Below are 144,179 nucleotides of genomic sequence, written 5' to 3'. Positions count from 1 at the left end.
GACGCTGGCGATGGTTGCTGGAACTGGTCAGACCTTGGGGCTGCGGACTAAAAAATTGTCTGAATGCATCGGTCAGAAGGCCACCTTCTCCACCGCTCCTTCTCTGACTCACCGAAGCCTCAGCAAGACGTTGTCCAGGGCCAGGTTTTGGCAATCCCCCCGGTTCTGGGAACGCATTGCACAGACCCTTCTGCAAGGTGTCCCGCAGAAGTTTCATCTTCTGCTCCCTCTGCGATGGCATGGCAACATAAGGTCCGCTACCTTACTCTTGTAATGTGGATCAAGGAGAGTTGCCAGCCAGTAATGATCCCTCTCCTTGATAGCACGTACACAAGGATCCTTACGCAGGCTTTGCAGGATCAGGGAGGCCATGCAGCGTAGGTTTGCAGAGGCATTCGGGGCAGAGTCCTCTGGGTCACTGAGGACGACAGGATCCACAGCCACCTCATCCCAGCCACGTAAAAGTCCACGTGTTCCTTGGGACTATAAATGATTCCTTGAAGACTGCTGCTGTTGATGCTGTGTGCTAGGCTCCACCTCCATGCTGCTGATACAATCATCCTTCTCCTCCTCCTCTTCCTCCTCCTCTTCCTGTGTTCTAGGTGGGCAAGCAGGAACAGTGTCTGGATAAAGGGGGCCTTGAGAGGTAAGGAAGTCCTCCTCTTCCTCCCTCTGTTCTGCCTCAAGGGCCCTGTCCATTATTCCACGTAGGGTGTACTTAACATGTGAATAAGCGGGACAGTCTCACTGATGCATGCACTGTCACTGCTCACCATCCTCGTGGCCTCCTCAAATGGTGGCAGGACAGTGCATGCATCCCTGATCAAGGCCCACTGGCGTGGTGAAAAAAACCCAAGCTCCCCTGAGCCAGTTCTGCTGCCATATTGGCACAGGTACTCATTGATGGCCCTCTGCTGCGTGTGCAGCCGCTGCAGCACGGCCAACGTAGAGTTCCATCTGGTGGGCATGTCACAGATTAGGCGGTTCTTGGGCAGGTTGTATTCCCTCTGGAGGTCTGTCAGCCGAGCAGTGGCATTATATGACCTCCGGAAATGCACACAGACTTTCCTGGCCTGCTTCAGGACATCCTGTAAGTCCGGGTACCTGCCCAAGAACCGCTGCACCACCAAATTGAGAACATGCGCAAAACAGGGCACATGGGTGAGTTTTCCCTGTCGCAGGGCAGAGAGGAGGTTGGTGCCATTATCGCTGACCACCATTCCAGGCTTCAGCTGGCGTGGCGTCAACCATCTCTGAGCCTGCCTCTGCAGAGCTGAAAGAACCTCTTCCCCAGTGTGGCTCCTGTCTCCCAAGCACACCAGCTCTAGCACCGCATGGCATCTCTTGGCCTGCATTCCTGCATAGCCCCTCGTATGCCTATGGAGCACGGCTGGTTCTGAGGAAACATCACCACAGGAAGAGGCCACAGAGGAAGAAGAAGAGGAGGGGTGGAGGAGAGAGGTGTGTCACAAGCAGTAGTAGTGTTTTGGAGGCGTGGTGGCGGAACAACCTCCAAAACTACTGTACCTTGCCCTGCGTCCTTCAAAGCTGCCAGCAGAGTCACCCAATGGGCCGTAAAAGACAGGTAACGTCCCTGTCCATGCCTGCTGGACCATGAGTCAGCGGTAAGATGCACCTTACCACTGACCGCCCTGTCCAGCGAGGCATGGACATTGCCTTCCACATGACGGTAGAGAGCCGGAATCGCCTTCCGTGAGGAAAAGTGGCGTTTGGGTACTTGCCACTGAGGTACTGCACATTCCACAAACTCACGGAAGGGGGCAGAATCTACCAACTGAAAAGGTAACAGTTGAAGTGCTAGCAATTTTGCTAAGCTAGCATTCAACCGCTGGGCATGAGGATGGCTGGGAGTGTACTTTTTTCGGTGCTGCAGCAGCTGGGGCAGGGAAATTTGTCTGGTACTATCAGTAGATTGCCCGCATGTACTACCACTACTAGGTTGTGACACACCTATTTCTACAACTTCAGTGCAGGCTTCAGAGAGGACTGGGGGTCTAGTGGGGTTGGAGGTCACAGAAGGGCAAGGGGAGGTACGCTTTGGTCTTTGGTGTGGGTCTTTCTCGACATATGTCTGGACCAGCATGTGGTGCCCAAGCGGGTGATGTTTTGGCCACGCGAGATACGCTTGAGACATATGTTGCAAACAGCAAAGGTACGATCTGATGGACATGTTTCAAAAAAGGCCCACACCAAAGAACTTTTGCTGTACCATTGAGACACAGCAGTGCCACGTAATGCAGTTGGTGTGCTGCCCTTAAGCTGACCCCTGGAGGGCATCCTGCCTCTTTGGAGATGTGCCTGTGCCTCATCCTCCTCCTCCTCCTCTTCCTCCTCCTCTCTCCTATCAGGCACCCAGGTAGAGTCAGTGACCTCATCATCCCCTCCCTCCTCATCATCACTGTCGACAACCTGGCAGTATGCTCCAGCTGGGGGAACATCACTCCCAGATTGTTGTCCCTCTCGGCCACCCCCTCTCCCTGGGCTCACATCAATGCCTTCCTCTATCTGTGTTCCGTCATCGGAGTCTTCAAAACGCTGCACATCTTCATGCAGCATGTACCCAACACTGTGTTGGAACAGTTCGGGGGACTCCTCAGGAGGACACGGTGGGACTAGGGAAGGATTGTGTGATGCCATTGTGCAGAGGGAAGAGGACGCCTTGGCAGCTGCTTTGCCAGACAAACTATGATCAGTCTGTGTGAGAGAGGATGAGGAGGATGAGGACGGCTTGGTCATCCACTCCACTAATTTCTCTGCATGTTGAGGCTCAACACGGCCAGCTCCCGAAAAGAAGGACGAGCGGCCACGGCCACGTGCTGAAGAGGATGCACCACATCCACCACCAGTGTTACCTCTAGATGCAGAGCCTGGTTGCCCTCGTGACTCTCTGCCTCTCTTTGTCCTTCCAGACATATTTATGCGTTCGGGTGCTATATAACAAAATAGTCGCAGTCACACCGACTGCGTTCAGGTGTTAGTAAACTGCACACAAGCAGTAAGAGCGACTGCGTTCAGGTGCTATGTAACAAAATAGTCACAGTCACGCCGACTGCGTTCAGGTGTTAGTAAACTGCACACACGCAGTAAGAGCGACTGCGTTCAGGTGCAATATAACAAAACAGTCGCAGTCACACCGACTGCGTTCAGGTGTTAGTAAACTGCACACAAGCAGTAAGAGCGACTGCGTTCAGGTGCTATGTAACAAAACAGGCGCAGTCACACCAACTGCGTTCAGGTGTTAGTAAACTGCACACAAGCAGTAAGAGCGACTGCGTTCAGGTGCTATGTAACAAAACAGGCGCAGTCACACCAACTGCGTTCAGGTGTTAGTAAACTGCACACAAGCAGTAAGAGCGACTGCGTTCAGGTGCTATGTAACAAAACAGGCGCAGTCACACCAACTGCGTTCAGGTGTTAGTAAACTGCACACACGCAGTAAGAGCGACTGCGTTCAGGTGCTATGTAACAAAACAGACGCAGTCACACCAACTGCGTTCAGGTGTTAGTAAACTGCACACACGTAGTAAGAGCGACTGTGTTCAGGTGCTATGTAACAAAATAGTCGCAGTCACACCGACTGCGTTCAGGTGTTAGTAAACTGCACACACGCAGTAAGAGCGACTGCGTTCAGGTGCTATGTAACAAAATAGTCGCAGTGACACCGACTGCGTTCAGGTGTTAGTAAACTGCACACACGCAGTAAGAGCGACTGCGTTCAGGTGCTATGTAATAAAATAGTCGCAGTGACACCGACTGCGTTCAGGTGTTAGTAAACTGCACACACGCAGTAAGAGCGACTGCGTTCAGGTGCTATGTAACAAAACAGACGCAGTCACACCAACTGCGTTCAGGTGTTAGTAAACTGCACACACGCAGTAAGAGCAACTGCGTTCAGGTGCTATGTAACAAAATAGTCGCAGTCACACCGACTGCGTTCAGGTGTTAGTAAACTGCACACACGCAGTAAGAGCGACTGCGTTCAGGTGCTATGTAACAAAATAGTCGCAGTCACACCGACTGCGTTCAGGTGTTAGTAAACTGCACACACGCAGTAAGAGCGACTGCGTTCAGGTGCTATGTAACAAAATAGTCGCAGTGACACCGACTGCGTTCAGGTGTTAGTAAACTGCACACACGCAGTAAGAGCGACTGCATTCAGGTGCTATGTAACAGCACACACGCAGTGACACCAACTGCGTTTAGTTGCTATTAAACAGCACACACGCAGTAAGAGCGACTGCGTTTCTGTGCAATTCAATAGCCCACTTGCATTAACAGCGACTGCGTTTCTGTGCAAATAAATTGCACACGTGCAGTAACAGGTAATGCGTGTATGTGCAATTAACTAGCACACATTGAATAACACGGAGTACTATGTTTAACCACTTAAGGACCGGACCAATATGCTGCTACATGACCCAAGGGGTTTTTACAATTCGGCACTGCGTTGCTTTAACAGACAATTGCGCGGTCGTGCGACGTGGCTCCCAAACAAAATTGGCGTCCTTTTTTCCCCACAAATAGAGCTTTCTTTTGGTGGTATTTGATCACCTCTGCGGTTTTTATTTTTTGCGCTATAAACAAAAATAGAGCGACAATTTTGAAAAAAAAACAATATTTTTTACTTTTTGCTATAATAAATATCCCCCAAAAACATATATAAAAAATTGTTTTACTCAGTTTAGGCCGATACGTATTCTTCTACCTATTTTTGGTAAAAAAAATCGCAATAAGCGTTTATCGATTGGTTTGCGCAAAATTTATAGCGTTTACAAAATAGGGGATAGTTTTATTGCATTTTTATTATTTTTTTTTTTTTTACTACTAATGGCGGCGATCAGCGATTTTTTTCGTGACTGCGACATTATGGCGGACACTTCGGACAATTTTGACACATTTTTGGGACCATTGTCATTTTCACAGCAAAAAATGCATTTAAATTGCATTGTTTATTGTGAAAATGACAGTTGCAGTTTGGGAGTTAAACACAGGGGGGCGCTGTAGGATTTAGTGTTCACCTAGTGTGTGTTTACAACTGTAGGGGGGTGTGGCTGTAGGACTGACGTCATCGATCGAGTCTCCCTATAAAAGGGATGACTCGATCGATGCAGCGCCACAGTGAAGCACGGGGAAGCCGTGTTTACATACGGCTCTCCCCGTTCTTCAGCTCCGGGGAGCGATTGCGACGGAGTGGCTATAAACTAATAGCCGCGCCGTCGTCCCGGATGTAGCGGGGGGGGTCCCGATTGGACCCCCAACCCGCGGAAAGGCAGGGACGTACAGGTACGCCAATGTGCCTGTACGTGCCATTCTGCCGACGTATATCTACATGCGGCGGTCGGGAAGCGGTTAAGCTAATCCCTAATGCTGGCAATACAACATGTTAGAGCGCTGCATGAAGAACAATCTCCTGCCTGACAGATACTAATAGCAGATCTAGCTGAGCTATACAGTTTATAAATATATTGACAACTCCTAGGGATGTGAATATATTCTCTACAAACTGTAGATTTAACTATACTGACTAGCCTTCCTGCTCTATCTATCTATCTATCTATCTATCTATCTATCTATCTATCTATCTGGTAGAAAAGACACTGGGCCAGATTCAGATAGATTAGCGGATCTTTAGATCCGCGTAATCTATCTGTTTTTCGATCCGCCGGTCCAATTTTGCGAGGCTAGTGCATGATTCACCAAGCACTTACCTCGAAAATTGCACCGTCGGATCGTAACTCCCCCCGGCGGAATTCAAATTCCGCGGCTAGGGGGAGTGTACAATTTAAATCAGGCGCATTCCCGCGCCGATTTAACTGCGCATGCGTCGGCGAAATTTGCCAGTGCACATGCTCCAAATGACGTCGCTAGGACGTCAATGTTTTCGGCGGCTACGTCAATTGCGGCCATCCGTATTCCCGATCGACTTACGCAAACGACGTAAAAATTTGAATCTCGGCGCGGGAACGACGGCCATACTTAACATTAGCTACCCCTCATATAGCAGGGGTAACTATCCGCCGGAAAAAGCCGAACGCAAACCACATAGAAAAAAAGCGACGGGCGGGCGTTCGGTCTTGAATCGGCGGTTCTCCTCATTTGCATATCCGACAGAAAAACTGCGACGACACCTAGCGACCGGCGGTAGATTGCAGCCTAATATCCGACTGGTGAAAGTCACTTACACAAGTCGGATCTAAGGGAGATCTATGCGGAACTGATTCTTATGAATCAGTCGCTTAGATCCGACCGGCTGGACTCAGAGATACGACGGCGGATCAGGAGATCCGCCGTCGTATCCCCTTGATGAATCTGCCCCACTGTGTCTCTATCTATCTCTCTCTCTCTAACTGTCTGACTGACTTCTCTAACAAAAGCCGGAACACACTACACGAGGCCGCCGTGCAGGCTGCCTTTTATAGTGTGGGGCGTGTACTAATCCCCCTGAGCCATAATTGGCCAAATAGGTATGAATGAGTAGGAATGGTGGCGCTGCCTAAGTATATGCCTGTATCTGTGTGGGCCTATTGTTGGTCCACCCAGAGCAGAGTCAACTGTGGAGTAGCCCAATATTCTCCGTTGGACTAAATGGATAATGCGCTGATAATAGTTCCAAGACTACACAGTAACTAAAGAGCAACCACTCTGAGGCTGTCAGTTACACTTAGAGTGCTCTATGGGTAAGTCCTGACGTTAGACGCCTACAGAGGTGTTAAGGTGGTAAGTTACTAGACAGTAAGATGCCTTAAGTGCCAGGGAACACCTGAGTTTGAACAAGAGGTGCTGTCTCTATGTAATAACAATACCAGGTATGGAGTTCCTAAATGTAAGCGTGTGCTTGCATGGGGAACATAAATATGGGACGGATATCATGTATATATATCGCTGGAAGATGTGTCAGGTTGTAAGTGGATATATGCCAAAAACCAACAATAATATGTACATCACATTAAGTATCAGCAAGATGTGTGAAAATTGTACAAATCCCAGTGTCATCAATCCAACCTGTGATCAGGTCGGGCAATTATACTCAATATTGTCCGTGACCCTAGAATGTAGGGGAAAAAATTGATGGTGTATAGCAGCCTATAGGTGTCACATATATAGTCCATACATGTCCATAAATCATTAAGCATAGAAATACAGAAATCCTGGTAGTGCAATTGGAGTCCGATAGCAGAGTATAGATGTGGTAAAGGGGTGCTCCTACGACACACTGCGCCGTGATCCCGGTGCTCCCCTCAGGATTCCCCACTCACCAGATAGAAGTCCCCTCTTGGGGTGGCGTGCATATAATGTGGGGTCCTGTGTCCGTAACTCCGCTCCTGTCCTTCCTCCAAAAAGAGATGTTAGGCTCCCGATATTCCCAAGGTTCTGCTTCCTTGTTTCCTCAAAACAAAAATCCAAGAGCTCCAATGGTGTGATAAAGTATGAGACCACGTGGTATAACAAAAATAGTGGTATTTATTGGTTGATAAAAATAAATGAATTATGTATTTATAACCTGCTGTAAAGCTGACTGATGCAGCAATGTAGTAGTACCGATACCCACGCTACTCCAATAATGGAGTGTGCGGATGAGGGTAAGAAAATCAAATTTAAAAGTCCATAGTGAATGGCAAATATAAAAACCAAAAAATAAATAAAATCAAAAAACAAGTAGTCAAAAAATCCGTGGTCTACAGCGGGCAGCAGTACAGGCTTCAAGTAAGCGGCGTGTGTCGGTACTAGCCTGTCTGCAAGCCCAACGTGTGCTGCCTGGGTGTTTGGCGTGCGCTCCAACCAAACCACCAGCCGTAACCCGGAAGTTCCGTGACCCGGAAGTGACGTAACGTAACACGTGACGTAGCGTAGCCTGACGTACGTTTCGAAATCTGGTTCGTCTTCTGAGGCTTGTCGTTGTAACGTCAGTTCTTGGTATTTATGGGAGTGGCCGGGCCGCATCATACCACCCACCCACTTTGGGCTTAACCAATGATCATACCCCATTAGCTCACAACAGCCAATAGTCGGGCAAGAATGATCGGGGACAGGTAAACCCTGGGGGTTAATATATATATATCCGCGGCTCGGCATATCCCATTTAAATACTCACAAGGAAACTGTACAGAGTATGATAAATCTATGCCATATAAATTAACAAGGTGCAACTAGTGACATCTAGTATATGGAGAGAAGTTACTATCGAGATGTTTGTAAGGCTATTGGGACAATTCCAGCCTATGGGGGTGTTGTTGTATGCATACAGCATATACAAAAGACGTCTATAAAAGGGTAAGTGAAGCAATGCCTAAGGGCCAGGATAAATATACTCCAATCCCTAGTCTGGAGATAGATAATATCCATGAATGTGTGACGGAGATCCCGTGCAATAACAATAGTGGAAAGTAGAAATATACTAGGGGCGCATAACAGTGCACTCGTAGTGTAAATTTGCAGTGGATAAGTGAATAAATGGACATATAGAAGCGTCCTATATAATGATATCCTGGACTCGATACATTATATGTCCTAGTGATAATAGTACACGTGATTATGAGTCATAAAGGTAGTGCTAGGTGCAGTAGTGTGCTGTTTCTAAGTCCTCAGCTAAAAGGGGGATTTATCCTATGTTAATAGGACCAACATATCACACATACGGACACGAAGCACATGGTGTTCAAATATTGGGTGTTGGTGACACGCCTAAATAACAGAAGTAGCAAGTGAATAACTCTATGTGAGAGCTAGTGATAATAGGATAAACCCTACTATGTGTAAATAAAAGTGAAGCCTATTAAGGCGTGAACCTAGATATTAGACTGGGGGTCCCAGCAATAATATCTATAAAAGGTCTGCAGATAGTGAATAAAAATCATAATAGGTGGATGATCATTGAACTGAATAAGCAATGTAAAGGATTACTATATACGTAGTAAATGTGAGTGTCCCCACAGACCAGCAAGGAGAAAGGGGGGGGGGGGGGGGGGGGGGGAAATTAGGGGTTAGCTAAAAAGCAATTAAGATCTATGTCAACATTGAGGCCATGTGGCACCAATGTCCCCAGTCGATAGATCCAGCTCGTTTCGTTTTGCGAAACGGCTATTTCTTTGTTCCCTCCCCTCCAATTGTCTTTGATACTGTCTATGCCATAGAATATGAGGCCTGATGGGCCAATTATGGCTCTTCGTTTTTTGCGCGCTGTGATTGGCCAAGCATGCGGGGCATACAGCATGCTTGGCCAATCATCAGCGCTCAACGCCGCAGTGAATTATGGGACGTTTTGCATCATTCGAATTTGGCATGAACGACCCGTTTTGTTCGAGTTTCGACAAACGATCGAACGACCGATGTTCGAGTCGAACATACGTTCGTATCGAACGCGAAGCTCATCCCTAGTAGCTGCCAGTTTTAATAAATATAATAATATAAGAGTGGTTGGAGAGTAAATTCACATAAATCTGGGTAAGGGCCCTTTCAGACGTGCGGACCGTATGTCATACATTGGTGCCTATGTGATTGCGGGTGTCGGGTGTTGCGGGTGTCAGCGGATGACTATCCGCTGACACCCGTAATCGTCCACCTCCGCAAAGATCCGCAAAATTGGACGGAAGAAAATCCTATGTTTCTTCCGTCTGGCGGATCAGATGAACAGATGAACGGACATACGGTCCGTGTTCATCCGATCCCCCATAGGGTAGAGCGGAGTAAAGTCAGGGCGGTCCCTGCACAGTGTGCGGGGACCGCCCTGTCAGCCGACGGCTCAGCGGGGATTTTACGGAGGATCCCCGCTGAGCTTTTGCGGACACGCAGAGAAAGAGCCCAATGGCTTAGATGCTGGTTGCTTTGTCATAAATTGGTCTTTGTATATTACTGGATAGAATTTGCAACTCCCAGCTCTGCCGAGTCCCGACTATTGTGGCCATTCCTTTAATTATATCAACAGTGTCTGTCTCTCAAGAAGTGGGTCATATAAATGCATTATCCATTTGGGTTAGGTGGTCCTTTGATCTATAATATTGTGGCCATTCCTTTAATTATATCAAAAGTGTCTGTCTCTCAAGAAATGGGTCATATAAATGCAATATCCATTTGGGTTAGGTGGTCCTTTGATCTATAATATCAACACATGCTATAAACTGTCCAACAGCAAAATATTTTCACTTAACAGCATTTGCAAAGATAAGGCACATATTTTAGAATACATTCAATGGACTCTACTTTCAAACAAGCTTATATTCCTGTGGTCACTGTAGTATTCCGTCACATGTATAAAAATCCTTAATCAGGATATTCCCCCACTCCTGGCAAAAATGCAAATAATATGTAAAACAGTGTACTTCAACAATCCTTTTTCTTAATTTTCAGCCTTTTTCAGGCTGCCTCTGTGTCTACCTCCCCATCCCCATGCAGCCATTTTAAAAATCATGCCACACACAAAACTGTCGAATTGCTCATGTGGAGTGCATGGACGCCATGTGCATACACTGTATGACATTATTATTCATCTGTTAAAAGGAGATCTTTTTTCTACCAACAGATAATTGTAATGTTGTACGCCGCATGTGCAAGCTGAGGCAGATGACATCATTCGGTTCATCTCACACATGCTCAGTAGGGATGAGCTTCGTATTCGAGTCAAACTCATGTTCGACTCGAACATCGTATGGTCGATCGTTCATTGAATTCCAAAAGTTTTGGGCCGTTTGCGCCAAATTCGAGTGGAGTGTCACGGCCCGTAATTCACTGCGGAATCGCAGTACATTGCTGGCTGATGATTGGCCAAGCATGCACTATGACCCGCATGCTTGGCCAATCACAGCTTGCAAAAAACAGAGAGCTATAATTGGCCAAAGCCAGGGTGGCTTTGGCCAATTATGGCTCAGGGGGTTTAGTACACGCCCCACACTATAAAAGGCCGCCTGCAGGTCGGCCTTGTGTAGTGTGTTGCGGTGGTGGTTAGAGACAGAGAGAGAGAGAGTGTCATTTTTTCTAGGTAGATAGAGCAGACAGGCTAGTCAGTAAAAGTTACAGTGTGTAGAGGATATATATGCATCCCAGGTGTTGTATATATATTTATTCACTGTATAGTATAGCTAAATCCGCTCTTCCTAATTTACTGGCAGGCAGGTGATTGTGCTAGCTACAGTATTCTCACGTGGTGTACTGCCTGTGTCCTCTGCAGTGTGCACCTAAAGCTACATGGTGTGTGTACTGCCCGTGTCCTCTGCAGTGTGCACCTAAAGCTATCTGGTGTGTACTGCCTGTGTCCTCTGCAATGTGCACCTAAAGCTACGTGGTGTGCGTACTGCCTGTGTCCTCTGCAGTGTGCACCTAAAGCTACGTGGTGTGTACTGCCTGTGTCCTCTGCAGTGTGCACCTAAAGCTACGTGGTGTGTGTAATGTCTGTGTCTGTGCTATTTTCTCAATGATTTTCATCCATATTGCAGGGACCAGACATTACATTAAAGCCGCAAGCAGTTTCAAATTACTTTTTTCTTATAGTAATCTCATTTTGTGTAGGGACAATTCTAAACATGTGCCACTTCACAAGCATACCCAGCAGGTACGATATTTAAAGGAATTTTTCCTTTTTTTTTCTTCACTTTAAGCATCATTAAAATCACTGCTCCAGAAAAAATGACCGTTTTTAAAACTTTTTTTTACATTGATACATGTTCCCTGGGGCAGGACCCGGGTTCTCAAACCCGTTTTATGACAATAACTTGTATATTAGGCTTTAAAATGAGCACTTTTGAATTCGAACGTTCGAGTCCCATAGACGTCAATGGGGTTCTAAATGTTTGCGCGAACGGTCGGTCCGTTCAAAGGTTTTTGGTGCGAACCGAACGGGGGGGGGGGGGGTTCGGCTCATCCCTAATGCTCAGTATGAAAACTTTGCAGGATCTCACAGATTAGGTAGAAGATATCCTTGAAGGCACTGGTGATGTCTGTGTGGCTGAGGCCACACACCAGCATCCAAGTCACCATTACCTAAGGGAAACCAGAGACACATGCTGATGTAAATTTTAGTGAAAGGGAGGAAATTATTTACTTATGTTTTTTTTTAAATAAGACAGGGGGGGGGGATTTAAGTGGTTGTAAAGCCACTATAGGATATTCTTGCCATCCCCTCTGTTAAATAGTGATATGTGTCTCAGTGTCTGTGCTATATAAAAAAGTTGTAGGATTTCTACCTTATATTAGAGCGCCTCCCGGTGCTCACGTGACTTCTCGCCTCTATCCTCTCCCAGGCTGACAGCTATAGTGGGAGGGGCCGAGAACGGCCACTGACCTCAGCCAGGAGGAGGGAGGAAGAGGAGGAGAGAGGTGAGCAGTCACATTTTTTATATAGCACAGACACTGGATCACATATCATTGTTTAACATAGGGGATGGCATTAATATACTATAGTTATTATTGCAGCAGGAGGGGAGCAGAGCCGCACTGTCATGAGCTGACAGCTAGGGAGCGGGAGGATGAGAGGTGGACAAAGGAGAGCTGCGGGTGACTGATGGTACATAAACTGACCAAGGTGTTAGGGGGGACGACATAGCCAGACAGGATCAGCCAGGTATTTTAGGTTATATAGGGGGGGGGCAAATTACACAGCACAGGGTAACAAACACTTTAATTGGAGAAATTTGTCTGCTGACGTTTTCTCAAATCGAATGGCCTATTTATATTTGTAAAGAAGTAGTGTACTGTCATTTGTACACTATTTTCATGAATGCCACTTCATGAAGGATCATATGGCTAACCTATGTACTGGGAAAACAGTGAAATGGTCTTGGAACATTTATAAAAAAAAGCTTGTATTTTAAACAATAGCAAACTTAGCTGCAAGTCTAAATCAAATAGACAGAGGGAAAGGGTGCATTACACGTGAATATGTAGACCACTATCAATGTGCAGATTGTGTTTTTTCAATTTACTATTTACACTTCATCATAATTGTATTTGATAATGTGCAGCAAACACTGCTAAGAACCATTGACAAATAAATGATGAATGTGAAAAGTGGAGAAAGTCAACATGCTTTTATAGGTAAGTATAAAACAGTCATAAAAAAAAACAAAAAAACATATAAAAAGACCCTTTTTGTTTTCCTCAGACTTCTCTCAATAGAAAAGATAGATGAAGTACAATGTGTTTTTTTTTTTTTTTTTTTCATGCAGAACACTAACATTTCAAACTACTAACCAGTAATAAAAATGTTTTACGTTTTTTTTTTCTTGTGGTACAGCTCTTTCTTAAAAGCATGCCTTTGTTTTTCTTTAAATTGAATTTGCTTGTATTCAATGTTCATTTTATAGAGTGCTTCTAGTGATGATAATTTGTCAGACTTGAGCAAAAAGGGAACTTTTGTTAATCTACGAGTCTTTTGATAATACAAACCAAATACAACAATCAGCATGGTGAGGGCTGGAGTCTAACAAGCCGATGTTAGCTTTTCGTCCTTTAAAACATGATTTTCCACTTATGATGTAGGTAATACAACTTTATATCAGGCCCTTCATCAATGCACTCTGCATAAAATACAGAGAGCTAACTCCGCTACACCAGACTTTATACATTTTTAATAAACTTCCATCCTCTTGGTACTTGACTGGTTCATCATTACACCGGCCTGCAAGGAAAGCTATATTTTGAATATAGGGTTGATACTGAAATATTTACTTGAAAGTCTTTTTAAAGACTTTCCCACCTTAGGGCTCCATTCATATTTGTGCGACTTGTAATGTGACCTTGGACACTTGACAGGCCGCACTCCATGTTTTGCAATGGCAACCATTCAAATATGTGCGACTTAAAGTCGCAGCGACTTTAAAAAGTGTAACATGCAAGTCACACCTGGATGTTATACATGTGACAGGTGTCAATTTCATTGGTCTAAGCCAAAGTCGCATCCAAGTCATACCCATCCAAAGTTGCACTACAAAATCCCACGACTTTGGAGTCGTACAAGTGTGAATGGAGCCTTACTTGCTTGCTCTCCCATAATTTGACAATGGATGAAGTTCAGGTTCACTGTTATCATGGGTTTAAGGTGGATACTGCGGATTCTAGAGTAATGGTTCCAGTTAATTAGTGTGCAGGTTTCTTTTTTAAACCATAATGCATTGCATGGCCATTGATATACAGGTGGTAAAAAAAGGACTGAACACGTCACCATTTTTCTAGGTAAATAGATTTCTAAAGGTGCTATTTGACATGAACTTTTCACTACATGTCGGTAACAACTCATGGAATCAATACATACAAATAAACCAAACACAAATAATTCCATAAATTAAGTTATGTGTAATAAAATAGAATGATGCAAGAAAAAGGTATTGAACACATGAAGAAAGGGTGGTGCAATAAGGCATGGAAAGCCAAGACACCATCTGAAATCTATCAGTACTTAGAAAGCAATCCTGCCTCTTGTCAGTGCAAATTAATATCAGCTGGTTCAGTCTCAACCGGCTGCCTATAAAAAGGTGTCTCATTATTAAGGTGTCACACAAGAAACATCTCATGATGGGTAAAAGCAAAGAGCTTCAGGATCTTTGCAACCTTATTGTTGCAAAACATACTGATGACATTGGTTACAGAAGGCTCATTGATGGGGGGGGGGGGGGGAATGGTCATGGATATAGGCGGGTTTCTAAGTTATGTTGCTAGGTTTCTTATGCCTTTTATAATCCTGGTTCTTGTAGTAAAACCCCAGCCTGTGTTCTTTGTCTCTTGTAAATTATACATAAACCTTGCTCATTTAAATAATTTTGCAGCTGGCCCAATTTTACCCTACTGTATCATCTGCAGTCTCTTAATTATCGTAGTTAAGGTGGTATTAAAGGTTTTGCATTGTGTTTTAAATAACAAACATGTTATACTTACCTGCCCTGTTCAGTGGTTTTGCCCAGAGCAGCACCGATGTTCCTCTTCTTGGGTCCCCTGCTGGCGCTCCTGGCTCCTCCCCTTTGAACAGTGCCTTTGAGCAGTGTTGCTTGCTATGGGGGCACAGGTGCATACTGGCTACCAATCCCTGCTCTATGCGTCCATAAGACACATAAAGCTGTGACTCGGCTACACCCCCGCTCTTTTCCAACTGGCTGTGATTGACAGCAGTGGGAGTCAATTGCTGTGAATGACAGTAGTGGGAGCCAATGGCTCAACCAATGAGGAGAGGGAGTCCTGAGACAGCCGAGGCTCTCATGCCCACTATGGAATTTTTGAGCTGTAAATGGCATAGCCGTTTTTAAGGACCAGTGCGTTCTGAGGCTCCAGCCCTAGAGCTGAAAAAACATCAGACGCCGGCAAAAGGTGTTAAATTCGATTTAACGAGGCTTGTGTCAAGCCTCGTCCAGCATTTCTCCCTATGGGAGCCCATTGATTTGAATAGAAGTCGGATCAAGAGGGAAAAAAATTGCCTGAGGTTCCCCCCCAAGACGATACCAGACCCTTCAGTCTGGTATGGATCTTAAGGGAAACCCCCACACCAAAAAAAAAAAAAAAGGGCGTGGGGGTCCCCCCAAGATCCATACAAGACCCTTATCCAAGCACACAGCCCGGCAGGTCAGGAAAGGGGGGGTGAGTGCCCTACTCCTGGACCATACCAAGCCACATGCCCTCAACTTGGGGGGGTTGGTGCTTTGGGGCAGGGGGGCCCTGCGCCCCCCCCACCCCAAAGCACTTTGTCCCCATGTTGATGAGGACAAGGGCCTCTTCCCGACAACCCTGGCCTTTGGTTGTCAGGGTCTTCGGGCGGGGGGCTTATCAGAATCTGGGAGCCCCCTTTAATAAACTACATAAAATAATTGCCTACATGGCCACATTACATCCATCTCAATACTAAACAATAGCATGCTCTCTTTCCACATACTCAGGGCACACAGATCCCTAAATAGTTGTAATAACTGTCCCGCTGAAAATCAATTTTTATCTTTCTATTTTTCTATCTACCAATCTATCTACATGATTGGTTGAGCTGTCACTGCATCTGCTGGGCCATGCTGACAAAGAACTGAATGGGGAATAATTTACCTAGAGAAATACTAACTGCTCTCTGTTCTTGGGGTTGGATGTTACTGCATCTAATTCATTTGGAGAGTTAGACAGAGCAGGGTAAGTCAAGGGCTAATCAGCTGCAACCATAGGCGTGCACACAGGGTGTGCCAGGTGTGCCCAGGCACACCCTAATTACCCTGTGCAGCACAGATTGCCCCTACTTCCCTGGCTCCTCCCCCCTCCACCAGCAGTGCTACTGGCTTCTCTTCTCTCCTCTCCCACCGGCTGTTGCTGTGGGGATGTTTTAGAATGAGTGGGGGAAGGGGCCAGTAAATATGTAATTCACCGACCCCTTTCCTTTATGAATGAACATTCAAGAAAGGGAGTATCAAATGTATAAGAAACTGTGGTTCAAATGATAAAACAGCGCTTGTTAGTGTTTAAAAGCAGCCCCATATAGAGCTTAATAAGAAAAATAGGTGGTGATGTGTTAGATGAACAAAAAAAGGTGTTAGTGCACCCTACACCAATTAGAGATTCACCAAAAAATTTGGGTTACTCCCCCCTCCGGGGTGCAGGCTTACCACAAACAGGAAAAGAGATGTGTGTTGCTGTTTTCCTTATAGGACACACCATCCACAATTTTTCAAATAAATGTAACGGATAATCTCAGTGAGGGTACATGGAAACAAAGAAAACACAAAATAGTGTAATATGCCTTTAACTAGTAACCCCCACAGTAGTTAGGAAAGGAGACTCCCACTAATGATGCCCGTACAGGAAAATAATTGTGAATGAACATCTAAGAAAAACGAGACTGGGTTCACCGCTGTCACCGCCGTCCTTTGTGCACCAGGGGCCACACGAGTGCTTGTAGCGCTGGTAATACAGTGAGATCCGGCTGGTTAGCTGTGGAACGCAGAGTCACTTCCTTGTTGCGCCGTTGTAGCCACGCCCTAATTTTTAGTGTGTTTGAGCTTTGGGGTGCACACCCTAATACGATAGGCTGCGCACACCTATGGTTGTAACACTGTTGCACCACATTAGCACAGGTGTTAATGCGCATTTTGCTCTGCATTAACATATGTTGTGTTAAGGCATGAATAATGCACCAATAAATGTGAATGCACAATTTTTTGTCGTGCAGCTCACTTCATACTGTGATACCATGCATCAGTGTATACTGCATTACACATCAATTTGCAAGGTGCATTGGTGTGTCATTCAGAATAAATGGAACCACATTGCCCCTGTTTGCGTTACCATGGTGCAATGTTGTGAACAGGCCCTTAAAGCGGAGTTCCGGCCACAATTTCACTTTTTAAATATAAATACCCCTGTAATACACAAGCTTAATATATTCTAGTAAAGTTAGTCTGTAAACTAAGGTCAGTTTTGTTAGGTTGTTACAGCATTTAGACACTTTATAAAATAGAAATTGACTGGGGCCATCTTAAGTGTGGGCATCATGAAGCCAGACTGTATGACTTCCTGGATTTCAGCCTTGCAGATCTCGCACATGCTCAGTGCTGCACAAGCAGTGTATTAGGTTTCAGATCAGGTTTCAGCACCTGTACTGTCCAAGTCACATGATTCTTCGAGACTGGGGAGTGCACAGACTCCTGGAAAGTTACACCCACTACATTCCCAGGAGTCTGTGTGGTGTAGGTTAGGAAGCTTAAGCACCTAGGTGCAGGAAGTGGGAAGATTAACTATTCTGCCTAGCAACAACACTTTGAAGGCATCTAAAAAAAAAAAAAAAAATTCTTAAAGGACTAATGACATTTTTTTAAAACTACTGATGTAATGTTATATTTATGGGTGGAACTCCACTTTAAGGTAACAAACTAACTCTGCTAGTACACTCAGTATGCCTTGCTGTATGTTCTCTATTCCACACCAGCTCATTCTGTATGCTGTGCTCTACAATCACTATTCCACACGGCCTCATCATGTATTCCATGGTGTACATTGCCAATTCTACAATGCCTATTTGTATATGCTATATATTCCCTATCCTCACTGCCTCGTTCTAAGGCAGGTCATAGACAGTGCAAACTTATTTTCTACAACCACAGGTTGCAGGAAAGAAATGTGCACGATTCCCCTATCAACACAGACAGTGTTGACATGGGAATCCCTCATGCCAAACAATTATCTTCTCCTGGCGAGAGGGGCGGGAGCGGATAAAAGCAAATCCTGCAGGCTGGTTGTACCCAAGTTAATCGATCAACTTGGCACATTCAGCCTCCCCATTAATGGTTCAAATCTCAGCCGGTTCAGCAGGAAGATTTGAACCATGTATGGTCGACCTTAGTGTCCTTATATTAGGTTAGTGAGAGGGTTACATTAAAAGATAAGAGTACTTTTAAAAAATATATACGGTACTTATCCTTTTCTTTCTAGCTTCCCGTCTGAATAAGATTCACCCTCCTCCTCTACAGATTTGTACTTATCTCAATATTACTACCACATCCTCTTCAGTCATTTGTTACCTGTTATGGTAATTTGAGTGTTGTACAATGGTGTCCTTTTTCGGTTGAAATCCATTTAAAAAGGTTGCAATGTGTTCCTGTGATTTTTAAGTTACGCCCCTGACGGGACATGAGATTTCTGATACAAGTCAGTCTTGACAGATCCTATATTTGTATCCTGACACATTTATAGACAGTTGAGATAATTAGTGTGATGTTTTCAGTAAGGTCAGATCTGACCCATAGACTTGCACTGAAATAGAGAAGCAGTGAAGCCCATTTACTGTGTAGTGCTACTGTACAAAAAGGATGTAATAAGCATAAATACTTACCTGGCAGGGGAGACACCATGATCATGAAGGTGGTTCTCCCAGGGCGAGGCACGGCTATTGCACACTCTAGGCCGTGCTGATCGTGGTTGTCTTCCCTGCCGCTTCTCGGCCTTTTGGCTGGGACTGGGTGTGGTATCTGTCCTTATCAGTTGTCAGCGGAGCGCTGAAGCATCTCCTACATGGGGAGGGTGGATGCAATCCAATGACGTCATTGCACCTGGAAGGATGGTTTCAGCAGGGACTACGCTGTGCTGCCCGACAGAATACTGGGGGCCGGCCCATGGTTGAGTCTGAGCCATCTGGAAGGGTGCTCCTGGTGAGGATGGGTACTGCGCTTGGTCTTGGTCTTTTTGCCGAGTTCTAGTCTGGCCTTCTGGCTGGCTGGTGTAAGTGCTATCCTCTGTCAGCGATCCGGTAGGAGGAGCTGGTAATGCCCTGGGATATGACGGGGTAGGACCATGCAAATCCGCCGGGTTGGCTGGCAGGGGTGGAGGGCTGCACTGGCCGGTCGGGGGGTCGGATATGGAACGAAAAGCCTATGGTGCATGTGCCCCTGGAGTGGCAGTCCAGGGGTATCTGAAGATCACTGTGTGTGAGGGACACTTTGATTTAAGATACCACGGTCACTGCACCAGATACACGCTTTTTTTAGCACCTGCCTCCTGGGCCGGGCCTTTTGGCTAGGACCGGAGGAATTTTTTATTCCTGGCCGGAGGGCCTGCTCATTGTTTCACCACAATGGCCACTTCTTTCACTCTCCTCTCCACTATCCCTTCCCCCACTTTATTTTATTTAAGCCTGTGTTTGTCACTTTTTTGTCTTTTTTTGTTGTGCACGTTTTGTCACTGTGTGATTAGTAGGGTGCGGGTCCTCGGGCCAGCCCTGAACGTCTTGGGAGTGGGTGGACATGGCCTTCTGGCTTAGTTCGCCTGCTCTCATGGGGTCTCCCTTCGGGGGAGCCCCACCTAGTACTGGGAGGGTTCTGTTTCGGCAGTCCCTCTGAGGAAGTTGGGTCCGTGTTGGCTTCGGTTGCTCGGACCACAGTACCTCAGTCCATGTCTGGAGCCTAACGCCCCGGGGGATCAGGGTTTGGGTCCCTCTTCACAGGAGGACCACTTGACGTTGCACCCGTCTGCACGTTTTTGTGAACACTCTTTATGTGTGTGCACATTTTTTCTGCACCGGGTGGAGTTTTTTGGGTGTGTTCACACGCCATAGGCTTTTCAAAAGGAAAAAAAAAAAAAGCATAAATGTCTGGGTCTATTTACTTATATATTTAAAAACTGTATATAAAGGAAACTGCATAAAGTTGATTACATTTACATATAACATGCACAGTATACCTAAGGATGTCCACAGAGTAGATAGCTCCCTGGGATGCCAGAAAGAGACATATCTGCCTCTGTTTCAATGACTGGACTAAGCTGTCATCCTCCAACTTCAACAGCAGCTATGCAAAATACTTCTCATCCTTCACTTCCCTCCCCAAAAAAGGGAAGAATCAAAGCTTACCCACATAGCAAGAATAACTTGCCACAAAGTTGTGGCAGTGTTGAACTGCAATGCCGCGTACACACAATCGGAATTTCTGACAAGAAAAGTTCGATGTGAGCTTATGGTCGGAAATTCCGACCGTGTGGAAGTCCCATCGGACATTTTCGGTCAGAAATTCTGACAGCAAACATTTGAGAGCTGGTTCTCAAATTTTCCGATGGGAAAAGTTCTTGTCGGAAATTCCGATCATCTGTATGCAATTCCAACACACAAAAATCGTACGCATGCTTGGAATCATTGAACTTAATTTTCTCGGCTCGTCATCGTATTTGTACGTGACCACATTCTTGACATTCGGAATTTCCGACAACATTTGTGTGACCGTGTGTATGCAACACAAGTTTGAACCAACATTCTGTGGAAAAAAAATCCACAGTTTTCTAGTCGGAAATTCCGATCGTGTGTACACGGCATTAGTCTGTTAACTTGCTGCACATTTTCACTGGCAAGTTTTACACTTGCAAAGCACTTGAAGCACAAATAGGGTTGCCACCTCATTTTAAAACCAAACACATATGAATTATACAGGTTCCGTGGCTGATTAACGTGGTAATTAAACTCACTTGGTGCCTTATCTGCATTAAATTAGCATCAGAACCTGTGTAATTCATATGTGTTTGGGTTTAAATGGATGAGGTGGCAACCCTAAGCACAAGTTCTAGTTGACATTTTTCAAATGTTTTACAAATTTGCATGGCAAGTCTCTAGCAAGAGCAAAGTTGCAGTGGTGAGTCTACAGCAAGAGCTTTGCAAGTGACGATGACCCCTGTGGTGGGATGATTAATGCACAACACAACTGAACCATAACTTTCAAAATGTTTGCAAAGAAAGGTGATCTGGAGTCATGCAATGCAGATGTGCTACAATTGTGCAACAGACTTGTAAAGCCTGGTTAGTCTAGCAAAGGCTTAGTAAGTAATTTTTCAAACTTGCATTACAATTGCTTGCTATCTGGGTACTCACAGATAACAAGCAGTGCTTGTTATCACCCTCTACTAGTTTAAAAATGGCCCAATAGTTGCTCAATAGTTACAATGGTTTAATACTGAAAGAAATGTTAGTTTTTATTGGGCCATTTAGAGTCACTAGTGATGAGCTGAACACACCTGGGTTCAGTTGCCGGATTTGCAGAATAATTGCTAAAGTTCTGGTATCTAATCTGAACTCGATTGAAGTCAATAGGAGCTGAATCTTATAAATTAGTAATTGCCATTTTCTTGGCTAATAAGCAATGGATTGTCAAACAAATGGCATGGGGTGCTGGGCACTACCCTAAGCATAAGAATGTTCAGCAATCTACAGGCATACCCCACTTTTAAGTACACAACGGGACCAGAGCATGGATGTAAAGCGAAAATGTACTTAAAGTGAAGCAATGCCTTTTTTCACTTCTAGGCTGTAGTGGGGGTGCCAGGGGCTTTAGTGGGGGCATCAGGGGAACACTCACATGTAAATAAGCTCATCTGATGCAAAGGGGGCCGCTCCAATCCATCCCCCGGACATCGCGCTGTGCACAAAGGACAGTGCTACTGAGAGGCTGGATGGCATTCTGTGGCTGACAGGGAAGCCTGAAAAAACACGGAGGGGATGTGATGTCACCGGAGGTGGGGAGGCAGCCAGGATACAGTAAGAGCACACTGGAACTAGGCAGGCTAAGTGCTCAGAACTTCAGTTCCGTCTAATGCGGGTGCACGGCGCGGGAATATTTGTACTTGTGAGACACTTTACGTACACTCGCGGGCATGTCCGTACTCGTAAAGTGAGTGTCCGTAAAGCGGGGTATGCCTGTATTGGGGAGCAGCGATTTTATTGATTCTTAAACATTAAAAAGACACAATTCCTATGAATAAAATTTCTGGGGAAAGACCTGAACCTGCCTGTGAAGTGATGTATCTGTACAATTATAGAACCTGCTACAGCAAAACTAACATAAAGAAAGAAAACATGGCGTTTAAATTGCTAGTATATGACCGTCTCCTTGCTGCTTTATTCTAATTGAAAACAAATGGCTGGAGATTCCCTTCATCTACATCAGATGAAGTCTTGTATGGATGTGAACTCAAATGCTCTCAATCTGACATTCACTATATCATACCATTATGTGAGGATTACATTTTTGGATAGGGACATTTTTCTTCAGAAACACAATGTTTTACAGAACATCCATCCTCACCTATTGATTAATTCTATTCCATATAGCTAATTCCGAAGACTGAGGAGAAACTGTTTTGAAGGATAGTGATTTTTTTTTTTTTAATGCAGGCCAATTTAGTTTGGGTTCAGCTTCTGGCTAGAGACTATAGCCACAATTGAAACAAGCGTTTTGAAACGCTGGAGTTCAGCCTAGGGCACAGGTGTCAAACACAAGGCCCGCGGGCCGAATTCGGCCCTCCAGGCCATTTCATGTGGCCCTCGCACCTCTCATGCAGCTGCAGGAGAGCTAAAGCCCTTCTCTGGTCCTACTCCAGACCCTTACTTTCTGCTTTCAAGCAATGCATCCAGCTTCTTCCCAGCAGCAGCATAAGGAAAGGGGGTGCACTGTGATGTAAGGGAGAGTAGGGGACTCAACTTCTGATGGTGGGGTGGCTCTTGACATCTAATGTAAGAGGAGGGAATGCACTGGACATCTAATCTTACAGATACAACCGGCCCTTTTGAGGGCATTCATAATGCTGATGCGGCCCACAATGAAATTGAGTTTGACACCCCTGGCCTAGGGAAAAAATGCTGTATGGTTCTAGATATAAAAAACACAGCTCATGTAGCCAGGATTATCACCTCATATTCCAGACAACAGCAGATCAGAGGTAAAATTCAAAAATACTGACACCTACTTACAACAGACCCTATAGTAGGCAGACTTGTTCCTGAAAACCCCTAATCAGCCATAGAAGAGCTTAGTCCATTGTTTACAGTAATTACAGGGGATACATGAAAAAAGATCATTGCAATATGGTAGGCACCTACCAGTGTGGTATTTTTAAGTATTGTCAATACAAGTAAACATCTATTTTTACCCAATGGAGAACAATACAAATCGCATCACTTTGCTAAATGTCGTACTGAAGGTGTGATATGTCTTCTTATTTGTGAATGTGGACGTTTTTAAGATGACAAAAACCATTAGGGAGTTTTGGAGGAGAATATATGATCATATTTATGCCATGAGAACAGAAAATCTTTATCTCCCCTTAGGTAGACTCGTTGCACAAGTTCATAACTATCCTTTTCTTCAGGTTTTCTTTATTGCATTAGATCGTGTACACCCTAATCATCGAGGTGGTGATTGGAACAAGGCCTTCTTACAAAAAGAACTGAGATGGATTTTCAGGCTGCAAGCAACAGCTGCTCCTGGTTTGAATGAAGCCATTACCTCTAAAGGTAAAGGGGGAGAAAAAAGATTAGTTGATATATGGTTTATATTTTGTATTTATAGATGGTTCATATATACTTGTTATATACTGTATATACTATATATTATGTAGTATTTTTCTGTGTGTATTTCATGTTCATTAATCTTTTTATGTACATTTTGATTGTTATTATATTATATATTTGGTTACTATATTTTCTGTATTATACATATTTGTGTTGTTATATACAGTATATGCATTAATATATTTTGCACCGTTACAGTGCCTTAGAAAAATTATTCATACGACTTAAAATTTTCCACATTTTGTCATGTTACAACCAAAAACATAAATGTATTTTATTAGGATTTTATGTGAGAGACCAACACAAAGTGGTACATAATTGTGAAGTGGAAGGAAAATTATAAATGTTTTTCAAATTTGATATGTGAAAAGTGTGGCGTGCATTTGTATTCAGCCCCCTTTACTCCAATACCCCTAACTAAAATCTAGTGGAACCAATTGCCTTCAGAAGTCACCTGATTAGTAAATAGAGTCCATCTGTGTGTAATTTAATCTTAGTATAAATACAGCTGTTCTGTGAAGCACTCTGAGGTTTGTTAGAGAACCGTAGGGAACAAACATCATCATGAAGGCCAAGGAACACACTGAACAGGTCAAGGATAAAGTTGTGGAGAAGTTTAAAGCAGGGTTTGGTTATAAAAAATATCCCAAGCTTTGAACATCTCATGGAGCACTGTTCAATAAATCATCCGAAAATATAAAGCGTATGGCACAACTGAAAACCTACCAAGACATGGCTGGCCATCTAAACCATGGGTCTTCAAACTACGGCCCTCCAGTTGTTCAGGAACTATAATTCCCATCATGCCTAGTCATGTCTGTGAATGTCAGAGTTTTACAATGCCTCATGGGATGTGTAGTTCCGCTGGAGGGCCATAGTTTGAGTATCCCTGATCTAAACTGACAGGCCGGGCAAGGAGAGCAGTAATCAGAGAAGCAGCCAAGAGGCCCATGGTAACTCTGGAGGAGCTGCAGAGAACCACACCTCAGATGGGAGAATTTTCCCACAGGACAAGTATTAGTGGTGCACTCCACAAATCTGGCCTTTATGGAAGGGTGGTAAGAAGAAAGCAATTGTTGAAATAAAAATATTAGAAATCCCATTTGCAGTTAGTGAGAAGCCAGGTGGGGGACACAGCAAACTTGTGGGCAAAAATGCTCTGGTCAGATGAGACCTAAATTTAACTTTTTGGCCTAAAAGCAAAATGCTATGTATGGCGAAAAACTAACACTAATTTGAGAGGTGGTTCTCAAATTTTCTGAAAAAGTTCTTGTCTGAAATTCCGATCGTCTGTATGCAATTCCGACACTCAAAAATCCTATGCATGCTCGGAATCAATTTGGCGCATGCTTGGAATCATTGAACTTAATTTTTCTCAAGCAAAATTCAGTTGGAAAAAAAAAATCCACGATTTTCCACGGTTGGAATTTCCAATCGTGTGTACGCATAGGAATGGCCCAGTCAAAGTCCAGACCTAAATCCAATTGAGAAACTGTGGCAAGACTTGAGAATTGCTGTTCACAGACGGTTTCCATCCAATCTGACAGAGCTTGAGCTATTTTGCAAAGAAGAACGGGCAAAAATGTCACTCTCTAGATGTGCAAAGCTGTTAGAGACATCCCAAAAAAATTCTTGCAGCTGTAATTGCAGTGAAAGGTGGTTCTACAAAGTATTGTAAAAAAAATGCAGCCCACAGTAGACATAATGCAGCCCCTTGAAGATCTAGCATATCAGTTCTACCCAGTCATCCTGAAACGTATATTATTTGCCAAACAAAAGCACATGTATTTTTAATTATTATGGAATATGGAAACAAAATGAAGTGGAGGAAAGTTTGGACAAGATGAAAAGGAGATTACATTCATTAGTAGAGGTCTCTGTTGAAGTAAATCACATTGGAAATGATTGCTCTACGTCAGGGATATGCAATTAGCGGACCTCCAGCTGTTGCCAAACTACAAGTCCCATGAGGCATAGCGAGACTCTGACAGCATCAAGCATGACACCCAGAGGCAGAGGCATGATGGGACTTGTAGTTTGGCAACAGCTGGAGGTCCGCTAATTGCTTATCCCTGCTCTACGTTGTAACACCGCATTCATGTGTCTGGTTGTCTCTAACCATGCCATAAAGTGGGTCATGTATAAACTGATGATTTTCTCTTTTCCAGAATCAGAGTTCATACATTTTCTTCCCATTTGCGAAGTAAATGTGCAGTTTTCACCACCAGCCATGACACAACATATAAAAGTTGTAGTTATTATTATTACTATACAGGATTTATATAACGCCAGTTATGAGTCTGGCTCTATTAGTAGTTGTTGGAGGTAGCTGTACAGCAGGGATCTTCAAACTACGGCCCTCCAGCTGTTGCGGAACTACACATCCCATGAGGTATTGTAAAACTCTGACATTCACATGACTAGGCATGATGGGAATTGTAGTTCCTGAACAACCGGAGGGCCGTAGTTCGAAGACCCCTGCTGTACAGTGTCTCATCTTTACCTGCTGTAATGCTGTTTATTAAAACATTAGGTGGGATGGCTCATGACATCAAATGTATGCTGATAGTGTCATGTTAGAAAACAAAATGCCTGATGGATTTACCTAATAGAAAAGGTGATGATCAGAGTTTAGTAATCTATTTCAACAATTACATTTTTGTTTACTGTAATAATATCAGTGATAGGCTGGTTCTGACTAGTTGCCTGAAATAATAGCACCCATTAAAATTTTATTTTACCAAATTTGGATGTTCTAGTTTACCACTACTGATCAAGCCACAAACATGCTCATTTACATTAGGCCGCCTGTATGGCATGTTATTGCGAAAACAGGTCTATTTAGTAGGATAAATTCAAGAGCCTGATAGTTTTCTAAGAATATTTATAACTGGCCCATCACTTTTGTCATGGATACATGATATTTTACATTTTTGGGGTTGTATTCGATATGTGAACAGCAAAATCACACAAATACTAATAACATTTAAATACCAATACTAATAAATACTCACACAAATAAGTATAACATTTATTAAAAGTAATGACAGACACAGATAAAGATAATATTAGAAAATATAACAAGAATACTTAACTAAAGATGCTGGGGTAGATCCACAAAGAAATTACGCCGGCGTATCTACTGATACGGCGGCGTAATTTCAAAATTCCCGCGTCGTATCTTTGTTTTGAATGCTCAAAACAAGATACGACGGCATCTCTGCTAGATCCGACAGGCGTACGTCTTCGTACGCCGTCGGATCTAACATGCAATTTTTCGGCGTCCGCTAGGTGGCGTTCCCATCGTAATCCGCGTTGAGTATGCAAATTAGCTAATTCCGACGATCCACGAACGTACGACCGGCGTCGCATTTTTTTACGTCGTTTCCGTTTTGGCTTTTTCCGGTGTATAGTTAAAGCTGCTATATGGTGGCGTACTCAATGTTAAGTATGGCCGTTGTTCCCGCGTATAATTTTGAAAATGTTATGTTGTTTGCGTAAGTCGTCCGTGAATGGGGCTGGACGCCATTTACGTTCACGTTGAAACCAATGACGTCCTTGCGACGTCATTTGGAGCAATGCACCCTGGAAGTTTTTACGGACGGCGCATGCGCAGTTCGTTCAGCGCGGGGACGCGCTTCATTTAAATGAAACACGCCCCCTACCCGCCAAATTTGAATTCCGCGCCCTTACGCCGCGAGAGATACGCTACGCCGCCGTAACTTATGGCGCGGATTCGTTGAGGATTCAAACCAACTAAAAGTAAGTTACAGCGGCGTAGCGTATCTTAGATACGCTGCGCCCAGCGCAGATGTATGTGGATCTGCCCCGCTGTTTCTTCATGGAGTCTCCCTGTATTGGCGTGGCAAGATAATCAGACAGATACATGCCTAATGGCAGCTCTGATATGAAACATGTATTATAAGCTGCGTGTGTGTTAAGCCCCATACACTCTATCAGTTTTCCTGCAGGTTTTTCTCTTCAGGTTTACCAAAACCATGTAGTGCAAGGGCCTGCCTGATTGCATACAAATTGAAACTCTTATGCCGCATACACACGATCGGTCAAACCGATGAGAACGGTCTGATGGACCATTTTCATCGGACCAAACCGATCGTGTGTGGGCCCCATCGGTTATTTATCCATAGGTTAAAAAAAAGCAATCTTGTTTTAAATTTAACCGATGGATACCTAACCGATAGAAAAAAAACGATCGTTTGTAGGCATGTCCATTGGTTAAAAATCCACGCATGCTCAGAATCAAGTCAAAGCATGCTTGGAAGCACTGAACTTCGTTTTTTTTCAGCACGTCGTTGTGTTTTACGTCACCGCGTTCTGACACGATCGTGTGTAGGCACGACTGAGCATCAGTCAGCTTCATCGGTTGACCAATGAAAACGGTCCATCAGACCGATCTCATCGCATGGCTCGATCGTGTGTACAGGGATTTAAGGTTTGACCTCATATTAGATGGTTTTGGTAAACCTGCAGGAAAACTGATAGTGTGTATGGGGCTTTATATAGAGAAAATGGCCAACCCATCCCCCTCTGGAGAAAAATTACCTTCTAAGGAAAATGGCACATTCCTGTAAGGAGAGTTGTCTGGCTTATCCATGTAGTTAGTTTACAATCACATTTCTATACCATGAGTCATTTAGAGTAACCAGAATAACCGGGATATTAGAGGCTTTCCTATATATCTGTAAGGCATCTAGACAACTAATAATAAGGAAATATGTAATATGCAATTTCCCCATCACCCATCCTTTCTTGTCACCTGACAAAAAAAACATGGGAAAATAGTAACGTAGGGTTCCCACCTAATAATTCCCAAGTGGAAAACTTTTTGGGTTACATGAAACAAACAATTAAGCTGTCAATTTTGTGTTTCGAATAAGGTACATGTCAAAAATTGATTGAATGGTGTGTACAGGAAAAAGGAACTGTTCTTTGGACATTCCTGTGTGTAAGCCTCCATGTTTTTCTACTGCTCTCAATAGTAGAAGCAGATAAAGAAGAAAACACAGCATGAAAATAAAGTAAGATTTCATCTAATCTTTCCAGCGACAGTGTGGTGTCAGGGATGAAATTCTTATCTTCCATATTGGTGTTATTCATCCTGAGGATGTTTGTGCTTTTACAATACATGCAACCACTGTAAATGTCTCTTGCCGTGTAGTCCATGTCATTGCAGGACTTCTACCTTAAGTCTAAACCATGTCTCAATGTAAAGAAGTTTTCTACTTTTCCCAAGAGTAAAACCTGTGCAGCCTTTCCATAGACCCCTGCTGCTAATAGGTAGGGGGTCCACAGCTTGCACCCACATCATTTAGCTCTTTGAAGTTAACTGCTAAGCAGCTTCAAGGCTAATGCCATGCTCCAGGCAGATTGACTTCTCAAAAGAGGCTTGTACAGTTTGAAAAGTATAGTTTAGACTTAAAGCATATTCCAGCAACACAGCAAAATGCTCTGAAAAAATATGAATGGTCTTTACTACTGTTTTAATCTTTCAGGGGATTATGCTGATTATATTTCAGAGGCAGCAGCCATTGCATTGAAATAGTGGTGCTTATGCAGAGTGTAAGGGTAATATTGTGGTTATGAAAAGATTAATGATGCTTGGCTGAAAACAATTTATTAATATGCCAGAATGGCTTGCTACACAGGGAGATCATCCAGAGTTAGAGGCATTTACGCAATATCATTTGGCACTGTTTAATATTCACAACACAAAAAATGTATACAGAAAATCATCATAAAAGTATGATGCGTGAAATGTTTTATTAAATCAAGCTGTGCAGTCCAATGCTATTCTCTGAATTTCTAGTCGACATAAATATACACAGTTTAGTTTGTGTCATGATGTAAAAATGAAGGCTCACAAACAACCCACGTTGATTAGAAAAAATAAATAAACCATTGCTGGCTCTTATTGTATAAAACTTGCTTTCAAATTCACCCCTTGGGGGTAACTTTTCACTGTCCAGTAACAGGCATTGTAATGTGCCTGCCAACTCTTTACCGTATTTTCCTCCTGCATACCCAAAGGCAGGAATTTTCTGTAGTTGTCTCTGAAGCTGGTCATTCATATATATATTTTTTTATTCAACCTGAACTAATAAAATGTAACAGATTCTTGCAAGCTAACTATAACCACCCATGTGATGCTGGGGATGAGCTCTCAATGTTTAGAAACTCCCGGATCATGGGCCATGCAGAGCTCATCTTTACGATGGGCGTTTTTCAGACAGGCTTTGGAAGATTTAAGTTCAAGGCTTATGTAAAGCACAATATTTCAAAGCTGTACAGTGTGTTTTAACACACTGGGACCCCATGATTGCATAGTGTATTGCAGTGTTTCCCAACTCCAGTCCTCAAGTCACACCAACAGGTCATGTTTTCAGGATTTCCCTCAGATGAAACGGCTGTGGTAATTACTAAGGCTGGGTTCACACTACTACACTACTTTCATCCTACTTTGCTCTGCTACATTGGTCCTACATTTATCCTACATTGGTCCTACATCCATCCTACTTTCATGAACAGGATACTACTTTGGTCCGACTTCAATGATATTCAATGGGCCTGAAGTAGGATCAATGTAGGACCAAAAGTTGTACAGGGAGCATTTTCAAAGTGGGACCGACTTGTGTAGGACGCTACAAGACGCTCTCATAGGGAAACATTGAACACAGAGCAAAGTAGGATGAAAGTAGTGTAGTAGTGTGAACCCAGCCTCAGGCAGTGAAACTGATCAAATCACCTGTGCAAAATAATGGAAAGCCTGAAAACATGACCTGTTGGTGTGCCTTGAGGACTGGAGTTGGGAAACACTGGTGTATTGTACTGAAAAAGTGACGAAAAAACAAATCACTAAATGACAGATCCATGGCCAGCTTCTGTTTGTAAAAACAAACCAGCAGTAAGATGTCTATTATCTTTTAAAAAAATTTGGTAGGGATATAGATTCAGACACAGAGCAGCCAGGGCCGGATTTTCCACAAGGCCAACAAGGCCAGGCCTCGGGGCGGCACTGTGAGCAGGGGTGGCGGAGGAGACAAGTAACTTTTTAGCAGTGTGGGCCATGCGGCGGCGGAGAGAGATTCTCTCATTGCCCGCACTGCTGTTACAACTTCCGCCCTTACATTCAGGCTGCGTGACACAGAAGAGAGAGAATGACGTCATCTCTCACCGCCCGCCCGTTCTCACTCTCCTCTCTTACTCTCATCTCATGTGCCTCTGTTTTACAATTTACCTGCAGCCAATTTCCCCGTGCGGGAGAGGAGAGGCTGACAGCTGTACCTGGCTGCAAGTACTCTGTAATGCTGGGGGGGGGCTTGATTTTACATGCAATTGGTGACCAACTGTTTTTTTTGGGTGACAGCCAGGTAACTATGGCAATTCCCATCTGGTGGCAGGCAGTGTGGCAAGTGACATCCCCATCTGGTGACAGGCAGTGTGGCAAGTCACATTCCCATGTGGTGACAGGCAGCGTGGCAAGTGACATTCCCATCTGGTAACAGGCAGCGTGGCAAGTGACATTCCCATCTGGTGGCAGGCAGCGTGGCAAGTGACATTCCCATCTGGTGGCAGGCAGCGTGGCAAGTGACATCCCCATCTGGTGGCAGGCAGTGTGGCAAGTGACATTCCCATCTGGTGACAAGCGACGGTGGCAAGTGACACGCTCAGGGCTCCCACTCATTCTGCTTTATGGTGAGTTGAGCTATTTAATTTTATATTACAATGTAATAATGGAAATAATGCATTTCGATCATCCTGACACCATAACAACCATAGTGCCGGAATGATTGAAGCACTAACACCAGTCATTGTCTGCGAAAAATCGCTTACCCCCCTTGCGTCACCCCCCTATGTGATGATGGGGGGGCGGCATTGAAGGACCCGGCCTTGGGGCGGAAAAAGGGAGTAAATCCGGGACTGAGAGCAGCAGCTCACCCCAGCCCCCTCTCTCCTCATTGGCTCACTAATTTTGATTGACAGCAGTGGGAGCCTTTTGAATTGCTGCTGTCTCAACCAATGAGGAGGGAGAGTCCCGGTAAACTGAGTTTCTCCTGCAACATCGCTGGATCAAGATGGGGCTCAGGTAAGTATAAGGCTCCTACCTGTCTGCATCCCTTTCAACATAAATTATCACTAGTTCTGGAATTTGGCAATGGTATAAGGGGTCATAGATGGAGTTTTTGAGCAGTTTCCTAGTGGTTTAGAAATTTGGAGCAAGAGTAATTGAATTGAATAGCTTTCTGCCACTGATCGTTAGACAAAGAGATTTTAAGGTTTTTTTTCCCACTTAAGCAAAGAAGATCTTTTAAGGAAGATCATTTTTGAATGTAGGGTATTGTACACATGTGTACTTTAAGATAAAGATTCATAACAGATCTTTATCTAGGCATGCAACCTGAGTGGTCAGGAAAAAGACTGCAGTTAGCATATTCCACTCTTTAACACAGAATGGGCTTGTCCTATTTTTAAACGAATAAAGGTCTTATCCCCTCATCCTGTCCTCCAAATGGGATGTGGGGGTTTGTATGGGGGGGGGGGGGCTTTACTTAACAGGATCTGACAGCCACCTTTATTATAAGGTGTCCACTAAATATATTACCCACCTTATCCCTAGGAGAATGAGAGTGGGTACTTCTAGTTAGTACCTATTCCCTTACAAAAATTAAAAAGTAAATAAAAAACACACATATTATTACAAAGTTCTTTATTTGAAAAAAATGTAAACAATGTCCCCAGATGTAAATCCAATGTGACATAGTACAGCCAATCACAACGACCTACCGCTCAACAATGTCTACACGCAGCCACCTCACCCATTGCCTGATGATATGCCCCTTCAAGCAACTGCCACCAAATAACTGCAGTAGATTGCAAGCAGCTGCTGTTTGAAAAACAAACTGGAATCCCAAGTGACATCATTGACCAAATATGTTTAGGACCACCAAAGCTAATCCATACTAATTTCCTTTGCATTCGCTGGGAACACAGCTATAAAAACCTCACACAGGACCTAACACTTTCCCATTCTACTATTTGTATTCCCCAATAGCCAGACAGGAAGTGAGGGATATCTTCAAAGTAGGGACACGGGGAGAAAGAAAATGTGACGTAATTTCTACCCAAACCTATTCACAACTAAAACAAGTTTTGGCCAGAGTTCTACTTAAATTAATAAAACAAAAAGCAGTATGGAAACTCCAGAGCAAACATTCATTAATCCATTAACAGTAAAATAAATCTAACTTGTTTCAATGGGATACTATTCTGCATATTGTCATTGCTCTATCCACTGTTATATTAAATAAGCTTGAACTGCTAGATATACAATTTATTTATTGTCTTTATTTTCGTTTTCATAAAGCGTACACCATAAAACATACATCAAATAGAATAATGAGAACACGTAGCAGAGTAATAACTTTGCAAGTCAGAATTACTAAAGATATAATTTATGATGTACCATTATAATAATGAGGCTGAATATCAGCTAAAAACACAGATGAAATGCATAAATAAGATCTGTTTTACTTGCCAAAGGTTCATCATTTTGTACAGCCATTTTCTTAAACTTTGCCAGGCAGTACTGCTAGATCTTTGACCTCCAGCAACACACCTTGGCCCTACCCCCCCCCCAAGGTGCTGACTACAATGGGTGAGAATCAGCATACTGATAAAGTCTTCCCTCTGCTATCCCTGCCTGTCATTATGTTCCCCTGTAAGTGCATGCAGAAATGTTTTTTTGTCTCCATGTGCTGCCTCTCCCGTTCTTATCCTTAAACTTATATAAGAACTGACAACAAAACACATTCAGTTATTGCACGCTCCCGTGACCCGGTCCGAAGCCCTGGGACCGCGGGACCAGCGGACCCGATTGCCGATGGACACCCGCGATCGGTCCCCGGAGCTGAAGAACGGGGAGAGCCGTGTGTAAACACGGCTTCCCCGTGCTTCACTGTGGCGGCTGCATCAATCGTGTGGCGTTTTATCGCCACCGCTCGGGGCCGCACAGTGTGAAAGGGCTCTAATGGTTTGGTTTATTTCTTTCATGAGACAATAATAGGATTTTTGACATACTAATAAAATCAGTTTCCTAGAGTACTAAGTATGTGATCTTTACCATGGGTTATATGCAGCTACTTTCAGGTGGATGGACACTGGCAAAAAATGCTCTCTTAAAACCCTCTTACTCCCAGCTAGCCTCAGTTTTGTAGCAAGCTACAGGGAGTTTATCAAGAACAGAGGCAAGGGACCTATGTACTCCACAAAACAGATTTAAAGCGGGGGTTCCGCGGGTTTAGCTATTTTTTTAAAAATCTCCAAAGCCTGGTAACAGAGCTAGCTAGGTACTACTCACCTGCTAGCCGCTCCTACGTCCGTCTGCTCCGTTTTCGCCAAAAAGGATACCTTATAAAAAAGGGTCCTGGCCTTTTCCATCTTGCTTGTGGGCAATTTGAATCCCAACAGGCAAACGCTTCCTGAATTCCTAGTCACATGACGCACTTTGCGCGTCATATGACCCGCTTCCCATGTCACGTGACACTCAAGCTGGTCTCCTGTGAGTGTTGTAACGTCACTCCCAGGAGACCTTGCGCACAGCTTCCAATTACACCTCGTCGGGGGAAAAGGAGCGACACGCCCACTCCCCGCAGGGAAGAAGACCCGGAAGTGAGGCTGAAGACAGGTAAGTGTTCACATAGGAAAACAAAAGACAACGATAGAGGCATGTATTAAGGCAGCAGACTTGATTGTTGTGAAGTAAAATTTGAGGGTGAACCTCCGCTTTAACTGATATGTCAAACAGCAATTTTTCATCACAGTGTTCAGAGCTCAGAGTATTCTAAGCAAGCCAAATGTCTGGTGCAAACTCACCAGACAGCTAACTTCATAGCCCAGAAAACAAATCAACAGATGTTTGGGGACAAGTGACTAAGTAGAGTCTCTGAGGCTAGAGCTTCAAAGTGACAAAGAGAATGGTAAATTAATAGTGGGTGTATGCTATAGGCCCCCTAACCTTAAAGATGAGAAGGAGACCAATCTCCTTTCACAGTTAAAAATGGCAGGGAGGCAATGTTTTAGTCATCGGGGCTTAAACTATCCCAATACTGATTGGACAGATGAAACTGCAAACTCAACTAAGGCTGACAAAAACTTAATGTGAATAAATAACTAGGATCGGGGTTACATTCAAGAGTTTTAAAAAATCTTAGCCTTGTTATAGCCAGACCATAGTTTCTAATTTTTAAGCCAGCCTGACTGGAATCGTATCAGCAGATTGGTGAAAAGCAACCATGGTACCAAGAATCAAAAATATGAATGCAGTGCAAAGAGGGGAAACAAAACTTAATTTTCCAATAAAGCCCTAGTGGATTTTTCCTCACTTTCTGACTTGGCACCAGCACATGTAAAGGGGTGAATGTTCCAAGCAGTCTTACCATACCCACATCTATCCAAAACTAAGAAAAAAAAAGTTTGCCTTTAGATTGAGATGGTAAAATGTCCAGCCATAGTTTTGTTCTCTAATTCAATTTGGGGCAAAATCCTACATTGTTTTTCCTTTGACTGATTCCTTCTCGGTAGGCTAAACATATCAAGAAATAATTATATAATTTGCAGTCTTGTCTGGTACTCCAAAACAGTTTCTTTCAGAATTACATTTTAAAAGGACATGAAAATCTTCAAAATCCATTTTTATAATTATTTTGAAATAATATGTATTATATGGTATAATTGCTATCTAAGTAGTGTATACATGTATAGATTGTTAAGAACAAGATAAATAATGCAGCATTTTAAATTCTTATGAAGATGTCATCTAAAGTAAGTTTATTAATTGTCTAAGCTCTTTCCTGTTTAACTTTTTCGATCCAGAAGTAATCCCCCTATAATCTTTTTTTGTGTGTTTTCAAAGCTAGGGCTAGAAATAGACTGAATGTAGAGTAGAGAATTAAACATTTTTTGTACTTTCAACATAGTGGGGCAGTGTTCGATCCATTTGCATCCATGTACTGGGGAGATTTTTATTCCCTGCCTATCCCAGTTGGCTCCTGTAATGCCTCGTACACACGATAGGTTAAACAGAGGACAGAGGACAACGGTCAAAACCGATCATGTGTGGGCCCCATCGGTTATTTATCCATAGGTTAAAAAAAAGCAATCTTGTTTTAAATTTAACCGATGGATACCTAACTGATTGGACAAAACCGATCGTTTTTAGGCACGATCATCGGTTAAAAATCCACGCATTCTCAGAATCAAGTCGACGCATGCTTGGAAGCATTGAACTTCGTTCTTTTCAGCACGTCGTTGTGTTTTACGTCACCGCCTTCTGACACGATCGTTTTTTTAACCTATGGTGTGTAGGCGTGACGGACCATCAGTCAGCTTCGTCGGTTAACCGATGAAAACAGTCCATCGGTCCGTTCTCTTCGGATGGACTGATCGTGTGTACGCGGCTTAAGAGTTTGCAGGTTAAAGGTTGCACATTAGTACTACATTAGTAAAGGTTTACTTCAACACAAACTAATATGACAAACAAAATAAATAATGTTTCAGTACATGCTCTAGAGCTTTTATCAGACAAAATTAATTCACTTTAGATCGATGACTTGATTTGTGTTGACTTTCTCAGAACTATGGCTTCATCCATTGAGTTAGGAAGTAAAACGTATAAATGATTTATAATTAGTCCCTATTATAAAAAAAATGTTTTCTATGACAAAAAGCACCTTATTCATAATGGAATGCTGACTTTGAATAATAAATAAATTATTTCTTAGCCATGAAGGATTTGCCGTGGTTTGTATTCATGCAATATAATTCTAACTTGCAGCGTTTGCATATTCAGGTAGGTCAGCTGAATCTAAGTATCCATTAGAGTCAAGAAGTGTTTATCAGTTTTCAAAAGGGTCATAAACATGTTCTTAAAGCATGGGAAAACATGTTAGTGTGCTGTGGTGCCATTGCACGTTACCAGTGCATTTGCATTGCAGCTCACTGCATCACATGGTAATGTGGTACCTTGCGTTGTGGTACATGCACCTTTTTTAGTGCATTAGTCAGTCCACTGAAATAAAGAGGCTGCCTAGTGTAATGCATGTTAATGTGACATAACACTCCTTAACGAGCATATGTTAATTGAAGTGCTCAGATGTAAATCGGCCTTGAAGGTGTAGCGCCACCCCCAAAGGAGTCGCTTGGTGATTTTTGGTTCTCTGTTCTATGCCTCAACTCCAAGAACGGCCTCAGCCCTTCTGGCACACCTGGTTAGATATAACATTTCTGCAAACACTTTTAAGAATGCAAGTAAAGAAAATACCAATATCCTGGCTATAGATTGATACCAGAAACAAACAGTCACAACTGGTAGTGATAAATGAGCTGAATATATTATCATGAAAAGAATACTTGGAAACTTATATATATATATAGAAAACAAAGCATAATAATCTATATGTCAATTGCACAGGCGCTGAGAGAGATGAGAGAAGGTTTGTCAACTTCTTCTGGGCCACAAACACCATTAAAAGTAACAATACAAAAAGAAGAAATGGGTTAACAGGTACAGTAAGCACAGTTCTGTAATGTTACAGGTCCTGAGATGAAGGGTACTAGTGTCTTCTGCTAGCAAACGTTGGGGCCCTTTGTAAAGAGAGTAGGTTTAATCAATCAAAAGTGAGACATTAATCGAGGAAATCCCGTTAGGTAGTGGTTTGTAAGAACAGAATGGATAAAAGTGGCAGCTCTAAACAAGCATCCTCTGACAGTAGAAAGGGGAATACGTGTCTGCATGCAGTCTCTGTACTGTGCTAAGAAAGATGTTGGGTTTATACCTGCTTACCAATCGTCTGGGTGATGACACAACGGAAGTCCCAAAGGGTGGTTCAGGCTCCTGGCAATGTTGTAAGCCACTTGATCACCTCCTGTCGGCCGATCAGGGTGGCTGGTAGCTGAACTGGCAGGGTGATTGGACAATGGCCAACAGGACACCAGGATGGGTCTTCTGATCCCTGAAGCGGTGCATGGATTGCCTCCGCTAGGCTAGATGGTGCTGAGTTGCTGAGCAGGGTCCCTGGGCTGAACGGTGGAGGACCATGTGGGTGACACTGTTCCTGGCTCCTTTATCCTCAGTCTCTTGGCAGCAGTCTCATCACAGTCCCGTCACCTCACCACTCCTGTCCTCTATCCCCTCTCCTCACGGTAACTCTCCCCCAGTAGTCTCAAGAAAAACGTGTCTTTCTCTCCCACTGTTGTGTCACACAGTCCCTGATGTCGGCGTGTGTCTTTCCACTCAATCAGATGCTGGTACCTCAGACTGCTCTTCTCACTATCCTTTAGACAGCCCTCCTCAGATCTTCTGTCAGCACTCTCTCTGTAGTGTTGTGTCTCGATCCACTGCCAACCTCTCCATGTTAGCTTCTAGGATAGCCTGCTGCATTTTAAGAGATGCCTCTTGCTGAGCATGTTCAGCCTCCAGGCGTACCTTTTGTCATTCTCTCTCTTGCTCCATGCATACTCTCTCCTGCTCTCTATTGCTCCATGCATACTCTCTCCTGCTGATGCTCTGCATCAAGGTAAACTTTTTCTCTTCTCACCTGCAACTCTTAGTCTGCGAATGTGGCCCTGGCCCTTGCTGCTTTGGCTTTTGAATGAGCGATTGCTGCTGCATTTGAGACAGACGACTTGGATGCGCTTGCTTGCAATCGTGTTTTGTAAGAAGATGCTTGACTGTGAGACATGGCTGTGATGGGGAAGCTATCCTGCTGTGTAGAGACCGCTGTAGTGTCGAGTGCAGGGGTGCTGCATGACAGAGCGTGTCTCTGAGTAGCCTGGCTGCTTGCTTTACCTGCTGAAGGCCTGTTATATCTAAGGCATCTGACTGTATGGACACTGCGTAGCACTGGGCTGTACAATCTTCTGAAGACAGCTTTTCTTCACTTCAGAGGTCAGCAAAAATGTCACTGTTCTGTCTCTAGGTCAGAGAGCTAAACAATCCTGCTCCATAAACTCCAGATACCATATTTCTTTGATCTTAAATTCATTGGAACTAGCCTGGTGAAACTACAGAATTATAAAACAAACAAACAATCAGTACAATTTTGCATACATTAAAGAAACAATGATCTATAAAGACAGAATGGAAATACAAGAACTCACTTTTTAAGCTCGCTGAGGGTGATGGTGAGAGATTGGAGAAAACATGCCTTCCTGTCGCTGTAGATTCTTAAAATGGAAGCTGAGTCACTTCCTCTAGAGAATTCTCCAGGAATGCACTGGTTCCTAACAACTTTATTAACACATTCTAAGAGAATACAATATGTAACTTCTACAAACTGCAAAGTTATACTAGAAAGGGAACAGTAGGTGAAGCCTGCACTCTGCATAGAACTAGCTTAGTGTACATCAAGAAAATTCCACATGTTATTTCAAGTACATAAACATAGGTGAACTGAATAGAAGCCCGGTGGGCAGAACATTAAGCAATGGACCATTTCCCTCAGATAAGTAACCACTGACTTCAATGATCTTTTTCACTATCTGCACAAGGGGATTCTTCCCAATTACCACAAATGTAAAGGGCATGCTTGTCTCTGACCATTACACTAATGTAGTGTGAGCTGTAAATACTGTATTTATTAGCAGGGATTAGCAGGGGTTCCTAAAGACTGAAAGGTCACTTCATAGGGTCCTCCATAGTAAAAAGGTTGAGAAAGGCTGATCTACATTCTTTGAATATGTACAACTGCCAACTGCTGCAGATAGACAATTTAATGATACCCCATTAAATTGTCTATCTGCTGCAGTTGGCAGTTGTACATATTCAAAGAATGTAGATCAGCCTTCCTTTTACATCATTTACAGGACTGCAGTTTAACTTCTACAGTTTATGTAGAGCACATAGAACGAGAGAAAAACGTGTAAAGTAATGCTTAATGCCTTTGACAAAGGGACTAATTATAAAATGCTTTTGACAAAGGGACTAAATATAAATCATTTATACATTTTACTTCCTAACTCTTATGCCACGTACACACGATTGGTTCATCCGATGAAAACGGACAGATGGATTTTTTCATCAGATATCCGATGAAGCTGACTTTCATCAGTCTTGCCTACACACCATCAGTTAAAAATCTGTTCGTGTCAGAACGCGGTGACGTAAAACACTACGACGTGCTGAGAAAAATTAAGTTCAATGCTTCAGAGCATGCGTCGACTTGATTCTGAGCATGCGTGGATTTTTAACCGATGGACTTGCCCACAGACGATTGTTTTTTTAACCATCAGATAATTTTAAAACAGGTTCTAAGTTTTTTCACCGATGGAAAAAAAAACGATGGGGCCCACACACGATCGGTTCGTCCGATGAAAACGACCGTTTTCACCAGACGAACCGATCGTGTGTACAGGGCATTACAGGCTCAATAATCTGGGACAGACTGTCAAAGAACACTGAACTGAGCAAGCAAACAAAATAAGAGACATTCCCCCAAGGAGCCTCCATAATATACTTTATGACTTTCTTCCCGAAAGTTCACATTACATTGTTTACAATATAACTTTTTTTATTACTGTGGATTAGTCACAATGATCTCGTCCATCAGAGCTAGCCTTCCAGGGAGAAATTGTACCTGCCATCAGATTCATATTTTAAATACTAAATAAAAGCTGTTCAAGCTTTTACTGTGTTTCCCATGGTAAGGAAAAGAAGGTGTGATTGAGCGCAGGCTGCTGCAGTGAATTCTCCAGCTGCATTTTGTAATGTGTACAGGGAGTACACCACAGTCATTGATACACAGGATCTGCATGCAGAACAGCTCAGGGTAAGGGGAAAATATTCTAAAACACCAAATCTCTGTAAAGCAGAGAATCAATAATTTAAACAGAATGACACCCAGAGACCTAGAACAAAATGCCATTAAATGATAAGTCTGTCGGCACATGAGTGTAAGCAACACTAATCTATCAAAGACAAAAGTTTTACGTCAAGAATAGTGATTGCAACTGTGCCTTTGGCAGGTGAGAGATAATGATGCTCACATTTACTACAGAGATTTGACAATATTTCATGTATGTTTGTCTAGAAAGCATGCTTTATGTATCAAAGTGGATATTTCTGTTTTTTATTGATGCTGGAGAGTTAACCCCTTCCCGCCCACCCCAGAGTCTCTTTAAAAGGTTTTTCAACGCCCAGGGGGTAGGAAGGATTAGCGATCATGTAACCACTGTCATTGGATTTCAGTAACGCTGGCTACCAATCATTAGTAGGGATCGTGAGCTGTCCCCTCCTTTATCCTCTCTCCTGTTTGGTCACAGGACATAGGTATTCCTAGATGATGCAGGTGACATCTTGTAATGCATCACTACACTGTGGGTGCAGAGCTCAGAGGGTGGGGAGATAACCCTTCACTCACTGTCACTCACTTTTCTTATTATTAAAATGAAGACATCCTGTTCATAGGTGTGCGCAGCCTATTGCATTAGGGTGTGCACTACAAAGCTCAAACACACACTACCGATCACTCACCATGTTCATTAAGAAAGGGAAGGGGCTGATAAATACATATTTACTGGCCCCTTCCCTCACTCATCCAAAAACATCTCTGCAGCAGGGCAGTAAGGGGGAATCCGTGCTGCACAGAATGATTAGGGTGTGCCTGGGCACACCTGGCACACCCTGTGCACACGACTATGATCCTGTTGTGAAGAAGGAGTTCTGTGGAGGACAGCTCCAGATTGAAGATGTGTAGTTCAGTCAGAGCTACTTTTTTTAACATCCAAGTAGACACTTGAAAAAATTTTAAAAAATATATAGTGTGGACTGAGAATGAGATGCCATTTCATATCGTTTATCTCATTGGCATCATCCCAAATTGAATGGAAGAGAGAAAGTGCACAGGTAAAAGAGGTGGGACTTTACATATGCCTTTGAGAACACATCACACAATGCATGTAGATTAAAAAGGTTCTTTATTAAGTCAATACAGATAAATGATGCTTAATAGCATACAACAATGCAATTAAAAAAGGAAAAAATAAACTGCGCTAACAAATTTAGCAAACGTATGAGACCATGAGTATTGCTCTAAAGTCATATGTTGGAATCGGCAATCCTTCTGTAAAACACCAGTACAGTAAACAAAATATGTAAAATAGTGTAAAAACGTACGCGTTTCGTAAGAGAATTACGTCATCTAGGTGCCCCTGGATGACGTAATTCTCTTACGAAACGCGTAGGGGGAGCAGAGAGACGCGTTGACGTCATCTCGTGTTACTGCTCGTACATCCAGACGGACGGGTTTGTCTGATTGTGCACTGGCCGGCACATCAGACTTAAGGCTTTTTTATTGATGCAAGATTGTAAATGTGATACTTTGTTTTACTCTTTATAAATGAATCGTAAGGTTTTACACTATTGGAGCATTATGTCTCTTACATGCCACGCCATACACTCATGGGTCTGAACATCAATTGAGTGATTTGATTAGTGGTTCAGCAAGCTTCGGGCGCTTTGGAAACAGGCTGCATTACATTACATGCTCCTCCGGATCCTCTGTCACGGGGCATCACAGAGTTTTGGTAAGCAGTGATTCTCTCTATAACGGTGGTGGATTCTACACTGGCTTTGTACATCAGCATTTGAAGAGTCCTCACTCATAGATGGACTTTACTAGGTTTTGCACGGGGAGATAGTCATCATTTTATTCAACGCATATGAACTTTTTGGTCTGTTTGGACACTGTATGAACTCATTCACATATTGTTTGCAGTTTGTCACATAATTTTTTAGCAATCAATTAACTTGTATTTGGTTCTTCTACATATGAATTGGATACGTTTCACTATTTGGTGCTTCTTTTTTTTTGAGTGTTTATGATTTACATCTGCATTATTTATAGGTTTAGCGCGATTTTCTTTTCTTTTTAACAATGCAGTTAATACCATACAGTATAGAGTACATATTGTGAAAGTACAGAGGCATATATTCAATGAAAGCTTGGTCTGGTCAACGCGTTTCATGGAGCTCCAATTTTTTCAGGACCAATCAAGCATTGAATAATATGTAACTCTTAACTTTAGTGAGTATATATAGCTCCTACAGGCATCATAAAAATAAAAGAAAAGGTTGACGTGGATCTCCAGATGGGTATAGCCTACCACATCCAGAGCTGCGGTAACAGGTATAATATATATGGGATCAGAATATGGGACCGGAAATCTGGAACACACAGAAGGCAGAAGACACAGGTATTAATCTGCATATACAGTGCCTTGAAAAAGTATTCATACCCCTTGATATTTTCCAAATTTTGTCATGTTACAACCAAAAACGTAAATGTGTTTTATTGGGATTTTATGTGATAAACCAACACAAAGTGGCACATAATTGTGAAGTGGAAGGAAAATGATAAATGGTTTTAATTTTTTTTTACAAATAAATATCTGAAAAGTGTGCTGTGCATTTTAATTCAGCCCCCTTTACTCTAATACCCCTAACTAAAATCTAGTGGAAGTGGAGACCAAGCTCTCATTGAATATATACCTCTGTGCTCTCACAATATGTACTCTACAATGTATGGTATTAACTGCATTGTTGCATGCTATTAGCCATCGTTTATCTGTATAAATTTAATAAAGAACCTTTTTAATCTATATGCAGTGTGATGTGTTCTCAAATGCATATGTAAAGTCCCACCCCTTTTACTTGTGCCTTTTCTCTATTCCAGACACTTATTTAAATTTTGCTTTAAGCCACTCAATAATGCTTTGTCTACTGGGGACTCTATTGGTAAGCAAGATCTATATAAGAAGACAGAAGCAAAGTGCACCAGACTATAACTAAACCACCACATTGTATCTCACTGTCCCCTTGATGATCCATATCCTTGGGGTTCCATGAACCATAGCTGCTTAGTTGTCATTGGGGGCATTATGTTGTGGACTCTTCGCAGCAATGTTTCTATAGACCAAGTATTCTCTTCAATAGAGGTAACTTATTTCAAATGTGGTCTTTCTAAAAGTACATTTTTACCTGGAGTTCAGTTTTAAGGCATTGTGGCCATCATTAGTGTAATGCATAGAAACAATGCCTTCTATAGAATAGGGCTTAATGAGAAATTGGAAAGTGTAATGGATTGAGTTGCATGGCTCCATACATTGTCCATAAATAAGAAATGGTTTCCAAATTGCATATAGCTACTTAAAGCTTGTTGGCCATAATTTTTGCAGTGCATGGAAATTATGCCTTTTATAGAGAGGGGTTTTTGGAAGCAATGAGAAAGGATCAACCAATGGTTGTGTATGGGTCCATTCACTTTTTTTGAGATTTACGATGAAAGTGGGATTTGTAGATGTCTCTGTTTAAGAAGACTCTGCTGTACTTTGCACAGGTTAATGGAGGGCTTTTTTGCCACACCTCACTGTAACCTGTCTGGCTATACTTTCTAGATAGAAGCAATGACATGTAAAACACGCATTTTCTTTTGAGATGGCTTTGGGATGTACTTCACAATAATTACTGGAAGAACATTGGTTCCTTTTTTCATCCTCACCATAACTGATTCATTGTTATGACCTTAGACTAAGCTTGGAATGGCGCTTACAGCCAGGTATTCCATTCCCATGACCCACAGGTAAAGGGGTGCAAGCTGTCAGTATGCCCATTCAGAGTAATGTATGCAGTAAATAGAGAAAACCCCTCTCTCTCTCTCCCGACTAGCCAGCATAACCTCTGCATAAGGATCAGCTTCAGCCTACATGTCTCCACCAGAAAACCATGCCCCCAACACATTTTGCCCTGCCCACCCAGGGCTTAGAGCTGTACAGGACATTATTACTACATGCTGTATATTACTACATCAACTTTTTCTATAATCACACATTTTATTACAGTGCACTAATACTTTATCTGCCATTCTTCACATAGGACCATAGCCTCATTATTAGTGTCTGTACAATACTAAAGACCTTAGATGCTGGTCTTCCTGTATTGCTGCAGAGCAGAATTATTTCAACAGCAGGTATATGTGGCACTGTACAAAGTGGATACAGAACAGAACAGGAGTGTGAAATGTAATCATTGCCTTCCTTGTTCTGTAGAGTCACTCTTGTAGAACAGAAAAGGTCACTCTGTTCTCTGTGCACTTTGTACAGGGTCAGACAAAAAAGCTGCTTGACTGAAACTACTCTGTACCCTCGTAGGAGCAGCTGAAAAGAATGGGTCCCTTGTTTTTTGCCTCAACCTCCCCAGGAACCTAAACTCCTCTGACACACAGGAGTAGCAATCAACAGTAACACTTTGTCAAGGAAACAGGCATTAGGCAAATCAATAAAGTGACTGATTATTTTGTCACTAGGCAGAGTTGATAACAAATTAAACATACAATTGAGGCAACACTGATGGTCACATTATTAGCATACAAAATGTTGGGTAGTAAAGGTTAAAGGGTCACTAAAGAATTGTTATTTTTTTTAGCTAAATAGCTTCCTTTACCTTACTGCAGTCCTGTTTTCATGTCCTCATTGTTCGTTTTTGCTCTAATGTTGCTGTAATCCTCTGTTCTGAACAGTCTGTTTCCTGATGAAAAAAGTCATGGGAGCTTTCTCTCTGTGGCACTAATCAAGGAGGTGTGATTACTGTGTGTCTTAAACCCCTCAGAACCAATCACTTTAGTTTTACAAACCATTAGACATGTGCAATTTGTTTTGTTTCTAATTCTTTTTTTTACGGAAATTCGTTAATTACTAATTTTCGTATTTACAAATTTTTTATTTGCGAATTTTCGTATTTCCGAAAATTCGTATTTACGAATTTTCGTATTTTCGAAAATTCGAAATTACGAATTTTCGTATTTTCGAAAATTCGTATTTACGAATTTACAAATTTTCGTATTTCCGTTTTTTTCCCGAATTTTCGTATTTACGAACTTCGGAAATTCAGATTGTCTACGATTTGGATTTTTCAATTTTCGAAATTCCGAATTTTTGAATTTTTCCATTTTTGCATTTTTCAAATTTCGAATTTTCGAATTTTTCAAATTTTGAATTTTTCAATTTTAGAATTTTTAAATTTTCTAATATTCGAATTTTCCACTTTTTCAATTTCGAATTTTTCAGATTTGGAATTTTTCCAATTTCGAATTTTTCAGATTTGGAATTTTTCAAATTTCGAATTTGTCCATTTTCGAATTTTTAAATTTTCTAATATTCGAATTTTCCAAATTTCGATTTTTTTAATTTTCGAATTTTCCACTTTTTCAATTTCGAATTTTTCAGATTTGGAATTTTTCAAAATTTCGAATTTTTCAGATTTGGAATTTTTCAAATTTCGAATTTTTCAATTTCCGAATTTGGAATTTTCGTAATTCCGAATTTTCGTATTTACGAATTTCGAAAGTTCGAAATGGAAAAATTCGAAAATTGAAAGATTCGAAATTCGAAAATTGAAAAATTCAAAATGCGAAAATTGAAAAATTCGAAATTTGCAACATTTCGAACTTCGATTTTTTCAATTTTCGAAATTTCGAATTTTCGAAATTCGAAATTTGAAAAATTCGAAATTTGAGAAATTCGAAATTTGAAAATTTAAAAAATCGAAGTTCGAAAATTTAAAAATTCGAAATTTCGAAAATTGAAAAATTCGAAAATCTAAATTTCGAAAATTGAAAGATTCGAAAATCTAAATTTTTGAATCTTTCAAATTTCGAATTTTTCGAATTTTTCACTTTTCCAATTTCGAATTTTTCAGATTTCGAATTTTTCAAATTTGGAAGTTTTCAATTTTCGTATTTCCGAATTTCGAAGATTGAAAAATTTTCGAAATCTGGAAATACGAAAATTGAAAAATTCTAAAATTGAAAAATTCTAAAATTTAGATTTTCGAATTTTTCAATTTTCGAAATTTAGATTTTCGAACTTTTCAATTTTCGAAATTTCGAATTTTTCAATTTTCGAAATTTCGAACTTCGTTTTTTTCAATTTTCAAATTTCGAATTTTTCAAATTTCGAATTTTTCAAATTTCGAATTTTTCCATTTCGAAATTCGTAAATACGAAAGTGTAGTATTTAATGAAACATGGAATTCAAGAATGACAAGTGAACACTCACATGAAGGATATGAATTTAAGGCTTGTCTGTTAAAAGCAGGCTCTCGATGGTAATAGTATTGAGCATGCCAGTCAGGTGGTACGGAGACCACGGTATGACAGGAGATAAAGCTGGCAAGGTCCAGGCATGGCACGATGGAGAGCAACATGGAGAGCAGTGCCGTGGATGATGTGCGCGCTCCTTTCTCATACTTGCATATTTATATGTTTGATAACACATTTTTCAATTTTCGAATTTTCGACTTTTTCAGTTTTCGAATTTTTCAATTTTTGAATTTCGAATTTTTCAATTTTCGAAATTTCGTATTTTCGAAGTTTCGTATTTCGAATTTTGGAATTTTTCAATTTTCGAAATTTCGAGTTTTTTATTTTTCAATTTTCGAAATTTCGAAATACGAAAATTCGGAAATACGAAAATTGAAAAATTCGAAATTCGAAAATTCTAAATTTACGAATTTTTTTTTTTCGTTTCATTCGGTTTTTTTTTTTCGTTTCATTTGTTTTTCCCGTTTTTTGCTTTTTCGGAAATCCGAAAATTTCCCGAATTTACGAAAAAAGCAAAAAAACTAAAAAAAAATTGTTTTGGGAAATTTCAGAATTTCCGAAAAAATAAAAAAAACGAATGAAACAAAAACGGAAAAAAATAATTTTTCGAATTTCCCGAATTTACGAAAAAAAAACAAAAACGAAAAAAACTAGTTTTTTGGCAGTGCACATGTCTACAAACCATCACTGCCCTCTATTGGCTCTGTGTCTCTGTACTTCACAGAAGAATGAAACTAGATGCATAAACGAAACTGAAACTACAGGTACAATATATAATTGATTTTTATCTATTTTTGATCATTTTTAAAAGGAATCAGTTAACTATTATGTCTCTATACCCTGTAAACAGTCATTTCAGCGAAAACATTTTTTCCTTTACAACTCCTTTAAGTAGTATAGTAACACTTTGTTGCCAGATCAGCATAAACGGTAGCAACACCATCGTAAGTGCATCAGTGTGCAGTGATGATGTGTAAACTACCAAATGCAAGACTATACTGCCAGAGTGCATTAAAGGCGGTTATACTAGGTCTAAAAAGACTGCTATTCATGGTCCACGGTAAAGTAGGAACAATAGAGTAGAGGGATGTGTATGGAAATTTAATGGGAAGGGCAGTTCTTTAAGGGGTTCTTCTGCAGGCTATCATTGGGGCCTTTTAATAAGCATTGGTGCACTTATAAGTAGTCCCCAAAAAAAACAGCATGTAGTGTAGTATGGTAAAGATGCAACCAGTAAATATGCAGTGTCCAAAGGGGAAGGCATATAAACGTTTAGTAGGTAGGGCACAGATGTGGTATGCTTAATGTGTCTCAAGTCCTGCTAACAGGGCATATAGAGGGCTATAAGACCTCTTACATGTCCTTGAGATTCAGATAGATGATTGTAGTAGAGTTGGGGCAGGTCCCCTCCTATAAAGTTTGGTGTAAGGAGGATTGGCTTGTAAACAGTTTGCTGAAAAGTGGATAGTGTGGGTGACCTCTTCTGAATTTCATCCTAAGGTGTCATATGTTGGTCTTTTTGGGGGCCAAATGGCTTGTTTTGTTCATGGTTCTTGAGTTTTTTAAATAGGTTTAGCTTTGTCTGTTATTGCCTCTTTCTGAGTCAAATTAGTCTTTATGTCTTCTACTATGGGTGGCACGGCAGAGTCCTCTAGGGGCTCCAATTCAAACATATATTACAAGCACACACGATTGAAACTATTCAAAGCCTAATGAAGGGCCAGTCCAATAAGTTCTTAAAAGAGTCCATAAGCATTGTTAGTTGACTGTGGGTAGAGCAGGCAACCAGTGAATTAAAAAACACTTAGGGCAGAAGCTCTTCTCAAGAGTAAAAGCTGACTCTGTGAAGCTAGTGCATAAAGGAAACAGAAAAGCGCCTCTAAGTGTAGTACTTAATGAAACATGAAATTCAAGAATGACAAGTGAACACTCACATGAAGGATATGAATTTAAGGCTTGTCTGTTAAAAGCAGGCTCTCGATGGTAAAAGTATTAAGCATGCCATTCAGGTGGTACGGAGACCACGGTATGACAGGAGATAAAGCCTGCAAGGTCCATGTCTATCCAGGCATGGCACGATGGAGAGCAACATGGAGCGCAGTGCCCGTGGATGGTGTGCGCGCTCCTTTCTCATACTTGCATATTTATATGTTTGATTGTATGTTTAATAACATGTTTTGTATTTATTACATGTAATGTGATACATATGTATATATAGAAAACTAATAATTTATTGTGTAACATCCAAACACCCATCCAATTAGCAATTGCCATTCAGTCTATTTAAATCTGGTTCCTCTCTGACCCTGTATCAATTGAGAAAGGAGCGCGCATGCTCAGTATGAGCCCCGCGCATGCTCTTAAACGTGTTGTTTTCCCTTTCCCCATCAGTGATGTCACACGCCATCCCTAGTGCTGCGCTCCATGCTACTCCCCATCATAACTTACCCAGAAAGAGACAGACCTTGCCAGGTTCGTATCCTGTCATACTGTGGTCTCTGTACACCCAGACTGGCATGCTGAATACTTTCTCCATCAGGAGCCTATTTTTAATAGATACACCTTTTATGCATATCCTTCATGTGAGGGTTCACTTGACCCTCTTTAATTTCATGTCTCATTAAATACTACACTTAGAGGCGCTTTTCTGTTTCCTTCATGCTTCAGGGGCTCCAATGGCTGGCTTTGAGGTGTAGGCTCGGATGTCTCAAGTCTGGGAACCACTGGATCTTTTCTCCGGCTAGTGGAGTCATAATGGTCTTTTCAGGTGGGAAAGGCCACATCCAGTCTATGCCCATCTCTTCTTCTACACTATTATCTTAATCTGTGCCTAAGATGGTGTCTACGAGAAACCGTACAAGTGGGATTGGTATCCGATTGTGAGGACGAACGACTTCTGCTATGTCTAGGAGATGTTACAATATCAGATATTTAATGGGCCCATCTTCCCTTGAGTGGATTTGGTAGGCCAGTAGGCCGGGCAACTGTTTACAGATCATGTAAGGATGAGACATCCAGCGATCAGCTAGTTTGTGTTTTTTAGGGACACCCAGGTTTCACAGCAATATTCTGTCTCTAGGCTGTAGGTCTTTTACTCTCACTTTGAGGTCAAAGTTCCTTTTTTATTTCATCGACCCCAGGCATTTGAGGCCCCTAGAGAGTTTTCATACGCTGCTTTCAGATTTTTTCTTAAGTGGTCTACATATCTTCAATGAAATGTCATTGTTGTCTAATCTTGGGAGGTACCAAAGGCTAGGTCGACAGACAGCTGAACCTCCTCTCTGAAAATCAATATGTACAGTGAGTATGCTCACAGTGACTCGATCAAACTTCCTTTAGCGCCACTCTAAGGGCCAGATCCACAAAAACCCGGCGCAACGTAACTTTTTCAATTTAAGTTACACGGCCGGAAAATTTCTACCTAAGTGCCCGATCCACAAAGCACTTACCTAGAAATTTTCGGCTGTGTAACTTAAATCCGGCCGGCGCAAGGCGTTCCTATTCAAATGGGGCGAGTCCCATTTAAATTAGGCGCGCTCACGCGCCGGCCGTACTGCGCATGCTCACGACGTCATTTTCCCGACGTGCTTTGCGCGGTTTTACGTTGCGCCGGGTTTTGAGAATCGCGACGGGCGTAAAAAAAAAATACGAGTTGCGGCGGGAAAAAAAAATTTGAAAAAAAAGACGGCGACGCGGTTCTATCCCCCGTCGCCGTCTTTTTTTTCAGATTTTTTTTTTCCCGCCGCAACTCGTATTTTTTTTTTACGCCCGTCGCGATTCTCAAAACCCGGCGCAACGTAAAACCTACTTTTACAAGGCCTAAACAGTTTAGGCCTTGTAAAAGCAGCCCTAATTTTACGATTGCAAACTAATACTTACGGAGAAAAAACGAAGCTGAAAAGCTTCGTGGATCTCCGTAAGTGCTAATTTGCATACCCGAAGCGGCATTTCGACTCGAAATGCCCCCAGCGGCGGATGCGGTACTGCATCCTAAGATCCGACAGTGTAAGTCCCTTACACATGTCGGATCTTCTGCCTATCTATTGGAAACTGATTCTGTGATTCAGTAGATACGCCGTCGTATCCCTTTTGTGGATCTGGCCCTAAGTGTCTAAGTTACCAAGTTGCCAAGATTAATGTAATCATGCAGTATAGGGGTGCTGCACACTTCCAGCTCAGCATGTAGTGGTGTATGGAAACAACCTTAGCCTCAGCTCCTCCTTAGCCACTCCCACTGACATGTTTCACCCCAGGGTCAGGGCGAAGTGCATCAGGAGCCATGGTTAAGGAGGAGCTTAGGCCGTTTCCATACACCACTGCACACTGAGCTGGCAGTGTGTGGCGCCCCTATACCCCATGTACGATGAGTAGGCAGGGGTATCATTTTTGCTGCTATTATAGTGTGTACTACCCCTGCAAGTTGTATGTGTGTGCTCCAGTGTTTGTTTTTGGTGGATAGAGTCCCGGCATATCCGGAAGAATATGATTGAATTGTTCTGGCTGAGGGTCCCCTTAAAGGTAATAAGGGGTTGTTCTTGACTTCTGCATACCAAGCAGGTCTAACAGTATTGTGGCAGACTGTAGTAGACAAATAACTTCTCCACAAGAACTTTGGCTACAGTTGAAGCGTGTTGATCTTTGGTTGGGAATGCCTGAGCGTACAGAAAAAAGTGGATGGTCATAACCAGGACACTGACCTAATCGAGTCAGGCTCTAGGTACAAGAAATTAATGCACATCAATTCCACTGGCCTTTGACTTTGGAGGTTACCCTGCTCTGGTTGGTGGAGTCTTCCACTGAAAATCTCAAGCAGGAAAGACAGTAGCCTTCAACTTCAGGTCACATACCAATAAAAGTGATCTCTGACTAGATTAAGTCAGTTTTAAATGTCTTTTTTTTTCTTTCAGAAATGACACTTTGTGCAGAGACAGTTCTAAGTACAGGAAACATGCAATATTTCACATGCTAACCTTACCCCCCCCCCCTCCCAGGTACGAAATTTAAAGGAATATTTCACCTTTATTGTTTCACTTTTAGCATTATTAAAATCACTGCTCCCGAAAAAACAGCTGTTTTTAAAACTTTTTTGCATTGATACATGTCCCCTGGGACAGGACCTAGGTCCCCAAACACTTTTTAGGGCAATAACTTGCATATTAGCCTTTAAAATTAGCACTTTAGATTTCAAACGTTCGAGTCCCATAGACTTTAATAGGGTTCTAAAGTTCACACGAACATTTGGTGTGTTCGCAAGTTCTGGTGCGAACCGAACAGGGGGATGTTCGGCTCATCCCTATATTAGTAATAATAATTTATAAATATAATTATTACTAGTGTCATACAATATTAGAATTCTTCTATAGCTTGTAGGCGGAACATTCGACCGGAAATGTACAATTGTGGCGTCGTACAGTTTTGCGGCTCCTTTGAATCTTCTTAGAACATTTGACAGACACCATAATTAATTCAACCTTAATTCATTCGGATTTTCGAACAAATGCATTCTTTAACAAAACAAAATAAATAAAAACGAATTTTGGAGTTATTAAATAAATTTATTTTTTGGACGAAAACGAAATTCCGAAATGAAATATTTCAGTGTGCACATGTCTACACTAGTCATCAGTTCAAAAATATGTTGTTTCCCTCCTTTCTCTTTTGTACAGGATCTCGGTCTATAGTCAATGCAATAAGGTCCTGAGGAAGCAAAAAAGTGAAACATCGACCTCTTTGACCTAGTAGCAAGAGAGATCCATTATAATATCAACTAAGTGGTCAAATTGATGAGAGCTCTATTTTTCTTGTTTTTATAGAATGTAAAAATATTTTTTTTTCCCAATCAATTTTTTCAAAAACTTTTTATTAAAGAGATTTAGTATTATTACGTAGTGTTTGTCCTTCTCTGGTACCAGTAAAGTCTGCTCAGTCTGTCCAATTTTCTTCAACCCTTCTTGAGTTAGTGGAGTCAATATTTGAACCATGAGGTCATCAGGAGAGAACATCAAAATCTCTGTTCCCAACTCCAGGGTGACACTTCAGGCTGAATCAGAACCCGGACAGAGCGGCCAAGCACTAGTGCCCAGTGGTGTCCTGCCTGGCTATAGTGAGTATGTAGATAAGTGGGTTGTTGTCGGTCTTGACCACGAAGCCTGCACTGTATAAATAGTCCTTTACCTTATCTATCACTGCCAAATTAAGACCAGAAACGTCAACTTGTGAGTGGGGTAGTTTCTTTCAGCTGAGTCAGACTCCTGCTCGCGTATGCAACTGGTCACAGATGTCCATTGTGCTCTTGGTATAGCTCTCAGACCAATCTGTCTCTGCTGGCATCAACATGGAATTCATAGGGTTTAGAGGGATCAGCATAGGCTAGAACTGGGGCATTGGTTTGACTTCTCTTCAGCTGGCGAAACACTTGTTCAGACTCATCTGAAAGCTTTCTAGGTCCTTTGCTTGGCTTGTTTGGCTTTGGCCTGCCTTCGTCCTCTTCGACATTCTTCAGCATCTCATTGAGAAGTTGGGTTTTTATGGCGAACACATCAACAAATCTTTGATAGGAGGAGCAGAGTAGAAGTGACAGCTTCAACCTTTGTAGGGTAAGTGGCGACTCCTGAGACAACCCCAGCTAGGTAACCAAAGGTTGATAGCATTAACATTTCTCCAATAACAATTTTAACTACCCGTATTTATCGGCGTATAACACGCACAGGTGTATAACACGCACCCTAACTTTAAGAGGGAAGTTTCTGGAAAAAAAACTTTCCACAGACCCCTGCGTATAACACGGAGGCACAATTTACCCTCTATTTTCAGGGTAAAAAAATGAGTGTTATATGCCAATAAATACGGTATTTTTCATGAAGCCTCTGCAGTACTTTTCCAGTTGTTCCTCAAAAGTCTAGCAGTGGTTCTCAACCTGGGGGTCGAATGATGATATGCCAGGGGTCACCAAATCCTGGGCTGTTCCTGAAGTTAATGCTGCTCTCCCAGCCTTGTCGCGGCCGCCCAGCAGGGCTGTCTCTGGAGCCTGTGGCCGCCCAGCTGGGCTGTTATTGGAGCCCGCAGCCGCCCACTCAGCCTCTTTGCAGCCGCCCATTTAGTTCACGGCATGGCTGGGGGCAGAGACTAAAGGTCAGCTGACTGGTGAGGAATGTGAAGGGGGAGGGGCTGGAGGAGACCCTATCTCCTGATTTCAGCATAGGTGTCACTGCTACAAGACACCAGAAAGCCAGAGACACAGTGAGTAACACTTCCTGTGATTATAGTTGCCATTAAAAGTCCCATTACAGTTCTCAGATCAGCAGATGACCTTGATCAAAAGCACCTAAGTTGGCAGATCAGAACTCCCCCAGCACTGTCACTCATCCCACCCCCATCCAGCACTGCCACTCATCCCATTCCCCTCACCCCCCACCAAGGAGCAAGCGAAGGAGAAAAAAAATAGAGAATACATGGAAGGGAGAGGAAAAGAGGAGGAGGAACAAAGAAAAATGGAGAGAAAGAATAAGAGAAAGAACAAGAAAGATGGCTAGAGCGAGGGATAGAGAAAAAAAACAAGAAATTAGGTTAGAGATAAAAGCATGTTCGCATGTTCGCATTTTCGCACATTTTGCCTGTTCGCATGTTCTGGTGCGAACCAAACCAGGGGGGGGTGTTTGGATCATCCCTAGTCTTTAATGGTTAAACTGACCTAGTTTGCAGACAGAAGTTCATCCCTTTGATCTAAAAGAACCAAAAGATACATTGTTTATAGTTAACACTCAGTGCTGAGAAATGTTGATAAACATTTGCCGGAGCTCTTTTTTTTTTTACAGCTGTGGGCAGAGAATGACTCTGCACTGTTTACATAGAATCGTGGAAATGCCAGATTAAGATCGTGAGGGGGTTTGAATCGAGATCGCAATTGTTAACACCTAATCGTGCAGCCTTACCTTGCAGGAGGTGCTTTTTCTTCACAAGCCATACAGCCGCGGTTCACAACCACAGCAATCTCAAGTAATAGGCTACCTACCAACCTGGTGGGCACAGAATGTGAAGAGCTGCAACAATGCAATGCAGTGAATTTGGCTGGACAATGGAAGGCACAAATGGCTGCGGGCAGACACAAATAGCTGTGGCCACCGTCAGCTTATCATTGCATTGTATGGGCTGAGCGGCTGCAGCAATGTACACACATCCATTGCTAATCATTCATGAAAATATAGCCTAAACCATGTCCCATGAGTAAGCCAGTTACCACTTTCAGTGTGTGTGGATGGTTGCAGTTTACAAACAGAAAAGGTAACATTTTACCTTACACATTAACCGTGAACATGTCCTGACTATAATAGCCAGGGTTCTATTAAGAGAGTAACACAACCAGTGTAATGTTCTTCCTGTCACAAGATAATTTATGGGCAGAATAAGTTTTCCGTGGCCATCCTTACTTCTTTTGAGTTTATATTTCTAAAAAATGAATTTGTTATGCTTAATTTGATTGTGTTTGTCACAATATTAATATGGCATATCTGGATTTATGGTTTGAATTCCAGGCTGTTAGAAAATGTTATTCAGTAGTTTATATCCTGGAGCTAATGAGGTTTGATTTCAATATTTTGTGCACTTGCACCACCTTGTGGTTTGAAGTCGTGTTACACTCACAAAAAAAGTAATATACAGTATTGCCATTTACCAATCCTTATGCCGCATACAGACGGTCGTTTTTTGTGATGAAACAAAACGACGTTTTAAATCATGAAATAAAACAACGTTTTTGAAACATCATTTTCAAAAACGATGTTGCCTACACACCATCGTTTTTTCACAATGCTCTAGCAAAGCGAGGTTACGTTTCACCACTTTTTTCCATTGAAGCTCACTTCATAACTAGCTTCTGGGCATGCGCGGGTTTAAAAACGTCGTTTGAAACGTCGTTTTTTGGTACACACGGTCAATTTCTGTGAAACAAAAAACGACGTTTTGAAAAACGACACAAAAAATTCGAGCATGTTCGAATTTTTTTTTGGTCGTTTTTTTGAAGACATAAAACGACGTTTTGCCCACACACAATCATTTTAAATTACGTTTTTTAAAACGTCGTTTTTTTTCATCACAAAAAAAGACCGTCTGTACACGGCATGAGATGTGATGGCTGCATTTGTTTCCTTTTTTTTTTTAAATGTTTTTCCCTTTATTTTCACCTATTGATCCAGCCAGTAAGTGTGTTATATTTCAACTTTGTTTAACAGGCCAAGCTGTCCAGCACAAATGGCAATTAGAGGGTTAAGACAAACTATTTAACATTGCTTACAATGGAAAGATTGTATTCATATATGTAAAACCTTTATCCCAAAAGGAAACAAAACAAAAACTGTTGCTTAGCTGCTTATAAAGTGTTGGCTAGAGATCAACTTCAAGCTGTTAGTCAAGTCAATCTAAATCTGCTAGTCTAAAGGCCTGTACACACGATCGGATTTTCCGGTGGGAATTGTGCGATGGCAGGCTTTTGTTGGAAAATCTTAACCATTTGTATGCTCCATCGGACAATTGTTGTCGGATTTTCCAACAACAAATGTTGGATAGTATGCTTTAAAATTTTCTGACAACAAATGTGTGTTGTCGGATTATCCGATCGTCTGTACAGAAGTCCTTCGGAAAAAAATCCAGAGTACAAACACGCATGCTCAGAAGCAATGCTAACCATAACACAACATTATCAGAAGTTTCACCAAAGGGTGGCGCTAAAGAGCTGAAAAACCACGTAGTTCCGTGTTTGTTGGCCAGTAATTCTTTGCCGTTTGTATGCAAGACAACGCCCTTCAGAAAAAAGTCCTACGCTTTGTCCAGAGAAAATCTGATCATGTGTACCAGGCTTTACACTTCCCTTTCCCCAGACTGACAATGCTGCTTTCCAAAGGTGTGTCCATTATTCCTCCATCCTGAGTGTAGACATCCTAAAACAAGAAGTGTGTTACTGGCCAGATCACCAGCTGAAATTAAAGGGGAATTCCACCCTAAAATGAAAATCCCTGCATCTACAGACATGCACATTCTAACACTAACCTACCTAGCCCTGTAAAGAAAAAGTGAAGCCGATCCAACCTGATCTCCAGCGGGGGAAGCTCTGCAGAGGACAAGGCCAACAATGACTGTGAAATGAATGGAGAGTGACATCCCTATAGAGTTACTATGGGGCTTCCATTGTCGGATGTGTCCTCTGCACCCGCCTCCGCAGTGAAGCATCGACTGACAGCTTAGCGTGGGATGAGGTCGGATTGCCTGCAGAAAAGGTATGTATACTGATTTTTAAGAATTGAAAATGTTAGGTTTCTTCCACTATAAGGCTCGGTAAACTGCAAAAGATAAATTTTTTTACATTTAATACACATTTAAAGTAATATATATATATTTTTTTAAGTAAAACCACCCAGGTTGAAATTGTTGTTGCTCCTATTTTCCATTAATTAATCCGTAATCCAATAATTAGTAACAATGGCCCAGATTCACGTAGAATCGCGGCGGCGTAACGTATCGTAGACGGCGTAACGTATCGTGACGTCATGTTTTCGAACGGCGACGTGCGTAGCGTACTTTCGTATTCCCGGACATCTTACGCAAGAACAAAACATTTTTTAATTTCGACGCGGGAACGACGGCCATACTTTATACAGCACATACGTGGGCTGTGTAAAGTTAGGGCAGCTAAAACGACGACTAACTTTGCGACGGGAAACTAGACTAGCAGCGACGTAGCGAACGCGAAAAACCGTTGTGGATCGCCGTAACTACTAATTTGCATACCCGACGCTGGTTTACGACGCAAACTCCCCCCAGCGGCAGCCGAGGTATTGCATCCTAAGATCCGACAGTGTAATTCAATAACACCTGTCGGATCTTAGGGCTAACTATGCGTAACTGATTCTATGAATCAGTGGCATAGTTAGGAAGACTGTAAAACAGAGATAGGACGGCGTATCAGGAGATACGCCGTCGTATCTCTTTTGTGAATCTGGGCCATTATTACTTTAACCACTTGGCGAGTTCCCTCCAGGGAATCCATTAGAGCTATTTTTTTTTCTTTCTTTTATTAATCTGTTTATTTAGCAATAACTCATGCCCCGTACACACGATCACTTTTTGTCATAAAAGAAAATTACATTTTTCAACTTTGTAAAAAATGGGGTTGGGACTTTATATGAGGCATATGGTTTGGGTCACCACAGGCCTCCATCCCTGTAAGGATAAAATATGGACGGTTGGGACTTTAAATGAGATGCGATTAGCAATATGCGATTAAGTATAAATATATATATATAATGGCAAATGTAAAAATTCTTACCATAAAGACCAGGCTCAAAAATACCAAACCAAAGAAGCACAAAACCAAATTAGTCTGTCTAACTGTATGTAATTAAAACAGAGGTTCAGTTGCAGTCATTTGCAAATGTCTGGGAAGCTGCAGGCCACGTCACGGCACTCTGTGTAACTGCAGTCCTAACTGTGATTTTTAAGGCCTCCAAAGGAGGAACCCAGGTGTGCTAATTAATAGACAGGGAGCAGAAAGCAACATAGAACCGCCCCTATCTATGGTTGGTCTGGCAAATGAGAGCACTGAAAAAACAAAATACAAAAAACAGGGGTGAAACCAAAAACATGCCTACCAAACCAAAATACCACCAAACTGGGTGCGGACCACATCAAACTGGGTCAGCTAGTCAAAAAACGACACTGCAACTGAACCTCTGTTTTAATTACATACAGTTAGACAGACTAATTTGGTTTTGTGCTTCTTTGGTTTGGTATTTTTGAGCCTGGTCTTTATGGTAAGAATTTTTACATTTGCCATTATATATATATATTTATACTTAATCGCATATTGCTAATCGCATCTCATTTAAAGTCCCAACCGTCCATATTTTAACATTTTTCAACTTTATCATAAAAAACGACTTTGGCCACACACCATCGTTTTTTCAAAATGCTCTAGCAAAGCGCGGTGACGTACAACACGTACGACGGCACTATAAAGTGGAAGTTCCATTCGCCTTTGGGCTGCTTTAGCTGATTCTGTGTTAGTAAAAGACGATTCGCACTTTACTGTGTGTTACAGCGTGATGAATGTGCTTACTCCATTATGAATGATAGTTTTACCAGAACGAGCGCTCCCGGCTCATAACTTGCTTCTGAGCATGCACGGGTTTAAAACGTCGTTTTAGCCCACACACGATCATTTTTTACAACACGAAAAACGACATTTTAAAAAACGACATAAAAAATTGAAGCATGTTCAAATTTTTAATTTTCTCAGAAGACGGAAAACGATGTGAAGCCCACACACGATCATTTTAAATGACATTTTTAAAAATTTCATTTTATTTCATGCCAAAAAACAACCGTGTGTACGCGGCATCCGTCATTCTTTAACATAACAAAGGAATACATATATTATATTTTTAGGGTGAACAAGGCTTTTCCTTTGCTGAAATTGTAGCAAAACACAGAAAAATAAAAAACTTTTTTCTATTTTAATCACTGTTAGCCTAAAATAAAAGTATTATTACTATGGGAAAAAAACATACATTTATTCAATAATTAGTTTTGTTTAAAATTACACAAAAATTATTATTCTGGTACAAAGCATTGCAAAGTTATTTCCAAATTAAATGAATGGGTTAATTTAATGGGTTCTGCTGTTGTAAGGGTTTTAACCTTAAAGTGGATGTAAACCTGATTCATGAAATTTGAGCTGGACAAATATATCTGCAGTGTTTTCTTATCTCTACTCAAAGCCCTAGGTCCTCTAGTTTTCTCCTGCTCCGTTCTTCTGTTATCGGCATTGATAATTTCTGACAAGTTCTCTGTCAACCTTGATAAAACCAGCCTGAATTTTGTTTTAGGGTGGGTGCTATCCAGGGCCGGACTGACAACCCATGGGGCCCCCGGGCAATAGGAGATTATGGGGCCCCCGGGCAATAGGAGATTATGGGGCCCCTGGGTAATAGGAGATTATGGGGCCCTGGGCAATAGGAGATTATGGGGCCCCGGGCAATAGGAGATTATGGGGCCCCGGGCAATAGGAGATTATGGGGCCCCAGGCAATAGGAGATTATGGGGCCCCCAGGCAATAGGAGATTATGGGGCCACACAGAATACACACACACTCACACAGTATACATACACAGTATTCACACACAGACACACAATATACACACACTGAAAAGGTACTGGAGAGGTGGGGAGCTATAAGCTTGGGATTTATAGACCAAAAGGATGTCGGTAAGGGACATTTCAGGGACAGATGTAAAAAAAACATAGATTTTTACACACTGTCCCTGGTTTTACTGAGGCTGGCAACCCTGATGGGGCCCCCTAGTGGCATGGGGCCCTTGGGCAGTGCCCGAGTGGTCAGTCCATCCCTGGTACTCTCAATAAATTAGCAAACAGCTGCTCTATTCACAGCACAGCTTTGAAAGTATCTGCCTATGTGAAGTGAGGGTCTATGCCTTTCCTCCAATCATCTATCTCACAGTGTATGGCAAGAATCCACACCCACAGGTGAATCAGAAAGAGGAAATTCTAACAGGACATGCACTTTCTAAACAGTATACAGTAAAACCTTGAAAGATTACAAAAAAGCGCATGCAGTAAACTGTAAGATAAAAAAGTCCAAAGTACCAGTCCTATAAGCTTAATAAAGCTTTTGGTGTGAGAGACAGTCTATGGATCCAGGCAGCCTTGCGGTGGGAGCTGAAGCAATGCTCCAAAACATGGAATGAGAAAACAACAAAAGCAGGCGCCACTTAATAAACTGTTTGACTTTAATGTAAAATAAACATAAGAGCACTCACATGGAGGTGTTGAATAACAGGCATAGGTATGAAGTCCTGTGAGTCGTCCGGCCCAGCCAAGGTATGTGTCTCTGTCCCTTTTATCACCACACAGCGCTGGTGCTGTGTGGCAATGCAACGCTGCTGATCGAACACAGGAGGATGCATAGATGGCGGTGCACGGATGTGCAAGCAGGGATGCTGGAGCGCACGCTGGAACGCACGCCGGGACGCTATGGCATGGGAGGAGGGAATTACGTCATCACGCTGGACTTCGATGATGCGACGCGATTCCGTGCTAATGCCGTGGTTCGATGGAGGAAACACATGGCGCGCACCTTTTTCAAGCTGGCTGTAGGGGTCACTACAGCTTGTTTATATATGCCCGTAAATGACTGCCATCTTGTGACAGATTAGTATAATGTCCTCAATAATGAGGAATTATAACTAAGGATGGCACTTGTTTAAATAAAAAACAAATCTATGAAATTAGTGCACTTTATCTAAGGGACAAAATTGATCCATATTATACATACACTCATATATAATAAAATATAATAATTAATAATAATAAAAGTAAATGCATAAACATGGATAGTATATTACTATAAAACTGGTTGAGGTAGATAGTCATAAATGCAGAGGAAAAAACCAGAGGAAAAAATCAGAGGAAAAAATCCCCTTAGAAAATTAAATGATCTTATCGATCATTAATTATAAATTTAAAAATATAAAATAAAATAAATAAAGGGTACTACAAAATAAAAATTAAATTGTGTAAGAATTGAAATTAATTATGTTGAACATATGTGGAAAAATACTATGGTATGACGTGATTAGCCATATATCAAGAAATAACAACAAACGTAATAAATTGTCTCATTGGAGGTGAAAAAATGTAGGTACAAATAATAAATTAAAAGATAAAACGGGATGTCCCTACCTACAAAATCGTGGAAATTTCCAATTCCTCATTCATGCCTCCAGGTCTAAGGGCATCAAGAGAGTATATCCAAAAGGTTTCCCTTTCGCATAAGCGATGAAATCTTTCAGCCTCTGTGTACCTATTGGATATCTGTTCTATGACCCATACTTTTAGGCCATTAGTGGATTTTTGATGGCATTCCAAAAAGTGGCGTGGTACGCTATGTTTATCTTTGCCTGCCTCTATCTTTCTTCTGTGCTCACCGAATCATTGGCGCAATGGCCGTATGGTTCGGCCCACATAAAGAAGATTGCAAGGACAGGTCAAAGCATAAACTACAAATTCAGACCCACAGTTGTAAAATTCTTTACATGTGTATGTTTTACCTTTACTAGTAAAATGTTTCTGACCATGGTTGACAAACATGCAAGTTTTGCATGTGGGCTTTTTACACTGGAACATCCCTTGTAAGGATATCATGGGAATAAATTATTGGGCCGATATTTTCTTTAATTTACTTGGGGCTATTTTGTTTTTTATATTGGACGCCCTTCGGTAAGTGGTAATAGGGGCGTCCCGGTGTGCGTTCCAGCGTGCGCTCCAGCATCCCTGCTTGCACATCCATGCACCGCCATCTATGCATCCTCCTGTGTTCGATCAGCAGCGTTGCATTGCCACACAGCACCAGCGCTGTGTGGTGATAAAAGGGACAGAGACACATACCTTGGCTGGGCCGGACGACTCACAGGACTTCATACCTATGCCTGTTATTCAACACCTCCATGTGAGTGCTCTTATGTTTATTTTACATTAAAAAAAAGAATAAGGGGTCCCAGGGATTCCCCACAGTCCCCGAGGCTCCTACAAGGAGAAATGGGCAGGGAGGACTATACCGGTACGGTAAAGATTTGGTTGTGAAACAACCAGGATGAATCACATTAGTTGAATTGTAAGAACATTTTTATTCACATAAATACATCAAACAGAATAAAAAAACATAACATTAAAACGACAGTACAAACATGTTTGACCACAATCAGGTCACCGGTTGTGCAATCCCTTATGAACAAGCACGAGGGGGTCACGGTGAGAAAGTTGGGGTCATGAGACAACAGTCTCTTGGTCTCTACTAGTTTCGCGACCTCAATTTGTCACTTCGTCAGGAGACAGTCTAGCGGCACAACGTCCTGTGGCCCCTACAGGATCCGAGTCAGACAGTGAGTAATATGCTCCCAGAAAACCAAGAAAATCGGAGCTGGGTCCCAGGACATGTGTATCATCATACACAACCAAAAAGAACCAGCGCTGCTACCAGCAGGAGATTGGTAACTCATTTACATTTCTTTTTTCTGCACAAACTTGGACACTTGTGTTACTCAGGTTCAATTATTGTGGAACCTGAACAAAAAATTTCCCGGTTTACTGGGACCCCTGTGTCCTGGGACCCCCACTTCCTTCATTTGTGTATTCTGCCTAAGCACTTGGGTTGCCCCAAGAAATTTTCTTGGTTTTCTGGGAGCATATTACTCACTGTCTGACTCGGATCCTGTAGGGGCCACAGGACGTTGTGCCGCTAGACTGTCTCCTGACGAAGCGACAAATTGAGGTCGCGAAACTAGTAGAGACCAAGAGACTGTTGTCTCATGACCCCAACTTTCTCACCGTGACCCCCTCGTGCTTGTTCATAAGGGATTGCACAACCGGTGACCTGATTGTGGTCAAACATGTTTGTACTGTCGTTTTAATGTTATGTTTTTTTATTCTGTTTGATGTATTTATGTGAATAAAAATTTTCTTACAATTCAACTAATGTGATTCATCCTGGTTGTTTCACAACCAAATCTTTACCGTACCGGTATAGTCCTCCCTGCCCATTTCTCCTTGTAGGAGCCTCGGGGACTGTGGGGAATCCCTGGGACCCCTTATTCTTTATCTGAATATTTAGGACGATGATACATCTTTTATCTAATTATATTTTTCTAATGATAAAAGGTTAAATTATATTTTACATTAAAGTCAAAAAGTTTATTAAGTGGCGCCTGCTTTTGTTGTTTTCTCATTACAGTAAAACCTTGGCCTGCGAGCATAATTCGTTCCAGAAACATGCTTGTAATACAAAGCACTTGTATATCAAAGCGAATTTCCCCATTGGAAATAATGGAAACTCAAATGGTTCATTCCACAACCATTTATTCATAGGTCCTTCAGTTTATAATCCATATATAAATATTATAGCAATGCAGGAGCTGGATTCTGGCTCGCAAACCGAGTCAGAATTAAAAAAAAAAGTTGCTCGCCTTTCAAAATGCTCGTTAACCACGTTTCTCATAAACCAAGGTTCCCCTGTATTTCTAGTTGGTGTGTTGAACTGGAAAAAAAGGTCTTAAAAACATATGGTATTGGTTACTTTTCATGAAAAAAAAAACAACCCCGATGACAGAACAGTCTAAGGGACACAGAAAAATCCATCCGAGTATAAAAATGATGATTCAGATGTACCCCCTTTATTACTAGAGGATTCAAGTGACCAAATGTCTTCAATGCAGAAGTGCAGAAGGAGGTAGATGAAGTCTTTGTGTCAGATGTACTTCAAACACCTAGAAAACAGGTTCAGAGTATGATTAGAGGAAATATAATTGGAAAGGATGCTGAAGAGTGCAGTCTGGAAATGAGAAAAAATAATAGCTGTAAAAGATCAAATGAAGCCAGATACAAGCAGAGCATTTTCTGCTGCCAATCAAACTATGTTCAGTACAAGCAGAAATAAGCTGCTCAAAATGAAACTATTAACAAGAGGGAACGAGAATTTCTAGCAATATACTGTGATAGCAGGCCAAGATATAGGGCAATTTACATTAGAGCAGCATTAACCACTTGCTTACTGGGCACTTAAACCCCCCTCCTGCCCAGACCAATTTTCAGCTTTCAGCGCTGTCACACTTTGAATGAATGTCATGCAACACTGTACCCAAATTTTTATAATTTTTTCCTACAAAGCTTTCTTTTGGTGGTATTTGATCACCTCTGTGTTTTTTTTTAAAAAGACAGATTTTTTTTTTATTATATTTTGTTATAAAATTTTGCAAACTGGTAATTTTTCTCCTTCATTGATGTACGCTGATGAGGCTGTACTGATGGGCTGCACTAATGGGCACTGATGGGCACTTATAAGGTGGCACTGGTGGGCACTGATAGGCGGTACTGGGAGGTGGCACTGATGGGCATTGATAGGTGGCACTGGTGGGCACTGAGAAGTGGCACTAATAGGTGGCATTGATAGGTGGCACTGATAGCTGGCAATAAGGGGCACTGATAGGTGGCAGTGATGGGCACTGATGAGTGGCAGTGATGGGCACTGATGAGTGGCAATAATGGGCACTGATCGGTTACACTGACAGGCAGCATTACTAGGTGGCAGGGCTGGACTGGGACAAAAATTTGGCCCTGGACTTCATCCAGTCCGGCCCACTGACAGGTTTCTCTAATGTGGGCGGCCAGACAAACCCGCCCCCCCTGGTTGGCCAACCCTGATGGCCACCCAAGCCCCCCTCCACTAGCCATTAGCCATTCTACCTTATTACATGATGCTGCGGGGAGGGAGAGGAGGTGAGCGCTGCGGGGAGGGAGAGGAGGTGAACGCTGCGGGGAGGGAGAGGAGGCGAGCACTGCGGGGAGGGAGAGGAGGCGAGCGCTGCGGGGGAGGGAGAGGAGGCGAGCGCTGCGGGGGAGGGAGAGGAGGCGAGCGCTGCGGGGGAGGGAGAGGAGGCGAACGCTGCGGGGAGGGAGAGGAGGCGAACGCTGCGGGGAGGGAGAGGAGGCGAGCGCTGCGGGGAGGGAGAGGAGGCGAGCGCTGCGGGGAGGGAGAGGAGGCGAGCGCTGCGGGGGAGGGAGAGGAGGCGAGCGCTGCGGGGGAGGGAGAGGAGGCGAGCGCTGCGGGGGAGGGAGAGGAGGCGAGCGCTGCGGGGGAGGGAGAGGCGAACGCTGCGGGGGAGGGAGAGGAGGCGAACGCTGCGGGGAGGGAGAGGAGGCGAACGCTGCGGGGAGGGAGAGGAGGCGAGCGCTGCGGGGAGGGAGAGGGGGCAAGCGCTGCGGGGGAGGGAGAGGAGGTGAGCGCTGCGGGGAGGGAGAGGAGGTGAGCGCTGCGGGGAAGGGAGAGGAGGCGAACGCTTCGGGGGAGGGAGAGGAGGCGAACGCTGTGGGGAGGGAGAGGAGGCGAGAGCTGCGGGGAGGGAGAGGAGGCGAGCGCTGCGGGGGAGGGAGAGGAGGCGAACGCTGCGGGGAGGGAGAGGGGGTGAGCGCTGCGGGGAGGGAGAGTAGGTGAATTCTACGGGGAGGGAGAGGAGGTGAATTCTACAGAGAGGGAGAGGAGGTGAACACTGCGGGGAGGGAGAGGAGGTGAACGCTGCGGGGAGAGAGAGGAGGTGAGCGCTGCGGGGAGGGGGAGACAGAGGAGCGGAGGGGATGGTGGTCCGCTATCACTGAAGCCGGCCCACTGAGCCATCGGCCCACCGGGAAACTCCCTGTAGTCCAGATGGCCAGTCCATCCCTGCTAGGTGGCACTGATTGGCATCACAGGTGGGCATTGATAGGTGGCACTGTGGGCACTGATAGGTGGCAAAGGCAGGTGGCACTGGCAGGTGGTTTATATGGGCACTGATGAGGCTGATGTGCCTCCTTCCTCTTCGGAACCGATGTCCCTTGTAAACAAGCCGATGATCGGCTTTTTTTTCTCCTCACGCTGTCAGCGTAAGTAGAAAAAAAAAACGATTGCCCATCCTTTGTTTACATCATGTGATCAGCTGTCATTGGCTGACAGCTGATCACGTGGTAAGGGGCCCGGGACCGGCCCCTTACACAGATCGGTGATCCACCGAGTCTCAGTGACTAGGTGATCACAGCGTGCAGGGTGCCTGCAGGGGGCACGCGTTGCGTGTGCAAAGGGGAGGACGTCTATTGACGTCCTCCCGGATTTTCAGGCCCGCGCTGTAGCCGTCTTTTGACTATAGCGCGGGCCTTTAGTGGTTAAGGTTAAACCCAAAATCAAAGGTGTAAAATATTGCAGCTTACCAATCATCAGATGTGGAGTCCGCTTTTGTGGCCAGTAACACACCCTCCTGTATTAGAGTGCCCCCACTCTGGATGAATGAGTACAGGGGGCACCTTTGACAGCAGCTAATGCTTTATAGCCAGTTACAGCAAACAGTTTTTTCTTTCTTTAAAAGATAAAAGTTTAACATAAATAAATAAAAACTGATCATTGCAAGCACTCATAACTTATAAATCTGCAAGAGAGCTTGTTTTTTCTTAAATACAGCAGACTTGCTGGCCAGATCAACTTATTAAAAAAAAAAGACTTACTGGCCAGTTTCACTTTTGAAAAAAGAAGAAAGAACGCCTATAAAAGAAAACGAATGCAGCAATCACATCTAAGAATTGGTAACCTGCAATATAATAAATGTGTGCTTTTGGGTTTAATACCGCTTTAAAGTGGTTGTAAACCCTTACAGACCACTTTTACCTACAGGTAAGCCTAGATCAAGGCTTATCTGTAGGTGCAAGAAATATCCCCTAAACCTACACAGTTTAGGAGATATTTGCAAAAAAGACAGACACCGTTGTCTATGGCGCATGCGCCGTAGACAACAGCACAGGTGCACTGAGCGTGCCATTTCTAATGGCGACTGGTGGCTGGCGGCTCCCGCGCGCATGCATTCTGGGGGACATATGGAAAGTTACTGGCGGAACTACCAGGGTCGCAGCAGTCGCACTTGTGACCGGGACCTGGAGTTCTGCCATCGTGGGGAGGCCCGCCGTCCATTCACCTGCTGTGAGGGACCCATCTGCCTATTCTGGCTGTGCCACTGGTGGGGGGGTGCCCATTTTTCTGCTGTGAGGGGCCCACATGCCCGTTCTGGCTGTGCCAGTGTGAGGGGCCCGCCTGTCCACTCATTCGTTCTGCCGCTGGGGGGGTTGGCATCTGCCCGCTGGCCTCTGAGGGGCATCTGAGCAGTGAGCATTAAAAAGGGTGAAAGGGAGGCATCAGCTGACCAGCTGACGACCGATAAAGTGGAGGGGGAGGAGCTGTGCCCTCTGTGAGAAGACCCCATAGCACAGAGGCATCCCTGGAGGCACATGAATACTGAGGGGGACTGACTAATTGCCAGATGTTAATGCAACTGATCCCATCCTCCACCACCGTTGCCTCTTACCAATCTCACCCCCTCCACCACCACAGATCTCATCCTGATTCCCCCCATCACCTCTGCGACAGAGGTAAAGGGGGAATAGGGATGAGATCTGTGGTTGTGTTGGTGGGGGGATGGGATCAGTAAGAAGCAGCGGTGGTGGTGGGGAAGGTTGGAACAAACTAAAGGTGTGTTGCACTACAGTGATTCATATTAAAAATACTGAAAAGATATAATAAATCAATAAACAGTCCAGGGAAGTCAGTCAGTCAGTCTCTCAAATGGACCATAATGGTCAAATGGCAAACTCCATTATTCAACTGTGGATCCAATCCCTTCACCAAGTGAACACGCCATCCCATCCCCACAATAGGTTGGACTTTTACCAGAGAGCCTGGACCTTTATTATGAAGGGTCAAACAGGCTTGATGAATATGTCCCGGTAGGGGTCATCAGCAGGGGATGTACAAAGGAACCACGTCAGGAACAGCTCCAGAGCATCCAGGGGACTCCACCCAAACGACGAACGTGTAGTCAGATCCAAATAAAACATAAAACGCTGGATAGTGTAAAACCTCTTAAGGGTTGCATTTAATATAAAATATTGCACTTATCCATAGTAAAAACAACATTGCAGGTGTAAAAATGAAAGGCAGCCGCCACAGAACATCCAAACATGTAAAATGCGCGATAGCAGGAACATACAGCTCACCCCGACCGGTTTCTTCGACAAAGGGAATTTTCCGGAGCCATTGATCCCATTCCCTCACCACCGCTGCCACTGATCTCACCTCCCTTCACCATCACCGACTAGGCCTTAATGTTTCACCACCATGTGGGGGCCTCAAGATGGCAGGAGGTGGCCCACTGCAGAACATGAGAAAGATGGGGTCGGGGGGGCCCTTCATGGTTTCTTGCACTGGGGGCCCTGAAGGTTGTAGTTACGCCTCTGCTGAAAGTCCAACCCCCACTCGAGTGCTGTCCTCCGCTGCACCTTTCTCTGAAACCTTGAGAACCTTAGCAGGTCCCTTGGCAGGACCCTTGGCTTGCCTTTCCCAGGGAGGACACAGGCCTTGGACGACCTCACTACATATCTTCGCTTGGAGTCAAACTGTTATCTCAGTAGTGCAAAAGGGGGGCTGGCATCCATCAATAGATTTGGATGATGTCTATCTGCACATTACAGGGCTAGTTTCATCAAATGTTTCTGAGATTTGGAGCACAATATTTGCACTGCCAGTACAGTTGTCTACCCTTTGAACTTGCTATTGCTATCTTGCTGTGTTGGCCGAGGTGGCCACGTTCCCACTGCTTTGCCAACTGTTGAGGGGCTTCTAATACCCTTACCACTGAAGAAAGAGCCTTTGTCCTAGGGTCAACAGCTAGACCCAGATTTGAAGACACAGAATTGAATGGCCTGGCGATTAAGCAGCAATGGTTAGAAAAACTCAACCTTCCTACGTCAGTTATAGGAACTCCTAAAGTCACAAAAGCCTTCCACTAAGACTGTGTGCTATGTGTCTGGAAGAAATTATTTCTCTTTGGAAGATTTTGATCATCAAAGTCTAGAAGTGGCTAATTGACTAATATTTTCACCGAAGGGTTATGTTTTTGGGACTTTATTAAAAATGCATATTTCTGTTCAATTTGGCTCATAAGTTTGAAGGTAGTCTTTCTAACGGCTATCTTCTCAGTTTGAAAAAAAAATTCATTTTTCATGAAGATAATTCTTTTTTTTTTAAACTAACTCTGAATTTTCTCTCTAAAGTATCATCAGAGTTTCATCCAAACTGGAAAGCAGTCCTTCCAGATTTAAGCCCCTTTCACATGAGCGGACCGTTCAGGTGACCATGTCCGCTGAAATCCGATCCACTAAAATCAGACGTATGGCGATACATTCGCCATCCGTCCTGGCGGATCGGACCAGATGAGATCTGATGCTGTCCATTTTCGTCCAATCCCTCCATAGGAATCAGCGGCGCTCGGCAGACCCCTCCCCGCTCAGTGAACAGAGGCAGACCTGTCATCCGCTGGCTCAGTGGAGATCAATGGAGAGAACTCCAGCTGAGCTGGCAGATTCCACTGCAACGGATCTACCCCACGTAGAAGGGGCCTTACATCTTCACAGTTTGTCTGAAGGAGAATGTTGGGCAAGGCTAAATCAGGTCAATATTTTTATCTATTTGCAGAGAACAAAGACCTTCCAGAAGAATGCCCTTTTTATCTTATCAGTATCAAGAAGAAAAAAAGCCACAACGCCTAAGGTCAACTTTTCATGGATAATCAAAACCATTCAAACATCATACTCTATATTTCAGCAGTGCTTCTTTCCCCTTTAGGAAACACAACACATTCCATTAGAGGATTGGTTTCTAATGCAGCAAGTTGGAAGATGGCAAATATTTTAATTTAACATTATTAATTGGGCCTTGTTAAAGCGGAGCTCCACCCAAAAGTGGAACTTCCGCTCATCGGAACCCTCCCCCCCTCCGGTGCCACAATTGGCACCTTTCAGGGGGGAGGGGGTGCAGATACCTGTCTAAGACAGGTATTTGCACCCACTTCCAGGCTTACTCTCTGCGGGTAGACTGCGGGCAGAATGTCAGTTCCTCCCAACGCCCCCCCCCCCCCCGTTGTGTTCTGGGAAACACACAGCTTCCAGAACACAACGGAGACCAGTGAAAGATGAGCAGCGCTGCTCGCGCATGTGCAGTAGCAGTGAAGCCGCAACGCTTCACTTCCTTGTTCCCTTACCGCTGATGGTGGTGGGGGCAGCCGAGAGACAAGCTCCGCTTTAACATAGGTGTACTACAGCGTTCACATGTACAAAGGCCATGTTTGCCTGCACAGGAATGCACAGGTGTTCCAAGAATCCCTGTACAGGCAGTCCCATTCATGCCAATTGGACACAGCGGCTGCACGGACACAGCCGATCGTGTGTGGGCTCCATAGGTTATTTAACCATCGGTTAAAAAAAAGCCAACTTGCTTTAAATTTAACTGATGGTTTCCTAACCGATGGGAAAAAAACGATCGTTAGTAGGCACAACCATCGGTTAAAAATCCATGCATGCTCAGAATCAAGTCGACGCATGCTTGGAAGCATTGAACTTCGTTTTTTTTCAGCACGTCGTTGGGTTTTACGTCACTGTGTTCTGACACGATCGTTTTTTTAACCGATGGTGTGTAGGTGCGACGGACCATCAGTCAGCTTCAACGGTTAACCGATGAAAGCGGTCCATCGGTCCGTTCTCATCGGATGGACTGATCGTGTGTACGAGGCTTAACATCCAGTCAAAACCCAGAAAAGTCACCACATGACTTCAGTATGCCTAATCATGCTGAGGTGTGGAGAAGTCAATCCTGGGAGAGCTGTAGAAGAAAGGAGGGGGGATGTGAAGTACATAGAATGTCTCTCTCAGGCTTGTGCATGAGATTTGTAAATCACCTGTCACTCACAGCAAGGGGGAAGAACTGACTCCTATTTCTCTGTCTGTCTATTTTTATCTCACTGAAAAAAGATAAGAGGACTGCTCAGAGCTGGATTAACTCTTCACGGCAAGTCTGGGCACAGATGACATGAAATCCTATACTGTACAAGGTGCAAGCCGTAATTAAGAATAAATACATTTGGGTTTACATCCACTTTAAAGTTAAACCGCTTCTCTTCCAGTCAAATCGTGTGGCCCTGTGTTGAGTTATTTGTATATTGTTATCATATCTCCTCTCAAGTGTCTCTCCTCCAAGGTGAATAAATGTAGTGCTTATAGTCGTTCCTCATAACTGAGGTCCTCCAGTCACCATTTTAATTTAGTTGCCCTTTTTTGGACTCTCTCCAGCTCCAGCACATCTTTTCTGAGGATAGGTGACCAGATATGGATGGAATACTCCAGATGCGACCGAACCAAAGTTTTATAAAGTGGGAGAATCATTGTTTTATCTCTGGAGTAAATTCCCATTTTACTCCAATGAGTAAAATCCGTGAAAAAATTAAATAAATGCAATAATTATATTAAAAAAAAAAAAAAAAAAAATGTATATATAATTATTGTTGCATTTATTTAATTTTTTCACAAATTTTACTCATTGGATTTATTTGTGTACACACCAGATATCTCTAGGTAGAGATTTATTGATTGTTGGATTCATACTTATCAGAGTGTTTCATCTAGTAGCATCACCCTGCCATTTGGGATCCTCCTAGTGAGGGTGGATCCTCCTAGTGAGGGTGGATCCTCCTAGTGAGGGTGTCCCAAAGGTTAGGAACCATTCACATTAGGTGACCTATCTCACTAGCGCCCTCTTTCACATTTCTATTCAATTGCACAGTATATATTTATATTTATATTTTGTCTTCAGAGGAGCGGCTTGGTATTATAAGTAGTTATTTTTTTTTCACATAGTGATATAATTATTTTACTTACCACATTGGTGCGGAAATACACTCCACTTTCATTGGAACCATAGATAGTCAGAGCAAGAGAACATCACCAGCACACCATGGATCTCCAGAATGGGCCCAAAACTTTATTCAGCGATCACATCGTTACACCAGAAGCAACCTTTCCGAGCCTCACAGGACCCCTTTATCAGGCATGTGAATTCATAGTCGTCTGTAATGATGTGATCGCTGAATAAAGTTTTGGACCCATTGTGGAGATCCATGGTGAAGGGGAACACAGGAAGCGCCACCTAAGTGCAGTATTATCAAGCAGAACTGTAAGGTAACCATTTTATTTAGTGTCAGGGGCTTTGATCGGCATTCAGAGTGCTTTAAAAACGTGTCCAATGTCACATTTTCAAGCAAGTGTAAATCCTTAGCTATATGGCATACCTCCCAACTTTCTGAGATGGGAATGAGTGACACCTATCAGCAAAAGTATGCAGGCATAGGACACCCCCCCAGCCACGCCCCCTTAAAGGAGAATTGTACAAAAAATACGATTGGTTAAACCCACAAGTGCTTTTTTTATCACTACTATTTCTTTATATTGGCTTTTGGAATTTACAAATGCAGCAATTTAGAAATCAGGTGAAAGGTTTAGCCCTGGGAAACACTTTTTGATAGATAAAAAGTGCATTTTATATAAAAACTATATAGATCAGATCAAAATGAGGGACAAATGAGGAGAATGAGGGACATTGCTCCAAATCAGGGACAGTCCCTCGAAATCAGGGACAGTTGGGAGGTATGTATATGGGGACACCCTGGGGGTTATTTACGAAAGGCAAATCCACTTTGCACTACAAGTGTAAACTACAAGTGCAAAGTGCACTTGAAATTGCACTGAAAGTACACTTGGAAGTGCAGTCGCTGTAGATCCGAGGGGGACATGCAAGGAAAATAAAAAACAGCATTTTAGCTTGCACATGATTGGATGATACAATCAGCAGAGCTTCCCCTCAGATTTACAGCGACTGCACTTCCAAGTGTACTTTCAGTGCACTTTGCCCTTGTAGTGCAAAGTAGATTTTCCTTTCGTAAATAAACCCCCCCTGTAGCTTTGTCCATGCCATGACAATGGGTGGCTTTCTCATGTGTTGGGTGTGTTTGGTAAATAAAGCCGACTGAGGAGGAGGAGTCAGTGTACAGTACAATCTGTCTTCCATCAATGACAGCTGTCACTTTAAACCACACCCATTTTTTTTTAAACGCCCACATATGCTACAGCAGGCGGAGTCCCTCCCATTGTTTCCCCATATCACTGTAACTTCTGCATTCATAACTCCGCCCCCTTATAGCGACGTAATTCGGCTTTTACCTTTCACATTCCCGCCCCCTTTCCTTACACGTTCAAGCCCTCATCTCCCGGACTACTGGTCCCTCCCCTCCTGCCGTATTTCGTTCCTTCGCTAACATACTAAGCCCCGCCTCTCACACTGTCAGTCCTTCTCCAATGTGAAAAACGCACGTGCCTCTTCCTCTAGCAGACTTGGTACCGCCCTGACCACGCCCCTGGATGCCATTCGCGCATACTAGGGAAGTGAGTATGGGGCATGCGCAGTGCTGGGAGAACGTTTTCATTGCACAATTCGCCTTCTTACTGTATTTCTGTTCGTTCTCTGCAGGCGATTACCTCCATGGTTGTGCTGTGATTGCGTAATTCCCAGGTATGTTATAAAATAGATTTTGTTATCACTCATCTATTTAGCTGCTGGCTCTTCTGATCGTGACTAGAGCTGTCCAAGATCCCTGTGCTGGTCATACACACAACGATTTCTGTGCGATTTACATCGCAAGCGTCACTGAGCTGATCAATTCCATCCACCATGTACAGCACTGATAATTGTCATGTGTCTGATCAGGAGGAGGGCTACAAAGCTGGAGAGGAGCCCCGCAGAGCTGACCCTGGGTGTCCTGAGATGACAGACAGCTGATAGAATTCTTGTATACAGAGATTAATATTGTGATCCTTATATACAGAGATCTGTATTGTGATCCTTGTATACAGAGATCCGTATTGTGATCCTTGTATACAGAGATTAATATTGTGATCCTTATATACAGAGATCTGTATTGTGATCCTTGTATACAGAGATCCGTATTGTGATACTTTATATACAGAGATTCATATTGTGATCCTTGTATACAGAGATCCGTATTGTGATACTTTATATACAGAGATTCATATTGTGATCCTTGTATACAGAGATCCGTATTGTGATACTTTATATACAGAGATCCGTATTGTGATACTTTATATACAGAGATTCATATTGTGATCCTTGTATACAGAGATCCGTATTGTGTAGATGTGAGCTGCTCCACATCCCACTCTCTATCTGCCATCAAAACACTACTTTGTGTTCACAAAACTCCAACGTTGATAAAGCACTGTGTATTCTAGACAATTGCCTTAGTGATTAGAAGTAGTAGTAGAATTGTGTACTGTGTTAGCCATCCATCCGCTCATGCAGAATGTTTGGCGTGTGTGTGACCTCCTCTATTGGTAAACTTAAAGTAGAACTAAAGGCAAAACTTTTTTTTTTTTTTTGATAGAGTTAAGGATGGTTAAAACCCTTGTCAAAGATTTCCTTCACTTCCTATCCTATAACCAAAACAGGAAGTGACAGGAACTCCCCTCAAAGTGAGGGACTCCTGGGGTGTCACCACAACTGCTTTCCCCATTGGAAGATTTTTCATTTAGTTATACTTTACTTTCACACTGAGGAGCTTTACAAGCGATATATACACATCAATGGGCAGCGCCTGCAAAGCCGCTTTTTTATTCGGCTATTAGCGGGCAAAAAGCGCCTCTAAAACAATAGTAAAGCACTGCTAAAACTAGCGGTGCTTTACTGCCGACGCCCCCGCGTCTCAGTGTGAAAGTGCCCTAACCACTTGGATCATCGGAAGATTTACTCCTTCGTGGCCAGACCATTTTTTGCAATACAGCACTCCGTTACTTTAAGGGCACTTTCACACTGAGGCGGTGGGGGCATCGGCGGACAATCTGACACTAACTGACCTTTGACACTTTACGGGAATCAGTGATGCTAATACAGTGATCAGTACTAAAAATATGCACTGTCACTGTACTAATGATACTGGCTGAGAAGGGGTTAAATATGTAGGGCGATCAAAGGGTTAACTGTGCCTATCCAGTGTTTGTGTGCTGCTTTTACTAGGGAAAAGATGGATTTTAGTTCCTTCTTTGCAGGAACACCAAATCCATCCCATCTCCCGTCAGAACGGAGCTCTGCCTTGTTTACATATGCAGAGATCCGTTCTGAGTCTCTGCCAACGATCGTCAGACATCAAGTGCCTGACACCCATAGATCGCCTTCTGCTGTGTGACTGGCGTCGCATGCTCCCCCTGCAGGCAAAATTGCAGGATCACACATATATATATATATATATATATATATGTATGATCCTGCACACAGCCGCTGCCCTGTAGCAATAAAACTACTATAGGCCGGTCAGCAAGTGGTTAAAGCGGAGATCACCCAAAAGGGAAGCTCTGCTTATTTGCCACCTTCCTCCCCGCCACTGCTACATTTGGCACCTTTCAGGGTGGAAGGGGGAGCGGGTACCTGGTTTTGACAGGTACCCGCTCCCACTTCCGGCTGGCTTCACTGCAACGAACTGATATAGAAGTTCAGCCCCCCCCCCCTCCACCTTCCCCCGCCGCTGGGCCATTCAGAAAGCACACTTTGTGCATACGCAGTACGGAACCGGCTTTAATGCCAGTTTCCCTTACCTGAGATGGCGGCGGCACCCGAGAGCAGATTGAAAAACCAGCTGGGGTGAAGACACCACTGGATCCCTGGCAGGTAAGTGTCCTTATATTAAAAGTCAGCAGCTGCCGTATTTGTAGCTGCTGACTTTTATTTATTTTTTTCTGAAAGAGCCTGGAGCTCGACTTTACACCGGAGCGCTTTGTAGATTGAGGCCTGAAGCTACAAAACGCTGGAGGGGAAAACATCTTTTATTCTCTATGGAGATGGTTCACATCTCCACTCCAAAACGCCTGAAGCTCAAACAAGTTCTGGGACTTTTTTTTAGGCAGGTTTGGGCGTTTTTCTGCTTTTTTACATTGGTGAACTTTTGACCTGTACAAAACGCAGTAAAAAAAAATCGCTATGCTCAGGTGTGAATGGGCCCTTAAGGTCTCTTGCACACAGACGTAATCATTTACTGCAGGGCTCGACAAATCCCGGTTGGCTTGGAAGGTGGGCAAAAAAAAAAAAAATTTTATTTTTTTTGTGAAGTCCCCAGCTCTTCATTGTGTGAGCTGGCTCCATCTGGTGGTGGCCGTTGGTATTACAAGTTAAGCATTACAAGTTAAACAGAAATTCTAATGTCATTTTTCACTATTCTTCCCTCTAATTAGAACCCCCAAACATTATATATATTTTTTATTCTAACACCCTAGAGAATAAAATGGCGATCGTTGCAATACTTTCTGTCACGCCGTATTTGCGCAGCGGTCTTACAAGCGCACTTTTTTGGGAAAAAATTACACTTTTTTTTTATTAAATAATAAGACAACAGTAAAGTTATCCCCATTTTTTTTAATTTTATGAAAGATAATGTTACGCCGAGTAAATTCATACCCAACATGTCACGCTTCAAAATTGCGTCCGCTCGTGGAATGCCGACAAACTTTTACCCTTTAAAATCTTCATAGGCGACGTTTAAAAAAATCTACAGGTTGCATGTTTTGAGTTACAGAGGAGGTCTAGGGCTAGAATTATTGCTCTCGCTCTACCAATCGCGGCGATACCTCACATGTGTGGTTTGTACACCGTTTACATATGCGGGCGCTGCTCACGTATGTGTTTGCTTCTGCGCGCAAGCTCGTCGGGACGGGCTGCGTTTTCTGGCTCCTAACTTTTTTAGCTGGCTCCTAGATTCCAAGCAAATTTGTCAAACCCTGGTTTACTGATGTTCATACTCTGGATCTTGTTGACAAAAAGACCTTGAAGAAAATGTTGCATAAAGGTGAAAATGCGTAAAATTCTTCTTCATCCTCTTCTAGTTGTCAGTGTTGCAGTATACATGTGTAAGCGTATAAAATGACTGCATAAAAATGTACAATTTTCTGTTTTTATTTTACGGCTCTGTACTCAGGGCTGTGTTACTGATCGTTCCATAGAACAATCCAACAATGCACCTGTGTTCTAAACAATAAAAAATGGCGTGACTGTTTTTATTACCATGAAAAGTTTCACAAACAGAAGTTGAGGAGGAGGCCTTAAGGGGTTGTAAATTCAGAAGTTTTTTTTATGTTAAAGGGGTTGTAAAGGTACATTTTTTTCTTTCCTAAATAGCTTCCTTTACCTTAGTGCAGTCCTCCCTCACTTACCTCATCCTTCCATTTTGTTTTCCTTATTTCCTGGAGAAAGCCTCTTGAGGGGGAGAGCAGGAGGGTCAAGACACTCTCTACTTTGCAGATAGAGAACGTAGCTGTGTGTTAGTGGGCGTCCTCCTGACTATCCTGCTTGCCCCCTCAAGAGGCTTTCTCCACACCAGGGATTGAGTCTTGCATTACTGTGTGGAGTTACAGACAGAAGAACAGGAAGTGAGGATTTCTCAGAAGAAATAAGGACATTTAACAGCAAAGTCGAAGGATGAGGTGAGTGAAGGAGGACTACACTAAGGTAAAGGAAGCTATTTAGGGATTTTTTTTTTTACCTTTACAACCCCTTCTATGCATTAAGATAAAAAGCCTTTTGTGTGCAGCAGCTGCCCCAGCACCCCCGGATACTTAGCTGAGCCCCATCTCTGTTCAGCAATGTCTACGAGTTCCTCAGCCATCCCTAACTCTTCCTCCTGATTGGCTAAGTCACAGCAGCGGCACCATTGGCTCCCGCGGCTGTCAATCAAAGTCAGTTAGCCAGTCTGGGGAGAGAGTGGGATAGAGTCTAATGGCAGGTCCGTGTCTGAATGGACACACAGAGCTGCAGCTTGCTATGGGTGTCCCCATAGCAAGCTACTTGTTGTGGGGGCACTCAACAGAAGGGAGGGGACAGGAGAGCTGAAGAGGTACCCGAGAAGGTGAGGATCTGAACTGCTCTGTGCAAATTTACTGCACATGGGAGGTAACTATAACATGTTTGTTATTAAAAAAAAAACAACACTTTACAATCACTTTAAAGTGGTTGTAAACTCTGTACAACCACTTCTACCTACAGGTAAGCCTATATTAAGGCTTACCTCGAGGTGCTGGAAATGTACAATATACCCATGCACCAATGTCTTTGGCGCATGCGCACTTTAGAAAGGGCACGATCGTGGGGGTTCAGACTAGAGGCCCTCCGTGATAGGCGGAACACAGGCGCCCATCACGGAACAGCATGAGGAGGAGGCGCGGCTTTTGAATAATGGACGCCCACAGTACAGGAATATAGGTATGGCACAGTGAGGCCTTTTGACGGCACAGTGAGGCATGTTGATGGCACAGTGAGGCATGTTGATGGCACAGTGAGGCATGTTATGGGCACAGCGAGATTTGAAAAAGCTGAATAAAGCATGTTCCTGTCAGCGTTTTTTCCTGTCAGCGGTTGTTCCGGCTACCCCTCAGCTTCCAGACAGACTAGTAGGAAGGGGGTCGTCTTATACGGCGAGTATATCCCAAAACCAAAATTTTAGCTGGAAAATTAGGGGGTCGTCTTATACGCCCAGTCGTCTTATTATTATTATTATTATTATACAGAATTTATATAGCGCCAACAGTTTGCGCAGCGCTTTACATCAGGGAAGACAGTACAGTCACAATACAATTCAATACAGGAGGGATCAGAGGGCCCTGCTCGTTAGAGCTTACAATCTAGAAGTCTTATACGCCGGCAAATACGGTACACTTTAAATTGACCACATTTATCATGGCCGCTGATCCCTGATAGTGTGGTCGGATTACAACTGTCCATCATTCAGCTATGTAGTCTGTGTGTAAATCATTCTCTCCGCCCCTCCCCTTTCCTCCTGTCTAGATAGAGCAATGTTATTTCCCTGAGGCCTGGTTCAAACTGGTGCGACATACAAGTCGTGCAACTGTCGATCCGACTTTGCCCTGCAACTTCAACCAGACGTCAAGCCGACTTCCATCATGTAACTTTGTCTAGTGCCCCCACGGCAAGCTGCTTCCCATTGAGGAACTTGTGCGTGCTCACTCCCGAGCCCCACTGCTGCGTCTGTTGACACACAGAGCAAGACTCGTGGATGGAATGAGGGCTCAGGTAAGTATAAAAAGGGTTGAAGAGAGATACTGATGCCTAAATATTTTTTACCTTAATGCAAGGAATGGCTTTAATAATTGATTACCGAGAGCACTTGGTCTAACTCTGATAATTATTAGACAATCTTGTCGTATTTAGAGACTGCGCAAATGCTATAACAGAAAATTAGAGGTAAGAATATGAAAATGGGTGTTTAGTGCATTTTTCTGACTGCATATCTATTTGTGTGACTTCAGCTGGCCTTTAGACCTGTCCACGTGTAATATGCTTTCACAAGAGTGCCGCATTGTTGCGTGTATTTGTTTACTTTACAAGCACTTCTGTTACCAGCACAATGTATTGGACTGGATCTTCATGCAACACATGTCGTTTAGGTCTGATGTGGCTAGAGTTGCACCGATACCACTTTTTTAAGACCGAGTACAAGTACTGATACTTTTTTTCAAGTACCCGTGATACTGATTATCAATACTTTTTTTATGTCATGTGACAGTGGCACTAATATGCAGCAAAGATGATGCATGGACTGTGTCTGTATTTTTTATATTTTTTTACAATTGTTTTAATTTAATATTTTTATATATATATATATATATATATATATATATATATAATTATTAATAATTTTTAATTTTAAACAATGCTCTCACTTTGGGGGGGGGGGGGGATATAGTGGACAGCGTCAGTGAGTTTTTATTTTTACAATTTAACCTTTTAAATATTTATTTATTACAATTCTTTATTTTATTTTATCAACCCTGTTGGCAGGCTTTGGTGAGATATCAGGGGTCCTAACAGACCCCTGACATCTCCCTTTTGAGACGGGGAAAGGGCCTGAGGACACAGATTCCCCAGTCCCTTTCTCTGCAGCCTCAGCTGCACTGGAGATGAATGGAGAAGAGACATTCATAAACAGAAGCATCATAAACACAGAGTTATGAATAGACAGAGTCAGTGATCACTGACTCTGTTCATTCGGAAAAGGAAGGATTCTGTAAATGACGACAGATTTACCAACTCCTTCCTCCGCTCTCCATCCTGACAGATCAAGGACAAAGGGTATGGAGGAGCACAGAGGGGGACTGAAGGAGGATACAGGGGACAGTCAAAATTCATGATGCACTTGGCCAAAACTGAAAATGACAGTTTTAAAAAAATGTAGATATTTTTATATATAATTGTATTATATTCGACTTTTTACTTAATATCCTGAATTTTAAATGAATATGAATTTATTGTCGGCCATTATCGGCACCCTTAGTTTAAGAAAAATGCACCCTTTTAAAATCTATGGGGCAGATCCACATACATCTGCGCCGGGCGCAGGGTATGTTAGATACGCTACGCCGCTATAACTTATTTTGCCTTGGTTTGAATCCTCAACGAATTCGCGCCGTAAGTTACGGCGGCGTAGTGTATCTCTCGCGGCGTAAGGGCCTGGAATTCAAATGGATCTAATGGGGGTCTGTTTTATGTTAATACGTCGTGATTCGACATAAACAACGTTTTTTTGGAACTGCGCATGCGCCGTCCCTGGGGGTTTCCCAGTGCGCATGCTCGAAATTAAACCGGAACCCGCCAATGCTTACGACGGTGATGTCATTCTACGCAAATTCCTATTCGCGAACGACTTACGCAAACGACGTAAACAATTCAAAATTGTACGCGGGAAGGACGGCCATACTTAACATTGAGTACGCCTCAGTATAGCAGCTTTAACTATACGCTGGAAAAAGCCTAACAGAAACGACGAAAAAAAAAGCGACGGGCTGACGTACGTTCGTGGATCGCCGTAAATAGCTCATTTGCATACTCGACGCGGATTACGCCGAAAAATTGCATCTTAGATCCGACGGCGTACGAAGACGTACGCCTGTCGGATCTAGCCGAGATGCCGTTGTATCTTGTTTTGAGGATTCAAAACAAAGATACGACGCGGAAATTTTGAAATTACGCCGGCGTATCAGTAGATACGCCGGCGTAATTTCTTTGTGGATCTACCGCAGTGTCTTCACACTGGTCCGTTGCGCTTTCAATGTGGTGTTAAAAAACTTGCTTGCTGCATTTTTGGTCACCAAAAACACACCTCCCTGTTGAAATGCATTGAAAACGCAGCAATAACGCACCCGTGTTAAGTTTTTGATGTGATTTTTTTGAAGTCATATGACCTATTAAAAACACACCATAAGCACAGTAAAATTGTGTACATTTTCGGTGCCATTATCTGCACCTTTTTTCTCTACTGCCAAAATGCAGATAACCCAATTTTCGCCTGATAATTTCCGGTGCATCTCTTATGGTCACAAATGTTGCAAGTTGGGCCACCCACAGCAAAGAAGTAGTGCCAACCAGATTGATCCCTATGCAGGGTGGATAAAAATCGATGATTTAAAAAAAAAAACATATTTTTCGGATTAAAGGAGTTGTAAAGGAAAAACATTTTTTGCCTAAATTTTAATTAATGTCTGCAAGGTAGACAGACAGAATAGTGTAATGATTCTGTTAAACAAAAAACGAGTAAATACCTATTAAATTCCTTCATCTATATCACCTCTGGCGTTCTAGTTTCTGTTCTCTCATTCACTTCCTGGTTTGCGGCGCTCGTTCATGTAAGAACTACATTTCCCAGTTTGCATTGGGGCACGCCCAGTAATTCACACCTCCTTGAAGTCTCTAACACGTAGAGGGCGTCCTGCCGCACAGATGTAGTTCCCAGGAGGGGGTGAGCACATCACTGACCACCGCAGTAAAGCCTCCCGTCACGGTGGTGAGTAACAATCAGACAAGCGGGAAGTGAACAGAACAGAGAAGAAATAGAGCAACTTCTGAGCAAAAACGAACAATGAGGAAGTGAAAAGAGGAATGTCTGCAGGTAAAGGATGCTTATTATGAAAAAAAATTAAAATTCCTTTACAACCCCTTTAAAATCAGATTTTTGGGATTTAAATCAGATTTTTTTGATTTTTATTACATTTATTTTAATAAAATGCTTTTGGAGTAAAAATGTAAATCTAAAAATAGTTTTCTATTTAAGATACATTATTCATTTTTTTTCAGCATGAAATGGAGCTTGGTTTTGTAGCATGAGGCTGTGTATGTTCTGCAATATATACATTTTTGGTAAACTCATGCAATAAATCCAAGCCCTGCAAGCTGAGATAACAAGAATATTCCTTTATCCAATTGTTTTGCAAACCTATGTACACTACAAACTGTATGATTGTTTGAAGAGAAGTGTGAGGAGGAAGGGCAAGCAGTAAAAATAAAAGTGAAACCTTCTAAGCTTATAAACCTTGTGATCTTTCTGCACATAGCTTGAACTACTTTATTCCTCCCTTGAGGAGCAAAATGGCAGCAGGATATAAAAGACACAGTTTAGGAATATTTACTAACCTGACAGCTTATTATTCTAAATAATAATCCTTAAAGCAGAGTTCCAGGCTATTTTTAGTTTATTAAAAGTCAGCAGCTGCAAAAAGTGTAGCTGCTGACTTTTAATAAACAGCCACTCACCTGTCTCACGGTCCAGCGATGCGGCCGTACAGAGCCCCGCACCTCTCCGCGGCGCCGTCATTGGAACTGTGGGCACCCGGCCGTGACAGCTTGTGGCTTCACAGCACTGCACATGCCCGAGTCACGCTGCGTTCTCGGAGTGGAAAGGCGATCTCCTAGGACCTGTCACGTGTCCCAGAAGATCACCTAGAGGGAGGGGCTACCTAGGGGTAGAGGAGGAGTCGCCTAGGTGGCCTGAATACTGAACGAGGAAGTGGGACAGGAAGTCCCTCTCTAAAGTACGGTAAGTACTCACTCCTCTCCAAAAAAAAAAATGCATGCCAAATGTGACACGTAAGGGGTACTTAAAGCGGAAGTTCCACTTTTGGGTGGAACTCCGCTTTAATTTTGTTTGCAAATATTAAAGATTCTAACTATCAGAAAGAAAGAGTCCATACATTTAAAGAGCACCTGTCATTTCAGAATCCTCATAGCAGCGCCTGTTAGCGGGCATCCACTCATCTGCTACCGCCACGTCCCTCACTTTGTTGTCTCTGCCGCATCACCAGCCATCCCATTAAAGTGAATGGGACTGTCGGTGAGTCAACAGCGAGTCAGAGGAGGAGGGACAGAGGTGACAGTTGCTCTTTAAAATGTATGATTTAAATTAGAGCTGCACGATTAATCGCAGAGAGAATCGCAATCTCGATTCTCCCCGCCCGCGATCTCCCCGTGGGATGACCCGCGATTCTTCCGTGTTCACCACTGGTTCCACGTAACCAGCGTGGAACGCAAATGCCGCCGATTTTGAAACCGACGTCAGCAGCCTGCGCTGCTGGATAGATGCCTGAGATTCTCTCACAACAGTAGTTTGTATCCATGCGCCACCCAGTGGTTGCCGGCGGGAACTGCTTCTGATGTATTAAACCTTCTCACAGTTCTGTACAACTGTGTGTATCCATGCGCCACCCAATGGTTGCTGGCAGTACTGCTTCTGATCTATAAAAAAAGAGACCAGTGATATGTCTGTAATGTTAAAGACCATATAACTCCTATGAAGAAATCAGAATCAAAGTTTTATTCTGCTTTTTTCATAGGAGTTATACTGGTCTCTTTTTTTATATATTCATATTTTCAGATAAATCACAGGTTTATTTATTAATAATTTTTTTGGGGGGGGTTCTGGCATTACATTTTTGAGAATCGTGAGTCTAAGCAAAAGAATCGTGATTCTAAGCAAAAGAATCGTGATTCTCATTTTGACCAGAATCGTGCAGCCCTAATTTAAATCAAGCCTTTTTACTAGTGATTTAAATCTACTTGATTTAATTCAAATCCACCCTGTTCCTATATGTAAACTTTTTTCACTATTTGTGGTAGAATTAAAGTACTCATTTAGAAGTAATGAATATTTTCACTAAGATTCTTTGCTTATCTTACAGACTTTGATATAGTGAGTGTCTTATCTTGGTTCCTTGACCTTAGTTCCATGAGAGTGACGAAACTTTGTTTAGATAGAAATGTTTACCCTTGTGTCTAGATTTCACGATCTATAACCAGGTTTGAGACTTTTATTCATAGTGCGCCTTCCTTCTCCAGTTGCAAGGAGTCCTATTCACTGCACCCTTGTGAAGCCTACAGAGACAAGGTAACCCTGCACGCCGATCGATCGCTTCTAAATAACTTTTCATTGGTGGGAGATGATCTGTGCTTCCCAGCATTAACCAATTCATGAATTAGGGGGCACTGAAATTATTTTTGTTGGCGTTATTTTAATTGTTTAACTCTGTAGCTACCTTACAAGGAAAAAAAAAAGTATTCTACCAATGGCTGACCAGTATGGGGAAAAAAAATATTTTCTTCCATAGCGATATCCACAGTCCCTGTAATATTATATGGCAGAATGGACCTTTTTAGTTTTGTGTTAACTGCATTTGTTTTAAGTATTTACTGCAGAATCTGGAAATTCAGCTTTCACACCCAACAATTAGACCTCATGCACACTGGCCGTTTTTTGGCGTTTTTACAGAAGCTGTACCGTATATACGCGAGTATAAGCCGAGTTTTTCAGCACATGTTTTTTGTGCTGAAAATGCCCCCCTCGGCTTATACTCGAGTCACCTTTTTGCATCTGATCTCCCGGACTTTGGGGACCCGGTCCCCCGTACCCCAAACTTGGCACACATGTAACCCCACTTTTCCTTTACAAGTGTGCAAAGGTTGTTGTCCGGGGGACCTACGGCCGGGGAGCACCGATTTTTCAAAGCCGGGCACTCCTTCTATAGACTCCCATGTTAAACGTTAATTTCTCTGGTGACTTTGGGAACCCAGTACCGGCCGATCGTAGGTCCCCTGGACTCCTAAACTTGGCACACATGTAACCCCACTTTTCCTTTACAAGTGTGCAAAGGTTGTTGTCCGGGGGACCTACGGCCGGGGAACACCGATTTTTCAAAGCCGGCACTCCTTCTATAGACTCCCATGTTAAAGCGGGGGTTCACCCTTAGAGGGCACTTTTCCCCCTTAGATTCCTGCTCGTTATTACTAGGGGAATCGGCTATTTATTTTAAAATATGTGCAGTACTTACCCGTTTACGAGACGCATCCTCTCCGTCGCTTCCGGGTATGGGCTTCGGGAATGGGCGGTCCTTCTTGATTGACAGGTTTCCGAGAGGCTTCCGACGGTCGCATCCATCGCGTCACGATTTTCCGAAAGAAGCCGAACGTCGGTGCGCAGGCGCAGTATAGAGCCGCACCGACGTTCGGCTTCTTTCGGCTACGAGTGACGCGATGGATGCGACCGTCGGAAGCCTCTCGGAAGAATGTCAATCAAGAAGGAACGCCCGCTCCCGAAGACCCATACCCGGAAGCGACGGAAGAAGATGCAGCTCGAAAACGGGTAAGTACTGCACATATTTTAATATAAATAGCCGATTCCCCTAGACCGAACGAGCAGGAAGCTAAGGGGAGATTTTTATTTTTTTTTTAAATGGGTGAACTCCCGCTTTAAGCGGTCATTTCCCCGGTGACTTTGGGGACCCGGTACCGGCCGGTCGTAGGTCCCCTGGACCCCTAAACTTGGCACACATGTAGCCCCATTTCTCCTCTACAAGAGTGCAAAGGTTGTCTGGGGGACCTACGGCTGGGAAGCACCGATTTTTTATTTTTTTTTTCAAAGCTGGGCACCCCTTCCATAGACTCCCATGTTAAACGTCAGTCTAGTCATGGGCACAGTGAGGCATGGGCACAGTGAGGCATGGGCACAGTGAGGCATGCATATGGACACAGTGAGGCAAAGTGAGGCATGCAGATGGACACCCTAGGCTTATACTCAAGTCAATACGTTTTCCCAGTTTTTTTGTGGTAAAATTAGCTGCCTCAGCTTATATTCGGGTTGGCTTATACTGGAGTATATACGGTAGATGTTTATACAGTCATTAAACTCTCCATCCTATCCTATGTGTCCATGCACACATAGGCTGTTATCAGTCGTTTTAGGCAGTGGCGTTTTTAAGCAGAAAAAAAAAAATAGTGGGTTCTGAGAGAAGTTTTTTAAGCTGTAAAAACGCTGATAAACGCTCAAAACCAAAAAAAATCTAAAAACACTACTGCAAAAAAGTTGAAAAACTCACTGCAAAGCTGCTGCCGTTTTTATAACTTTATTTTCACGTTCCATGTGCATGAGGTAGATTTGGCCATGTTTTATGACGTTTCAGACTGCATATGTACAAATTACTACATGCCCTAGTATTGAAACTTCCTAATCAAGCAGAGGCAGCCGGTGCCCAAACTATAGTGCTTGGTTACATACATTTGCATACACTTGTGCAAGCTGCATTCCATGTAACTAAACCCAAAGCCTCCTACAATAGAAGCTTACACCAAGTCAATATCACTATCAGATTTTCTGCAGATTTTTGTCTTCAGATTTACTAAAACCATCTAATATGAGGTCAAACCTAAGAGTTTCCATTTGTATGCAATCAGGCCGGCCCTTGCACTACATGGTTTTGGTAAATCTGAAGACAAAAATCTGCAGAAAATCTAATAGTGTGTATGGGGTCTAATGCACACGACCATTTTTCACGATGTCGTTGCGTGTAGGCTTTAACGACGTGAAAAAAACGTGCATGCTCAGAAGCAAGTTATGAGACGGGAGCGCTCGTTCTGGTAAAACTAGCATTCGTAATAGAGATAATGGAGATTTTTTTCACGATCGTGTGTAGGCAAGGCAGGCTTAACAATAATCAGGTTGAAGAAAACGTATTATTTCTAGACCATTAAAAACGGTCGTGTGTACGCGGCATAATACAAAAAAAAAGTACTTGCACTATATAATTTCTATATATGTATGATTTGCATTCAATTGGTAAGGTATTGTTAGTGTGTGGTTTTAATCTATGAAGGTAATGACTTTTTCAACATATTTGAGCAAGCAACCAAGTTTTTTTTTTTTTTCATTTACAATCATTTAACAAAAATATGAATATATTAGATTATGTACTGTGGAAAAGTATGTACACCCTTGGCCCCGAAGCACATATTGCCTACTTTTGTAGAAATTGCTTCATGTAGGCACGTGGTACAACTGCCCACCAGTCTCTGAAATCAGCTTCATTACAATTTTGCTTACGCATTCTGTGTAAACCGGGCCTGAGGCTTGTGTCAATAAGCACATTCGGCTAGCTTTAGGCTTGCATTTGGGATCAGTATTAACCCCATCAATACTTGCCACCAGGGTTTGACAAATTTGCTTGGAATCTAGGAGCCAGCTAAAAAAGTTAGGAGCCAGAAAACGCACCCCGTCCCGACGAGCTTGCACGCAGAAGCGAACACATACGTGTTCAAACCACACATGTGAGGTATCGCCGCGACTGGTAGAGCGAGAGCAATAATTCTAGCCCTAGACCTCCTCTGTAACTCAAAACATGCAACCTGTAGATTTTTTTAAACGTCGCCTATGAAGATTTTAAAGGGTAAAAGTTTGTCGGCATTCCACGAGCGGACGCAATTTTGAAGCGTGACATGTTGGGTATGAATTTACTCGGCGTAACATTATCTTTCATAATATTAAAAAAAATGGGGATAACTTTACTGTTGTCTTATTTTTTAATTAAAAAAAGTGTAATTTTTTCCCAAAAAAGTGCGCTTGTAAGACCGCTGCGCAAATACGGCGTGACAGAAAGTATTGCAACGATCGCCATTTTATTCTCTAGGGTGTTAGGATAAAAAATATATATAATGTTTGGGGGTTCTAATTAGAGGGAAGAAGATGGCAGTGAAAATAGTGAAAAATGACATTAGAATTGCTGTTTAACTTGTAATGCTTAACTTGTAATACCAACGGCCACCACCAGATGGCGCCAGCTCACACAAGGAAGCGCTGGGGACTTTTTTTCCCACCTTCCAAGCCAAGTCGCCAGGAGGCTATTTCTAGTCGCCATGGCGACCGGGATTTGTCGAGCCCTGCTTGACACTTTCACCCCCTTCCTTCCCAGGCCAATTTTCAGCTTTCAGCGCTCTCGCACTTTCAATGACAATTGCACGGTCATGCTACGCTGTACCCAAATGACATTTGTATCATTTTGATCGCACAAATAGAGCTTTCTTATGGTGGTATTTATTCATGACTCATTTTTTTCCCTTTTTTTTCGATAAAGACAAAAATAGAATGGAAATTTGGAAAAAGAAAATATATATTTTCTTCTTTCTATTTTAAAAGAAATCCAGTAAAATCAAATTTTGTCATAAATGTAAGCCAAAATGTATTCTGCTACATGTCTTTGGTAAAAAAAAAAATCCTGTTAAGTGTATAATAATTAGTTTGTGTGATCACGGACAGATGTACGCTGATGATCATGTACAGATGTGTGCAGATGATCATTGGAACATGATTTTACTGGGACATATGTGGGGGACAGGTGTTTTGGGGACATGTGTGTGGACACTAGGCTTGTGATCAGTGTAAAAAGCTGTAAAAACAGCTCATACTCACTGGTCACTGGCTGACTGCAGAGATCCGCTCTCCTCTCCTCACTGACAACTTCTGTGTGAGGAGAGGAGAGCTGATCGCCTAGCAACTCACTCTCTATTTACATCACATGAGGGCTGTGATTGGACACAGCCATCATGTGATCAGGAGGGCCAATCCCAGAGCCCTCCAGCCGATCGGAGATGCACCGTGTCTGGGTGACACGAGCGCATCGGAATAGTGCCGCTGCGCGGGCACGCGCGATCCCCCTCCTTCTAAGGGTCATTCCTGAACATCCACTCAAAAGGAGGAAGTGCCCACCAGGCCGTATATATGCAGTGGCCGGGTGGCATGTGGTTAAACATATCTGAGATCATTGGCAGGTGAATTTGACTTGTGGTTGATGTCCTTCTGACCTGCATTTGACCTCCCACTAAGTTGCATCAATATGCCTCAAGTTGCTTTTGCATTTTCATTAACTTGTATGGGGAGAAAAATCAGTTGTGACATAAGCAAAAGCTTGACACAGGCCCTTTGGGTGGTCATGAATGCTCTCAAGCCCCTCATACAACACTTGCATTAGTATGGAACCCTTTAGGTCCACCCTAGAATGATGGTGTGTCCCCCCCAGCCATCAGTACAGAGACATTTTCATTTGTTAAAAAATCTCAAGGTGACCTGTCCTATGCTTCAGCTTTGAATGAGCAAGGCAAATGAAAATTAAAGGATTAGTTCTCCCATCCTAAAATACTTGTCTCACTGAAGTCTACCAGGCACCTTTTTAACATAAAAAATAAAATGTGAAATTACTACAGTGCTAGAGCTGGGCGATTTTTGGCCCCCAAAAAATCTACGATTTAAAAAAAAAAATTAGATTCACAAATCAAATAATTTTTTTCCTGATGGACACCGCGCCGATCTTAAGGAGCTGCGAGCAGGAGTTTTTAGGCGAGGCCGCGGCTTCGGCCTAGTCTGCCGGGATCCTGGGAAAAGGCTGCGGACTAAGCCGAAGCCAAGGCCTCTCCTAAAAAATTCTGCCCACAGCTTGCCGCCATCCTGGGAAAAGCCAGCGGACTAGGCCGAAGCCGCGGCCTTGCCTAAAAAATCCTGCTCGCCACAATCCTGGGAAAAGCCAGCGGACTAGGCCGAAGCCACGGCCTCGCCTAAAAAATTCTGCCCACAGCTCGCCGCCATCCTGGGAAAAGCCAGCGGACTAGGCCGCGGCCTCGCCTAAAAAATCCTGCCCGCAGCTCGCTGCAATCCAGGGAAAATGCCTAGACTATGGCGTCCGGCCTCGCTGCCTTTTCCTAGGGGCGTGGCAGGCTGGATTTTTTCGGCAAGGCCGCGGCTTCGGCCTAGTCCGCAGCCTTTTCCCAGGATCACGGCAGACTAGGCCGAAAAATCTAAAAAATCTATTTGGTCAAAATCTGAAACAATTTGACCTCCCAACTCGATTCAAGATTCAAATCGATTTTTTTCCCCAGCCCTATACAACACATGTACTCCCTTTCATACAGCTAATACTGCTTTTTCATTTCCAGTCTACTGACACAGAGGAAGACTTACAACCATGAATTTTTTCCTGGAGACTCTCAAAGTTCTTTTTCTTACTATCTATTTGCTCTTTGAATCTCTTATTCTTTGGATTATCCCATCTCGAAGGAAGAATGTTGCTGGTGAACTTGTACTCATCACTGGGGCAGGAAGCGGAATAGGAAGGCTTCTAGCACTGGAGTTTGCACGCCTTGGCGCAACACTTATTTTATGGGACATCAACGAGGAGGGCAACAAAGAAACAAGCAGGCTAGCCAAGAAGAATGGAGCAGTTCGTGTTCATACATATACATGTGACTGTAGCAAAAGGGAAGAAATCTACAGAGTGGCAGATCAGGTACGTGTTTTTATTGTTGTTTATCAAGTGTATTAAAATATGTTCCCCTTTATTAACAGGAAGTGCAAATTCAAATCTAGTCAGAGGGGAAGAGAATACGAGATAAGGGAGCTTATTACCTGCAACTCTACACATGTAACCTACGATATATTACCAAAAGTATTGGGACGCCTGCCTTTACATAAACTTTAATGGCATCCCAGTCTTATAGCTAGAATCAGTAGATACGCCGTCGTAACTCTGAATCTAGGCCGTCGTACATTTAAGTGTATTCTCAAATTGAGTTACACTTAAATGTAGCTAAGATACGACTGCCTGCGCCGTCGTATCTTAGCTGTCTAGTTCCGCCGGCCGCTAGGGGCGTGAACGCTGATTTACGCCTAGAATGCGTAAATCAGCGAGATACGCCTATTCACGAACATACGCTTGCCCGTCGCAGTAAAGATACGCCATTTGCGTAAGGCGTTTTCAGGCGTAAAGTTAGTCTAACAAATAGCTGGCCTAGCCAATGTTAAGTGGAATTTTGAAAATTTTACGTTGTTTGCGTAAGTCGTCTGTGAATGGGGCTGGACGTAATTTACATTCACGTCGAAACCAATAAGTCCTTGCGGCGTACTTTGGAGCAATGCACACTGGGATATGTCCACGGACGGCGCATGCGCCGTTCGTTAAAAACGTCAATCACGTCGGGTCATGGTTTATTTACATAAAACATGCCCACCTCTTCACAATTTGAATTAGGCGCGCTTACGCCGGCCCATTTACGCTACGCCGCCGTAACTTAGGAGGCAAGTGCTTTGTGAATACAGCACTTGCCTCTCTGACTCACGGCGGCGTAGCGTAAATACGATACGCTACGCCGGCTCAAAAATACGCCGCCGTACTTGAATCCAGCTAATAGTCCATAGGGTTCAATATTGAGTTGGCCCATCCTTTACAACTATATCAGCTTCAACTCTTCTGGCAAGGTTTAGGAGTGTGTCTATGGGAGAAACTTGACTGGCCTGCACAGAGTCCTGATGTCAACCCAATAGAACACCTTTGGGATAAATTATAACGGAGACCACGAGCCAGGCCTTCTTGTCCACATCAGTGCCTGACCTCACAAATGCTCTTCTGGAAGAATGGTCAAACATTCCCATAGACACACTCCTAAACCTTTGTGGACAACCTTCCCAGAAGCGTTAAAGCTGTTATATCTGCAAAGGGTCGGCCAACTCAATATTGAACCCTACGGACTAAGACTGGGATGCCCTTAAAGTTCATGTGCGTGTAAAGGCAGGTGTCCCAATACTTTTGGTAAGTTTGTGTTAAAATGTAAGCATGGGTATCAGTATGTAGGAAGGACTACACACAAACTTACAAATTGAAAAACATATAAATAATATAAAGAAGGGTTTTAGACAGCATAGTGACTCCAATCACTTTAGAATAGCACACCAGAAAAATTCCTAGGAAATAAACATTTGTGGGACAGACAGGATAGAAGGACATTGGAGGGGATCTAACCTCGTTTTGTTTCTAACAACGAAACAAGATGGATTTTTTGAATTAGGGACCCTAGTCCCCCCAAGGCCTCAATATCGAACTGGATGCAAATTGTTTTATTGCAAATTATTATTTAACCTTATATTTTATTTATTTAGCGTCTTGGAAGAAGATAAATAGGGGTGCAGTTGTTATAAAACACCACTAGATGGTGCCGTATGCCAGATTTATATTAATGGAGGTGCGTTTAGGAATATTCACCACTAGATGGTGACGGTGCATATTTTAAATTTTATAATTCATATAATTTTTAAAACTGATTAAATAATACCTTTAATATTATGAGATTGAGATTTATATCTCCTACATCTGAGGATCCATGGTGGAAGATAGTAGAAAATTGGTCTCATCACTGCCTATGTTTAGAACTCCCAACAAGCGTTATTAGACCCACTTCACCCTGGGTCTAGGGATCTGGGGGTCAGGTGTGCTCACATGGAGGGGCACTGAGTGGAGACAATCTCTCATTTGCATGGAGTGTGTAGAGCACGTTAGATGGAAACTTTACACATGGACTTTGGCACTATTGATGGACTTTTCATAGCTTATGCACTTCATTTATCTAATTATCAGTCTCACTTTTGATTAAATTGATTATTTTACATTTTTATATGGGTGATTTACAGGGAGTTTTTTTATATTGTGAAGGTTTCAATTTTATTTATTTTTTTCTGCTTGAAGCTTGTAGCTCCAAAATGCTCAACATACCAAATCCCATTCATTTCAATGGCCCCTGTTCACATATGAGCATTCTGTCACCTGAAGCAAAACGCCTGTCGCTCAAAAAAGTACACAAGCCTCTTTTTGGCAGATTACAAGTGTTTTTGGCCACTTCAATAGAAATGCCTGACTTGAGCGTTTTTGTGGTTCCTTTTTACATTTGTGCACACATTCACATGTACAATACCAGGGTTCGACGAACCCCGGGCTCCAGGTTGCCATTGCGACTAGAATTTTCAACCTGACGCCAGGGGCAACCTTTGTCTCCGTGCGCCCCCGCCGAGCGATCGTGTCGAGCCGCGCCAGCCAGTAATTGAGGCCACGGCTTTGCGGGCTTCTGCAGGTCTATGCTTTCTTTCTGTGATCTGGCGCCATCTTGTGGTGGCGCTGGTATGACAAGACAACCAGCAATTCTAATGGTCATTCCACTGTCTGTTTTCACTACCATCTCCTTCCCTCTAATTAGAACCCCCAAACATTATATATATTTTTTATTCCAACACCCTAGAGAATAAAATGACAGTCGTTGCAATACTTTCTATCACACCGTATTTGCGCAGCGGTGTTACAAGCACATTTTTTTAGGAAAAAATATACTCTTTTAATTATAAAATAAGACACCAGTAAAGTTAGGCCAATTTTTTTTTCATATTGTGAAAGATAATGTTACACCGAGTAAATTGATACCCAACATGTCGCGCTTCAAAATTGCGTCCACTTGTGGAATGGTGACAAACTTTTACCCTTTAATATCTCCATAGGCGATGTTTAAATAATTCTACAGGTTGCATGTTTTGAGTTACAGAGTAGGTCTAGAATTATTACTCTCACTCTACCAATTGCGGTGATACCGCACATGTGTGGTTTGAACACTGCTTTCATATGTGGGCGCTACTCACGTATGTGCGTGTGAGCTTGGCGGGACGGGGTGTGTTCCTGTCTCCTAACTTTTTTAGCTGGCCCCTAGATTCCAAGCAAATTTGTCAAGCCCTGTACAATACAGTGTAGTACCCAGAATGTAAATCAGCAATTTGGCGCCTTTTCTTTTTGCTCCTCCCTGCTTTGAGAGTGCTGTGTCTTGAGAGAGAGAGACTGCCCATCCACAGCATCACGTTCTTAAGTCAGTTCCAATATCTCCTAATCTTTGCTCGCATCAGTTCCGGTATCTCCCAGCAATTTGCTTTTCACGCTGGCTCTGTCGCGACCAACGGCTTCCCCTCCGCTCCAACACAGGCAGCATCCTGCGTGTTAATGTAAGCTTATTTGAACCCTAGGAAAATCGTCAAATGCAGAATTGAGATTATGGGGGGGCGGAAAATCGTCAACGATTCTCCGCGATTAATCGTGCAGCTCTAACAGACACGTAGCCCCGGTTTGGCCCCGCTCTCTCTCTCTCCTGATTGGCTAACTGACTTTGACCGCAGCATAAGCCAATGGTGCTGCTGCTGTATATAGCTCATCAGAAGGGAGAGTCCTGCATAGCCGAAGCACTCGATGACAGAGATGGGGATCAGGTAAGAGGGGCTGCTACACCCAGAAGGCTTTTTATTTTAATGCATAAAATGCAATTAAATAAAAAAACCTTCAGCCTTTACAATCACTTTAAAGTGGAAGTTCACCCAAAAACTAAATTTTTAACATTAGATTGAGGCTTGTTTTGTGAAGGGGAATCGGGTGTTTTTTTTTTTTAAATCGAAGCAGTACTTACCGCTTTAGAGATAGATCTTCTCCGCCGCTTCCGGGTATGGGCTGTGGGACTGGGCGTTCCTATTTGATCGACAGGCTTACGACGGTCGCATACAGCGCGTCACGATTTTCCGAAAGTAGCCGAACGTCGGTGTGCAGGCGCCGTATAGAGCCGCACCGACGTTTGGCTTCTTTCGGCTACTTGTGACGTGATGTATGCGACCGTCGGAAGCCTGTCGGAAGCCTCTCAATCAAATAGGAACGCCCAGTCCCGAAGACCATACCCGGAAGCGGCGGAGAAGATCTATCTCTAAAACGGTAAGTACTGCTTCGATTTAAAAAAAAACACCCGATTCCCCTTCACAAAACGAGCCTCAATCTAATGTTAAAAATTGTTTTTCGGGTGAACTCCCGCTTTAAGTCTGCCTTTCAGTTTCACAAAGCCGGAGGTTTTCATTGTGCACCATTGCAACCTTCTAGCTGCCGGCCTCCTAACAACCAATGACTTCAGCAGTTGATGAGGAGGATGTCAGTCACTTGTACAGCTACCCTGCCTCACGCCATCAGCACTGGCGTCACATTAGTTGAGTGATGGGGAGAAACTGAGGAAGAAGAGAAACACTAGAATACTAGTCAGTGTGCAAAGGTGAAGAATAAATCACCTCTAACATTGGGTGTCCCATGTGTGTGAATGTTGCTGCATTATGTAAAACTATTAGAATAGTTTTTTTTTTAATTTTAGATTTTAGATTTGGGTGCCTCGGGACTGTCCATAATTGTTAAAGGGAGCCTTGACCAAAAAAAGGTTGAGACTGCTCTATATTCCTAAATCAAATAATAAACATGTTCAGTGTACAGGTTCTTGGCGACTGGACAAAGTTTCTCTTCATTATATAATTTTCCTCTCGTGTCACAACAGTGGCCAAGTTGTGTAATGTGGAAGGAACTGTGTGACATTGTCCTATTATAACCCACTGAGGCACTTTGGGGAAAAAGTGCCTGATGAAGTTTGGCTGAAAACTCAACTTCTGAACTGTATCGGTGCCTTGGATGACACACACGTTCATGTGAAAATGTCTGCGAAATCAGGATCAAAATATGAAAATGATAAAAAATATTTTTCAATCGTACTTTGTGGTCTAGTGGCCAACAAATAATTGTTATTTTCAATTGACGTTGGGGCCTATAGGAGTGCTGGTGTTTCAAGAATATTCAGAGAATATGCAATGGGAAGAAGACTGTATGAAGGACACTTGTGTATTCCCCCCAGGAGGCCACTGCTAGGAACCACAGGCCCAAGCCTGCCCTTTGTTATTGTTGCTGATGAGGTCTTTGGACTTTGAGAAAATTGAATGCATCCCCACGGTTGAGATGGACTAAGCCGTATGCAAAAAAATATAACATTTGTGGCTGTGCCATGCCCATAGGATGGTTGAGTGTGCTTTTTTTAGTTTTCTCTTCAAAGTGGTGTATTCTCATTTTCACAGTGCAGTTGGATGTAGGGAATTCCATCAAGGTAGTATCAGCTTGCTGTGTACTCCACAATTTAGTTAAGGAAAGAATTTCACCAGACACAGCACCTCTTTCCACTCCACAAGGGTGCAGTTTGTGGGTTTGCGACCCCCCCCCCCCCCCCCGCACACATGCAATACAAATAGGAAACACTTTTGCAAATTTCTTTGTCAGTGGAAGAAGTTGCTTGGCAGAATAAGCTCATGTAGACTGTTCATATTTTCACATACCGTATATACTCGAGTATAAGCCAAGCCGAATCTAAGCCAAGGCACCCAATTTTACCACAAAAAATGGGAAAACGTATTGCCTAGGGTGAGAAATGCAGCAGCTACTGTAAGTGAAAGAAAGAGGGTCAATAATGCCCAACTGTAGTCTCACTGTGCCCATCTGCAGCCTCACTGTGCCCATCTGCAGCTTCACTGTGTCCATTTGCAGTCTCACTGTGCCCATCTTCCTGCCTCATGTACCTGATCTGCCCGCGCTGTGACATGCAGTCTAGTCGGCGGCTGTCCAGTGTAACAAAGCCCCACCTCCTCCTCATCTGTGACGGAACACTGATTCAGTTTCCCATCAGTGAGTCAGTGTTCCACCTATCACGGACGAGATTACAAAAGGACAGCACTCACGTTGTCACATCCGTTGATAATTATGATAGAAAAGAAGGGGGAGCCCCAAGGGGTAACCCCAAGTCAGACTTTAATGGCACAGTAAACAATGGGGATATAGAGAAATAATCTTTATTAAGACATGGACATGTACATGGTATACAAAAGGACATAAAGAAAAAAAACATATACATAGAAATACATTGTCCAAGTACAGGAGGAGAAGTGGCAAAAAATTTAAGGGAGTAAAGTTTTTAAAAATCATTTGCCATATATCCCCAAACAAGCGAATGCTAAAACCATGTTGTATGATGCATGGTGCCAACAAGAGAAAACATTGGTATCCTAGATAAGTGCTGCTCCCCAGAGCCCAGTGAAAGCTGGCATATTAGCTGTTGGGTTCACACTCCAGCTCTTCAGCCAGAACACATGTATGTCATATGGCAGCTAAACACAAGTAAACTTAGTATATGCATCAGTAGGACCCTCGTCCCCAGCCCGCATGGACCGTCCCTCGGCTGCAATGCCATTGCATATGGAAATGCTGTTGAGGTCAGAGTGAGCTCATGAATGGTACAAACTGTGCACAGGACAAAAGCTCTGTGCATGACATATAAAGAGACGGAGCAAAGGTTGTCAGTGTGGGTACGGGTATCGACAAGGTTCCCATAAAAAGAATGGTTGTCACTGCCCCCCTCCTCATTAAGGGGGAGGAGGTAGCCATCATGTGGTGCAGTATCGATCGGGTAACACAAGGGGATCTACATGGTAATGGCTGAATATCAAGGCACAGAGTTCACCACTATAGACGGGAGCAGCATAATGTGAATCCAGCGTGGCCTATAGGCAGCAGGTTGTGCATGAGCCTTGCAACAAAAAACAACTGAAAGTCATGTAAGAACTGTTTTAGGTCACAGTACTGTAGGCAGCTCTCTGCCCTTGGGAGCATCAGGGATCAGAACATAGTCAGAAGGAAAGCTGGGCAGGCTATTCAGTTCAGTAACTGATTGGAATCGCCAGTAAAAGTTCGTCCTCGTGGCTGTTGCTCCTGACGTCACTAACAGAGGCAATAGACTGTGTTCTGCGAGCAGAGCATTGACGTGCTGCCCTTTGTCTTTCTGGATGAGGAGGATCCGTGTCTTGTAGTACACAGAGACCGTCGATGACTGGGAACTGTGGGATTCCCAGGCTATCGTGCATGGCAGGGACACAGAGTGGATTTGGAGGTAGGGCTAGGAAAACATTGTTTCGATTTAAAAATCGAGTTGGTAGGTCAAATCGATTAATATTTTAAAAAAATCGATTTGTTCGATTTTTTTTTTTGGGCAAGGCCGTGGCTTCGGCCTAGGCTTTGCCTAAAAACTCCTGCCCGCAGCTCCTCAGGACCGGCACGGTGTCCATCAAAAAAAAAACTATTTTGAATCGTAAATCAATTTTTTTTTTTTTTTTTTTATATAAAAAAAATATCGCAGATTTTTTTAGGTGAAAAAATCACCCAGTTCTATTTGGAGGGCTTCAGTACATTTCTTCACTGTAAAATGGAAGGGGCAGTACGTTGCTCCAGTGACCCACAGTTTATCAACGCGGGGTCTCAGAATTTCTCTTCGGTGGAGCGTGTTTCTCAAAACATCTGTTGGCAGTTGCAGGGAGGTGCAGTCAATGACTTGCTGCACTGAGGCTTTCCGTAGCAGTTCTTCCTTTTGGGTGTAAAAATTTGAACCAAGCCTTCTCTGGATCTGTTCGGGTCAGCAGGTCTAGGTTCTAGTGTCCTATGGACTCTATCCATTTCAGTGCCTTCAGGGGGGATGACATATAATGGATGGCTGAAAATGCCCAGTACTGCAACACGGAGGTCAGCAGCCATGGTCGCCTCTGGCAGTCCCCGTATTCTTGTGTTTTTTTTTTGTCTGGGGTCTTCAATGTCTTCCAGATGGAGTTGCATTTTAGCCAGCTGTGAGAGGGCTGAGGCAAGTTGAGAGTCCATGGACTGGATTTTGTGTGTGGTATCTGACATGGTAGCTTTTATAGAGTCCATGCATTCCATCAGTCTGGTGGTTGTTTGTTGTAAACAAGCTATGTCGTCACGAAAATGCTTCTTCACGCAGTCAAATAGGGCATCGAAGTCTCCCTTTGTCGGTATATAATTCAGCAGCTCTCACAAATCGGCAGGGAGGGTGTCTGGCACTACTGTAGCAAGTCGGGTCTTAGCTGCACATGCCGCTTGTGAGAAGGAGCCGCTGTGTCGGGAGTCCTATGCTTCGGTGCATGGCTCAGGAGATGGAGAGCCCAGGGACTGCAGTCTCTGGGGAGAACATGTCAGTCATATTGGAAGTGAGCCGCTGGTGAGTCCGGGAGAAAAAAAATGGCGTAGCACTGGATCAGAGGTGTCACATCGTCTGTCTCTCTGTAGTTGTTTGGGCATCCTCCCCTGTATAAGGATTTGAATATTAGCTGGTGTAAAATGCTTTAACAAGGCTCGGGTGCTCGGGAGATCCACAAGTGTGAGGTTCACTTGGCAATGCCCAGGACACGCCCTCCCTCCAAAGTCTCTAACAATCACATCGAGCAATAGGATTAATTATATGACCTGGAAACATAATAATTATATTCCACAATGAAACACCTCAACGTAACCGGCTAAGATATAGATATGGGTAATATAATGTCTTGTAGATGCATGAATTTAAAAAAGTGACGTAACCCCTTTCTATAGTCTTTTTCCAAAATTGTCCCAAAAGTATCAAAATATTTTACCTGACAAAATAATGAATTGTACCTAATTAATTTTCCTTTGACTTGTTAACTTTTGGTTAATGGTTTTCATTGTGTCCTTCTCAAGGAGAACAATAGAAGTCACTGTCAACCAAGTAAGTATACAGAACTGTTGCTTCTTAAACCGGTCATAGCTGATTTGAATCTCCCTGCTGAACCCGCCGAGATTCCAGCCATGTATAGGCAGACTGATGGTACCCACGTCCATCATTGATTGGCTTGGGTACAACCAGCATATCGGATTTCTAGCATGCAGTTATTGCCAGCGGCTAGCAATAACCACTGTGTTCTTCTGGCGGGGGGCTCCCTGCACCTCTCTGCTGTGAGAACACAATGGCTCCATGTGAGGGATTCCTTCATCAATACTGCGTTGTTGGGGGAATCGAGCAATTGTTCTTTGTGGCAGGAAAACAAATTGTATAATCTATGGCCTGACTTAGCTGGATAAACATTAGATGGAAACCTATTGGTTTCTGAAGGCCTTGTAAACACAGAGTAGTTTTACTTACCTTTACCTTACTTACCTTTCTCTGCTTGCCATTCAGGAGATTGCATGTTCAAATGTCTGATGCCATGTTCGTGTTATCAGTATTGTCTCATTTCAGGTGTTATTTGACAAATAAATCCAACTCGTTGTTTGTACCAGGGCTGTGGAGTCGGTAGATAAATGTTCCGACTCCTCAGTTTTATGTACTTCCGACTCCCCGACTCCTAATCCTCTGTATTAATATGCAAATGTATTTTATACATTCCTTGAGGGAAAGAAACGCAACCTACCACAGGACTACTGGCTGGGAAGCCAACAGTCTACTGTATTGCACAGTTTAAGCAAAAGACAAACACAATGAAAACAAAGTTTTATTATTTTTTTTGTATTAATCAATCAAGTGGCTGGATAGTAGCAGCAGGCATAAACATCAGGAACAGGATCTTTACCAGTTCAAAAATACAAACCACATTATTTGGTTGTTTTAGAACAAAAACAAAGCTTATCTATAATGAACCAAAAACAAAATCTGTAAAACCTAGAAATGGTTTATATTAATCTTGAAATGTAGTTCTAGGCTTAGCAAATGCAAATCAATTCAATGTAGAGTTCTAAGGAAGAGAATTGCCTCTTTCATAGAGGCTCTTAAGTCAGACTTTATTATTTTTAGGGCTGAAAATAATCTTTCAACACTGACTTGGGTGGGTGGCATTGCAGTAACTATTCTGGCCACATCACTAACGATCTCTGGATAAACAAGGATGGCTTCTTCAACAGTAAGGGCTCTTTCACACGTCCTGTCAGTTTCTTTTGTCCGCTCCGTCGGCTCAGCGGGGATCCCCGCTGAGCTGTCGGCGGATAGGGCGGTCCCAGCACACAGTGCAGGGACCGCCCTGTCTCAGCTCCGCTCTGCCCTATGGGGAACCGGATGCAGACGGACCGTCTGTCCGTCTGCATCAGTTCGTTCATCCGGACGGAAGAAAAATAGGGTTTTGTTCCGTCCGAAAACTGGATCCCGACGGACGCGGATGCTCCATCCGCTAACGGACGCGTTCCCATAGGGATTCATTACCATTCACGGACTTGTAATGAACGGACAGGCGGAACGGACAAGTGAAAGGGGCCTAAGTTTTGATGAGCGATCATACTTTTCAACTTCTTTTAGTGCTTTATAAAACTCCTGTTGGAATTTTTTTATTTGGACACTTACTGGTTCTCTGACATGCGTTCCCTGTAAAAGCAGAACACAACACTATGGAAAGTAGAAGTATTGCAGCTCCTAATTGTGCGTTGCGTGCCATATAGTGAAGCACATGAAAAGCATGCTTCTTCACGGTCACTTAACGTGTTCGTTTTGCGGTTACGTGAGGCACTGCATGCATTGGTCTTTATTCTTACAGTAGAGAAGTCATTAATTATAACTTTTTGTGAATTGGGACATTTAAACTTGCTTTTTTTTTTTAATTCCAATCTAAATTTAGTCGGAGTCGGAGTCGGTGCATTTTTTTCCGACTCCAGGTACCCAAAATTTCCCCCGACTCCGACTCCTCGACTCCGACTCCGACTCCACAGCCCTGGTTTGTACTTCAGCAATATATTTTTGTTTTAACAATTATTCCCTCAAGGTCCCTTTTAGCTCTGAGCATGGTGAACTTTTATGTGACCAAGTAAGTTTGAGTTTATCGGAAAACTAAGCATTTCTCATCCAGAAATCATATGCCATGATTGAACATCAGAGAAATACTGATACACTGGAAGGTTGTGGTGGGTAGTAACTGGATACAGGGTTTGACAAATTTGCTTGGAATCTAGGAGCCAGCTAAAAAGGTTAGGAGCCAGAAAACGCGCCGCGTCCCGCCAAGCTCACGCGCAGAAGTGAACACATATGTGAGTAGCGCACGCATATGTAAACGGTATTCAAACCACACATGTGAGGTATCGCAGCAATCATTAGAGCGAGAACAATAATTCTAGCCCTAGGCCTCCTCTGTAACTCAAAACATGCAACCTGTAGAATTTTTTTAACGTCGCCTATGGAGATTTTAAAGGGTAAAAGTTTGTCGCCATTCCACAAGCGGACGCAATTTTGAAGCGTAACATGTTGGGTATCAATTTTCTCGGCATAACATTATCTTTTTATATATTGGGCTAACTTTACTGTTGTCCTATTTTTTTATTAAAAAAAGTATATTTTTCCCCAAAAAAGTGTGCTTGTAAGACCGCTGCGTAAATACGGTGTGACAGAAAGTATTGTAACGATTGCCATTTTATTCTCTAGGGTGTTAGAATAAAAAAATATATATAATGTTTGGGGGTTCTAATTAGAGGGAAGGAGATGGCAGTGAAAACAGTGAAGATAACACATTAGAACTGCTGTTTTAGTTGTAATGCCAACGGCCACCACCAGATGGCGCCAGGTCACAGAAGAAAGCTTGGGCCTTCACAAGGCTGCAAAGCCGCGGCCTCAATTACCGGCCGTCACGGGCGCCAACAGAGACACAGGATCCTGTGCGCCCATACCTCCCCCGCCGCATGATCGCGGCGGGCCTTATAGGCCGCGGCCTCAATTACCGGCGGGCGCCAGGTCACAATTTCTTGTCGCAATTGCGACCGGGCGCCCGGATTTTGTCGAGCCCTGGCTGGATAGGATAGAGTGTGATAGGGAGGATGAGGTTGCTGGGTTACATTGGGGGGTAGGATGGGTAGGCATGGAAAGTAGTTAGAGGACAGGCTGGCTAGGGGGTGGATTGGTCAGTGATCAATGTCAGCAGAGGCAGAAGATGTCTCCATTCAGCTGTTCTGCAGGCCACCAGATAGTAATATACTTTATATCGTCGGTTGCCTGCACCACCAGCTGCTCGGAGAGATCTGCTAACATGGGCAGGATACTGTGACAGAATGATAACCATCCATTGCTATTGTGGAGGAACACATCAGCACTTGCACTGTAGCGTTTGGAGAGATGAGCGAGAGACATGGGGAAAGATAGACTGAGACAGAGAGATAAAGAGAAAGAAAGGGAGCGATGGAGAGGAAAAGAGAGGAGAGAAAGAAAGCAAAGATAGATTGAGAGAGAGAAGGGAATGATGGAGCAGGAGAGAGGGAGATACAGAGAGAGAGCGGGAGAAACAAAAAATACCTGCACACTCCACGTAGAATGTGTCACCACCTATTAAGATTACGCAGTGGGAATGTTGTGAATCTGCCACAGAAGGCCCTGCTTCACTTTCATTAGCCTCCTACTTCTGGTGGCAGGACAGGAAGGTAATCTTTGAACTTTGATGACATATTTCCTTAGGCCACATCTATGAATGTTAAACCTTTTTTTTTTTTTTTTTGGATCCCTAAGGACATACTGACTTGCAATGGCAATTTTTGGCTTTTTTTTTTCCTGATCAACACACAGCACTTGTTTACTTGCATGTGTGTACAGGCACATTGAAGAAAAAAATGCTGTATCCCTGAAAGCTGAGCATTTTAATGCAGCAATGTGCAGTGTCATACCTTCTGCACTCTGTCCCGAACATACTGCCCACTGTTCAGGATCATACTTTTTACACTCTGTCCCCCAAACATACTGCCCATTGTTGTACCTTCCACACTCTGCCCCAAACATACTGCTCACTGTTCAGGATCATACCTTCTATACTCTGTCCCCAAACATACTGCCCACTGTTAAGGATCATACCTTCCACACTCTGTCCCCCGAACATACTGCGCACTGTCGTGCCTTCTCCATTCTATCCCCAAACATACTGCACATTGTCATACCTTCCACACTGCCCCAAACATACTGCCCACTGTTCAGGATCATACCTTCTATACTCTGTCCCCAAACATACTGCCCACTGTTAAGGATCATAACTTCTACACTCTGTCCTCGAACATACTGCCCATTGTCATACCTTCTACACTCTATCCCCAAACATACTGCCCACTGTCGTACCGTCAACACTCTTTCTCCAAACATACTGCCCACTGTTCAGGATCATAGTTTCTACTCTTTGTCCCCAAACATACTGCCCACTGTTCAGATCATAGAAAAGGAGAGCTATGGGACTTTAAATGAGGCACCGCTATGTCAGATATGGACAAGAACAACATAAAATTTAAGTTACAGTACATAATTTATTGTTACATTTGAGAAAAATATTGTATCAAATAGGTAGTCACGTGACTTACACTAAATATGCTGCTCATAGCATGCAATTCAAATAGGGAATATACATAATAAATGTACATGATAAAATGAATAGGTTATAAAACATATAATATAGAAACAGGTAACTGTTGGCATCTAGTGGCATTTAACGCATTTCTTGACATTACAGCCATTAATCAGGAGTTTAAGAGGTAATTTATAGGAAAGAAAAATGGACAGGGATTAATGATAATGCCCTTAGAATAAGGGAGGACAGAGAAACTATGTCCCAACAAGGTGGAGACAGATTGGGAAACTTACTGCACAGCCTCAAGGCCAAGTCTGGTATCCGCCAGGAAAGCGCGGGTACGGGTATGATGTCTCCCCTGGGGTTGAGACGGGGGAACCCTCCAAGGACGGACAACAGCGCCCAGAGCACAACATGGTGGTCACAGCATGATCCAAATACTATGTGTGCACGAGGAGTGCATAGTGTTCCTAGAACAGATGTGTAAAAAAATGGATTAATGTATTATTTCTACACTTAATTAATCCACTTTTTACACATCTGTTCTAAAAACACTATGCACTCCTCGTGCACACATAGTATTTGGATCATGCTGTGACCACTGTGCTGTGCTCTGGGCGCTGTGCTCCGTCCTTGGAGGGTTCCCCCAAACATATATATATTTTTTAGCAGAGACCCTAGGTAATAAATTGGTGAATGTTGCAATATTTTATGTCACACTGTATTTGCACAGCGGTCTTTCAAACACATTTTTTTGGGGAAAAAATACACTTCAATGAATAAAAAAAAAAATGAAACGGTAAAGTTTGCCCAATTTTTTTGTTTAATGTGAAAGATGATGTTACGCCGTGAGAATCGTGAGAGAATCGTGATCTATCTTCTAAGCGAAAAAAATTGTAATTCTCAGCTGTACTTAGTTGTAGAAGTCACATACATGATGATTTACCTGCATGTGTCCTAAAACCTCTCTGCTCATCCAATCTCGGCCCTTCTGCATTCTGTTCCCCCAGTCAGTTTAGTCCCGGGTCTAAATACATTTTTCTCAGATAGATGCTGGAGAGGATGTGGGGAGAAAGGGACAATGATACATATATTCTGGGGCTGCCCATTAATAAGACAATTCTGGCAAACAGTTCAGAGAATTACTGGATTGCTTACGGAATATCAGATCCCAGATGACCCGGCTTTTTGTCTGTTACATCATATACAAATTACACAGAAAAGATATATGAAGTCAGTAATATGTCATTTGCGGCCAAAAGTTGTATTGCAATAAACTGGAAAGACCCTAAAGCACCTTCAATTTCAATGTGGCTTAAAAAAGTAAGGAAAATAGGAATAATGGAGAAACTTTTGCCAATGACGATAGATAAGAAAGAACAAATAAAAATGATATGGGCACCCTGGGAGTTGTTTATACAATCAGAGGAAGGTAAAAATGTAATAGGGGAGTAAGAATGAATAAGGTGGATAGGAAGATAGAGAAAAGAGGAAGCGTGTCCTGAAATCGTGCGGTGGAGGGGACAGCGCGGGGGGGGGGGGGGGGGGGGGGGGCGAGAGGAGGTTTTGCAATTTTGAAAAAAATGCAATATTTTTTACTTTTTGCTGTAATAAATATCCCCCAAAAACATATATATAAAAAAAATATTTCCTCAGTTTAGGCCGATACGTATTCTTCTACCTATTTTTGGTAAAAAAAAAATTGCAATAAGCGTTTATAGATTGGTTTGCGCAAAATTTAGAGCGTTTACAAAATAAGGGATATTTTTATTGCATTTTTATTAATTATTTTTTTTTTACTACTAATGGCGGCGATCAGCGATTTTTTTCGTGACTGCGACATTATGGCGGACACTTCGGACAATTTTGACACATTTTTGGGACCATTGTCATTTTCACAGCAAAAAATGCATTTAAATTGCATTCTTTATTGTGAAAATGACAGTTGCAGTTTGGGAGTTAACCACAGGGGGCGCTGAACGTGTTAGGCTTCACCTAGTGTGTGTTTACAACAGTAGGGGGGTGTGGCTGTAGGTCTGACGTCATCGATTGTGTCTCCCCTATAAAGGGGATGACGCGATCGATACGCCGCCACAGTGAAGCACGGGGAAGCCGTGTTTACATACGGCTCTCCCCGTTCTTCAGCTCCGGGGAGCGATCGCGACGGAGCTGCTATAAAATAAATGCCGCGCCGTCGTCCCGAATCGCTCCCCGAGGGAATCCGCCCGCCACACGCAGCGGGGGGGGGGGGGTCCCGATCGGACCCGCGGAAAGGCAAGGACGTATATATACGCCCATCTGCCTGTCCGTGCCATTTTGGTGGTTAAAAAGAATAGAATATATGGATTAATTAGGGTAGGAAATGAAATAACAGGGGAAAAAATGGTTTTATGTCAAAGAAGGAATAGAATTCTGTTTTTGTCTTTTTTCCCCGCTATATATTGGATTTTAAGTTGCAATAGATCAGGGCTCGACAAATCCCGGGCGCCAGGTCGCCATGGCGACTAGAAATAGGGTCCTGGCGACTTGAATTGGAAGGGGGCAAAAAAAAAAAAAAAAACATTTTTTTTTTTTTTTTTTTTGAGCTGGGGCCATCTGGTGGTGAGCCGTTGGTATTACAAGTTATTACCACCAGATGTGAGCTGGCGCCATCTGGTGGTGGCCGTTGGTATTACAAGTTAAACATTACAAGTTAAACAGCAATTCTAATGTCATTTTACACTATTTTCATTGCCATATTCTTCCCTCTAATTAGAACCCCCAAACATTATATATATTTTTTATCCTAACACCCTAGAGAATAAAATGGCGATCGTTGCAATACTTTCTGTCACGCCGTATTTGCGCAGCGGTCTTACAAGCGCACTTTTTTTGTGAAAAAATTACACTTTTTTTCATTAAAAAATAAGACACCAGTAAAGTTATCCCCATTTTTTTTTATATTATGAAAGATAATGTTACGCCGAGTAAATTCATACCCAACATGTCACGCTTCAAAATTGCGTCCGCTCGTGGAATGCCGACAAAATTTTACCCTTTAAAATCTTCATAGGCGACGTTTAAAAAAAATCTACAGGTTGCATGTTTTGAGTTACAGAGGAGGTCTAGGGCTAGAATTATTGCTCTCGCTCTACCAATCGCAGCGATACCTCACGTGTGGTTTGAACACCGTTTACATATGCGGGCGCTGCTCACGTATGTGTTCGCTTCTGCGCGCAAGCTCGTCGGGACGGGGCGCGTTTTCTGGCACCTAACTTTTTTACCTGGCTCCTAGATTCCAAGCAAATTTGTCAACCCCTGCAATAGATATATTATTATTTTCCTCTGATGGAATATATGAAATGCAATTTGGTTGAAGAGGAAGTTGTAAAGTTCAAATATGATGCCTGTATTATTATTGGATCTTGTCTGATCCCTCTATCTTTGTCTCTGTATGTCTTTCTTACTTAAAAAAAAAATAAAAAAATAGAGAATTTAAAACAGTTTAGTACCGGGACAAGGCGGTGCGCTATAGATGTAAAGAAATAAAATACATGAATTGCCGAAATGAGGAAAATCGGGTCCCAGGCAGTGGCCCTTTCTTCCTTGCCAATATCCCGGCCTCTCTTACAAAAATATCCTTTGCGCTATCCTAGGTTTGGACTTAATTGGAATTTTCCAGCAGTGTCTTACATAACTGCAGTTTTGTTACATGTGTAATTTTCAGACAAGAACCCAATTTAGATCCCTGGCACGGCTATCCAGGCAGGGCTGTACTGAGAAATACAGAAAGTTTGGCAAGCAGAAGAGATTTGGCTCAGCCTTTTTCTCTCTCTCTCTCTCTCTCTTTGATGTTGTTGACTGCACTACTCACAGATTCCTAGAAAGACGGATCTGCGTAAATGTAACTGGAAAAAAAAATTCTAAGACCTGAAATGGGAAAATTGTTTAATGGTTCATGTAACATTCAGAGCTGATGTCAATTTCTGCTCTTTTGTGGGTTTAGTTTATTGTGAGACCTCCAATACTAAGGACAGGGTGTGACATGTTGGCCAATTGTTCCTTGCATCATCATCTGCTGGCCGGTTATACGGAGGTCTAGTTCCCCTTCTTACTGTTGTGCAACTTTAGAGAAACTGCTGCCTATTTTGCTTAAATAAATCTGAAATGAAAGCAAACAGGCTGCCTGGATGACAAACAGTTATCTTAAACTCAATGGTTCGAAAACAGAACTTCTCCTGTTTCACGCTAACCGGAAAAATCACCCCGCGTCAACATGGACTCCCCCACCCATTCTGGGTAAAACTATCACCCCTAGCACCAAAGTCAAAAGTCTCAGAGTCATTTTCGATACCTACATGACAATGGATGCGCAAATAGGGTCAGTAGTCAGCGGATCCCACCATCTGCTGCGCCTACTACGCAGACTCACGCCCTTTATCCTGAAAGAGGACATTGCAGTTGTGGTGGGAACAATCATCAATTCCAGACTCGACTACGCAAATTCCCTCTATCTAGGACTCCCCAAATACCAAATCACTCGTCTGCAAGTCGTTCAAAATACGGCCGCTCGACTAGTGACTGGAAAAAAACCATGGGAATCAATCTCTCCTTCACTGAGATCCCTTCATTGGTTGCCAGTAAAAGACAGAATCACGTTTAAGGCACTCTGCCTAATACATAAGTGTATTCAAGGCAACGCCCCCCAATATCTATGCGAAAAAATAAAAGCTCATAACCCCAATCGCATTCTGCGATCCACCAATCAAAACCTACTCCAGATACCCAAAGCCAGATACAAGTCCAAAGGAGATCGAAGATTTGCAGTCCAGGGACCTCGCCTGTGGAATGCACTACCAATCACCATCCGACTGGAGTCGGACCACTTGGCCTTCAGGAGAAAGATTAAAACCCATCTCTTCTGAGGTCAAGGGGTTCCTTACCCATGAAATGGATACAGCGCCCAGAGGCGCCCAGTTAGTCCAGCGCCCAGTTAGTCCTGGAGCAAGTATGCTTGTTCAAGGTCACTAAAACCAAAAGGTAAGTCTAAAGCCCTGTACACACGGGCCAGAATCTCGTCAGAAAAAACCCTTGTTTTTCCTGACGAGATTCTTGGCAAGAATCTCTTGCCGCCCGAGTGTACAGACTCTCCTTTCAAAAGAACCGCGGTTCTCTTGAAAGGCAAGAACGCGGTGACGTCATTGCGTATGCGCTCGTCACATTCTATGCCGTCGCCGCCATCTTGCTGCACCCTACCTATGCCTAGGAAGCATGCATCAAAGTCAATTTGAGAATGTACAGGTTTCCACAGCGACAGGTAAGTATACACACTCTCGGGTTTCTCAGCAGGAAAACTGCAGAGAATCTCTCGACAAGAAAATAGAGTACATGTTCTCTATTTTTCTCGTCTAGATTCTGGGCAGTTTTCTTGTCGAGAAACCTGAAAGCTCAGTTTACACACGCTGGGCCAGATTCAGATAGGTTACGCGGATCTTTAGATCCGCGTAACCTATCTGATTTACGATCCGCCGCTGCTTTTTTTTTTTTTTAGGCAAATTCAAATTCCGCGGCTGGGGGGCGTCTACAATTTAAGTCAGGCGCGTCCCCGCGCCGATCGAACAGCGCATGCGCCGTCCGCAAAATTTCCCAGCGTGCATTGTGCCAAATGACGTCGCTAGGACATCATTGGTTTCGGCGTGAGCGTAACTTGCGTCCAGCTCTTTTCTGAAACGACGTAAAAATTCAAAACTCGGCGCGGGAACGACGGCCATACTTAACATAGGATACCCCTCACATAGCAGGGGTAACTATATGCCGGAAAAAGCCGAACGCAAGTGACGTAAAAAAAATGCGCCGGGCGGTCGTTCGTTTCTGAATCGGCGGAAATCCTCATTTGCATATTCGTCGCGTGTAAAAAACGAAACGCCACCTAGCGGCCGGCCTGGAATTGCAGCCTAAGATCCGACGGTGTAAGTCACTTACACCTGTCGGATCTTAGGGAGATCTATACGAAACCTGATTCTATGAATCAGCCGCATAGATCCGACCGACGGAACTCAGAGATACGACGGCGTATCAGGAGATACGCCGTCGTATCTCTATCTGAATCTGGCCCGCTCAGTTACATAAGGTTGATTTACTAAAACTGGAGCGTGCAAAATGTGCTGCAGCTCTGCGTGGTAGCCAATCGGCTTCTAACTTCTGCTTGTTTAATGGAGCCTTGACAAAAAAATCCTGGAAGCTGATTGGTTTCTATGAAGAGCGGAACTAGATTTTGCACTCTCCAGTTTTAGTAAATCAACCCCTAGTTTGTAAGGTTGAATAAAGAAACTAATCCATCAAGTTCAACCTGAGAGTGAGTGAGTGTGTACATACAGTATCTCACAAAAGTGAGTACACCCCTCACATTTTTGTAAATATTTTATTATACCTTTTCATGTGACAAAACTGAAGAAATTTCACTTGTCTACAATGTAAAGTAGTGCGTGTACAGCTTGTATAAGGCCCCATACACACGAGAGAATTTATCCGCGGATACGGTCCAGCGGACCGTTTCCACGGATAAATCCTCTCAAAGATTTCCGCAGATTTCTATGCGATGGAGTGTACACACCATCGCATTGAAATCCGCGCGGAAATCCTCTGGCGATGACGTGTCGCGCCGTCGCCGCGATTATGACGCGGCGACGGGCGCGACGCTGTCATATAAGGAATTCCACGCATGCGTCAAATCATTACGACGCGTGCGGGGAATCCCTTTGGACGGATGGATTCGGTGAGTCTGTACAGACGAGCGGATCCATCCGTTGGGATGGATTCCAGCAGATGGATTTGTTGTGCATGTCAGCAAATATCCGATCTGCTGGAATCCATCCCAGAGGAGATTTCTCCGCGGAAACAGATCCGCTGGCGTGTACACACCATAGGATCTATCCGCAGAAACCCATTTGCTGGGATTTATCTGCGGATGGATTCTATCGTGTGTATGGGGCCTAACAGTGTAAATTTGCTGTCCCCTCAAAATAACTCAACACACAGCCATTAATGTCTAAACCGCAACAAAAGTGAGTACACCCCTAAGTGAAAATGTCCAAATTGAGCCCAAAGTGTCAATATTCTGGAGGGAATAGACACCCCCCTTATTTAAACAGCACACAGTAACAGAGCTGAGGCTGTCAGTAAGACTTGTCAGAAGTGACTCATGCTGATAGCAGTGGCTTGAAGGAGCAGCAGACAGAATGACATTTAGTGCTCTGGATTGAGACAAGTACGTACTATAGATCAGGCATGTCCAAAGTCAGGCTCGCATTCTGTTTTCGAACGGCCCTCCCCGTAACATAGACATGTATATCTTTTGTGGCCCCCTAACGAATCCCCGAGCGTCGGGGGGCCACAAAACATATACATGCTGGCTGCCTTGGAGGGGACAGGGAGGAGGCGGGACCAGTGCCATACATACATGTGAATTTCCTGTTTGCACGACGGCCTCTGTAATAGGAAGTCCCGTCTTCTGCACTGCCGTTGGACGACTGTTCTATCCATCACAGGAGGAGGGACTTTGTATGAAAGAGGCCGCTGAGAAAACAGATTCTGCTTTATGTAATCTGTTGGCGCTCGTCCCGCCCCCCTCCCTGTCCCATCCGAGATTGCAGATGGCATCAATCAGGCTGCACTGATGGCAATGGTAAGTCTGCATTTCTGGCAGTGGGGGTGCTGCATTCCTGGCAAAGGTAAGGCTGGTAATTCATGGCAACGGCAGGTCTGCATTCATGGCAATCGTGAGGCTGCAGATGGGCACTGACTAGGCTGCATTGATGGGCACTGACCATTATTTTGCTTCACAGTTCTTTATTTAAAATGTAAAGGGGGTTGTAAAGGATATATATATATATATTTTTTTTTTTTATAACAAACATGTTATACTTGCCTCCACTGTGCAGCTTGTTTTGCCTGGTCTTCTGGGGTCCCTGAGCAGCTGTCTCGGCTTCTCTATGCAAGAACTAACCCCCTTCATGGGAGCTCTCTCCCATGGGGGTTAGTTCTTGTGGGTGCGCTCCCTTGATACAGCCAGCGGCCATAGCCGCTCACTGTATCACTTGGCCCCGCCCCCTGGTGCGCCACATCATTGGATGTGATTGACAGCAGCGAGCCAATTACTGCGCTGCTATCAATCCATCCACTCTAGCCAATCAACGGCCAGACTAAGTGGAGAAGAGGACATTGGGGGCGAGCGCAGCAGGTGAACGGGCTCAGGTAATTAAAACGGGGGGGGGGGGCTGGGGGGGCCGTAACTGTCAGATGTTTTTTCACCTTAATGCATAGGATGCATTAAGGTGAAAAAAACGTGAACCTTTACAACCCAAGTTTTTTTTCCCCTGAAACTTCCCTCTTAAAGTGAAGGTGCATGTTATATGCTGATAAATACAATTAGCTGGATTCAGGTAGATGAGCCTAACGTTAGGCAGGCATGGCGTATTGCATATACACTACGCCGCCGTAAGTTAGAGAGGCAAGTGCTGTATTCACAAAGCACTTGCGTCCTAAGTTACGGTGGCATAAATCCAGCGCTGTGATTGGCTGGAGCAGCGATGTTGTCACCACCGCGCATGCGCGCGGGAGACTTCAAACCGGCAAGGTCCGGCGGCTGCCGGCCCTTTAGCCGAGGATCCCTGATGCGCATGCGCCGCTGCAATCAGCGGCGCATTGCGGGGGGGAATATCTCCTAAACCGTACAGGTTTAGGAGATATTCTTTATACCTACAGGTAAGCCTCATTATAGGCTTACCTGTAGGTTAAATTTACAAAAAAAACCCTATACAACCACTTTAAGGCCATAAAAGTCGCTCATGGCCAGTGACAGCGGATTTGAATTTATGAAAGTTCTATCTGGCAGCGCTAATTTACTGCTGGAGTGTGAGCAATATAATGTGGATGGTTCCTCTAAAATACAGGAAATGACCAAAGAAGCTGCACAGACCTGCATACACTATTATTGAGAAATGAAAGCAGAAAAAGGGTAGCAATGTCGTGAAACAGTGTAATCTAAAGGATGTTAAACCCCTCTTTATCTTTCAAGAAAGAATGTCAGCACTTTATATTGTTAAATATAACCTGTAAAAAAGTTTGCCTGAATATTTAAAGCTGGGATGGCTGCCAAAAGAGCGATGGGCGGGTCTTCTAAACCAAATAGCTGAAAGAATTTGTTATCTGTGTATGCCTGCTTTGAAATCCCTATGGGTGTCTTGTGTCCTTGTATGCCCCTTTCCTCCAGGGCTATGGCCTGCTAAACCAATAGCTGATCATTTTTTCCTCTATTTTTCCCACAACTACAGTGCCTTGAAATTGTATTCACACCCTTTAAAATGTTACAACCAAAAACATAAATGTATTTTATGTGATAAACCAACACAAAGTGGCACATAATTGTGAAGTGGAAGGAAAATGATAAATGGATTTCGAGTTTCTTTTACAAATACTGTATTTTCTGGCGTATAAGACGACTTTTTACACAGCCAAAAACCGGGGGTCGTCTTATACGCCGGGTTAAGCAGCTGCTCGCTCGATATCAGCCTGCCAGTCGCTCTGTATTCTGCGCCACTCAGCCAATCCCGATGCACTCTGTTGATGACAGAGCATGCTAAGCCTGCTCGGATTGGAGTAATAACCTCTAACAATCCGAGCAGGCTTGGCATGCTCTGTCATCAACACAGTGCATCGGGATTGGCTGAGCGGCTCATCTACAGACTACATACAGCACCCGGCGGCGGCATTTTCGTTTTTAAAAGGCATTACAAACAGCCTTACAAAGCACCCAGCGGCGGCGGAGGCCTCTTCGTTTTAAAGAATTACTACCGCAGAAGGGGGTCGTCTAATACGGTGAGTATCAAAAATATTCCAACTGCACACCTTCCAGGAAAAATGGGCAATGAATAAAAGGGTGCTGAAACGATCACAGGCTGGGAACCGGAAAGCAAATCATATACACATATTGGCCAGCACACCAAGGATCAAAAACGTCCAAAAATTTAATGCATATTGGCGATCTAGAAAAGCAACGTTTCGAGGTCGCGCAGGACCTCTTCGTCAGGCAAAAGATTTGCCTGACGAAGAGGTCCTGCGCGACCTCGAAACGTTGCTTTTCTAGATCGCTAATATGCATTACATTTTTGGACGTTTTTGATCCTTGGTGTGCTGGCGAATATGTGTATATAATACGGTGAGTAGACCACAAAACCACAGTTTTTAGCAGTATATTAGGGGGTCGTCTTATATGCCGAGTCGTCTTATACGCCGGCAAATATGGTAAATATGTGAAAAATGTGGTGTGCATTTGTATTCAGCCCCCTTTACTCTGATACGCCTAACTAAAATCTAGTGGAACCAATTGCCTTCAGACGTCACCTAATTAGTAAATAGAGTCCACCCATATGTAATTAAATTTCAGTATAAATACTGCTGTTGTGTGAAGCCCTCAGAGGTTTGTTAGAGAACCTTAGTGAACAAACATCATCATGAAGGCCAAGGTACACACAGACAGGTCAGGTATAAAGTTGTGGAGAAGTTTAAAGCATGGTTAGGTTATAAAAAAAAAATATCCCAAGCTTTGAACATCTCACAGAGCACTGTTCAATCCATCATCTGAAAATGGAAAGAGTATGGCACAACTGCAAACCTACCAAGACATGGCCATCCACCTAAAGGAGAGCATTAATCAGAGAAGCAGCCAAGAGGCCCATGGTAACTCTGGAGGAGCTGCAGAGATCCAAAGCTCAGGTCAACTATTAGTTGTGGCAATGAAAAACCAGGATGAGAGATACCAGACGATATGGGCCCCATATCTTAAATATAGGGAGGGGTGAGCTTGGGAGGGGGGGGGGACAGGGACGGCCGGCATCGTTGGTGTGTTTTGTTTTTTTTCATCGGAAGGTGGTGGGAAGAGGGGAGGGTAACAGTGAGAAGTAAGGAAGAGAGAAAAATGAGAAGTTACATGGAACTAGAGAAGAGGTGGGGAGAGAGGGATGGGAGGGGACGGCAGAGGTGTCTTTACATCTCTTTCTTCCTTCTTTGATATAGCCAGGGCTTTTTTTCAGCAGCACCTCCGGCTCTGAATGTATGCAATGGCAAGTGGTGCTGGGGTGTACTGGAGGGTCTATTAATGCTGGCTGCTGGGGGATCTATTGTTGCTGGAGGGGATCTATTTTTACAGGGGAGGTCAGTTGTCGCCGTAGGGGATCTATTGTTGCTGGGGGACAATCGTTGCTGGGCGACAGCAACTGTTGAGGGAGGGGTATATTGTTGCTAGCTGTTCAAAGTCTATTGTTGCTGGGGGAGCTCCATTGTTGCTGGCTACAGGGGCTCTATTTTACTTCCTATCATATACAAATGACTTAGCACCACAAATTGATACATGGTTCTGTATCCATTACTGAGAGGTGGGTAGGGGGTGGAACAAAGGAATGGTGCTCAGAGATGGGTATGGAGTGGAACCAAGGAATGGTGCTCAGAGGTGAGCGGGAGTGGAACCAAGAAATGGTGCTCAGAGGTGGGTAGGGAGTGGAACCAAGAAATGGTGCTCAGAGGTGGGTAGGGAGTGGAACCAAGGAATGGTGCTCAGAGGTGGGTAGGGAGTGGAACCAAAGAATGGTGCTCAGAAGTGGCTAGGGTGTGGAACCAAGAAATGGTGCTCAAAGGTGGGTAGGGAGTGGAACCAAGGAATAGTGCTCAGAGGTGGGTAGGGAGTGGAACCAAGGAATGGTGCTCAGAGGTGAGTAGGGAGTGGAACCAAGAAATGGTGCTCAGAGGTGGGTAGGGAGTGGAACCAAGGAATAGTGCTCAGAGGTGGGTAGGGAGTGGAACCAAGGAATGGTGCTCAGAGGTGAGTAGGGAGTGGAACCAAGAAATGGTGCTCAGAGGTGGGTAGGGAGTGGAACCAAGGAATGGTGCTCAGAGGTGGGTAGGGAGTGGAACCAAGAAATGGTGCTCAGAGGTGGGTAGGGAGTGGAACCAAGGAATGGTGCTCAGAGGTGGGTAGGGAGTGAAACCAAGAAATGGTGCTCAGAGGTGGCTAGGGAGTGGAACCAAGGAACGGTGCTCGGAGCTGGGTAGGGGGTGGAACCAAGGAATGGTACTCAGAGGTGGGTAGGGGGTGGACAAAACAGGTGACTCAGAAGTAGGGAGTTCCTGCACCTATTCTCTGAGAAAAAAAAGCCCTGAATATAGCTGATACAAACGGATGATATGAAATGTGATCATTTGTAATGTGAAACTTGTGAAAAATAAAGAATTTATTAAAAAAAAAAAAACGATTAGTCGTGCACGCCACAAATCTGGCCTTCATGGAAGAGTGCCAAGAAGAAAGCCATAAGAAGTCCTATTTGTGAGAAGCCATGTTGGGACACAGCAAACATGTGGAAGAAGGTGCTCTGGTCGGATGAGACCAACATTGAACTTTTTGGCCTAAAAGCAACATGGCGATGGCAGCATCATGTTGGGGGGTAACTTTTCTTCAGTAGGGACAGGGAAGCTGGTCAGAGTGGATGGAGCCAAATACATCGCAATCTTAGAAGAAAACCTGTTATGTCTGCAAAAAACTTGACACTGGGATGGAGGTTCACCTTCCAGCAAGACCACAACTCTAACCAAACAGCCAGAGCTACAATGAAATGGTTTAGATCAAAGCATATTCATGTGTTAGAATGGCCCAGTCAAAGTCCAGACCTAAATTCAATTGAGAAACTGTGGCAAGACTTGAAAATTGCTGTTCAGACGCTCTCTATCCAATCTGACAGAGCTTGAGCTATTTTGCAAAGAAGAATGGGCAAAAATGTCACTCTCCTAGATGTGCAAAGCTGGTAGAGACATCCCCAACAAGACTTGCAGCTGTAATTGCAGAGAAAGGAGGTTCTGCAAAGTATTGACTCAGGGGGGCTGAATACAAATGCACGCCACACTTTTCACATATTTATTTGTAAAAAATGTTAAACCATTTATCATTTTCTTTCCACTTCACAATTATGTGCCAATTTGTGTTGGTCTATCATATAAAATCCCAATAAAATACCTTTACGTTTTTTAATTGTAACATAACAAAAAGTAGAAAATGTCAAGGTGTATGAATACTTTTTCAAGGCACTGTATACAGTTGTGTGAACGGCACGAGGACACAGTAAATGGTGATTTTCCTAAAGCAAGTCTGATGCATTTTGTATTTTAACAGATAATTTGTTTATTGATGTGCTGAGTGATGTCTTACGGTGATCAGAGTCTATGGGCACCATAATATAAATAACCTCAATCTGTAGATGACATTTATAAGTATTATTTTGGTCTTTTTTGTGATGCACGTACCTGCTTTACATTATTTAATTTATTTATTTTAACTAGATTTTTCTTTCATTCTTTAGGTGAAGAAAGAGGTTGGAGATGTTACTATTCTAATTAACAATGCTGGCATAGTGACTGGAAAGAAATTCATTGACTCCCCTGATGCTCTCGTAGAGAAGACCATGCAAGTGAACACAATGGCACATTTCTGGGTAATTTCTGGGTATTTGTCCTGTTTATCGTTATCATTGAAAGTGAAAGGAAAGACAATCATACATTTTGGGTTGTCCCCAGAAAAGGGAAAAATGTTTTCCTTTGGGGACACTAGTTCTGGTGACCTGGGAGTCCCCAAGGAATTCCCTTAATTTGCAGGAATTTCTTCTCACTTCTCCTTTGGCTATGGGACAGGAAGTGAAGGGAAATCTCCATAATGGGACACAGATGGTGAAGAAAAAAAATCTGATCTCCCGTCATTCGGCTTTTGTATACTGGGTTTTTATACGGGGCTTTTGTTTGTATACAGGGCTTTTGTATACTCTATCCAAAATGGGGAAAAATGGCTTTCTACTTCCTCTGTCCCCCTCATTTGTGTGGATGAGTAATCTGTTTTTTTTTGTTCAGCTCGCTTGCTAAACAAAGAATGAGGGCCTGTGTGGACAGACTTAACGCTTAATTTGAAGGCATCGGCTTGAGAGGCTTCTCAGGACATGCAAATATCATTGATGGGGCATTAGGCAGTTGACTGCTTCTGACCTTCATTTGACCTAGTTCAAAAAAAAAATCATTCCTTTAAAATAGTATGGGAATGTAAAACCAATTTGCAGAGAAAAGCCTATTGACACAGTTAGACCGGCCATAGACTGTTCGAACCTTCATGATTCAAACCCTGTATGGGCAGGCTGAATCTACCAAGTTGATCGAAAAGATCATCTTGGGTACAACCAGCCTGCTGGATTTTACATGTGATTATTGCTAGTGGCTGGTAATATTGCTAGCAAAAATCACTGTCTTCTGTCTTCAGGAAAGAAACTTGCTCCGTAAATGACCTCCCAAGTTAGTTATTTAAAGGGTTTGTAAAGGAATTTATTTTTTTATCTTAATATCTTCCTTTACCTTAATGCAGTGCTGTTTTCATGTCCTCATTGTTCGTTTTTGCTCTCAAGTTGCTGTAATTCTTCTCTGATCTCCACACTTCCTGGTTGTCTATTTCCTGATAACCACAGTACTGGGAGCTTTCTCTGTGGTCACTAATCAAGGAGGTGTGATTACTGTGGCCCGGATTCACGTAGAACCGCGTATCTTTGTGCGGGCGTAACGTATCCTATTTACGTTACGCCTCCGCAACTTTGACAGGCAAGAGCCGTATTCTCAAACCAAAGTTGCGGCGGCGTATCGTAAATAGGCCGGCGTAAGCCCGCCTAACTCAAATGTGGTAGATGTGGGTGTGTGTTATGTAAATTTAATGTGACCCCACGTAAATTACGCTTTTTACGAACGGCGCATGCGCCGTCCGTGAAAGTATCCCAGTGCGCATGCTCCAAATGAACCCGCAAGAAGCCAATGCTTTCGACGTGAACGTAAATGACGCCCAGCCCTTGGGCTGAAGCCAATGCTTTCGACGCGGGAACGACGTCCATACTTAACATTGGTAGGCCTCATTTACGCCTCATATAGCAGGGGTAACTTTACGCCGGGAAAAGCCTAACGTAAACGGCTTATCTGTACTGCGTCGGCCAGGTGTACGTTCGTGAATTGGCGTATCTAGCTGATTTACATATTTCTAGGCGTAAATCAGCGTACACGCCCCTAGCGGCCAGCGTAAATATGCAGTTAAGATCCGACGGCGTAAGAGACTTACGCCGGTCAGATCTAATACAAATCTATGCGTAACTGATTCTAAAAATCAGGCGCATAGATACGACGGCTCGGACTCAGAGTTACGACGGCGTATCTGGAGATATGCCGGCGTAACTCGTACGAGAATCCGGGCCTGTGTGTCTAAAACCCCTCAGCACCAATCAGTTTCACTTTCCAAACCATCACTGCCCTGTATTGGCTCTGTACAGCAGAGGCAGGAAACAACATGCAAAAACAAAACTAGAAACTACAGGTACAATATATGATTGATTTTTATCTATTTTTAATCGTTTTTAAAAGGAATTAGTTAACTATTATGTCTCTATACCCTGTAAACAGTCATTTCAGCAACAAAAAAAAAAATGTTTTTATTTACAACTCCTTTAATCTCTACATCTCAGGCAGTGGGATATCTGGTCTCATGCCTTTGTGGAGCTGCTGTTACTATTTTTGTTTTTGGGACTCATTTAACAGCAGCCTGCATGCAGAGATAAGGATTAGAGTATATCTACAGCTAACACTGCTATCGGTGACAGTCAGGTGGCCTTCTAAGAAGCTCTAATATAAACGCCCTCAAGCACAGGGGAAAGTGTACTTGTGTACATTATCTAAACCCAACTTTTTTGTTTTTATTTTTATTTTTTAGTTTTGGAAAGCATAGGAATGGGTTGAAATTCCCATCAGTGGGGTAGATTCAGATAGATCAGCGGATCTTTAGATCCGCGTAATCTATCTTATTTACGATCCGCCAGCGCAATTTTTTGAGGCAAGTGCTGTATTCAGAAAGCACTTACCTCGAAACTTGCGCCCGCGGATCGTAACTCCCCCGGCGGAATTCAAATTCCACTGCTAGGGGAAGTGTATTATTTAAATCAGTCGCGTCCCCGCGCCGATCGTACTGCGCCTGCGCCGGCCGCGATTTTTCCCAGTGCGCATGCTCCAAATGACGTCGCTAGAACGTCATTGTTTTCGGCGTGAACGTAAATTACGTCCATCCGTATTCGCGACTGACTTACGCAAACGACATTAAAAAATACAAAACTCGGCGCGGGAACGACGGCCATACTTAACATTGGAAACGCCGCATATAGCAGGGGTAAGTATACGACAGAAAAAGCTGAACGCAAACCACGTAAAAAAAAAGAGACGGGTGGGCGTTCGTTTCTGAATCGGCGGAAATCGGAATTTGCATATTCGTTGCGTAAAAAACCGAAGCGTCACCTATCGGCCGGCGGGAGATTGCAGCCTAAGATCCGATGGTGTAAGTCACTTACACCTGTCGGATCTAAGGGAGATCTATGCGTAACTGATTCTTATGAATCAGTCGCATAGATCCGACCGTCGGATCTCAGAGATACGACGGCGTATCAGGAGATACGCCGTCGTATCTCTTTCTGAATCTCACCCAGTGTTTTTTGTTTTTTTTTGGTCACCATCTTTTACTTTCTGCCCTGTGTAGACACAAGGTGACCATGGTTATTAGGACAAAGATTTATTCGCAGAGGGCACAGAGATGGTGATAAGAAGTTGACAGCATTGACAACCCATAGAAAAAGGGGGGAATGAAGGTGGGACTTTGTGTGAGGCAATGAGGGGTAGATTCATGTGCCTCCATCCCTAATGTATTTGAACATGGGGGGGGGGAGATTGGTGGGACTTTGAATGAAGCAAAAAAATAATAATTTTAATTGACAACTCTTCGAAACTTTATCCAAAAACTTTTGGCTTTAGGTACACTTTCATTTTCGTTGGCACTTTGGAACTGGTCCCATATACAACAAGCATTCCTGACCATTTTTTACAGAATGATTATCACTTGGGTATTAAACAAAAAATCTAAAAGGGAATGTGCAATGCCCTATTATATTAAACTTAAATAACAGCTGCTGAACACAAATTTATCTACCAGAAAAATCAAGAAACAAATAATGCAACACAACATGTTTCAGCGCTATAAGTGAGACTACACAGTGTTGCAATGTACATATATCACCACTACAAATATGTGTTATCTCTAATCGTACAATTTTAATGGAGTTGTAAAGTCTGAAGGTTTTTTATCGTTATGCATTAAGATAAAAAGCCTTCTGTGTGCAGCTTCCCCCTCTACCCCCCTAATTACCGTATTTATCGGGGTATTGCGCGTTCCGGAGTATAGCGCGCACCCCTAATGTAGACCCGAAATCCTGTAAAAAAAAAAAAAACATTTTACTACTTACAGTTTTGGTGTCTTGCCCGGCGTCCATCGGCGGCCTCGTCCGGTCCGGCGTCCGTCTGCGGCCTCGGTGGTGTCCTCCCGGCTTCTCCTTCGCTGTCTCCGTTTCGAATCCCCGCTTCCCGCGCTCAGTTTGAACGCCTCCGCCGACATATACCGAGCGCAGTACACTCGGGTATATTCGGCCACGCTCGGCTTCTCACGCATAAACGTCACAGAGCGTGACTACGAGCGAAGCCGAGCCTGGCCGAATGTACCCGAGTGTACTGCGCTTTTGAGACCATTTATATTTATACAGCGATTAGTGCTATAAAACGGCACTGATTACTGAATCAGCGTTAGTATGCAATTTGTTGAATCTGGGCCACTGCTCTTATACAAGCTGAAATTAGTGTGAATTAGGCCTAAGATTGTCTTGACGGTTACTGGTGTTTGGTTGACTCCTAATATACGAGCGCCACTAATATCTGTGGTCATGTTCAGGATTTTTTTTTGTCATTTCAAAACAATAAAATGATATGTAGCTCCTAAATGAAAATCGGTTAAGTTTGCATCAAAGTCCTGGCCTGCGTTTGGCCCTAGAGAAATGAAGTTGGATATTCTTGTTTTAGCCAGTCGGTTTTCCCTTTGTGCAAATTCTTCATGTTTTCTTCTCTCAAGTCTCTTGTCTTTGTTTTTCATTTCAGTCAACAGGATTTTCAAAATTACATTTCAGCTGTGTTCTGTTGAGTTTCATGGAAACAGCCACTGGGAATGATGGAGTAAACAGTTACTGATTCAGATCGTTCAAAGTTTTATTCTGAAGAAGTAATTTAATAGTTTGTCTTCTAGCCCAGTATATGTTGCCAAACCTATGACGCCCCTGAACCGTGAAAAGTTCACAACGGGGGCTTCTGTGCTGCCTCGAGGATAAGTCTCATTAAAAAGCAGGAGGAATTGTTAAAACCCCTAAATATAACCATTAAATGTATTTTACTCCTTTGTCCTAGCTAACAGAAGAATAATAGGCAGGGCAACACCTAACAAAATACCTGTGCTACCCATTCCTCTACCATCTACATCACGGCACTGGTTAATAGCAAAGGGTCGCATAGGTTGAAAAAGCAAAAGCTCCTTTTCTCTTTTTTTTCCTTTCTTAATGTTAGAAGCAGATTACTATTAACTTAGACCCCTTTTAAACTTGTGCGACTTTTTCTGCAACTTTGGACATCAAAGTCGCATGACAAGTCGTATCCCATGATTCCCAATGATAACCATTCATATCTATGCGACTTCAAGTTGCACCGACTCCAAAATTGTCCCTGTTGATGCAAGTTGAGATCCATAGACCTCAAGTTTTTACAGCCATTCCCTGAAATCGCGGCCGCAAAATCACACGACTTTCAAGTCGCGGCAGTGTGAAAGGGGCCTAAGTTAAAGTGGAGTTCCACCCATAAATATAACATTACATCAGTAGTTTTAAAAAAATGTCATTAGTCCTTTAAGAATTTTTTTTTTTTTTTTAGATGCCTTCAAAGTGTTGTTGCTAGGCAGAATAGTTAATCTTCCCACTTCCTGCACCTAGGTGCTTAATGCTTCCTAACCTACACCGCACAGACTCCTGGGAATGTAGTGGGTGTAACTTTCCAGGAGTCTGTGCACTCCCCAGTCTCGAAGAATCATGTGACTTGGACAGTACAGGTGCTGAAACCTGATCTGAAACCTATTACACTGCTTGTGCAGCACTGAGCATGTGCGGGATCTGCAAGGTTGAAATCCAGGAAGTCATACAGTCTGGCTTCATGATGCCCACACTTAAGATGGCCCCAGTCAATTTCTATTTTATAAAGTGTCTAAATGCTGTAACAACCTAACAAAACGGACCTTAGTTTACAGACTAAATGTACTAGAATACATTAAGCTTGTGTATTACAGGGGTATTTATATTTAAAAAGTGAAATTGTGGCCGGAACTCCGCTTTAAAGGGTTATTAAAGGAATTTTTTTTTTTTTTTAAATAACAAACATGTTATACTTACCTCCACTGTGCAGTTTGTTTTGCACAGAGTGGCCCCGATCCACGTCTTCTGGGGTCCCTCGGTGGCTCTCTCTGGTCCTCCCCACAAGTACTGACCACAGTCATGCGAGAGCTCGCATGGTGGTGAGTAATTGCGGGCGCGCTCCGGTGATACAGCGAGCTCTGGTCCTCCCCACAAGTACTGACCACAGTCATGCGAGAGCTCGCATGGTGGTGAGTAATTGCCGGCGCGCTCCCGTGATACAGCGAGCGGCCATAGCCGCTCACTGTATCACTCGGCCCCATCCCTCGGTGCGCCACGTCACTGGATGTGATTGACAGCACCGCCAGCCAATGGCTGCGCTGCTCTCAATCCATCCGCTCTAGCCAATCAGCGGCTGAGCGGCGAAGAGGATCTCGGGACCGCGCTTAACTTTTTCGAGGGGTCAGGTTAGTATAACGGGGGCTCGGGGGGGGGGGGGGGGGGCGGCAGCATCAGATGTTTTTTCACCTTCATGCATAGATTGCATTAAGGTGAAACTATTTTTTACTTTACAACTCCTTTAACCACTTCAATACTGGGCACTTTTACCTCCTTCCTGCCCAGGCCAATTTTTAACTTTCATCGCTGTCGCACTTTGACAATTGCGCGGTCATGCAACACTGTACCCATATGAAATTTTTTAGAATTTTTTTTCACACAAATAGAGCTTTCTTTTGGAGGTATATAATCGCCACTGTTTTTTTTTTTTTTTTTATATATATATAAAATAAAAAAGACTAAACATTTAAAAAAAAAAAAAACACTTTTTCTTCAGTTCTGTTACAATTTTGCAAATAAATAATCTTTCTTCATAAATTTTGGCTAAAATGTATTCTGCTCCATTTTCTTTGGTGAAAATAACCCAAATCAGTATTTATTATTTAGTCCAGGGGTGCTCAACAAGTAGCCCGGAGGCCACATGTGGCCCGCCAAGCACTCTGATGTGGCCCGCGACCTCCTGCTCTGGGATGGCGGGTTGGCAAGCCCAGATCGCGGGTTACTGACCCGCCATCCCAGAGCATCAGGGTTGTGAATGAAGCCAGCAGTAGAGGAAGCAAGCGGCTGTGGAGCAGAGCCGCATAAGTCGATGCTTCCTCTATAGCACCGGCTCCTGTCACAGGCAGAGTGATACCAAATGCACTCCGCCTGGTACAGCAACAGCCGACAATACCTGAATAGAATACTGTTATTAAAGGTACGTTTTTTTTTTTACTAAAATCACAGTGTATATTTGGGCATATCTGCTCTGCAGTGGTTTCTGCACTGCTTTTAAACTGATCCACAGGTGCACCTGCAGATTCCCTGCACTGAGCCATAGACTTCTGTTATTACCGGCAGGTTTGGTGCACTTTTTGAAAATGCACTGCACCTGCAGGATATAATAGAAGTCTATGGCAAAGTGCAGCTAACCTGCAGGAAAGCCACAGGTGCACTGCACCCGTGGTGTAGCTAATCTACAGAGCATCAGTATGAAAGCAGCCCTAAGCCCTTTTCACGCAATTGGTCCGACCCAGTCGGACCCTTCCTTCACCTTTGATGCAAACTGCTAAAAAAAATAAACAGAAAGGGATCTGTCCCCTTCCATCTAGGTGGATCAGAGGGCCCATAGGTAAGAGTCTGCAGAATGCACACGGACCTGTCATCCTCCCGCTCCGCATATTGTGGCCCGTGACCGGTTACCAAGTCGCTTAATTGGCCCTCACTCTTCAAAAGGTTGGGCACCGCTGATTTAGTCTATAGGAAAGTCTACAAACTATGGTATGTATCTCTGAAAATTTATCAATCCTGATGTACTGACAACCTCTGCACTACTCTGGGGCAGTGATCAAGTTTTTTTTTTCTTTTATTACACATTGATTGCTTATACCAGGGAATTTCACGGGTCTACCCAATAATTTTTACTGAATAAAATTGATTCATTCAGTGTGTATTGTGATTAGCTGTGATTGGCCACAGCTAATCACATGGTACAGGTGGGCTGTGATTTGCCCTGTCTGTACCATGTGATCACTGTGACTAATCACAGCCAGCAACACAATCGTACACAATGAATTGCATGAATACAAGCTATTCATTGTCTACAATTGACATGTTATCTGCTGTGATTGGTCACAGTGATCACATGGTACCGGTAGCAGGCCAGAATGACAAAGGTCCCGCCCAGCCGTAATTTGACAATAGGCTGGGTGGGAAGTGGTAAATTGTGTTTTCTTAGCTAACTAAGCTTTGTTTAAAATATCTATTATTATTCATGTTGTTCCTTTTTTGATTCTGTTTAGGTATATTTTAGAAATGCTCAATATCAAAGCGTCAAAATAGAGCCATATCTTGTAACGCACCTCTGTTTTGTTCTGGTTGAATTCATTGATGTGTTGTGTCACATGTTCTGGCTGATCTTGGAGATATCACTGTGTAATGTAATGTGGGGGGAATAGATAGAGTGCGATATATAGATAATAATTTAAGTTCGGTGAAAATCACCAATGGTTGCCATTTATGACTAATACCTACTGTTTGTTTTTCTGCAGACATGTAAAGCCTTCCTACCTGCTATGATGGCCTCCAATCATGGCCATATAGTGAGCATTGCCAGCTCTGCTGGACTCATAGGAGTCAATGGACTTGCAGGTGAGAAGAATGGTCAGCATATATGAGTGCAGCAGTAAGCCCGGGTTCACACTGCCTGCGACTTTGAAGTCGGACCCCAGCACAACTTTGGCATGACTTGCACAGAAGTCAATGCAAGTTATACCAAAGTCTGACCAAAAGTAGTGCAGGAACCTTCTTAAAAAGGGGGAGCGACACTGATTAGAACGGTTCCATTGCACTAAATGGGGTCCGAATTCTGATGCAACAAGTGCTCCAAAGTCGGAGCGTTTGTCGCAACGGTGTGAACCGGGCCTAATGGTAAAAATGCACAATACATTTTGTGTGGAGGAGTGAAATAAACTTATGTTTTTAGATGCTTTTCTTCTTCCTAGAAGAGTATAGTTGTAATACTTTATTCTTCTAGCATAGAAATGTAAAGGAGTAATCTATTTGCTCAAAGAATGCAGAGGATTCTTTAGACATTAAGGGCCAGATTCTGGTAGAACGCCGCAAAACTGTGCGGGCGTTACGTTACGCCGCCGCAAGTTTTACAGGCAAGTGCTTTATTCACAAAGAACTTGCCCGTAAAGTTGCGGCGGCGTAGCGTAAATCTCCCGGCGCAAGCCCGCCTAATTCCAATGAGCCGGGTAGGTGGCGTGGAGCATTTAAATTAGGCGCGTTCCCGCGCCGAACGTACTGCGCATGCGCCGTCCTAAAAAGATCCCAGGGTGCATTGCTCCAAATGACGTCGCAAGGACATCATTGGTTTCAACGTGAACGTAAATGGCGTCCAGCCCCATTCACGGACGACTTACGCAAACAACGTAAATTTTTTAATTTCGACGCGGGAACGATGGCCATACTTAACATTGGTTGCCTCTCATATAGCAGGGGCAACTTTACGCGTCGCAAATCTAACGTAAACGTCGTAACTTTACTGCGTCGACTGCACGTACGTTCGGGAATTCGCGTATTTTGCTAATTTGCATACTCGAAGGGGAAAACGACGGAGGCGACACCTAGCGGCGAAAAAAAAATGCATTTAAGATCCGACAGCGTAAGAGCCTTACGCCTGTCGGATCTAATGGATATCTATGCGTAACTGATTCTAAGAATCCGTCGCATAGATACGACGGCCCAGATTAGGACGGCGTACATTGCATTGTGCCGTCGTAAGCCCTTTGAGAATCTGGGCCACAAAATTCAAATTATATCCCTTGGAATTAATAAAGTATTCTGAATCTGTCAATACAAATTACCGTATATACTCAAGTATAAGCCGAGGTACCTAATTTTTACCCAAAAACTGGGAAAACTTATTGACTCGAGTATAAGCCTAGGGTGAGAATGCAGCAGCTACTGTAAGCGGAAAAGAGGGTCAACAATGCCAATTTGCACGCCTCACTGTGCCCATTGCAACCTCACTGTGACCATTGCAACCTCACTATGCCCATTTCCACCTCACTGTGCCCGCACCTCACTGTGCCCATTGCAGCCTCCCTGTGCCCGAGTCAGTGTACCTGAAATTCTTGACAGGCTGCGGGCGTCCATTCATTGTTTAAAAGTCGCGGTCTCCTCCTGGTCCCGTTCCGTGATAGGCGTTTCCCAGCAGCCTATCATGGACGTTTTCTCATCCTCGGACTCAGTTTCCCAGCAGACACTGTGTTCCGCCAATCACGGACATCTTTTCATCCTCGAAAAAGAGAACGTCCGTGATAGGCGGAACACTGAGCACAGAGTCTGCTGGGGAAACGTCTATCACGGAAGGGACCAGGGGGAAGCCGCAACTTTTAAACAATGGACGCTCGCAGCCTTTCAGGTACACTGACTCGAGTATAAGCTGAGGGGTGTATTTTCAGCCCTAAAAAAAGGGCTTATACTCGAGTATATACGGTAGTAAATGTCCACAAATACTTTTTAATAAGTACTAAAGTTACTAAAGCACCGCTATCGTCACTTTCTATTGTAACAAACTTTCTTATGAAAAAACACACATGAGAGGAAAAAAGTGAATCTGTATTGTACCTAATAAGGGCAACATTTATCCATAAAACTGTCATAATACGCATAGGTAGAAACTTCTTGGAACACGGTAGAACGCATACATTGATAGTAGGTCAAATATCAACACACCCAAAGATGTCAGATGAATCTCCTAATGAGAATAGAGGGGACCCCTGGAGCTAATGATCCTCTTCTGGTACCAAAAGCGAGTTGCATTGGTAGGCACAAGTCACGCTCTCTTCCCTCTCTTCCCTCTCTTCCCTCTCTCGTTCATGCTGCATTGGTGGGCACTGGTCACGCTGCATTGATGGGCACTGACGAGGCTGCACTGATGGGCACTAATAAAATTGTTGTTAATATTTATTTTTGTAACTTAATTCTGCATAAAACATTTCAGTGTCATTTCATCAGATAATTTATGAGGGCGTGTTTAGGGATGGAATTAGGGTGGGGCAGGGGTTGGGTGGGAAAACTGGTGGCGAGTAACCCTTAAGGCCTGGCTAGTCAGGACTTGCAATTTTGAGCCCTGCCTTAACCTCTTCACGCCGATGTAACACAAATATGCTCTTTTTTGCCATTGGGTTGCATATTTGCGTATCTCCCTTTATGCTGGGAGCGTGGTCTTACTGTGAGACCCGGGCTCGTACTAACGATCGGGACCCAGAGCTCCTGATTCCGAGCCACCTGATTGCCTATCACAGTGATCGATCACTGTGAAGCCTGTCCCCATGTTTCTATCTCTGTGAATGGAGGAGAGTGATTGTGTGTGTCTCTCTCTCTTCTCTCTCTCTCTCTCTCTCCCCTCGCTCTCTCTCTCCCCCCTCGCTCTCTCTTCCCCCTCTCTCTCTCTCTTCTCTCTCTCTTCTCTCTCTCTTCCCCTCTCTCTCTCTCTCTCTCTCTCTCTCTCTCTCTCTCTCTTCCCTCTCTCTCTCTCTCCCCTCTCTCTCTCTCTTCCCCCCCTCTCTCTCTCTTCACTCTCTCTCTCTTCCCTCTTTCTCTCTTCCCCCTCTCTTTCTCTCTCTCTCTCTCTCTCTCTCTCTCTCTTCCCTCTTTCTCTCTCCCCCCTCTCTGCCCCCCCATCTCTCTCTCTCTCTCTCTCTCTCTCTTCCCCCTCTCTCTCTCTTCCCCTCTCTCTCTCCTCCCTCTCTCTTCCCCCTCTCTCCTCCCTCTCTCTTCCCCCCTCTCTCCTATGCCAGCAACCAGAAAAAGGCAGGGAGAATATATTTGTGCTGACATGGGGGCTCCCAAAAGTCACATTACAGAAGTAAATATTTGCTTTAGTTTTACTTTAGGGTATATCACTTTTCTGAGATGTTTCCTGTCATTCCATATTAAGAAATACAGACCAAAAACACTACCAATGTCACTTTATCTGAATCTGTATGTTCTGTCACTATTTACGACAAACCAAGCCTGAATGAGGAAGAAACAAAATAAAAATCTACCAAACTTAAATCATATCAAGCAGAGAGAAGTGTAGAAAAAAATATAGGATGGGAATGAGTAACATACAGTGCATCCGGAAAGCATTCACAGCCCTTCACTTTATCCATATTTTGTTATGTTACAGCCTTATTCCAAAATTTATTAAATTTATAATTTTCCTAAAAATTATACAAACAATACCCCATAATGACAACATGAAAAAAGTTTGTTTCAAATCTTTGCTAACTTATTAAAAATAAAAAACGTAAAAAAAATCCCATGTAAATAAGTATTCACCGCCTTTGCTCAATACTTTGGTGAAGCACCTTTGGCACCGTTTACAGCTTGTTTTTTGAGTATGAGGCTACAAGCTTGGCACAGCTATTTTTGGGAAGTTTCTCCCATTATTCTTTGCAGGACCTCTCAAGCTCTATCAGGTTTCAGGTTGGATGGGGAGCATCAGTGCACAGCCATTTCCAGATCTTTCCAGAGATGTTCAATCGGGTTCAAGTCTGGGTACTGGCTGGGCCACTCAAGGACATTTACAGAGTTGTCACATAGCAACTCCTTTGTTATCTTGGCTGTGTGCTTAGGGTCATTGTCCAGTTGGAAGATGAACCTTTGCCCCAGCCTAAGGTCTAGAGTGCTCTGGAGAAGGTTTTTATCAAGGATATCTCTGTACATTCCTGCATTCATCTTTCCCTTGATCCTGACTAGTCCCCCAGTTCCAACCATTGAAAAACATCCCCACAGCATGATGCTGCCACCACCATGCTTCACTGTAGGGATGGTATTGGCCAGGTCATGAGCGATGCCTTGTTTCCTTCAGACATGGCGCTGGCTATTCAGGCCAAAGAGTTCAATCTTTGTTAGATCAGACCAGAGAATTTTGTTTCTCATGGCCTGAGAGTCCTTCAGGTGCTTTTTGGCAAACTCCAGGGGGACTGTCATGTGCCTTTTACTGAGGAGTGGCTTTCGTCTGGCCACTCTACCATACAGGCCGGATTGGTGGAGTGCTGCAGAGATGGTTGTTCTTTTTGCAAGTTCTCCTCTCTCCACAGAGAAATGCTGGAGCTCTGTCAGAGTGACTATCAGGTTCTTGGTCACCTCCCTGACTAAGGCACTTCTCCACCGGGCGGCTGGCTTTAGGAAGAGTCCTGGTGGTTCCAAACTTCTTCCATTTATGGATGATGGAGGCCACTGTGCTCATTGGGACCTTCAATGCTGCAGACATTTTTCTGTACCCCTCCTCAGATCTGTGCCTCGATACAATCCTGTCTTGGAGATCTACAGACAATTCTTTGGACTTTGTGGCTTGGTTTGTGCACTGAAATGCACAAACCTGTTGGACCTTATATAGAGGTGTGTGTCTTTCCAAATCATGTCCATATCAACAGAATTTACCACAGGTAGACTCCAATCAAGTTGTAGAAATATCTCAAGGATGATCAGTGGAAACAGGATGCACCTGAGCTCAATTTTGAGTGTCACGACAAAGACTGAATACTTATGTACAAGTGATTTTTTACATTTTTTTTTTTTTATAAATTTGCAAAGATTTCAAACAAACTTATTTTATGTTGTTATTACAGGGTTTTGTTTTTAGAATTTTGAGGAAAATAATTAGGGTTGTCCCGATACTAGTATCGGTATCGGGACCGATACCGAGCATTTGCCCGAGTACTTGTACTCGGGCAAAAGCTCTGATGCTTCACCCGATACTTGGACAGTCAGCGGGGATCAGTGCCGTGGGGGAGTTACAAGCACCGATCACCGCTGACTGTCCTCTATCCTCCTCCATTCTGCTGCTGTACCCCTCCGTGTCCCCCCTCTGTGCTGCTGCCGTGTCCCCCCATCTCCGCTGCTGCCGTGTCCCCCCATCTCCGCTGCTGCCGTGTCCCCCCATCTCCGCTGCCGCTGTGTCCCCCCATCTCCGCTGCCGCCGTGTCCCCCCATCTCTGCTGCCGCCGTGTCCCCCCATCTCTACTGCCACCGTGTCCCCCATCTCCGCTGCCGCCGTGTCCCCCCATCTCCGCTGCTGCCGTGTCCCCCCATCTCTGCTGCCGCCTCCGTGTCCCCCCCATCTCCATGCTGCTGCCGCCGTGTCCCCCCCATCTCTGTGCTGCTGCCGTGTCCCCCTCCGTTCTCCTCCTCCACCCCCTCGATCTGTCAGGATGGAGAGTGGCGGTAGGAGCCGGTAAACCTGGCTGCTACCTTTTCCGAATGTACAGAGTCAGTGATCACTGACTCTGTCTATTCACATAGCTGAAACATCGTAAACTGTGTTTACGATGTTTCAGTTAATGAATGAATAGAAGCCGCTGTCTTCTCTCCCTTTATTTTCAGCGCAGCTGAGGCTGTTGAGAAAGGGACTGGGGAATCTGTATCCTTAGTCCCTTTCCCTGTCTCAGAGGGGAGATGTCAGAGGTCTGTTAAGACCCCTGATATCTCACCAAAGCCCCCCAACAGGGCTGATAAAAAAATAATAAGGGAATTGCAATAAATAATAAAAAAATGAATTGTAAAAAAATAAATAAAAAAAACACTGACACTGTCCATCCCCCCCCCCCCCCCACCCCCCTTAGAAAAAAAGAAAGCATTGTAAAAAAATAAATAAACAAATTGTAAAAAATAAAAATAAAATTGTAAAAAAATAAATAAAATAAAAATTGTAAAAAAAAAAATACTGACACATGTGCCACTGTCACATGAGATTTAAAAAAAGGATTGGTAATCGGTATCGGCAAGTACTTGATAAAAAGTATCGGTACTTGTACTCGGTCCTAAAAAAGTGGTATCGGGACAACCCTAAAAATAATGAATTTAATTCATTTTGGAATAAATTTGTAACATAAAATATGGATAAGTGAAGCAATGTGAATTCTTTATCGGATGTGCTTAGGACATTTTATCAGTTATTTCTATTACTCTAAAACTTGATAATACTGAAAAGGTGACCTTTGATATTTTGGTGACTAACATCTTATCATTCTGCACAATGACACTGCTAAAGTACATAAGCCACATAACTAGAACAAAGTTCACAGCCTCTTCCCTGCTACAAGAGCCTGTAAAATGTACAATGCCATAGAAATCACAAGGCACCAACATTATTTACATTGCTGCTTATGGGAGTAGCTTTCTAAAGCAACGATCTGGGCGCGCTGTGTTTTTTGTGTTTAGTGTGGAGGCTGAGAAATATTTAAATACTGAATTTGCTTATAAAAACATTTTGAGGTAAATTTTCTAAAACTGGAATGTGAAAATCTGGTGCAGCTGTGTATGGTAGCCAATCAGCTTCTAACTTCAGCTTGTTCAATAAAGCTTTGAAAAGAAAAAATGGAAGCTGATTGGTTTCTATGGACAGCTGCACCAGATTTTGCACTCTCCAGTTTTAGTAAATCAACTCATTTATATTAAAAACTATTTACTACACAATGTTCCTACTTCTTTTTTTTATTATTCTTTATTTAACCACTTAAGCCCCAGACCATATTGCTGGTCAAAGACCAGGCCACTTTTTGCTATTCGGCACTGCGTCGCTTTAACTGACAATTCTGCGGTCGTGCGACGTGGCTCCCAAACCAATTTGGCGTCCTTTTTTTCCCACAAATAGAGCTTTCTTTTGGTGGTATTTGATCACCTCTGTGTTTTTTAGTTTTTGCGCTATAAACAAAAATAGAGCGACAATTTTGAAAAAAAAAAAATATTTTTTACTTTTTGCTATAATAAATATCCCCAAAAAATATATAAAAAAACTTTTTTTTTAATTTTTTCCTTTTTTTTCTAGTTTAGGCCGATACGTATTCGTCTACATATTTTTCGTAAATAAAAACCGCAATAAGCGTTTATTGATTGGTTTGCGCAAAAGTTATAGCGTTTACAAAATTTTTTACTAGTAATGGCGGCGATCAGCGATTTTTATCGGTACTGCGACATTATGGCGGACACTTCGGACACTTTTGACACATTTTTGGGACCATTGTCATTTTTATAGCGATCAGTGCTATAAAAATGCATTGATTACTATAAAAATGCCACTGTCAGGGAAGGGGTTAACACTAAGGGCAGAGGAAGGGGTTAAGTATGTTCCCTGGGTGTGTTCTAACTGAAAGCGGAGTTGGACTGACTTGGGGAAGTGCCCGGCGGTGATCGCGACCGCCAGGCACGCTTGTCGGCGTGCGCCCCTATTGGCTGCTCGGCGAGATGAAGTATAGCTACGTGATCTCGCCCAGCAAAGCCGACCTGCCGCATAACTGCGGCGGCTGGTTGACAAGCAGTTAATGATATGCGTCAAAATAATACAACATGACAAGATAACATGACTGGGTACAAATAGGGCCATTAAGAACAATCCTCAGTAACACACATAAAAAAAACAAAAAAAATAATACAAGAATCAGAACTTGTGAGATAGAACTTGCAAGCTGTCATCTACTATGGTTTTCATTTTTTTATATTTTAATAGAGGTTATGGTTCTAATGCAGGAACCAGGGATTATTGGATACTTGTTCTAACCTCTTGCTGACCACCCCATGCACACATACGGTGACAGGGAGGCCAAGTTGGTTAGCAGGTCCCGGCCACCTCAGCCTGGGCTCCCGCCAGGACACACCACCAACGCATTTCACTCCGCCTCTGGGAGCTAAGTCATGGGGAAGCTTTCCCAATGACTAAGCGAGGGGTGGAGGGAAATGCGTTGGGGGCATGGCCTGGCGGGAGCCCAGGCTGAGGTTGTCTCTCCCATACTCATCACAGGACAGTGTGGATGTGCAGCACCAGGGATCCTTCCTCTCTCTTCCTTCTAGTGACTATAGGAGCTGGGATGAGCTCCATCTCTTGCTGCACTCCTGCAGTGGATGCGGCATCACCCACACTACTCCACACAGTGATCGAACCTGAGTGACACAACTTACATATCGTAGGTCACACTTGCTATCTATTTACTCGGCATATCATCATCTTTTAGATTATGTTTTTTTTTTGCATTAAAATTCTAAAGCCGCGTACACACAACCATTTTTCATGTCATGGGAAAAACTATTTTTCTCGACGTGATTCTTGTCAAGCCTGCCTTGCCTACACACGATCGTGAAAAAAAAATGCTTGAGCAAAACGCGGTGACGTACAACACGTACGACAACACTATAAAGGGGAAGTTCCATTCGGATGGCGCCACCCTTGGGGCTGCTTTTGCTGATTTTGTGTTATTAAAAGTTTGGTGAGAGACGATTCGTGCTTTTCAGTCTTCGTGCTTTTCAGTCTGTTACAGCGTGACGAATGTGCTATCTCCATTACAAATGCTAGTTTTACCAGAACAAGCGCTCCTGTCTCATAACTTGCTTCTGAGCATGCGCGTTTTTTTCCCGTCGTTAAAGCCTACACATGACCGTTTTTCACAATTGGTGAAAAACGACGACGTGAAAAACATCGAGAAAAATTAGAGCATGTCCACGTTGAGAAAAAAAGCTCTGGAGCCTACACACGATCATTTTTAAAGACCAATTTAAAAAATGAAATTTTTCACATCATGAAAAACGGTCGTGTGTATGCGGCATAAAAAAATGCGTTTGAAAACTGGTACAAAAACAATGTGTGACATAAAAAAAAAAAAGCTATCATCATTTTATTCTCTGGGGCATTTGCTTTAAAAAATATATAATGTTTGAGGGTTCTAATAAATACTGTTCGGGTGTTCTAAGTATTTTTCTAGCAAAAAAATCGTTTTTTACATGTAAACAAAAAGTGTCAGAAAAGGACTGGTTAAAGAGGAAAATAAAGGGATGATAATTGTCTTATGATTTGGTACATGACTCTTGGTTCTGTGAATGTGTGCGGAGCATGATCTGTTACTTTATTAATCCCAAAGGGAAATTACTATTACAATACACTAATTGAACAATAAACAAGAAGGTATTTGTTTAACTATTATGTAATGTGCACAGGTATGTTGTTCTTTGGTTTAACTGAAAGTACTTTTCATTTAGCTTTAATATACTTCCTTTCTAGTTGTATCACATAGGAAATGTCACTGTTTTTGTTTCCTATTGAATTTGCTGTACGGTTTCCACCGGAAACACGAGGGCGGCTGAATAAAGGGGAACTGACTGGTAAAATGCAGGGAAAAAGGCAGTTATTTTTAAGTCTTTGGCTCATAGTGTTCATAATGTTCCCCCAAAATGAATAAAATCATTACAGTGTGCTTATATATATAAAAAAAAAAAAATAGTGGTGTTGTGCTCCCTAGATATATGAATGCAGAGAGAATAAATTATATAAAATTATATAAATAAATATATAAAGTGTTGCTGTTCTGCAAACAAGTGACTACAGGTGCAATGATATAAAGTGCAATGATAATAAATATTCAAAAATTGATAATAATTAGAATAAAAAACAATGCCTGTAAAATTAGAAACAAATGGAAATAAAGCCCATTGTGAGTGTAGAAAAAGGTGCTAAAGTGCTGGCGAATCTCAGAAGGGGAAAATCAATTCCTCTGGATCCAGGGTGCAGAGTGTAGTGTTGCTGGTGCTCTGTAACAGGTGGCACTGTGACTTCTGTGAGAGGTGGCTCTTCGGTGTAAGTAACACCCGTGGGTGTACTACCTTCTTACCTTACTGCTGTAAGGTAAGCAGCATTGAAAGATATGGTGGAATGCTAGGTCATTCGAAGTGGGGGAGGGGATTCCTTCCTTCTCCAGCGTTCCCAGTAATGTGTGGATGCGGGATGGGGGGGGGCCACTCGGGGGGCTCGAGTATGGATGGAGAAACAAGAGAATACAGAGCCTCTTGGTGTAGTATGCTTGGCGTTTTAAAATTCACAATTTATTTAGATAAAAAAGGTACCGTATTTTCCGACGACCCCCTAATTTTCCAGCTAAAATGCTGGTTTTGGGATATACTCACTGTATAAGACAACCCCTCACTGTGCCATTATATATGCCTCACTGTGCCAGTATGCCTGCCTCACTGTGCCATTATTCCTGCCTCACTGTGCCATTATTCCTGCCTCACTGTGCCAGTATGCCTGCCTCACTGTGCCAGTATGCCTGCCTCGACGATCTTCCTACCTTCTCCTGTTTGCAGAGTTTCTGCGGGCGTCCGTTATTCAAAAGCCTCGCCTCCTCCTCAGGCTGTTCCGTGATAGGTGGAACACTAATTTTCCCAGCAGAGCCTCTGTTCAGTGTTCCGCCTATCACGGATGTCCTCTCGTCCGAGGCCAAGGATGAGAAGGCATCCGTGATAGGCGGAATCACGGAACAGTCTGAGGAGGAGGCGCGGCTTTTGAATAATGGATGGCCGCCGCCTGACAGACAGGTACCCGGCGTATAAGACAACCCCCGACTTTTGGGGCATGATTTTAGATGCAAAAAGTCGTCTTATACGCAGGAAAATACGGTACTCACATTTCAAATGATGTAAAGTGCATTGCATAAAAACGAGCAGCGAGCTCGGGACCTTTGTTGCGTCACTTCCGGTGTCCGTATGCCTGCATCCTACGCGTTACATCACTCTCACGTGACTTTAACCGGGATCTGTGCTTATATAATCTTCTTTATCATTACAAACAACTTTGTAGTGTGAGAGCAGATTTGATGTAAATTGAAGGGTTAATTGGTAAGCCTGCCCAGACTTCCCATTCTATTGATTTTCTTTGTATCTCTTTTGCAGATTATTGTGCGAGTAAGTTTGCAGCCGTCGGGTTCGCGGAATCCATTGGCCTCGAGATGTTGGCTCTGGGCAAAACTGGCGTGAAGACCACAATTGTTTGTCCATATTTTATAAACACCGGAATGTTTGACGGATGCACAACTAAGTAAGCAAGAAGAAAATTGCAATTTTATTATAAATTTTAATTGTAAGAGGCTAGAATTTGGTACACATCAACTTCTATACAGATTTAGAGTTGCAATCCGGGATTGATAAAGCTGTTTAAGTTGAGTGTAAAGTTGTTATGTACAGGTGCATGCTGATTTTCACACCTGGGGAGAGCATGACATGGCTGGAAGTATGGCAAACACGACGTGCACATTTTCTTTGTCTGTCATCTTGCTATTAACTCCTTGACTTTTTAACCACCTGCCTATAGGGCACTTTCACCCCCTTCCTGCCCAGGCCAATTTTCAGCTTTCGTTGCTGTTGCACACTGAATGACAATTGCGTGATCATACAACACTGTACTCAAATGAATTTGGTATCATTTTTTTTGGTGGTATTTAACCACTTAAGAGAGAGAGAGAGAGACTTGTAAAGCGCAACACATGTGAACTGAATCGCCTCCGGGCCATTTTGTAGCTAAAGGACCAGGCCACTTTTTGGCGATTCGGCACTGCGTCACTTTAACTGACAATTGCGCAGTCGTGCGACGTGGCTCCCAAACAAAATTTACGTCCTTTTTTCCCCACAAATAGAGCTTTCTTTTGGTGGTATTTGATCACCTCTGCGGTTTTTATTTTTTGCGCTATAAAATGGAGCGATAATTTTGAAAAGGATTCAATATTTTTCACTTTCTGCTATAATAAATATCCCCCAAAAATATATATAAAAAAAATGTTTTCCTCAGTTTAGGCCGATACGTATTCTTCTACAAATTTTTGGTAAAAAAATATGCATTAAGCATTTATTGGTTGGTTTGCGCAACAGTTATAGCGTCTAAAAAAAATTTTTTACTAGTAATAACGGCGATCAGCGATTTATTTTTATTTTTTATCATGACTGCGACATTATGGCGGACACATCGGACACTTTTGACACCATTTTGGGACCATTGTCATTTTTACAGTGATCAGTGTAACAAATATGCAACGATTACAGTAAAAACTATACTGGCAGTGAAGGGGTTAACCTGTAGGGGCGTTGAAGGGGTTAAGTGTGACCTAATGAGTGATTCTTACTGTGTGGGGGCGTGGCCTGGTGTGACACGTCACTGATCTCCTTCCCGATGACAGGGAACAGACGATCACTGCCACTAGAAGAACGGGGAAAGGTTTGTTTACACTTACCTCTCCCAGTTGTTCAGCTCTGTGACCTGATCGCGGGACACCGGCGGCGATTGGGTCCTCAGGTCCCACGTGCATGGTCACGCAGCTCAGGACCTGGTCGCCAGCAGCGCGCACGTGTCCCACGGCTGGGCATCATAATAGGACATATATATACGTGCTTATGTCCTGCCGTGCCATTCTGATGACATATATCGGCGTTAGGTGGTCCTTAAGTGGTTAATCACTGTTTTTTTTTTCTTTTTGCTGAACAAATGAAAAAAGACACATTTTAGAAAAAAAAAAATGTTCTCTTTGTTTCTGTTATAAAATTTAGCGAAAGGGTAATTTTTCTTCAGTTATGTGCGCTAATAAGTCTGCACGGATTCACAGAGCTTCATGGATTATCAGGGCACTGATAGAGCTTCACGAATAATCAGGGAACTGATGGAGCTTCACAGATATTCAAGGCACTGATAGAGCTTCACGGATAATCGGGGAACTGATGTAGCTTCACGAATAATAAGGGAACTGATGGAGCTTCACAGATATTCAGGACACTGATGGAGCTTCACGGATTATTAGGGCATTGATGGAGCTTCACAGATAATCAGGGCACCGATGGAGCTTCACGGATAATCAGGAAACTGATGGAGGTTCACGGATAATCAGAGCACTGATAGAACTGCATGGATATTTAGGGCACTGATGAAGCTGCACGGATAATCAGGGCACTGATAGAACTGCATAGATATTTAGGGCACTGATGAAGCTGCACGGATAATCAGGGCACTGATAGAACTGCATAGATATTTAGGGCACTGATGAAGCTGCACGGATAATCAGGGCACTGATAGAACTGCATAGATATTTAGGGCACTGATGAAGCTGCACGGATAATCAGGGCACTGATAGAACTGCATAGATATTTAGGGCACTGATGAAGCTGCACGGATAATCAGGGCACTGATAGAACTGCATAGATATTTAGGGCACTGATGAAGCTGCACGGATAATCAGGGCACTGATAGAACTGCATAGATATTTAGGGCACTGATGAAGCTGCACGGATAATCAGGGCACTGATAGAACTGCATGGATATTTAGGGCACTGATGGAGGTTCACGGATAATCAGAGCACTGATAGAACTGCATGGATATTTAGGGCACTGATGAAGCTGCACGGATAATCAGGGCACTGATAGAACTGCATGGATATTTAGGGCACTGATGAAGCTGCACGGATAATCATGGCACTGATGGAGTCGCAGTGCCCTGATTATCAGTGTAAATGTCTCTTGTCACTGGAAAGCCACTTATAGGCACTCCTTTCCCGACACACTGACAGCGCAGAAAACTGGCATTTGTTTACTGTGATTGGACACAGCTGATCACATGGTAAAGGCTGCTGTGATTGGCCCTTTACTTCGATCTGTCCAAAAGACACATCGATCACAGAGCGCGCCCGATGGCACGCAGGGGGGGCGAGGTTCTTGGAGGACATCAATAGACGCCCTGCCAGAACTGGACAACCAAGCTGCAACTGACTTTTGGCTATAGCACCGTCGGCAAGTGGTTTAAACCCTTTGAGCTTTTGTCTCCTGCAAGTAAGCAGAGGCATCTCTCTAGTGAACCGTTCATGGTATTCATGGAAAGTAGTGATTATATAATAACTTTTAGTTTTTTTCTTTCTCTTTAATTTTTACAGATGGCCTCGGTTCCTGCCAATTTTAGAGCCAGACTATGCCTGTAAGACGATTGTAGATGCCATCCTAAAAGAACAAGTATACCTCATTATGCCTCGTGGTCTCTACATCGTATTTGGTTTTAAAAAGTGAGTGAGAAAACGTGCAACATTGTCTTTTATGTGCAAATGTTTTATTTTTCTATAATTGGACATCTCAGGCTGTGGATGGGCTACCGTGCAGGTAAGTGGGATGTGTCAAATTTGTGCAAGAAAAGTTCTGCTTTAGGATTAGATGGTTTAAATATAAGAATTTTTTTATTAAAAATATGTCCACAGTTTAGTCATAATGCCTTGCACTCACAGTATATGCTCAACCTGCCCCATTGAGTCATCAACCTATGTGCCATTTAAGCTGTGAGGCTGAGGGCATCATGTGGCGAAGAAGTTGGCCTTGCACCTCTTTACTGTAACTAAATTTACAAGAGCGTGGAAACCCCCAACTCTTCGCTTCAAAGCTGTCAAAAACTGTATGAATGACATTATGGTCATTGAGAAATTGACAGCCATATTATCAGATGCCCATGAGAAATGTCTTCTGTTTGGCAACCCTGGATTGCCCACGCACAGCCATCTTGGTTCAACAATACTTAACATTTTTTTTTTGTTGGTCTAGTGGTCCTGCGTTGTGGATTCCTGGGACTCCTCTTATTTTTTTCTTGCTTCCTTTTGTTCTTTATCTTGTTTGCCCTTTCCCTTTCTCTGTTTCCTCTGTCATCTTATTTCTTGGTTAGCTAATATGATTATCTGGCCGCCAGGCTTTGGCCTGGTCTTGCTGGGTTTCATATGAGTAGGGCAGGCCATACACACTTTGAATTTATTTTCTGCAACCATAATTTCCCCATCAACACAGTGTTGGCAGGAGTACCCCTCCTCCTGAGCAATTGTCTTCTCCCGGCAGGAGAAGCCGTTCCTGCCAGGAGAAGACAGTGATTATTGCTTGTGGCTATAGCAACCGCCAGTGATAATCGCAAGAGAATATAGCAGGCTGGTTGTACCCAAGTTGATCAATTGATCAACTTGGCACATTCAGCCTGCCCATTAATGGTTTGAATCTTGGCCGGTTCAGCATTTAAACTGTGGATGGCCAGCCTAACTTTCATTCATGACAATATAGCATGCTTTATGTCTAATATTGTAGGGTTTATGTGTATACATAACTTGAAATGCAGTTTGATGTCTCTGTGTTACCGAAATCTACACGTTGGCTCAGGGCTCGACAAAATACAGGCACCTGGTCGCAATTGCGACAAGTAATTGTGACCTGGCGCCCACCGGTAATTGAGGCCGCGGCCCACAAGGCCGCAAAGACGCGGCCTCAATTTCCGTCCGTTGCGGGCCCGCCGCGATCGTGCAGCGGGGGAGGTATGGGCGGACGGAGGCACAGGATCCTGTGTCTCCGTGCGCCCCCACGATCGCGCGGCGGGCCCGCAACGGCCGGTTATTGAGGCCGCGGCTTTGCAGCCTTGTGAAGGCCCAAGCTTTCTTCTGTGACCTGGCGTCATCTGGGGGTGGCCGTTGGCATTACAAGTAAAACAGCAGTTCTAATGTGTCTTCTTCACTGTTTTCACTGCCATCTCCTTCCCTCTAATTAGAACCCCCAAACATTATATATATTTTTTTATTCTAACACCCTAGAGAATAAAATGGTGATCGTTGCAATACTTTCTGTCACACCGTATTTGAGCATTGGTCTTACAAGCGCACTTTTTTTGGGGAAAAAATACACTTTTTTTTATAAAAAAATAGGACAACAGTAAAGTTAGCCCAATTTTTTTTAATATTGTGAAAGATAATGTTACGCTGAGTAAATTGATACCCAACATGTCACGCTTCAAAATTGCGTTGGCTCGTGGAATGGCGACAAACTTTTCCCCTATACATCTCCATAGGCGACGTTTAAAAAATTCTACAGGTTGCATGTTTTGAGTGATAGAGGAGGTCTAGGGCTAGAATTATTGCTCTCGCTCTAACGATCGCTGCGATACCTCACATGTGTGGTTTGAATACCGTTTACATATGCGGGCACTACTCACGTATGTGTTCGCTTCTGCGCGTGAGCTTGGCGGGACGGGGCGCGTTTTCTGGCTTCTAACTTTTTTAGCTGGCTCCTAGATTCCAAGCAAATTTGTCAAACCCTGCGTTGGCTTGGATCCAGTATTTTTGTGCCTTGGTTATGTATGTTCTTCCAGCCTGCACCTATTCACTATTATACTTTAACTGTCCAATTGTTCTATTTGACTAAACAAGAATAAAACTGTTTGTAAAAGAAGACAACCCCATAGCGGATTTTTTTATAAAAAAAAATTGAAGCCAGGGACATTCAAGTAACTAGCATTTTTAGAAGGATGTCATCAATAGCAGTCAACAGGGGTTATTTACAAAAGACAAATCCACTTTGCACTACAAGTGCATTGCAAGTGTACTGAAAGTACACTTGGAAGTGCAGTCGCTGTAGATCCGAGAGGGACATGCAAGGAAAATAAAAAACAGCATTTTAGCTTGCACATGATTGGATGATAAAATCAGCAGAGCTTCCCCTCATTTTAGATATTCCCCTCAGATCTACAGCAACTGCACTTCCAAGTGCAATTTCAAGTGCACTTTGCACTTGTAGTGCAAAGTGAATTTGCCTTTCGTAAAAAAAAAAAAAAACAATGTTTCTCTCAGTACATTGTTAGTTTACAGTCTCTAGATGGGGGCTTTCTATATTTATTTTTTACAATACGAATAGTGTGTATGCATTCTGCTTCAAAGTTTTATATATTTTTTTGCCTGGTAAGCTCTTGGGAGTACCACTTTACCTAAGTTCCAGAATTTGTTGTATTTGTTTACATTGTATTGTGTACTAATTCTTGTATTCCTTATTTTATTGTTTAGCCTTATATCTGCAAAACTGGGAGTGGTTCTTGGTGACTACTTTGGAGCTTTTCATTTCATGGATCATTTCAAAGGACGAGTTAAGAAGGAGTAACCTCAATATCTCTAGTTCTGGTTCTTCAGGTTCCGGGTTTAACAAGACCAGTGAATGTATGACAAAACTCTTCTTTAACTATCAAAGAGTTTTTCCAATAAACAAGTCTTTAGATTTTAATTTAAATGTTTGACGAAACTCTCTAAATGTATGAGCATATACTCTGTTATAACTTAATCTGTCAAAGACTTATTTTTTTCCCAATAAACAAGTCTTTAGATTTTTTTTATTTAATTTTTTTTTTTACATGTATGACCAAACTCTCTTATAACTAAGGCCGCGTACACAAGATCAGTCCATCTGATGAGAACAGTCCGAAGGACCGTTGTCATCGGTTAACCGATGAAGCTGACTGATGGTCTGATGTGTTTACACACCATAGGTTAAAAACCAATCGTGTCAGAACGCGGTGGCGTAAAACACAATGACGTGCTGAAAAAAACGAAGTTCAATGCTTCCAAGCATGCGTCGACTTGATTCTGAGCATGCGTGGATTTTTAACCGATGCTTTTGCATACTAACCATCAGTTTTGACCTATCGGTTAGGCGTCCATGAAAGTTCTACATTTTTTGACCGAAGGTTAACTGACCGATGGGGTCCCCACACGATCGGTTTGGACCGATGAAAAGGTCCTTCAG

At 43.2% G+C, this 144,179-nt stretch overlaps 1 protein-coding gene and 1 non-coding gene across 3 annotated transcripts; both read left to right on the top strand.

The window, feature by feature from the left end:
- Positions 1–18,788: 18,788 nt before the first annotated feature.
- Positions 18,789–18,947, top strand: LOC120942160. Its single transcript, XR_005749940.1, has one exon. It is a non-coding gene; the product is annotated as a U1 spliceosomal RNA (small nuclear RNA).
- Positions 18,948–73,873: 54,926 nt separating this feature from the next.
- On the top strand, positions 73,874–143,769 carry SDR16C5 (short chain dehydrogenase/reductase family 16C member 5). 2 transcript variants are annotated; one of them, XM_040354234.1, is made up of 8 exons: positions 73,882–73,981; positions 84,647–84,695; positions 90,560–90,909; positions 117,794–117,925; positions 126,352–126,451; positions 137,516–137,660; positions 140,531–140,656; positions 143,447–143,769. In XM_040354234.1, the coding sequence occupies exons 3-8, from the start codon at positions 90,589–90,591 to the stop codon at positions 143,538–143,540; spliced, it is 918 nt and encodes a 305-aa protein (XP_040210168.1). In that variant the 5' UTR covers positions 73,882–73,981; positions 84,647–84,695; positions 90,560–90,588; the 3' UTR covers positions 143,541–143,769. The 2 variants fall into 2 exon arrangements, with proteins under 2 accessions (XP_040210167.1, XP_040210168.1); XM_040354233.1 differs by lacking the exon at positions 84,647–84,695 and having other exon boundaries at positions 73,874–73,981.
- Positions 143,770–144,179: the final 410 nt, after the last annotated feature.

The sequence above is a fragment of the Rana temporaria genome, chromosome 5 (genome assembly GCF_905171775.1).
Source record: "Rana temporaria chromosome 5, aRanTem1.1, whole genome shotgun sequence".
In the NCBI taxonomy this organism is placed as follows: Eukaryota; Metazoa; Chordata; class Amphibia; order Anura; family Ranidae; genus Rana; species Rana temporaria.
Note: the sequence above shows the minus strand (reverse complement) of the source record. Positions and strands in the feature narration are given on the sequence as shown.

What these genes read in the sequence shown, in the direction of transcription:
- SDR16C5 (XM_040354233.1), top strand. Translation starts at nt 90,589, where the DNA reads ATGAATTTTTTCCTGGAGACTCTCAAAGTTCTTTTTCTTACTATCTAT. An exon ending in ACACAATGGCACATTTCTGG is followed by an intron (nt 117,926 to 126,351) that starts GTAATTTCTGGG and finishes GTTTTTCTGCAG; the next exon opens with ACATGTAAAGCCTTCCTACC. An exon ending in TTTGACGGATGCACAACTAA is followed by an intron (nt 137,661 to 140,530) that starts GTAAGCAAGAAG and finishes TAATTTTTACAG; the next exon opens with ATGGCCTCGGTTCCTGCCAA.